Raw genomic sequence first — 144,179 nt, 5'->3', positions numbered from 1 at the left:
TTAACTGAGCTTGCTTTTAGATGAGAAAGATTGTTGACTTGTAGCTGCGAGTCTGTGTAAGCTTTTCAAGGTCGGAAGATAACAGCGAGAGAGAAAATGCAATAACAACCTTGGTTAATATCTTTGCTTGCTTACAATGAATTGAAATGAATTTAATTAGTTATACTGTCTTAGTAGGCAGGAAATATAGCAATCAATTTCTAAGTTATATTCTTACTTATACAGGGGTTGAAAATGAAGAACATGTTGTGCTGTATTTATGAGTTCAAATGCAGGGCTGTTCAGTCAGTGAATGCATATTCAGAGATTTATTTTGAAAAGGTGGGGGCTTTCAGACTTCACTTTTTGTTCAGGGTCAAATACAGAGAAAGAGAGACAAGGGGGGCAGAAAAATACCCAGAGATTCTAAAACACTTCAGCGTTTAATACAGCATATAATAGCTTCAGTAGATTAAGAAATATAGAATATCTCAGTCACTCAGCAAACTTTTTTTTCACATAATTTGTCAAAGATAGCGCTCATTCACAATCTCATCTCAATAGAATCATGTACTTTATAACATTATAGCACTCACCTCGGTGTTTTTCAGCTGATGTATGTATGTTTGTCAAACTTTTTTTGTCTGTGCATCTGTATGTACTGGTACACCTTCAATAGGGGGTGACGGAGCAGACTTGAGAGCATGGATGGATGAGAGTTAGTGACCCGTGTTCAAGCTGTGGTGGAATGTGTGATGCAGATAATTGACTGGGGATAAAAGTCCTCCCCATGCATGGGACTTTGCTTGGTTGAGATGTGGACATGTGGACTGTTACACTGAAATTAAGTTGGGAAGACGGACGCAATGTGCCAATATCGAAGGGGTGGAGCTAGATGATGTAATAGTACGTAGTAATGTTTCATCCCTCTTGCACAAGGGAGGGGTGAGGAGTTTGAGCAGCTAGTAAAAGTTTTTGTTTTGTTTTGTTTTGTCTCCCGTCTCAAATTTTGATAAGACATTGCATGCAGGAACAGACTAATAATGAATTCACTTAAAGGGATCTCACATTTCCAATATTAGTAGATGTCTTGTAGATTATTCTGCCCCGGTGTAACTCATGTTTCTGTTATTGGTGCTAACATCTTACAGGCCTTATCTGCATCCATCAAATCTTTTTACAATGTTGTACTACCTGAAACAGGGTACCCTTGTTCCAATTGAGTACCCTGGTTTAAAGGGGGGGAGGAGAAGGCATAGGTGATCTAGGTATTGCAAGTCAGCCATTTTTAAATTTTTTGCAAGCCATTTTTAAATTTTTTAATTTTTTGCAACAAGGTTCTGATCTTTTTGAAATAGAATACCAGCCTGATTGTCCAGCATTGATGCAACAAGAAAATTTAAGTTTTAAAAAGTTACTGAAAGCCCTTGTTAATAATACATATTTTGAGTTGTTTTTTATAGATGGTACCAGGGTGATTGACGACTCCACACTGGATATGCAGTGGTTACACAACAAGATGTCCTAAAAGCAGAATGCCTCCGCATGTCGCAGTACAAGAAGCGGAACTAAAAGCCCTCGCTGAGGCGTGTGGAGTGGAGGAAGGTAAGACGGTAAACATTTACACTGACTCCCAGTATGCATTTGGCATAGCTCATGATTACGGCCCAACATGGAAGGCCAGACAGTTTTTTACCACAGCAGGACAGCCAATTAAGAATGATGCATCGGTGCAGTCTCATGGAGACCCTACTTCTACCTGACAAGGTGGAAAGCTCACACCAATTCCTACACCAAAGAAGCGAGAGGCAACGCCATCACAGACCACACAGCAAAAGCAGCGGCCCTCAAGCCGTGAAAGAAAGAAGAAAAGAAGAATTTAACAATAATTTTGGACTTTGACTACACTTGGACTTTGATAACAACTTGGTCTTTGATAATAATTTTGGACTTTGATTTGAACTTGGACTTTGATAAAAACATTGGACTTTGATAAAAACATTGGACTTTGATATGCTAAAGACTTTACAGTTACAAGCCAGCAAGGAAGAAAAAGACAAATGGACTAAAAAGGGACGGCGTATGGTGAACAGTCAACAGCACTTGCCTACCATAGTCCCTGTGCCCCATGATGGCCCAGCTGATGCACGAAAAGACGCACCTCTCAAAGCAGCAATGATGTCGATGCTTGAACGACGACGGGTGGCTCCTTGGTTTTCTGTAGCTGCTGCATCATTTGTCCAATTTTGCATGATCTTTGCCGTAAGCAACAGGGCAGAAGTAAAATTTGCCACATAACACTTGCCTAGACCACTCTACCCATTTCAGGGATTGCAAATTGGCTACACTCAGCTCCTACTTGTTGGGAAGCATGAATATGTGCTTGTTGTTGTTGATGTTTTTCAGGTTGGAGGCCTACCCTGTTAGCAAAGTAAATAAGCAGGTAACCGCACAGAAGCTCATGAATGAGGTAATCCGCAGATACGAGGTACCGGAAGTGATTGAGTCAAACAAAGGTACACACTTCACAAGTGAAATAATGCAACACATCATGTCTGCTTTGGGTATATTCCAGGCTTTTCACACACCCTACCATCCGCGGAGTAGGGGGAAAGTAGATACAAAAGACAATGGAGGAAATGGGTAAATTTTGAATTGAGTGTCTTTCATTAGTTTTTCTTTTTCCCAGGAGGGTACATGCCACAGTAGCAGAGTTTGGGGAATGATTTTCTTGTTAATGTTGTCATGGGTCCCTCCAAGGAATTGTTAGTAATGCATTCTGTTGTCTCTGCTTTTCTCCCAGGTCCTACAGATGAGTGTCACAGTCTGAAACCAGGTGACAGGGTCTATGTGAAAAAGTTTGAGAGAGAAACCCGGTTTGAATGTCCTTACCAGATGTTGCTCACCACCCCAAATGCAGTCAAGCTCGAAGGAAAGCCCACTTGGATCCACACTTCCCACTGAAAGAACTAATGATCCTGCATATCCTTTACATGCTATAATGTGGTACAATTCCTCTAACACACACCTTTGACTACTGTACACTAGCCCCCTGTTTCACAACAAATTAATACAATCAAATGTGCAATATGAAGCCTACACTGAGGGTGAGAATCCAACACCGCATCGTGCTAAGAGAGACGTTAACGCTCCAGGTGGTAACTTTGATCCACATGTACACATAGATGCAATAGGAGTGCCAAGGGGGGTGCCAGATGAATTTAATCCTAGAGATCAGGTTAAAGCAGGTTTTGATTCCTCATTGGCTTTTGTCACTGTTAATAATAATGTAGATTGGATGAATTATATCTCTTACAATCAGCAGAGGTTTGTAAACTACACCAGAGATGCTTCGCAAGGGTTAGCTGACCAGTTAGGGCCCACTGCATCCATGGCCCTAGAGTAGCCGTGGATATGATTTTAGCAGAAAGAGGTGGGGTATGTAATTTCTTGTTTGTGTATTATCCCTTTAATATGACCAAAATTTCCCTTGTTTGAAAAAGATGAAGAGCCAGTTCCGATAATGCCAACCAGATACGTTACCAGAAGAATGGAGAAATGTACCAGTACTGCGCCTGCCTCAGTCTCCTAAGATGGACTGTCAGTGGAATTCCCATATGCCTAGGGAAAGTGCAGAAGACCTTAGGTTCCGGCGAGGGCACACCCTGTGGGGTGTTAACTCGTACAGATAGAGGGTATGGATGCCCGGAAATAAGCCCAGGGAATCCATGGCCTCCTTCTGAGGTGAGATAGGGATCCCTCCCCCTTTAGGAGTAGGGACTTACGGGCAGTGGAGAAACCCTGACGCAAGGGAGAGACGACCGAGGAAGAATGCAAAGTCTGATGCTTGATCTCCATATTAAGTTTTTTAGGGGGGTTTGTGAGGGTATATATATATTGCCATATGTTCTTTATACTTTTATACCTATATGCAAGTTTTATTCAATTCCAAATAAGAAAAAAAGCTTAATCTGTCGCTTTAACATCAGATATTCCAAGGCTTTAGAAGGCTGAGAGAGATGTTCTAGAAATTCAGAGAAGATACGGAACCAGACACAAGGCCGCGTGTACTTGGCCGATTTCCCAGAAGCGCTGGAACAAGATATCAAGATGTTCAACCATGTACATAATTTTCACTGTCTCAGGCCGAAAATCCGGACTTCCCATATATGGTTATAAGCCCATCACCCCTTGTTGGTGAGGGGACAAAGGGTATAAGATCTCATGTAATCTGTAATAAAGCACGTCGGCACAGCCGAGAGCCATGTCCCGTGTGAGGAATGATACCAGATCCCTGTGTGGTGTCTCTTCTTACCGCCGGCAACGGGGCAAGTGGGGTGGGCCCGATTGGTGCTGTACTTAGAATATTTTATTACCCTGAGAGTTGCAGCAGTGGACGGCGTAGAAGACTGGTTGCTGGAGACATTGCTGGATGCTCTTTTTGCCATCCACGACCGGACCTGCTCACACTGCTCACTTTGTAATAAAGGTCTACTACGTGGACCCATAAATTGTGATATGAAGCTGGGGATCCCAGAAACTTTCCTCTCCCCTAATCCCGCAGCAGCCGGCTGCGATTCACCTGGAACAGGAACTCAGCCTATGCCCACACACTCACTTAGAAATCCGCGTCCTCGCCCGCGTCCATGTCCACGTCCTCTAGCCCTACCCCTCAACATGGTGGATTACCAATAGAGCAGACACAGAGCGGTGTAAAAAATTGTTCAATTATTGGCCTGCAGTTGGAGGGAGACAGCGCTTATGTAACGCAAGCTGCAGCCAGGAAAAAAAATATTTCGGAAGCCTGCAAGCAGGCCTAGCTGTGCAATATGCAATACTGATACACCAGTCACGGGCTGGAACGGGAGGGGTCGTGGCCCCTTTAAGAGGATGCCTGGCATGACGCGTGGGGCCAGATAGCCGGTAGTCAGGAAGGGGTTAATGTTGGGAGGAGGTGGGGGTAGAAATTGCTAGAAGATAGGTGTGTCAGGATAGGTGGAAAAGTTTAGTGGGAGGGGGGTTATATAAAGCGGGGGGGGGGGCTTCGTGGGTGGTCACCTTTGAGAGAAGATAGCGGAGAGTAAAGATTGTGAGAGTAGTGAGAAAATCTAACCTCGTAAAATGGAGAATGTGGAGAAGATGCTGGAGGAGCTCAGGGCAGCGGTACGGTCCAGACTGGCTGCAGGCTCAGGTGGCAGGAGTGCTGGGGAGCGGAACAGCAGTGGCAGCAGCAGCAGCGGAGGCAGCGGGACCACGTGAGCCGGAGCGGAGGTCACGTCGGGCAAGACCGCCCGAGAGATTGATAGAGGAGGACAGCGCTCCCAGGGTTTGCCGGCGGCTCAGGAGTCCCTCAGGGGACCCTTGCAGTTCTGTTTCCCTCCCCAAGCCTCGGGGACGGGAGGCGCGGCTGCGGTGGAGTCCGTTGCAGCAGCCGGTGAGCACGCCGAGCAGGACCACTCGTTCCCGTCGGGGGGCGGGGCCTGCAGCGTCGGGCATCGTACAGGAGAGTTCCAGGACGGATGTCTCCCCAGGTGATGTACCGGCTGGGGGAGCATCTAGCAGCAGAGCGGAGACAGCAGGGACGGCTGTGAGAGCCGGAGGCAGCGGCATGGAGAAGAGGAGAGTCAGCACGGTGGCCCCTGTTGGTGAAGTGCCGGCCAAGGGGCGGACCGGGTCCAGCAACAGCCGGTGACAGATCCAGGAGGAATCCGCTGGGACGGGCGCGGGCAGGCTTCGGTCAGTTGTGTTCGTTCCGCAGCGGGAGGAAAGACAACAGGAGCAGGACGATTCGGATGGGACCAGCAGCGACGTGGATGTCCAGGACCTCGCAGGGCCGGCTGGTGGGGACACAGCCTCCATGCAGCCAGGTGAGCATGGCTCATTGTCTTGTTTGTCCAATGATGCATTTGTGGGTCGGTTAAGGGGAGCAGGTGTTAATGTGGGGGAGGATAGTGTTTTAAGGGGGGTATTTGGGGGTGAGTTAAGGGAACTTATGGGTAATGTTCGGGAATTGTTACAGCGGTGTGAAGGGGGCATGGGGGCAGGGGGCCCCGTCCCCGGTTGCGTCATGGGTACCACAGGTCGCTAGAAATGAAGTGGGGGTCGGGGGTAGCTCTGGGGTTATGGAGGGCTCAGGTAGCGTGCGGTATACTGGGGTTACTGTAGCGGTTCAGACTGAAAAGGATGGCGAGGCCATTCGTCTCGACGATAAGGCTCGGGGAGAGGTGTATGTTTGTTTTGAAGGTCCTTTGGGGGCACATCTGAAGAAAGAGGTTAGGGAAAAAATCTGGAGGGACGAGTATGTGGAGATTTTTTCCTTGTTGCCTCTTGAGAAGTTTAATTTGGAGAAGGGGAAGCGGACTGAGACTAAAAAAGATGAAGAGGAGAAGAAGCGCTGGCGGCTTATTCCTCAGAGATTTTCAAACTGGCTACAAGCCTTTGCAATATTAGCGGGGGTGATTGGGGAGAAGGCGCCGGAGAATTGTTCTGCGCTTTTTTGTTATTTGGACTCCATCGGGGAGGCGTATAGGACTTATGGCGGTCAGGCATGGTTGAGGTATGACGAGCAGTTTCGTCAGCGTAAAGCAGTGCGTCCCAGTATCCGTTGGGATCATAAAGATATTGGGTTATGGCTGAAAGTTATGGCACCAACGCCTTTCGGGCAGTCCTTTCCAGGGGCCGCCGGATCATCCGGCTCAGCTAGTGGAGGAAGTTCGGCAGAAAGTGCAGGGGCGCTGGGGCAGAGGAAAGCAGGGTTTTGCTGGCAATATAATGAAGGCCAGTGCAAGTTTGGGGCTAGTTGTCGCTTCAAACACAATTGCTCCATTTGCAGCGGGTCGTCCCATGGGGCGTCAAAGTGTTTTCGACGAGGAAAGGGAAAGATTGGGGGTACTGAAGGAAAAAGGGAGGACGCCGGTGAGAGTTCTCGAGATGGCCCCCTTTCTAAGTAGATATCCAGACACAGAAAAGGGGCGTTTGTTGTTGCAGGGGTTTTCGGAAGGTTTTCAGATACCGGAGCCGGAGCATCGGGTCCCCCCTTCCGTTAGGAATCTGCGCTCAGCTAGGGAATTCTCAGCAGTAGTAAGAGAGAAGTTGTTGAAAGAGGTTGCTTTGGGACGCATGGCAGGGCCGTTTGCTACTCCGCCGGTTCCTAATTTAGTTGTTTCCCCGTTGGGAGTGGTCCCAAAAAGGGAACCAGGTAAGTTTAGGTTGATTCACCATCTTTCGTATCCGAAAGGTGTGTCGGTTAATGATGGAATTGCGCCAGAGTTGTGTTCAGTGGTTTACACGTCGTTTGACGCGGCTGTTAGGTGGGTTCAGAGATGTGGACAGGGGGCATTGTTGGCCAAGACGGACGTGGAATCGGCATTCCGATTGTTACCGGTTCATCCGGAGAGCATCCACTTGTTGGGATGCATTTGGGAAGGTGAATATTTTGTTGACCAATGTTTGCCAATGGGCTGTTCGATTTCATGCGCTTATTTTGAAGCGTTCAGTTCTTTTTTGGAGTGGGTGGTTAGGGACGTGTCCGGAGTGCAATCTATTTTGCACTATTTGGACGATTTTTGTGCGTGGGTCCGGCGGGGTTCAGAGTTTGTACATTACTGTTGTCCACGGTGCAATGGGTCACCAACAAGTTTGGGGTACCATTGGCATCGGAGAAGACTGAAGGTTCGGTGACCTGTCTGAGTTTCTTATGAATTGTTATAGATACGGTCAGAATGGAATGCCGGTTGCCCGAGGACAAGTTGATTGCGTTGCGGCATGATTTGGGGAAGGCGAGTCAGGCAAAAAAGATTACCCTGCGCGACTTACAGTCGCTATTGGGAAAGTTGAATTTTGCCTGCCGAATTATGCCTATGGGTCGGATTTTTTGTCGGAAAATGGCGGGAACCACTGCGGGGGTAAAAGCAGGTCATCACTTTATGCGTATTACCGCGGAGGTTCGGGCAGACTTAGCAGTTTGGGTTTCCTTTTTGGATCAGTACAACGGTCGGTCTTTGTTTATAGACCAGGAGGTCGATAATTTTGATTGGAAACTGTTTACAGACGCAGCAGGGACGACAGGTTTTGGTGCTTATTTTAAGGGAGAATGGTGCGCTGCTCCTTGGCCCGAGGAATGGCGGCAGAGTGGAGCAGTAAAAAATCTAGTTTTGTTAGAGTTGTTCCCTATTGTGGTCGCAATCTCCATATGGGGCGAAAGTTTCAGAAACAGGAAGGTGCGCTTCCATTGTGACAACATGGGAGTAGTACAAGCGATTAATGGGGTAACAGCCCGATCACCACCGGTGGTGAATTTGCTGCAGTATCTGGTGTTGTCATGCTTGTCATTGAACGCGTGGATTGTGGCTGTTCACGTCCCCGGGACGGATAATGGTTTAGCTGATGCACTTTCTCGTTTCCAGTGGGAGCGGTTTCGGGCGTTGGCACTGGAGGCAGACGAGGAGGGCCGGATTTGTCCCCCGGAATTATGGAACGTGCCAGACGTGCTGCGCAACGTCTGATTGAGAGGTCGTTGGCACAGGGTACGTGGAAGGCGTATGAGTTGGCCTGGGGACAATGGCGGCAGTGGGTAACCGGCAGGGAGGAATGGATTCGGAGAGTGTCAACGTGGAAGCTTTGTTGACCTTTTTAGGGAACGCAATGGAAATGGGTTGGTCTGTGTCAAAGGTGAACCGTTTTATCGCGGGTTTGGTTTTTGGTTTGAAGCTTCGGGGGTTAAAAGACATTACCAAAAGTTTTTTGGTGCGGCAAGCCCTGCGGGGTTTTCGCAAGGGGCATTCGGAAAAAGATAGGAGGCGTCCAGTCACATTTTCAATTTTGGAGAGTATGGGGGCAGTTTTGAGGGAAATTTGTAGAGATGGCTTCGAAGAGGCTTTGTTCCGTTGCGTTTTTACACTAGCCTTTTATGGAGCTTTTAGGTTGGGGGAGATGGTGTCACCCAACAGGGCGGTAAGAGGAGGTTTGCAGTTTGCGGATGTGTCTTCGGGCGAGGGGTCTCTGGAAATTGTGCTCAGGAAGTCGAAGACGGATCAGTTTGGGAAAGGAAAAAGGGTCCTTTTGGGTCGAGTGCCGGGGGCCAGGTTATGTCCAGTACAGTGTTTTGAGGTGTATAGAAAGGTGAGGATGGATAAGCCTGGCCCGCTGTTTATTCATGCAGATGGGTCCTTTTTGTCAAAATTTCAGTTCAACGCCGTTTTTAAGAAAGTCATGTTGAAGTTGGGTTTAGAAGGCAGGTATTCTTCCCATTCGTTTAGGATTGGAGCTGCAACAGAGGCGGCAAGTAGGGGGTTGGGGTCTGACATGGTGAAGAAGATAGGTAGATGGAACTCGAGACGGTTCCAGCTTTACGTTCGACCAGAGTTAGTTGAGTGATTAAGGTAAATTTAAAAAAAAACAAAAAAACAGTTATGTTATTTAACTAAGTAAAGTGGGGGTGGGGGGTTTACAATGGGAAATGATACGTGATTTCTATCCTTTTACAGGTCAGGAGCTACCGGCTCTGGTTTGGCTGCTTGGACACTCATATGTGTACTGGGCAGCGGAGCGTGCCAAGGTCCGACCAAATGGCAGGCAGTTAGGATTTAGGAGGGAGGTAGCGGTGCTCCGGTGGTTGGGAATCAGGGGCATGAAGTGGTGCCAAGTACTGAAGGAGGTGGAGAGGTTTGGGCGCGTTGACAGGAGCTCGGACATACTGGTACTACATGTGGGGGCAATGACCTGGGAAGTCGCCCTGCTCGGGAATTGAGGCGGGATATCCAGTATGATTTCCTGCGACTTAGAAAATTGTACCCAAACATGATTATCGTTTGGTCTAAAATTATCCCACGAAAGCAGTGGCGATTTGCCAGATCATTGCTAGCCATTAACAGGGCTAGAGTAAAAATTAATAGGCACATCTCTGCATTTATAGCACGGAACGGGGGGGGGGGGGGGTCTGCGTGCGACACACGGAGTTAGAAAAGGGGGTTGGAGAGTATTGGGCAGAAGACGGAATACACCTGAATGATGTGGGCGTTGACATTTGGGCTGTGGGGGTGCAAGAGGGGATCGAAAGGGCGTTGAGTTTGTTGGGGGCGGCGCAGGCTAAGGTTTAAGCCGTGCTGGCTGTGGCGGGTGGGGTGGGGGGGTCCTTGGAGTCGGTGGAAATTGTGTAGGGGGGGAGTTGGGTGGGCATGGTCCCACCCGTTAAGACTCCCTCCTCTGTAATCGGTGTAGTATCTGGTGCAGGGACTTGGCTGGTGGTGGGGGGCAGTAGACCCTCCGCCGGCTGTAAGCCCCAAGTGTGGTAGCCACCTAAGGGCGGCTTGCGTTGTCCCTGAGCCTGTCTCCGGCTGTGGGGCAGCGTGTATTAGTTTGATTGTGGTAGCACCAGATTGTGTGACTCTAAGGACTCCCCCCCCCCCCCCCTCGTTATTTTTGGTAATTATTTGTAGAGTTTTTGTTAATAAAGGCTGCTGTGGCCAAAAATTATCCAAAGTAAAAGGTGTTTGTCCTTTTTGGGGAATTGGGGAAGGGTACAGAAAGAGGGCATTCTGGCCTCCAGGCGTCAAGTCACGGGCTGGAGCGGGAGGGGTCGTGGCCCCTTTAAGAGGAAGCCCGGCATGACGCGTGGGGCCAGATAGCCGGTAGTCAGGAAGGGGTTAATGTTGGGAGGAGGTGGGGGTAGAAATTGCTAGAAGATAGGTGTAAGTGTCAGGATAGGTGGAAAAGTTTAGTGGGAGGGGGGTTATATAAAGCGGGGGGGCTTCGTGGGTGGTCACCTTTGAGAGAAGATAGCTGAGAGTCCCGCCCGCCCGTATGTTATTGGTGGGTAGGGGTGGTTATAGGTTCGATTGTCATGGCAGTGTCGGGTGTTTGTCCTTTTTGGGGAGTTGGGGAAGGGTACAGAAAGAGGGCATTCTGGCCTCCAGGCATCATGACCTCACAGCAGCCACGCAGTGAAATGCAGAGAGTCACAGCTAGCCGTAAGAAGTATTTTTTATTTTTGGGCAATGCAATGCAGGCTATATTGCGTCTATCTGAGTTTCCCTATATTGGGGTCTGTCGCCGTGCGTGCAGTTGATGCCAGACACACAGCGGTGTAAAACATTTTTGAATTATTGGCCTGCAGTTGGAGTGACACAGCGCTTATGTAACGCAAGCTGCAGCCAGGAAAAAAATAATTCGGAAGCCTGCAAGCAGGCCTAGCTGTGCAATAGTGAGGTACTACAACTGCCAGCAGCCGCGAAGTTAAATGCACACGGTCACAGATAGCCCTAAACAGGTGCTTTTTTGGGGTACTTGTTGACAGGATTCTACACTAGCACTGTCCCTGCCTCACCAATACTGCCCCTATACTCTGTATAATGGACTGCAGACTGAGAGCACAATAATCTGCAGAGCCCAAGATGAAAGAAAAAAAATTGGTGCCAAGCTGCTCCTAGCAGCCACAACAGTAATGCACACGGTCAGATGTGGCCCTAAGAAGGACCGTTGGGGTTCTTGTACACTACCCACTGTCCCTGCCTGACCAATAGCAGCAGCACCCTCCCTAATCTCTGCCAGCGTGTGTCTGAGGTGAGCAGCGGGCGGGAAAGATTTAAATAATTTGGCGGTCACCTGATCTCACCAGCCACTCACTGCAGGGGGGTGGGATAGGGCTGGCACGTCACAGGAGGAAGTGGTAATGCCTTCCCTGCATGTCTATTGGCCAGAAAATGGCGCTAACATTTCAGGGAAGTAAATGTTATTGACTCGAGTAACGAGCATCTCGAACACCCTAATACTCCAACGAGCATCAAGGTACGACCAGGTGCTCGCTCATTTCTAGTTATTTTCTTTCTTATGTATATATTTTTATTTTATTCTGTAATTTTGTTTTACTATCTATATCCCCCATGACATCATATAAAACCTCTGGAGGACATTCACATTTTTTTACTCTTTTTTAAATTTTATTTAAACAGGGAGCTATGGACACGAATCTCAGAGCAACACTACAGCCCTGTCTAAAAGGCCCGGGGCAGCTATACAGGGAAGTGATTAGAAAAAGTGCATCAGTCTGATAGGGATTGGCACTAGTGGAAGGCTAGGTGACCGACGGCCCACAGGGAGATTAGTGGTACGGTCACACGGATAGGATAGACTAAGCTAGGGACTAGTATAGTGTAGTCAGGATTGTTCCTGGATTCAACTCCTGTGTGGGATCATTGAACCAGAAGAGCTGCTGCACTGCTTATCATCATTCCTAGCCTAAAGTGTTTGATGTACCTTATGAATGTCAGGGTCAGTTAGGAACGGAAGACTGGAAGTCCCTACAACCAATCCTCTCCCCTGTCCCTACCTATTTGCCCCCCTGGGCTAAACCAGGATGACAACTGGGCGGCGGTCTCTACTCTGCACTAATGGGGACGCAAGGACAAGGACAGGAGAGACCAACTAACCAGAGAGACAAAATGTACCAATAACAGAGGACTAGAGCGCCAAGTAACCAACAAAGAAACGAACAAAGAACAGACTAAATCCAAGTCAGAGCAAAACCGGGTCAGCAGACTGGGAGAGAAACCTGAGCGGGTGTTAGCTGGAGAACAAGCAGACACTGGCAGGGACTGACAGTGTCTGTGGAACTAAATACCAAAAGCCCCGCCTAGGTCAGGGCGGGACTCAATAACACGCTGGCCGATAATGCATATAGACTGGCCTTCCTCCGGCCGCGCCCCCTAACAGGGGAACTCCAAACCCGGCCGTAGAGGCCCCTCCCAGCAGCTGGGCGTACCACACGCCTGATCCCAGACCAGAGGCGAGGAGGGACGTACTTCTTCAACAAAGATTTATGAAAAACATTATGAATCCTCCATGACTCTGGTAACGTCAACTCAAAAGCCACCTCTATGACTTTGGTAACAGGGAAAGGTCCCACAAAACGTTGGGCTAATTTCATTGCAGGGACCTTTAATCTCAAATTCTTGGAGGAAAGATACACCAACTGATCAACTGAGAAGGAATCCAAGATTGTGCATCTGTTAGCACCACCCCTTAACATGCCTCTCCTGGCCTGTTCTAAATTCCGTCGGACCTCGCCCCAAACCTCCTCAAGCTTGGCTATTCTAGCATCAGCTGCGGGATTCTCGGAAACCGAAGAAACCCCCAAAGAACATCTGGGGTGATAACCCACATTACAGAAAAACGGTGCGGTACCGGAAGCGGAATTGCAATGATTATTAATGGCAAATTCTGCCAACGCCAAAAATTCTGCCCACTGCTGTTGCCGATCAATCACATAGAGCCTGAGATACTGAATAAGTACTTGCGTTCCGTCTGCCCATTAGATTCTGGGTGAAAGGCCGTAGAGAATGACAATCCCACTTCCAAGTTCTTACAGAACGCACGCCAAAAGCGGGCCACAAATTGTAACCCCCGATCTGACACAACATCATTGGGGATGCCATGCAACCGTACAACTTCCTTAATAAAAATGGATGCCAATTCAGGAGCTGACGGTAACTTCTTCATTGGCACAAAATGAGTCATCTTAGAAAAACGGTCAACTACCATCCATATTACCGAATACCCTTGGGAAACTGGCAAATCGGTAATAAAACCCATAAATAAGTGCGACCATTGTCTAGATGGAACAGGCAGTGGCATAATGGGCCCCTCGGGACATCTCCTGACACTCTTCCCACGAGCACTGGTGGTACAGGCTTCCACAAAACTCCTGACATCCCAAGCCCACTGCAGCCACCAGTACAAACGTTTGCATAATTCTAATGTACTACGGATTTCCGGGTGCCATGCTAAGACCGATGTATGGACCTCCTCCAGTACCTGCAACCGCCAGGTACTGGATACAAAAAGCTTCCCTTCGGGAAGAGAAACTGGGGCCTCAGCCTAGGCTGTCAAGATCTGATTGGATACGTCTGATGTCAAGGCTACCACCACTATCCAAGGGGACAGGATCCCCTCAGAATGCGAATCTTCCGGCTCAGGGGCTCCAAATCTACAGGATAAGGCATCCGCTCTAACATTCTTAGAACCTGGAATGTATGTAATGACAAAATTAAAGCATGAAAGGAACAAAGCCCACCGGGCCGGTCGTGCATTTAGATGTTTGGCGGACTTTAAATATATCACATTGTTATGATCAGTAAATACTGTAACTTGATGCTTACCCCCCTCCAGGAAATGTCTCCACTCCTCAAACGCCCATTTGATAGAAAATAATTCTCTATTGCCAATATCATAGTTTCTCTCCGCAGGACCGAACTTTCTGGAAAAGAAGGCACATGGTTGCAATTTGGCCAGGAAGGCGGAACCCTGTGATAAAACCGCTCCCCACACCATGTTTGGATGCATCTACCTCCACCACAACGGGCAAGTTAAGATCGGGTTGTACCAATACAGGTGCTGACGAGAATGCCTCCTTCAAACTTACAAAAGCCTCTATCGCCTCAGGTAACCAGTTGAACCAATTGACCAGGTGAACCAAATCAGCGTCCTTCTTGGTTAGGTCAGTCAACGGTTTGGCGACCACAGAAAAGTTCCTGATAAACTTACAATAAAAATTTGCGAAACCAAAAAAGGGCTGAAGTGCCTTAAGACTGGAGGGTTGGCACCATTCGGTTATGGCACGAACCTTATCGGAATCCATCTGTATGGCGGAAGGAGTTATCACATAGCCCAAAAACAACACCTTCTGCGCCCCAAACTGACATTTCTCCAATTTGGCAAACATTTTATAATCTCGTAGGCGCAAAAGCACAACATGTAAATGACTCACATGAGATTCCCAATCGGGAGAGACAATTAATATGTCATAAAGAAAAATTAACAATAAATCTTGTTATTTGTATAGCGCCAACTTATTCCGCAGCTCTTTCAGGTAATTATTATTTATTACCCCCCCACCAAGCTGGGTACTCATTTTACCGACCTCGGAGGGATGGAAGGCTGAGTTGACCTTGCGCCGGCTACCTGAACTTGCAACCTTCAGGTCATGAGCGAGAGCTTACACTCTGCACCACACGAGGCTGTCATCCAAATATACCACCATGAAGACCCCAGAGATATCATGAAAAATGGCGTTCATGAAGCCCTGAAAAACGGCCGGAGGATTGCATATGCCAAATGGCATTACAAAACATTCAAAATGTCTGAACAGGGTATTAAATGCGGTCTTCCATTCATCCCCTTCACAAATTCTTTTTTTTTTAAATCAAGTTTTATTAGGATTTTAATGTTCCAGGAAACAACGTCTAGACCTCAGTATTGAAGGGTCCAGACAGTGTTGGCTACAAGGTCATCAATCCGATAGACCACTATAAGATCTTGTTGTTCTGATGACCTTATCCATATTAGTGTCTCAAAGAAAAGGAGACCCTATTCTGATATAACAGGTCAACTAAAGAAAAGGACTTGCCTGGTAGTCAGAGCAGTCCTGGTGGTCTAGGAGAGACTAAAAACAGACTGGAAACAAGAGGGAGACAAGGGAGACAGGGGGAGGGAGGGCAGCTGCAAATACATAAGCCGCAAAGAAGGGGGGGCAGTAGAGGGCAGATTCCAGGAAACATTGACGGGGGTCCTGTGGAGAAACCTCGACAACAGAAAGGGTCATAGGGGCAATACACATCAAATTCATGCACATAGAAGACACTGACAATACGAAGACAGAAGACAAACATATTCGTACTTATGGAGGAGCCCCGTTAACTCTGGGCCACTACATTTTCCAAGTGGACTACTCACAGTTAGCGGGTTTCCCCTGTCACCTTCCATGCTGTCCATGACTTTTTCCACATGTCTGGCCTTTAGGAAGGTGATCTGGAGCTTGTAGCCCACAAGGTCAGCTCTAGGGGATCCAAAGCGTCATTTTAAATTTGAATTTGGTGCCACCTGACGCCAGCAGAGCGCCTCCAGACGCTGCTGAGCGTTTGATGTCTTGACGTTTGGGGTTCGGGGCTTCACATCATCCAGCCGCGCTATCCGCGATGCTCGGCCTAGATGCCGGCCCCTCTGTAGGGATGCAATGCATTTGCAAAGAGACAACGATCTCAAGATCGTCTCCGCTCCTCCTGAGCGGGAATCTGGACTGAGCAGGATGTCCCACCAGAGCGCTCAGTCCGGGCCCCTCTGCAGACTTGTAAAGCTGCTTCCTTGCCCTTGGGCTCTGCACCAGTAAGATTAAACCTGACTGTCAGCCAATGAGAGACCAGCTGACATCAGGATTGAGCCATATGCTTAGAGCAGAAGGGGAGACACAGAGTCTCTCACACAGATGGCACCTTCTGTATCCATGGACAGCATACAGACAGGTGAGACAGGACAAGTGTATCGCGAGTGTTCTGTAGGACCAGCTGGGCCACTACATGCTCTCACACATTCACTGGTCCAAACACCTCCTAATAGTCTGGTCAGACACTCCTCTCTACTCGTGGTCTGTAGGGGGCATCCTGAGCCCGGTCACCTTGTGTGCTCCCATCCACTGGTCCCAATACCCCCTAACAATCTGGTCAGATGATCCTTTCTACTGGTGGTCTGTCAGGGTTCCTGAGCCCGGTCATCTTGTGTGCCCCGCATCCACTGGTCCCAACACCCCCTAATAGTCTGGTCAGACGCTCCTTTCTACTGGTGGTCTGTAGGGGGCATCCTGAGCACGGTCACCTTGTTTGCCCCCATCCACTGGTGCTAACACCGCCTAACAATCTGGTCAGACGCTCCTCTCTACTGGTGGTCTGTAGGGCGTCCTGAGCCCGGTCACCTTGTGTGTCCCATCCACTGGTCCCAACACCTCCCAACAGTCTGGTCAGGCGCTCCTCTCTACTAGTGGTCTGTAGGGAGTGTCCTGAGCCCGGTCACCTTGTGTGCCCCCATCCACTGGTCTCAACACCCACTAATAGTCTGGTCAGACGCTCCTCTCTACTGGTGGTCTATGGGGGCCGCCTTAGCCCGGTCACCGTGTGTGCCCTCACACATCCACTGGTCCCAACACCTACTAATAGTTTGATCAGACGCTCCTCTCTACTGGTGGTCTGTAGGGAGCGTCCTGAGCCGGGTCACCTTGTGTGTCCCATCCACTGGTCCCAACACCCCCTAACAGTCTGGTCAGACGCTCCTCTCTACTGGTGGTCTGTAGGGGGCGTCCTGAGCCGGGTCACCTTGTGTGTCCCATCCACTGGTCCCAACACCCCCTAACAGTCTGGTCAGACGCTCCTCTCTACTGGTGGTCTATGGGGGCCGCCTTAGCCCGGTCACCTTGTGTGCCCTCACACATCCACTGGTCCCAACACCCCCTAACAGTCTGGTCAGACACTCCTCTCTACTGGTGGTCTGTAGGGGGCGTCCTGAGCCGGGTCACCTTGTGTGTCCCATCCACTGGTCCCAACACCCCCTAACAGTCTGGTCAGACGCTCCTCTCTACTGGTGGTCTGTAGGGGGCGTCCTGAGCCCGGTCACCTTGTGTGTCCCATCCACTGGTCCCAACACCTCCCAACAGTCTGGTCAGATGCTCCTCTCTACTGGTGGTCTGTAGGGAGCGTCCAGAGCCCAGTCACCATGTGTGCCCCCATCCACTGGTCCCAACACCTCGTTACAGTCTGGTCAGAATGGCCGGAGGGGGACAATTCGTAGATACGACCATCAAGCTTCTCACATCCCAATAATGTGCCCCTTCTCAGAGCTTCTTATAGGCCAAGGGGAGAACCACTTTTAGGGCCTCCGGTGACAAGACCGTTCATCTAATCACAACTCTCATCATTTACAGATCTTCCTGAGATGGAACTGCAGTTTTGCGGCAGAACGACAACTTCTTCTGGGGGAGGATTCTCTCTTTACAAAGAGTGTATTGGGATGAAACTACTCAGAATCTGCTTTCTAATTGTGCCCTTTTCTGGCATCTGAAAGAGTTGGAGGAGCCGAGTACAAAGAGCACTGGGCTGGGTTCACACGGGGCGGATCTGCTGCAGTTTGCCGTTACATATCCGCAGCTGCGACAGATACTGCAGCATTTACAGTACAAGGCGAAGTCAAAGTGTTTGGCAAAAAGCTGTTCTCACAGGACTGAAGTTTTCCGCAGTGCCTCAGCTCTTTTTGGTCCACAGACCTCCATGGACGCAGCAAAACACGCACTAAATTACGTTGCAAAAAATAAAAAGCGCTGCGGAAAAAAACGCTTGCAGATTTTCTGAGCTGAAAAAGCGCCAAAAATAATCAGTAAAGCGGTTTTGTCACAGAAGCAGAAAAACCGCACAAAACCTCTGCGAATCCGTGTGAGCCCAGCCTAAGGGCGATTCCACATGAGCGTAAACACGCAGCGGATTATGTGCGGATTTTTAATGCGAGTTTCCGTTGTGTGAAACAAATGCAGCATGTCCCATGTTGGTGCGTATTACACTCCCAAATAGAAATCAGCGGAGGAGCGGAAATATGCGGGAAACAGCGGAGACGCTACATAATGTCACCCCAAATCAATAGGGTGTGCATAAAAAGACTGCTGATGGGCAGAAAAACACACGGCAGCGGCGTATCTCAGCCTGTAAGTACGGAAGGTGGAGCCACACCTCTACAGCGCCACCTACTGGAAGGCAGCATTCTTGCAAGTGAATGTTTGACCTCTTAAGGGTCCATTTACACTGAACGACTGTGGAGCAAACGATTCCCGACACTCGTCCCTGTGTTTCCTTGCTATGGTGCTGTCACACGGGAGCTAGCAGAGCTGTCTCACTCACGGAGCGGCCAGCAGGGGGCAGGGCAGTGCAGGAGATTTCTCTACTTTCGCCCCCCCCACCCTTCCATTCACATAACACAGCGGCCGTTCACTACTGATAGTAATACAATAGTACTTACTGCGATTTCTTTCTCTTGCGTATGTAAACGCTGCGTCCACACGCGGGTGTGCATGGAACATCCATGGACTTTCATTGCCTCCATTCCCTGTGTACCACCTGTATGTGCTACGCATGCGTAATCCATGGAGAAAGATCGCCAGTGGCATTAGCCCCAACTCTGTGCTGTTTGCCCCCATCAGTGGACAGTAGCTAGCTGGCTGAGAAGCCGATGACGAGGGTCGGGACCAGTAGAGTCCTTGGCACCTCTCTGGATCTTGTAGCTTCTCTTTCAGTGGTTGCATTAAGGCCTCCTTCACACGGGCGATATGGTGGCAATGCTACAAATGGCATGTATGTGAAGCCCATGCTTACCTATGGGTTACTGCACACATGTGATGTTTTGTAGCTTGTAAGATCCAGACACAAAAGCCTTGAGGGTCCGGCCATATGCCTGCGCCTTGTGAGGGTTTCTATCCCATGTTTCCCTAAGTAGCCTCCCTCTCTGTTGCATCGCATCGCTCGATAATACGTTTTTCGTGCGGTGTGGTACAATTTTTACAGTAGGAAATCGTACTGTCAAAGCCCTAAAATAAGCCCTAGCTGCAGAAAAAAATGCATACATCACTAGAGAAGCAATGCAACTTTGAGAGTACTGTCAAAGCCCTACTCCAAACCCTACCTGCAGGTACAAAAACCAAAAAACAGTATACATCACCTTAGAAGTGCTGACAGCTCGGCAGCATCTTCTTCCAGGGGTCCTGGGAATATTCTCCTTCAACTCTTCTGGCCGAGGATTGAAAAATCCCTGCCTCCTGGAAGCGCTGACTGTGATTGGCGGACCCTTAGCCAATCACAGCCAATGCTTCCAGAAGGCGGGGATTTTCAATCCCCCACCAGAAGAAATGAAGAAGACCAGTGCCGGGGACCTAGAAGAAGCTGCTGCGGAGCCGGACATTGCTTCTATGTGAAGTGTACTTTTTATTTTTGTCCAGTTAAATCTTATTTTTGGGGTAGGGCTTATATTTGAAGCACCCCCGTCCCCCGTCCCAAATCCTCGCATGTGGTGCTACAATATCGCGTGACTATGTAGCTCTACAAAGTAGCTGTATTGATGCAAGAAGACGATTTCAGGCTTTTTGAACTAATGATTTAACTCCTTGATATACAGCATCCCATAGGGTGACCCTGGACACATGACATGCATTGAGGAGCTGGGAGGGTAAAGTGTTGGCTTGTCACAGCGGCATTTACCTGGCTCCCTCCCGGAGGAACACACATAGCCAAGGCTAGGGCAGTACTTGGTCTCTACCAGGTATAATGAAAACAAAGGTTTGCTCCGTGTCGCCAATAGAGCAAAATGTGATTGTTCTCAGCAAGAGAAACCCCGTAATCTTGTAGATATGAGACCTTTTAATGGCTAACAAAAATACATGATGTAATAACGAGCTTGTGAGCCTCTCGGGCTCTTCGTCAGGCTAAAACAGTTACGCCATTTTGACAAACTAGCGGAGTGAAATTTTTATGGTCCCTAAATTACTGTTGGGGGGGGGGGGGTCGTCAGGCTTGAATTGCTACAAGAGGTACACAAACATTTTTAACTAAACACTGATTAGGGAGTGAAAGTTTATGGTCCCTGAATTACTGTTGATGGGGGTCTTATCTGTGCAATAAATGTCTCACACTTCCCATTCACCCATAACTCCTGGGGAATAATTTAACCCAGTATTCAGCGGGTCAAAGGTTGTTATCAATTTATATTCCCAAATTCTTCTGTGGTTTTGTGACTTGAAACCACCCTTCAATATCAAAACTCTCATATCTCCTATGTCATGTCCATGGTTAGAGAAGTGTTCGGCCACAGGTAATTCTCTCTCTCTGTGTTTAATCGTGTGGCGATGAGATCTCATCCTGGCTTTCAGTTTCTGTCCTGTTTCTCCGACATAAAGACCCCCAACAGGACATTTACTGCACAGGATCAGGTACACAACATTGGACGAGGAACATGTGAATGTCCCTGGGATCTTATATTCCTGCTGTGTGTTGGGGTTATGTATCCTGTCTGCGGTCCGTACATGTCAGCAGGTCTTACAGCTTCTTACATTACAGGGATCTTATAGTCCTGCTGTGTGTTGGGGATCTGTATCCTGTCGGCGGTCCGTACATGTCAGCAGGTCTTACAGCTCCTTACATTACAGGGATCTTATAGTCCTGCTGTGTGTTGGGGATCTGTATCCTGTCGGCGGTCCGTACACGTCAGCAGGTCTTACAGCTCCTTACATTACAGGGATCTTATAGTCCTGCTGTGTGTATATATGTATCCTGTCTGCGGTCCGTACATGTCAGCAGGTCTTACAGCTCCTTACATTACAGGGATCTTATAGTCCTGCTGTGTGTTGGGGTTATGTATCCTGTCGGCGGTCCATACATATCAGCAGGTCTTACATCTCCTTACATTACAGGGATCTTATAGTCCTGCTGTGTGTTGGGGTTATGTATCCTGTCGGCGGTCCGTACATGTCAGCAGGTCTTACAGCTCCTTACATTACAGGGATCTTATAGTCCTGCTGTGTGTTGGGGATCTGTATCCTGTCGGCGGTCCGTACATGTCTGCAGGTCTTACAGCTCCTTACATTACAGGGATCTTATAGTCCTGCTGTGTGTTGGGGTTATGTATCCTGTCCGCGGTCCGTACATGTCAGTAGGTCTTAGAGCTCCTTACATTACAGGGGTCTTATAGTCCTGCTGTGTGTTGGGGTTATATATCCTGTCTGCGGTCCATGCATGTCAGCAGGTCTTACAGCTCCTTACATTACGGGGATCTTATAGTCCTGCTGTGTGTTGGGGTTATGTATCCTGTCCGCGGTCCGTACATGTCAGCAGGTCTTACAGCTCCTTACATTACAGGGATCTTATAGTCCTGCTGTGTGTTGGGGTTATGTATCCTGTCCGCGGTCCGTACATGTCAGCAGGTCTTACAGCTCCTTACATTACAGGGATCTTATAGTCCTGCTGTGTGTTACGGATCTGTATCCTGTCTGCAGTCCGTACATGTCAGCAGGTCTTACAGCTCCTTACATTACAGGGATCTTATAGTCCTGCTGTGTGTTGGGGTTATGTATCCTGTCCGCGGTCCGTACATGTCAGCAGGTCTTACAGCTCCTTACATTACAGGGATCTTTTAGTCCTGCTGTGAGTTGGGGTTACGTATCCTGTCTGCGGTCCGTACATGTCAGCAGGTCTTACAGCTTCTTACATTACAGGGATCTTATAGTCCTGCTGTGTGTTGGGGTTATGTATCCTGTCTGCGGTCCGTACATGTCAGCAGGTCTTACAGCCCCTTACATTACAGGGATCTTATAGCCCTGCTGTGTGTTGGGGTTATGTATCCTGTCTGCGGTCCGTACATGTCAGCAGGTCTTACAGCTCCTTACATTACAGGGATCTTATAGTCCTGCTGTGTGTTGGGGTTATGTATCCTGTCTGCGGTCCGTACATGTCAGCAGGTCTTACAGCTCCTTACATTACAGGGATCTTATAGTCCTGCTGTGTGTTGGGGTTACGTATCCTGTCTGCGGTCCGTACATGTCAGCAGGTCTTACAGCTCCTTACATTACAGGGATCTTATAGTCCTGCTGTGTGTTGGGTTACGTATCTTGTCGGCGGTCCTTACATGTCAGCAGGTCTTACAGCTCCTTACATTACAGGGATCTTATAGTCCTGCTGTGTGTTGGGGATCTGTATCTTGTCGGCGGTCCTTACATGTCAGCAGGTCTTACAGCTCCTTACACTACAGGGATAAGTTCCTTTTTGTGTGTCAGAGGGTAACGCACCCCTGATTATAAAGTTCCTCAGACTTGGAGGTTGCCTGTAACACAGAAGCGGAGGGTCTGGGAATATGGTGGTCAGACGGTCATCCTTGTGTAGGGTATGGCAGAGTTTCTTTGAGGTTTTCCTTAGTACCTCTAGTTGCAGATTGTAGGTCACTACTAGAGGCACACGATTGTTTCTTTCCTTCTCCTTGTATTGAAGTTGTTGATTCATGCATATGCTGATGGCTCTGGTGATTTCTGGGTATCCTGGTGGCTCTGTTGATTCCTTGGTATCCTGGTGGCTCTGGTGATTTCTGGGTCTCCTGGTGGCTCTGCTGATTTGGTCATCAATTGAGGTGGGATGGTAGCCCTGATTTATAAATGTTCTTTTAAGATGGTACAAATGTTCCTCTCTGTCTGTTGGGTTGGAGCAGATCCGGTTGTATCTGATGGCCTGGCTGTAGACAATGGACTTTTTGATGTGTTTAGGATGGAAACTGTCCCATCTGAGGTATGTGGGCCGATCAATCGGTTTCCGGTATAGGGATATCTGTATTGAATTGTTTAAAATCTTTATCGTGGTGTCCAAAAAGTTGATTTCTGTATGCGAGTAGTTTAATGTCAGGTTTATGGTGGGGTGGAAGGCATTGAATCTCTTATGGAATTTTATTAATTCTTGTTCGGTGTGGGTCCAGATGATCATGATGTCATCAATGTAGCGGAAGTAGGCCAATGGTTTGCTGGGGCAGGAGGACAGAAAGTCACTCTCCAGTTTTGCCATAAAAAGGTTGGCATATTGCGGTGCCATTTTACTGCCCATGGCAGTCCCCGTGAGTTGCAGGAATATCTCACACACAATTATTTCTCCTTTGCCACACACCCCCAGCATGGGTATGCCCAATAAACAGGGTAACAGGTGTAGAGGGATTTGTCACGTGTGACGCCACTGTTCCACTACCCCCTGGTATGACCATTGGTGGGTAAATAAATGAGCCACAGGCAGTTTAAGTAGCTCAGGTCCCTGGAAACGGTCAGGGCCTGGAAATAACTTTACTGAAAACCTCACTTTAGTACAAGGCATAAATTCACAAGATGCTCTAGTGCAGGTAAGACAAGAGATTTGAGTCAGGGAGGAAAGTCAGGATGACACTGGTCCTGCAGGCCAAGTAATCTGTCAGGGACCGCTCCTGGACGGGGAACACTCCAGAGGAGAATAGGGGTAGGGTCACTTCACAGACAAGTACCTCCTCTCAGCAGGACTCAGATTTCAAGACACTTGAGTGTAAAGCACAGACAAATGCTTACCTCTGCATCAGGCCTTACAGACTGAACGGGCGCTCGGCTCACTCTCTCTCTTCGGCGCTCACTTACAATTCAAACTGAAGAAACGCATTCCGGGAAAACCTCTCCTTTTCCTCCATCTTCAACACATGAGGGCTGAAGGTACCCCACGTGCCTCTGTACTTTCTCTAGCAGCTCTACAAGATGGAAGACCTTTTCCCGCTTTCCAGCACTCACATTTATACCTTCTCTCACACCACATGACAGGAAAGAATTGCTACATTCACAGGCAGACAGCTCATATTTTGCAGACATTAACCCATCATTCACTGCGGATCTTCAATACACACAGCAGAATGACAAGACATTTTGCACAGTGAATCAACACAAGACATTACATGTATGGCATTATGGAGGGGGCCAGGAAAACATGTAATGGGCCACGACAGATAGGCTATCAGTAGTTTATGAAGGGGGAGGGGGGGGGGGGTTCTGCCACTCGGGACCCCCATTCAACAACTGTTTGACTAGCCCACTGTAACTGCAGTAAGCCAAATGTCATCTTCAGTGATCAGAGGAGGAATTTGGAGCTTCACTCGCACTGAAATCAATAGGAGTGACGACTCAAGAAAGTGTCATCCAGACCATGCTACTGAGCAGGGAGAGTAACATCAGCGCAGTACTTCCATTGATTTCAATGCGAGTGAAGTCAGCGCTCTGACTTACCACTGATGACCATGCCCGGTCAACTACTCATCAACTACCGATGGCCTATACAGGGGTTAGGTCATCACTTAAAAAATAATAGAATATTCCTTTAAGTCCATTGGCTGATCTGCTTTCACTCCCAGTATATGGTCACCACCATGGAGCACAATACATTCAACTCTGCATTTGGTTGGAGGAGGAGAAATCCTGGGGGTGAAGCAATAGGACCCTCCGACCAGCAGGAGGCAGCATTCCATCAGAGGAAGGGAAATCCTGGGGGGGTGAAGGATCGGGACCCTCTGATCCGCAGGGGGCAATATGTAGACAGAGGAAGAGAAATCCAGGGGGGTGAAGCAATAGGACCCTCTGACCAGCAGGGGGCAGCAGTCTCACAGAGGAAGAGAAATCCTGGGGGTGAAGCATCGGGACCCTCTGACCAGCAGGGGGCAGCATTCCTACAGAAGAAGAGAAATCCTGGGGGGTGAGGCACCCTCTGACAAGCAGGAGGCAGCATTGCAAAAGAGGAAGAGAAATCATGTAGGGTGAAGCACTAGGACCCTCCAACCAGCAGGGGGCAGCATTACTACAGAGAAAGAGAAATCCTGTGGGTGAAGCATCTGGACCCTCTGACCAGCAGGGGGCAGCATTCCCACAGAGGAAGAGAAATCCTGGGGGTGAAGCATCGGGACCCTCTGACCAGCAGGGGGCAGCATTCCTACAGAAGAAGAGAAATCCTGGGGGGTGAGGCACCCTCTGACAAGCAGGAGGCAGCATTGCAAAAGAGGAAGAGAAATCATGTAGGGTGAAGCACTAGGACCCTCCAACCAGCAGGGGGCAGCATTACTACAGAGAAAGAGAAATCCTGTGGGTGAAGCATCTGGACCCTCTGACCAGCAGGGGGCAGCATTCCCACAGAGGAAGAGAAACCCTGGGGGGGTGAAGCATCGGGAACCTACGACCAGCAAGGGGCAGCATTCCTACAGAGGAAGAGAAATCCTGGGGGGGGTGAAGGAATGGAACCCTCTGACCATTAGGGGGCAGCATTCCCACAGAGGAAGAGAAATCCTGTATGTGAAGCACCGGGACCCCCCAACCAGCAGGGGGCATTATTCCCGCAGAGGAAAAGAAATCCTGTGGGGTGAAGCATCAGGACCCTCCGACCAGCAGGGGGCAGCATTCCTACAGAGGAAGAGAAATCCTGGGGGGTGAAGCATCGGGACCCTCTGACCAGCAGGGCGCAACATTCACACACAGAGGAAGAGAAATTCTGGGGGGTGAAGCATCGGGACCCTCCGACCAGCAGGGGGCAGCATTCACACACAGAGGAAGAGAAATTCTGGGGGATGAAGCATCGGGACCCTCCGACCAGCAGGGGGCAGCATTCCCACAGAGGAAGAGAAATTCTGGGGGGTGAAGCACTGGTACTCTCTGACCGATAGGGGGCAGCATTCCTACAGAAGAAGAGAAATCCTGGAGGGATGAAGCATCGGGACCCTCTGACCAGCAGGGGGCAGCATTCCCACAGAGGAAGAGAAATCCTGGGCAGGGGGGGGGGGGGGGGGGTGAAACATCAGGACCCTCCGACCAGCAGGGAGTAGCATTCCCACAGAGGAAGAGAAATTCTGGGGGGTGAAGCACTGGTACTCTCTGACCGATAGGGGGCAGCATTCCTACAGAAGAGAAATCCTGGAGGGATGAAGCAATAGGACCCTCTGACAAAAAAGGGGGCAGCATTCCCACAGAGGAAGAGAAATCCTGTAGGGTGAAGCACTAGCACCCTCCAACCAGCAGGAGGCAGCATTCCCTCAGAGGAAGAGAAATCCTGTGGGTGAAGCACCATGACCCTCTGACCAGCAGGGGCAGCATTTCCACAGTGGAAGAGAAATCATGGGGGGTGAAGCATCAGGACCCTCCGACCAGCAGGGGGCTGCATTCTTAAGCAGGAAGAGAAATCCTGGGGGGTGAAGCATCAGAACCCTCTGACCAGCAGGGGGCAGCATTCCCACAGAGGTAAAGGAACCCTGAGGGGTGAAGCATCGGAACCCTCCGACCAGCAGGGGGCTGCATTCTTATGCAGGAAGAGAAATCCTGGGGGGTGAAGCATCGGAACCCTCCGACCAGCAGGGGGCAGCATTCCTACAGAGGAAGAGATATCCTGGGGGGTGAAGCATCGGGACCCTCTGACCAGCAGGGGGCAGCATTCCTACAGAGGAAGAGATATCCTGGGGGGTGAAGCATCGGAACCCTCTGACCAGCAGGGGGCAGCATTCCTACAGAGGAGGAAAAATCCTGGGGGGGGGTGAAGCATCAGGACCCTCCGACCAGCAGGGGGCAGCATTCTTACGCAGGAAGAGAAATCCTGTGGGAGAAGCATCGGGACCCTCTGACCAGCAGGGGCAGCATTCCCACAGAGGAAGAGAGATCCTGTAGGGTGAAGCACTAGCACCCTCCAACCAGCAGGAGGCAGCATTCCCTCAGAGGAAGAGAAATCCTGTGGGTGAAGCACCATGACCCTCTGACCAGCAGGGGCAGCATTTCCACAGTGGAAGAGAAATCATGGGGGGTGAAGCACCGGGACCCTCTGACCAGCAGGGGGCAGCATTCCTACAGAGGAAGAGAAATCCTGGGGGGTGAAGCATCAGGACCCTCTGACCAGCAGCAGTCAGCATTCCCACAGAGGGAGAGAAATCCTAGGGGGGTGAAGCATCAGAACCCTCTGACCAGCAGGGGGCAGCATTCCCACAGAGGAAAAGGAATCCTGAGGGGTGAAGCATCGGAACCCTCCGACCAGCAGGGGGCAGCATTCCCATAGAGGAAAAGGAATCCTGAGGGGTGAAGCATCGGAACCCTCCGACCAGCAGGGGGCTGCATTCTTACGCAGGAAGAGAAATCCTGGGGGGTGAAGCATCAGAACCCTCTGACCAGCAGGGGGCAGCATTCCCACAGAGGAAAAGGAATCCTGAGGGGTGAAGCATCGGAACCCTCCGACCAGCAGGGGGCAGCATTCCTACAGAGGAAGAGATATCCTGGGGGGTGAAGCATCGGGACCCTCTGACCAGCAGGGGGCAGCATTCCTACAGTGAAGGAAAAATCCTGGGGGGGTGAAGCATCAGGACCCTCCGACCAGCAGGGGGCAGCATTCTTACGCAGGAAGAGAAATCCTGTGGGAGAAGCATCGGGACCCTCTGACCAGCAGGGGCAGCATTCCCACAGAGGAAGAAATATCCTGGGGGTTGAAGCATCGGGACCCTCTGACCAGCAGGGGGCAGCATTCCTACAGAGGAAGAGAAATCCTAGGGGTGAAGCGATGAGACCCGCTGACCAATAGGGGGCAGCATTCACTCAGAGGAAGAGAAATCCTGTGGGTGAAGCACTGTGGCCCTCTGACAAGCAGGGGGCAGCATTCCCACAGAGAAAGAGAAATCCCCTATGGTGAAGCACTGGGACCCTCCAACCAGCGGGGGCGGCATTCCCACTGAGGAAAAGAAATCTTGGGGGGTGAAGCATCGGGACCCTCTGACCAGCAGGGGGCAGCATTCACACAGAGGAAGAGAAATCCTGGGGGGTGAAGCATCAGGACCCTCCGACCAGCAGGGGGCAGCATTCTCACAGAGGAAGAGAAATCCTGGGGGTGAAGCACTGGGACCCTCCGACCAGCAGGGGGCAGCATTCCTACAGGGGAAGAGAAATCCTGGGGGTGAAGCATCGGGACCCTCTGACCAGCAGGGGGCAGCATTCCCACAGAGGAAGAGAAATCCTGTTGGGTGAAGCATCGGGACCCTCCGACCAGCAGGAGGCAGAATTACTACGGAGGAAGAGAAATCCTGGGGGGGTGAAGCATCGGGACCCTCCGACCAGCAGAGGGCAGCATTCCTACAGAGGAAGAGAAATCCTGGGGGGGTGAAGCATCGGGACCCTCCGACCAGCAGGGGGCAGCATTCTCACACAGGAAGAGAAATCCTGGGGGGTGAAGCATCGGGACCCTCCGACCAGCAGGGGGCAGCATTCCCTCAGAGGAAGAGAAATCCTGGGGGGTGAAGCATCGGGACCCTCCGACCAGCAGGGGGCAGCATTCCCTCAGAGGAAGAGAAATCCTGGGGGGTGAAGCATCGGGACCCTCCGACCAGCAGGGGGCAGCATTCCCTCAGAGGAAGAGAAATCCTGGGGGTGAAGCATCGGGACCCTCTGACCAGCAGGGGGCAGCATTCTCACACAGGAAGAGAAGTCCTGGGGGGTGAAGCATCGGGACCTCCGACCAGCAGGGGGCAGCATTCCCTTAGAGGAAGAGAAATCCTGGGGGGTGAAGCATCAGGACCCTCCAACCAGCAGGGGGCGACATTCACACACAGAGGAAGAGAAATCCTGGGGGGTGAAGCATCAGGACCCTCTGACCAGCAGGGGGCAGCATTCCCACAGAGGAAGAGATATCCTGGGGGTGAAGCATCGGGACCCTCCGACCAGCAGGGGGCAGCATTCTCACACAGGAAGAGAAATCCTGGGGGGTGAAGCATCGGGACCCTCTGACCAGCAGGGGGCAGCATTCTCACACAGGAAGAGAAATCCTGGGGGTGAAGCATCGGGACCCTCCGACCAACAGGGGGCAGAATTACTACGGAGGAAGAGAAATCCTGGGAGGGTGAAGCACCAGGACCCTCCGACCAGCAGGGGGCAGCATTCCCTCAGAGGAAGAGAAATCCTGGGGGTGAAGCATCGGGACCCTCTGACCAGCAGGGGGCAGCATTCCCACAGAGGAAGAGAAATCCTGGGGGTGAAGCATCGGGACCCTCCGACCAGCAGGGGGCAGCATTCTCACACAGGAAGAGAAATCCTGGGGGGTGAAGCATCAGGACCCTCCGACCAGCAGGGGGCAACATTCACACACAGAGGAAGAGAAATCCTGGGGGGTGAAGCATCAGGACCCTCCGACCAGCAGGGGGCAACATTCACACACAGAGGAAGAGAAATCCTGGGGGGTGAAGCAACGGGACCCTCCGACCAGCAGGGGGCAGCGTTCCCTCACAGAAAGAGAAATCCTGGGGGTGAAGCATCAGGACCCTCTGACCAGTAGAGGGCAGCATTACTACAGAGGAAGAGAAATCCTGGGGGTGAAGCATCGGGACCCTCCGACCAGCAGGGGGCAGCATTACTACAGAGGAAGAGAAATCCTGGGGGTGAAGCATCGGGACCCTCCGACCAGCAGGGGGCAGCATTACTACAGAGGAAGAGAAATCCTGGGGGTGAAGCATCGGGACCCTCCGACCAGCAGGGGGCAGCATTCCCACAGAGGAAAAGAAATCCTGGGGGTGAAGCACCGGGACCCTCTGACCAGTAGAGGGCAGCATTACTACAGAGGAAGAGAAATCCTGGGAGGTGAAGCATCGGGACCCTCCGACCAGCAGGGGGCAGCATTCCCACACAGAGGAAGAGAAATCCTGGGGGGGGGGGTGAAGCATCGGGACCCTCTGAACAGCAGGGGGCAGCATTCCTACAGAGGAAGAGAAATCCTGGGGGTGAAGCATCGGGACCCTCCGACCAGCAGGGGGCAGCATTCCCACAGAGGAAGAGAAATCCTGGGGGGGTGAAGCATCGGGACCCTCCGACCAGCAGGGGGCAGCATTCTCACAGAGGAAGAGAAATCCTGGGGGGTGAAGCATTGTGACTCTCCGACCAGCAGGGGGCAGCATTCGCACAGAGGAAGAGAAATCCTGGGGGTGAAGCATCAGGACCCTCCGACCAGCAGGGGGCAGCGTTCCCTCACAGAAAGAGAAATCCTGAGGGTGAAGCATCAGGACCCTCTGACCAGCAGGGGGCAGCATTACTACAGAGGAAGAGAAATCCTGGGGGTGAAGCATCGGGACCTTCCGACCAGCAGGGGGCAGCGTTCCCTCACAGAAAGAGAAATCCTGGGGGTGAAGCATCGGGACCCTCTGACCAGTAGAGGGCAGCATTCCCAGAGAGGAAGAGAAATCCTGGGGGGGGGGGGTGAAGCATCGGGACCCTCTGAACAGCAGGGGGCAGCATTCTCACAGAGGAAGAGAAATTCTGGGGGGTGAAGCATTGGGGCCCTCTGACCAATAGGGGGCAGCATTCCCCCAGAGGAAGAGAAATCCTGGGGGGTGAAGCATCAGAACCCTCTGACCAGCAGGGGGCAGCATTCCCACAGAGGAAAAGGAATCCTGAGGGGTGAAGCATCGGAACCCTCCGACCAGCAGGGGGCTGCATTCTTACGCAGGAAGAGAAATCCTGGGGGGTGAAGCATCAGAACCCTCTGACCAGCAGGGGGCAGCATTCCAACAGAGGAAAAGGAATCCTGAGGGGTGAAGCATCGGAACCCTCCGACCAGCAGGGGGCAGCATTCCTACAGAGGAAGAGATATCCTGGGGGGTGAAGCATCGGGACCCTCTGACCAGCAGGGGGCAGCATTCCTACAGTGGAGGAAAAATCCTGGGGGGGTGAAGCACCGGGACCCTCCGACCAGCAGGGGGCAGCATTCTTACGCAGGAAGAGAAATCCTGTGGGAGAAGCATCAGGACCCTCTGACCAGCAGGGGGCAGCATTCCTACAGAGGAAGAGAAATCCTAGGGGTGAAGCATCGGGACCCTCTGACCAGCAGGGGGCAGCATTCCTACAGAGGAAGAGAAATCCTAGGGGTGAAGCGATGAGACCCGCTGACCAATAGGGGGCAGCATTCCCTCAGAGGAAGAGAAATCCTGTGGGTGAAGCACTGTGGCCCTCTGACAAGCAGGGGGCAGCATTCCCACAGAGAAAGAGAAATCCCCTATGGTGAAGCACTGGGACCCTCCAACCAGCGGGGGCGGCATTCCCACTGAGGAAAAGAAATCTTGGGGGGTGAAGCATCGGGACCCTCTGACCAGCAGGGGGCAGCATTCCCACTGAGGAAAAGAAATCTTGGGGGGTGAAGCATCGGGACCCTCTGACCAGCAGGGGGCAGCATTCTCACAGAGGAAGAGAAATCCTGGGGGTGAAGCACTGGGACCCTCCGACCAGCAGGGGGCAGCATTCCTACAGGGGAAGAGAAATCCTGGGGGTGAAGCATCGGGACCCTCTGACCAGTAGGGGGCGGCATTCCCACAGAGGAAGAGAAATCCTGGGGGTGAAGCATCGGGACCCTCTGACCAGTAGAGGGCAGCATTACTACAGAGGAAGAGAAATCCTGGGAGGTGAAGCATCGGGACCCTCCGACCAGCAGGGGGCAGCATTACTACAGAGGAAGAGAAATCCTGGGGGTGAAGCATCGGGACCCTCCGACCAGCAGGGGGCAGCATTCCCACAGAGGAAAAGAAATCCTGGGGGTGAAGCACCGGGACCCTCCGACCAGCAGGGGGCAGCATTACTACAGAGGAAGAGAAATCCTGGGAGGTGAAGCATCGGGACCCTCCGACCAGCAGGGGGCAGCATTCCCAGAGAGGAAGAGAAATCCTGGGGGGGGTGAAGCATCGGGACCCTCTGACCAGCAGGGGGCAGCATTCCTACAGAGGAAGAGAAATCCTGGGGGTGAAGCATCGGGACCCTCCGACCAGCAGGGGGCAGCATTCCCACACAGAGGAAGAGAAATCCTGGGGGGTGAAGCATCGGGACCCTCCGACCAGCAGGGGGCAGCGTTCCCTCACAGAAAGAGAAATCCTGGGGGTGAAGCATCGGGACCCTCCGACCAGCAGGGGGCAGCATTCCCACAGAGGAAAAGAAATCCTGGGGGTGAAGCATCGGGACCCTCCGACCTGCAGGGGGCAGCATTCCCAGAGAGGAAGAGAAATCCTGGGGGGGTGAAGCATCGTGACTCTCCGACCAGCAGGGGGCAGCATTCCCACAGAGGAAGAGAAATCCTGGGGGGTGAAGCATCGGGACCCTCCGACCAGCAGGGGGCAGCATTCTTACAGAGGAAGAGAAATCCTGGGGGGTGAAGCATCGGGACCCTCCGACCAGCAGGGGGCAGCATTCCCACAGAGGAAGGGAAATCCTGGGGGTGAAGCATCGGGACCCTCCGACCAGCAGGGGGCAGCATTCCCACAGAGGAAGAGAGATCCTGGGGTGAAGCATCGGGACCCTCCGACCAGCAGGGGGCAGCGTTCCCTCACAGAAAGAGAAATCCTGGGGGTGAAGCATCAGGACCCTCTGACCAGCAGGGGGCAGCATTCCCACAGAGGAAGAGAAATCCTGGCGGGTGAAGCATCGGGACCCTCTGACCAGCAGGGGGCAGCATTACTACAGAGGAAGAGAAATCCTGGGGGGTGAAGCATCGGGACCCTCCGACCAGCAGGGAGCAGCATTCCCACAGAGGAAGAGAGATCCTGGGGGTGAAGCATCGGGACCCTCTGACCAGCAGGGGGCAGCATTCCTACACAGAGGAAGAGAAATCCTGGAGGTGAAGCATCGGGACCCTCCGACCAGCAGGGGGCAGCATTCCTACAGAGGAAGAGAAATCCTGGGGGTGAAGCATCGGAACCCTCCGACCAGCAGGGGGCAGCATTCCCACAGAGGAAGAGAAATCCTGGGGGTGAAGCATTGGGGCCCTCTGACCAATAGGGGGCAGCATTCCCCCAGAGGAAGAGAAATCCTGTGGGTGAAGCATTGGGGCCCTCTGACCAGCAGGGGGCAGCATTCCTACAGGGGAAGAGAAATTCTGGGGGGTGAAGCATCTGGACCCTATGACCAGCAGGGGGCAGCATTCTCACAGAGGAAGAGAAATCCTGGGGGGTGAATCATGGGGCCCCTCCAACCAGCAGGGGGCAGCATTGTCACAGAGGAAGAGAAATCCTGGGGGGTGAAGCATCGGGACCCTCCGACCAGCAGGGGGCAACATTACTACAGGGGAAGAGAAATCCTGGGGGGTGAAGCATCTGGACCCTATGACCAGCAGGGGGCAGCATTCTCACAGAGGAAGAGAAATCCTGGGGGGTGAAGCATCGGGACCCTCCGACCAGCAGGGGGCAACATTACTACAGGGGAAGAGAAATCCTGGGGGGTGAAGCATCTGGACCCTATGACCAGCAGGGGGCAGCATTCTCACAGAGGAAGAGAAATCCTGGGGGGTGAATCATGGGGCCCCTCCAACCAGCAGGGGGCAGCATTCTCACAGAGGAAGAGAAATTCTGGGGGGTGAAGCATCGGGACCCTCTCACCAGCAGGGGGCAGCATTCCCACAGAGGAAGAGAAATCCTGGGGGGTGAAGCATCGGGACGCTCCGACCAGCAGGGGGCAGCATTCCCACAGAGGAAGAGAAATCCTGGGGGGTGAAGCATTCTGACCCTCTGACCAGCAGGGGGCAGCATTCCCACAGAGGAAGAGAAATCCTGGGGGGTGAAGCATTGGGACCCTCTGACCAGCAGGGGGCAGCATTCCTACAGGGGAAGAGAAATCCTGGGGGGTGAAGCATCGGGACCCTCCGACCAGCAGAGGGCAGCATTCCTACAGAGGAAGAGAAATCCTGGGGGGTGAAGCATCGGGCCCCTCCAACCAGCAGGGGGCAGCATTGTCACAGAGGAAGAGAAATCCTGGGGTGTGAAGCGCCAGGACCCTCCGACCAGCAGGGGGCTATCTCTATCCCCGCAGCCTCTTCTTTCTGCACAGAACTGTATTATTAGTAAGCTCCTCCCTTTTCTGTCATGTGATCATTAGACCATGTGACACCCTGTCCTCAGACCTCCTAAGAGTCCCTCCATTCTAGCATCTCCTCGGCTACAGGTACAGGAGCGTTATGAGACCTTGTGACATCAGCAGGCGGTATGATGGGTGGTCATGAAGGAGCTGGAGCCCCCTGGTGGATGATAGGAGTTACCAGCTGTAACCCTTTCAATGCCTTAGAGGTGGAGCTCCTCCCCCAGCAGAGAGGACCAGTAGGAGTTATTGTAACCCTTTGGCCGCTGCGTCCTGTGGGGGCTGTGAAGAAGGGCCCTCTGAGGGGTCTGCGACAGTCAGAATATTTATTATCTCCTGTTAGTTCATTATGATGTTTTTCCATTGTTTCACATTCTTTCCCTTCAGGTCCCTACATGATCGATTCATCAGAGATGGAGGACAGAAACAAGATGGCAGAAAGTGTATTACATCTCACCCTAGAGATACTCTTCCAGCTTACTGGGGAGGTGAGTCTGATGATGTCACTGGGCAGGGGAGAGAGTCTGATGATGTCACTGGGCAGGGGAGAGAGTCTGATGATGTCACTGGGGAGGTGAGAGAGTCTGATGATGTCACTGGGCAGGTGAGAGAGTCTGAAGATGTCACTGGGGAGGTGAGAGAGTCTGATGATGTCACTGGAGAGGGGAGAGAGTCTGATGATGTCACTGGGGAGGTGAGAGAGTCTGATGATGTCACTGGGCAGGGGAGAGAGTCTGATGATGTCACTGGGCAGGGGAGAGAGTCTGATGATGTCACTGGGCAGGGGAAAGAGTCTGATGATGTCACTGGGCAGGGGAGAGAGTCTGATGATGTCACTGGAGAGGGGAGAGAGTCTGATGATGTCACTGGAGAGGGGAGAGAGTCTGATGTCACTGGAGAGGGGAGAGAGTCTGATGATGTCACTGGGCAGGGAGAGAGAGTCTGATGATGTCACTGGGGAGGGAGAGAGAGTCTGATGATGTCACTGGGGAGGGAGAGAGAGTCTGATGATGTCACTGGGGAGGGAGAGAGAGTCTGATGATGTCACTGGAGAGGGGAGAGAGTCTGAGGATGTCACTGGGGAGGGGAGACAGTCTGACGATGTCACTTGGGAGGGGAGGGAGTCTGACGATGTCACTTGGGAGGGGAGGGAGTCTGACGATGTCACTTGGGAGGGGAGGGAGTCTGACGATGTCACTTGGGAGGGGAGGGAGTCTGACGATGTCACTTGGGAGGGGAGGGAGTCTGACGATGTCACTTGGGAGGGGAGGGAGTCTGACGATGTCACTAGGGAGGGGAGGGAGTCTGACGATGTCACTAGGGAGGGGAGGGAGTCTGACGATGTCACTAGGGAGGGGAGGGAGTCTGACGATGTCACTAGGGAGGGGAGGGAGTCTGACGATGTCACTAGGGAGGGGAGGGAGTCTGACGATGTCACTAGGGAGGGGAGGGAGTCTGACGATGTCACTAGGGAGGGGAGGGAGTCTGACGATGTCACTGGGGGGAGGGGAGGGAGTCTGACGATGTCACTGGGGGGAGGGGAGGGAGTCTGACGATGTCACTGGGGGGAGGGGAGGGAGTCTGACGATGTCACTGGGGAGAGGGGAGGGAGTCTGACGATGTCACTGGGGAGAGGGGAGGGAGTCTGACGATGTCACTGGGGAGAGGGGAGGGAGTCTGACGATGTCACTGGGGAGAGGGGAGAGAGTCTGACGATGTCACTGGGGAGAGGGGAGAGAGTCTGACGATGTCACTGGGGAGAGGGGAGGGAGTCTGACGATGTCACTGGGGAGAGGGGAGGGAGTCTGACGATGTCACTGGGGAGAGGGGAGGGAGTCTGACGATGTCACTGGGGAGAGGGGAGGGAGTCTGACGATGTCACTGGGGAGAGGGGAGGGAGTCTGACGATGTCACTGGGGAGAGGGGAGAGAGTCTGACGATGTCACTGGGGAGAGGGGAGAGAGTCTGACGATGTCACTGGGGAGAGGGGAGAGAGTCTGACGATGTCACTGGGGAGAGGGGAGAGAGTCTGACGATGTCACTGGGGAGAGGGGAGAGAGTCTGACGATGTCACTGGGGAGAGGGGAGAGAGTCTGACGATGTCACTGGGGAGAGGGGAGAGAGTCTGACGATGTCACTGGGGAGAGGGGAGAGAGTCTGACGATGTCACTGGGGAGAGGGGAGAGAGTCTGACGATGTCACTGGGGAGAGGGGAGAGAGTCTGACGATGTCACTGGGGAGAGGGGAGAGAGTCTGACGATGTCACTGGGGAGAGGGGAGAGAGTCTGACGATGTCACTGGGGAGAGGGGAGAGAGTCTGACGATGTCACTGGGGAGAGGGGAGAGAGTCTGACGATGTCACTGGGGAGAGGGGAGAGAGTCTGACGATGTCACTGGGGAGAGGGGAGAGAGTCTGACGATGTCACTGGGGAGAGGGGAGAGAGTCTGACGATGTCACTGGGGAGAGGGGAGAGAGTCTGACGATGTCACTGGGGAGAGGGGAGAGAGTCTGACGATGTCACTGGGGAGAGGGGAGAGAGTCTGACGATGTCACTGGGGAGAGGGGAGAGAGTCTGACGATGTCACTGGGGAGAGGGGAGAGAGTCTGACGATGTCACTGGGAGAGGGGAGAGAGTCTGACGATGTCACTGGGGAGAGGGGAGAGAGTCTGACGATGTCACTGGGGAGAGGGGAGAGAGTCTGACGATGTCACTGGGGAGAGGGGAGAGAGTCTGACGATGTCACTGGGGAGAGGGGAGAGAGTCTGACGATGTCACTGGGGAGAGGGGAGAGAGTCTGACGATGTCACTGGGGAGAGGGGAGAGAGTCTGACGATGTCACTGGGGAGAGGGGAGAGAGTCTGACGATGTCACTGGGGAGAGGGGAGAGAGTCTGACGATGTCACTGGGGAGAGGGGAGAGAGTCTGACGATGTCACTGGGGAGAGGGGAGAGAGTCTGACGATGTCACTGGGGAGAGGGGAGAGAGTCTGACGATGTCACTGGGGAGAGGGGAGAGAGTCTGACGATGTCACTGGGGAGAGGGGAGAGAGTCTGACGATGTCACTGGGGAGAGGGGAGAGAGTCTGACGATGTCACTGGGGAGAGGGGAGAGAGTCTGACGATGTCACTGGGGAGAGGGGAGAGAGTCTGACGATGTCACTGGGGAGAGGGGAGAGAGTCTGACGATGTCACTGGGGAGAGGGGAGAGAGTCTGACGATGTCACTGGGGAGAGGGGGGAGAGTCTGACGATGTCACTGGGGAGAGGGGGGAGAGTCTGACGATGTCACTGGGGAGAGGGGGGAGAGTCTGACGATGTCACTGGGGAGAGGGGGGAGAGTCTGACGATGTCACTGGGGAGAGGGGGGAGAGTCTGACGATGTCACTGGGGAGAGGGGGGAGAGTCTGACGATGTCACTGGGGGGAGGGGGGAGAGTCTGACGATGTCACTGGGGAGAGGGGGGAGAGTCTGACGATGTCACTGGGGAGAGGGGGGAGAGTCTGACGATGTCACTGGGGAGAGGGGGGAGAGTCTGACGATGTCACTGGGGAGAGGGGGGAGAGTCTGACGATGTCACTGGGGAGAGGGGGGAGAGTCTGACGATGTCACTGGGGAGAGGGTCTGACGATGTCACTGGGGAGAGGGTCTGACGATGTCACTGGGGAGAGGGTCTGACGATGCCACTGGGGAGAGGGGAGAGAGTCTGACGATGCCACTGGGGAGAGGGGAGGGAGTCTGACGATGTCACTGGGGAGAGGGGAGAGAGTCTGACGATGCCACTGGGGAGAGGGGGAGAGAGTCTGACGATGTCACTGGGGAGAGGGGGAGAGAGTCTGACGATGTCACTGGGGAGAGGGGGGAGAGTCTGACGATGTCACTGGGGAGAGGGGGGAGAGTCTGACGATGTCACTGGGGAGAGGGGGGAGAGTCTGACGATGTCACTGGGGAGAGGGTCTGACGATGTCACTGGGGAGAGGGTCTGACGATGTCACTGGGGAGAGGGTCTGACGATGCCACTGGGGAGAGGGGAGAGAGTCTGACGATGTCACTGGGGAGAGGGGAGGGAGTCTGACGATGTCACTGGGGAGAGGGGAGAGAGTCTGACGATGCCACTGGGGAGAGGGGGAGAGAGTCTGACGATGTCACTGGGGAGAGGGGGAGAGAGTCTGACGATGTCACTGGGGAGAGGGGGAGAGAGTCTGACGATGTCACATTCCATCATTCTTATCTACGATAATAACAGATGATGTCACTGGGAAGGGGAGAAAGTCTGATGATATCACCGGGGAGGTGTGAGAATCTGATGATGTCACACTACATCATTCTTATCTACGGTAAAAACAGATGATATCACTGGAGAGGGGAGAGAGTCTGATGATGTCACTGGGGAGAGGGGAGAGAGTCTGATGATGTCGCACTACATCATTTTTATTTACGGTAATAACAGATGATTTCACTGGAGAGGGGAAAGAGTCTGATGATGTCACTGGGGAGAGGGGAGAGAGTCTGATGATGTCGCACTACATCATTTTTATTTACGGTAATAACAGATGATTTCACTGGAGAGGGGAAAGAGTTTAATGATGTCACACTACATCATTCTAGATGCAGTACTGACAAGTCCCTGTCTTGTCAGCACTGCATTTAGCTCCTGCTCACTTCCTGTACTCGGACCAACGACAGAGGAAGAAGTCTCCAAATTGCTCTTCTCTGCTCGCCCAACCACCTATGCTAGCGACCCTCTCGCCTCACACCTCCTCCTCCGATCCCTCTCCCCAGTGGTTATCTCCCATCTCACCACTATATTTAACCTCTCTCTGACCTCTGGCATCTTCCCCTCCTTCAAACACGCCATAATATCCCCACTGCTAAAGAAGCCGTCTCTTGGCACGACTGACGCTGCCAACTACCGACCCATCTCTAATCTCCCCTTCATCTCCAAACTATTGAAATGCCTGGTTTACTCCCACCTTGTAAGCTATCTATCAGGGAACTCTCTTCTTGACCCCCTACAGTCTGGCTTCCAACACCTACACTCGACAGAAACTGCCCCTACAAGGGTGTCAAATGATCTTCTGACAGCCAAATCAAGAGGATGACTACTCCCTACTGATCCTCCTCGACCTCTCCGCAGCATTTGACACTGTTGACCACAATCTCTTCCTCAGTATGCTTCGCTCTATCTGCCTAAAGGACACTGCCCTCTCCTGGTTCTCCTCCTACCTATCTGACCGCTCTTTCAGTGTCTGCTTTGCTGGCTCTACCTCCCCTCCTCTTCCCCTTGCTGTTGAGGTCCCCCAGGGTTCGGTTCTTGGCCCCCTCCCCACCTCTTCCCCTTGCTGTTGGCGTCCCCCAGGGCTCATTCCTCGGCCCCTTCCTCTCCTCTTCTCCTTGCTGTTGGTGTCCCTCAGGGCTCGGCCCCCTCCTCTCCTCCTTGCTGTTGGGATCTCCCAGGGCTCGGTCCTCGGCCCCCCTCTCTCCTCTTCCCCTTGCTGTTGGGGTCCTCCAGGGCTCGGTCCTCAGCCCCCTCCTCTTCTCTATCTACACAGCCCCTACTGGACAAACCATCAGGAGATTAGGCTTTCAGTACCATCTCTACGCTGATGACACCCAGTTATACAACTCTTCCCGTGAGATCACAGCACTGGTCCTCCAGAGTGCCACCGACTGTCTGTCTGCTGTCTCTAACACCATGTCCTCTCTACCTAAAGCTGAACCTCTCTAAAACTGACCTACTGGTGGTTCCACCCCCTACTAACCGTCCTCATCGTGACATCTCCATCTCAGTGTGTGGCACCACCATAACTCCCAGCACGCCCGCTGCCTTGGGGTCATATTCGACACCGATCTCTCCTTTACTCCCTACATCCAATCTCTTGCCCGAACCTGTCAGCTTCACCTTAAGAATATCGCAGGAATCCGCTCTTTTCTCACTGTTGACGAGCTAAAAACGCTTACTGTTGCCCTCATCCACTCACGGCTCGATTAGTGATCACTGTCACACTAAACTTCAGGCGTGCTCTAAAAATGCACCTCTTCAGGGAGGCATACCGAATTCCCTAAACAAACCCCTCTGTACTCCGCCTGATAACATGCTCCCTGACCTACTGACTGCAATCCCTGCTAGCCATAATCTACCGGCAATTGCAGTCATCCTGATTTCGCCACTATTAAGCCTGACCATTGCCTGTGTGTATAGCATCCCTCACTCTCCACCTCGCCATACCATGCACATCTCCAGCCCCGCCATACCCTGCACATCTCCGGCCCCTTTACCTTCTGTATCACCCCTTTATTTAAAGTGTGTATGGTCGTTGGAGCCGGACCCTCACCCCTACTGTTTCCATTAATTGGTTACTTCATGTAACCGTTGTCTTGTGTTATTTCGCCTGTATTGTAAGCGCTGCGGAATATGTTGGCGCTATATTATTATTATTATCATTATTATTACAACGCGTTGCTGATCGGCCCCCTGCACCAGACTCTACCCCCTCCAATCCATCCTGAATGTGGCAGCCAGGCTCATCTACCTGTCCAGCCGCTACTCGGACGCCTCTGCCCTGTGCCGGTCACTGCCAGGCTGCCCGTTAAATACAGTATTCAATTCACAGTCATTACCTTCATCCACAAAGCCCTCCACAGCGCAGCGCCGCCCTACATTGCTTCCATTATCCCAATTCACCACCTAGCCCGCACCCTCTGCTCCGCTAACAAAATCAGACTTAGCGCCCCTTTAATTCGAACCTCTCATTCCCGCCTCCAAGACTTCTCCAGAGCAGCACCGGTCCTCTGGAACGCACTACCAAAGTCTACCCGGGCAATCCAGGACTCGCAGAACTTCAGGCGTGCTCTAAAAACACACCTCTTCAGGGTGGCATACCATATCCTCTAAACCAAACCCCTCTGTACTCCGCCTGATAACATGCTCCCTGACCTACTGACTGCAATCCCTGCTAGCCACCATCAACTGCCACTGCTGTCATACCGTTTCTGCGCTCACACGGCTTAATGTCTGACCATTGTGTGTATAGCATCCCTCACTCTCTACCTCGCCATACCGTGCATATCTCTAGCCCCTTTACCTTCTGTACCCCCCATTACTTGTAGTTTGTAAACTCGTTGGAGCAGGACCCGCACCCCTATTGTCTCCATCAGCTGATTACTATGTAACCGTGGTTCTGTAATGTTTGTACTGTTGTCTTTCTGTATTCCCCCGTCTTTAAGTGCTGCAGAATATGTTGACGCTATACAAATAAAGATTATTATTATATTATCATCTATGAGGATAACAGATGATGTCACTGGAGAGGTGAGAGGGTCTGATGATGTCACTGGAGAGGGGAGAGGGTCTGATGATGTCACATTACATTATTCTTATCTATGGGGATAACAGATGATGTCACTGGAGAGGTGATGGACTCTGGTAATGTCTGTAGTGATATTTATTAATGTCTCCCCATATCCAGGATTACACAGTAGTGAAGACCTCTAGTGATGGCTGTCGGACCCCTGTGTGTGATGGGTGGGGAAGACCCCTGAGCCCCTTCATAGGGCCCCCACCTCACCCCCTGATACATGAGGACATCAATGTACAGAAGATCCTAGAGCTCACCCAGAAGATGACGGAGCTGCTGACCGGAGAGGTGACGCTGCGGGGAATGTGGGGGACATTATACAGTAACAGGAGGGTCTGGGTGATGACTGTATGTTGTGTTGTCAGGTTCCTATAAGGTGTCAGGATGTCACCATCTATTTCTCCAAGGAGGAGTGGGAGTATATAGGAGGACACTGGGATCTGTACAAGGACGTCATGATGGAGGACCACCGGCCGCTGACCTCACCAGGTAATAGAGGTATTTAGTAGGATTGTAGCAGGGGGGGAGTGGGGCATGTGCCACTGGAGATACAAGGGAGGAGGTGGGGAGGCAGCCGGGCAGAAAGCTGTGCTAGTTGGATTGGTGGAGCCAACTCTACTTGCAAAAACTGAAGCTGGTCTGAAACAGCTGATATGTAACATTAAAACTGAAAGTGATAAAATGGTCATCAACCTGAATGTAAAGACTAAAATTATAACAACTGCAAAAAATGGCCAAATTCAAATCAAAATCGACAATGAGGTCATAGAATGTGTGCGAGACTTCATCTTCCTTGGTGTGAACAGCGACCAGGCTGGAGAATCTATGCCGGAGATAAAACGTAGGATAGCATTGGTATGAAGCGCGAGGCTAAACATGGACACAATCTGGAAAAGTAGGGATATTGGTATAGCAACTGAACACAGGATAGTGCAAACCAAGATGGCCGGGCTCAGGCTCGCGGAGGACAAGATGGCCGGGCTCAGGCTCGCGGAGGACAAGATGGCCGGGCTCAGGCAGGTGGAGGACAAGATGACCGCCCCCCAAACTGTCACCACTAGCCCTTCTGCTACAGTACAGGGGGGTGCAGGGCTGGAGAGGTGCCTCGGCCAATGCTTCCCTGCCCCCCAACCCCGTAATTTATCACCCCAGCCCTTCCAATACAGTAGCAGGGGGTTGCAGGGCTAGAGAGGTGCCTCACCCCATGTTACCACCCCCCTCCCCCCACAGCCCAAACTATCACCACTAGCCCTTTTGCTACAGTACCGGAGGGTGCAGGGCTGTAGAGGTGCATCGGCCCATGCTACGCCCGACCCCCAAGCTATCACTACCAGCCCTTCTGCTACAGTAGCCCAACAACTCCTCCACTTTGCATTTAGTGCCTGCAGACCCAGAGGAGAAGGGATCTAGCATCCCCAGTAAGAGTCTGCTAGGTTGTATTTTCAGTCTGCTTGGTGGGGCTTGTAAGCGATGGTGGCCAATAGTATATCGTTGTCTGCCTTTATTGTTCTCTTAGTTTCATATTGGTAATTGGTGGAACCCCTGTAAATTGGTAAAGGGGCCACCAGTACGGCTGCAGCTACATGACTTTGGCTGCCATACTCTTCTCATTGGAACGTAATGGCCGTCAGTACGGTTAACTTGCAGTTTGCCGTGACCGTACAATTACATGAAGTCCAGTGAGTTTAGGTTTCTTCTAATAGTTGGGGCGTGGGGTTCGGCAAACTGCAAGCCACTAGAGATGAGCGAGCATACTCGTCCGAGCTTGATACTCGTTCGAGTATTAGGGTGCTGGAGATGCTCGTTACTCGAGATGAGCACCACACGGTACTCGTCTCGATTAAACGAGCACTGACCATTGAATTCAATGGAGCCGGCAATACACCCGGCTCCATTGAAAGCAATGGGCTGCCGGCGATCTCAGGATGAATTTTCGGGAAGGGCTTAAAAATATAAGCCCTTACCTGAAAATCATCCTAAAATGTGTAAAAATAAAAAAATGGGTGAGTGCTGCCTCTGATTGGCTCAGCGCAGGGACCAATCAGGGGCAGCTCTCAGCTGTCAATCAGAGGCAGCACTCGCTCACCCATTCATAAATTCATGAATGGGTGTGAGTGAGAGCTGCCTCTGATTGGTCACAGCCTCACCAATCAGAGGCAGCTCATTCAGCAAGCGGGGATTTTAAATCCCCACCTGCTGAATACTACAGAGAGCAGTTCAGGAGAACTGCCGACTGGACGCGGCTGAACTCCGGCTTCAGCGGAAAGGTGAGTGTACATTTTTTTTTTATTTTTACACATTTTAGGATGATTTTCAGGTAAGGGCTTATATATTTAAGCCCTTCCCGAAAATTCATCCCGCGCTCGCCGGCAGCCCATTGCTTTCAATGGAGACAGCTTGTATTGCTCCATTAAACTCAATGGGCTAACATCGTTCTTCTCTGCCACAGCTGTTACAGCTATGGCAGAGGAGAACGATCTTTATGCTGACAGTGCGGGGGGGGGGGGGGGTCTCACTCCTGCCGCTATTGTGGCTTAATAGTGGGACCTGGGAACCTGAGATGCAGCCCAACATGTAGCCCCTCGCCTGCCCTATCCGTTTCTGTGTCGTTCCCATCACTTTCTTGAATTTCCCAGATTTTCACAAATGAAAACCTCATTGGCGATATACAAAAATGCTCGAGTCGCCCATTGACTTTAATGGGGTTCGTTACTCGAAACGAACCCTCGAGCATCGCGGCAAGTTCGACTTGAGTAACGAGCACCCGAGCATTTTGGTGCTCGCTCATCTCCACAAGCCACAATGCATTTACCTTCATAAAAGTAGAGGATGAAAATGGCGTCGTGGATATCACCGGTCTGGGCTTCTGTAAAGCCTTGGCTACAGTTTCACATAAAGACCTCGGAAATAAGTTATAGAGAGTTGGGCTTAATCCTTCGATTGTTCAGTAGATTCACAGGGGATTAACAGATATCGGAGTGTTCTTGGTATAACTCTGGTGAAGCCGGGTATATCAGCTAGTGTATATATTGTAACAGTCCTTCAGGGGATGGGGGCAGCACAGACACACTAGACCCCAAAGTTCATCAAAACTCACTTGTAGTCTTTATTTTGGCGTATGCTAAAGGCCACACAAAACAGCAACACAAAGTCCATGCAGTATAACAGAAATGAAATGCTGCACCATGCAGGGTGCTCAGAGGCTTCCTCCTTAGGTGTGAGGCTGCTGCTGCTCTCTCCTCAGCTTGTCAGACACTGACTTCATGGACCTGCAGCCTTTTATGCCCCAGTAACAGGGTCAGTGCCTACAGCTGAGTCGAGAGCCAGGGTGAAGCTGTGGACTGGATCTCCACCATGTCCAGACTAAGAGCCTGGGAGGGAGATATACATCCACAACTTCACCCTTTAGCTGCCTACATATCCCCCCCCCCCCCCCTCCTCTCCTCCAGACCGGAGGGCTGGGTCTTCTTGGTGATCAGACAATGCACCCTAGACGGGGCATCAGCATTACCGTGTGATTTGCCTGGCCTATATTCAAGGGTGAACTTGAAGTTCTGAAGTGAGTGAAACCATCTGGTCACTCTCGCATTCTTTTCCTTATTTTGCTTCATCCAGGTCAGGGGGGCATGGTCTGACACCAATTTGAACTGTCTCCCCAAGAGATAATACCTTAACGTTTCTAGTGCCCATTTTACCGCTAAAGATTCCCGTTCAACAATAGCATAATTCTTCTCCGCAGGAGATAGTTTCCCGCTTAAATATAATACTGGATGTTCTTCCCCATTTATGGACTGGGACAACACTGCACCCAACCCTACATTAGAAGCATCCGTCTGCACAATGAACTGTTTCGAGAAGTCCACCGCTATCAACACCGGCTGTTGGCAAAGGGATGACTTTAAATTTTGAAAGGCCTGCTCGGCCTCGGCTGTCCATGCCACCATTACTGACTTGCCCCCTTTCCTCAAGTCCATAAGTGGTGCTGCCATGGAGGCAAAGTTAGGCACAAACCTGCGGTAGTACTCGGTCATTCCTAAAAAGGCCCTGACCTGTTTTTTTTGTTGAAGGTCTAGGCCATGCCTGTATGGCCTCTACCTTGTTGACCTGGGGTTTAATGACGCCATGGCCAATAACATAGCCAAGGTACTTGGCTTCCTCCAGGGCTACTGCACATTTTCCAGGGTTTAAGGTTAAACCTGCCCCTTTTATGGCATCCATGACCGCCTGTACCTTCCCAAGGCGACTCTCCCAATCGGTACTATAAGACTACGACATTGTCTAGGTATGCGCAGAATAGTTATGGTGAGACCTCAAAATCCGATCCATTAACCTTTTGGAAGGTAGCAGGCGCTCCATGTAGTCCAAATGGCATGTCTTTGTACTGAAACAAGCCCTCTGGGGTTGAGGAGGCTGTTTTCTCTTTGGCCTTGTCTGTCAGAGGTATTTGCCAGTACCCTTTGGTGAGGTCAAGTGTGGTGATATACCTGGCGTTACCCAGTCTCTCTATTAATTCATCAACCCTGGGCATGGGATATGCATCAAATTTGGAGATTTCGTTTAACTTCCTGAAATCATTACAAAACCCCCAGGTACCGTCCAGTTTGGGGACTAACACAATGGGGCTTGACCACTCGCTTTTTGATTCCTCTATCACCCCTAATTCCAGCATGTGCTTAACCTCGGCAGAGACTGCTTCCCTACGGGCTTCTGGGATCCTATATGGTTTTATGTTTACCTTCATCCCAGGTTCAGTTATGATGTTGTGTGTTATGACGTGTGTATGACCGGACCGGTCAGAGAATTTATCTCTGTTTCTTTGTAGGAACTCTTTTGCCTCCTGCCGTTGGCACACCGAGAGGGCCTCACCCACTCTAACATCGGGCAGGAAGGGCTGCAGCCCACCCCTCCTGATGCTTGCGGTAGCCAAGGGTTCTCTATCCTTCCAGGGTTTTATTAAATTAAACTGGTACACCTGATACGGCTTCCTTTTCCCCGGCTGGTGCACTCTATAGTTTACGTCGCCTACCTTCTCAGCGATTTCGTAGGGATTCTGCCATCTAGCCAGGAATTTACTCTCTAGAGTGGGTACCAAGATGAGGACTCGGTCACTGGGACTAAAAGTTCTCACCCTGGCAGAACGATTGTACACCTTGCTTTGGGCCTCCTGTGCCCTCTGCAAGTATTCCCTAACAATGGGCATTACAGTATTAATGGGGTCCTGCATCTAAGCCACGTGCTCTATGACGCTCCTATAGGAAGTAGACTCGGTCTCCCAGGTTTCTCTGGCTATATCCAACAACCCTCTGGGGTGCCGACCATATAGCAACTCAAATGGCAAGAAGCGTGTAGTACCTCCCGTATGGAGAACATGAGATAATGTAACAGACGGTCCCAGTCCCGACCATCTTTCTCTACTACCCACTTTAGCATTTGCTTCAGGGTCGTATTGAACCTCTCCACTAACCTATCCATCTGAGGGTGGTATACCGAGGTTCGTATGTGGTCACTTTTAAAGAGTTGGCAAAATTCTTTCATTACTTTGGACATGAACGGGGTCCCCTGGTCCGTGAGGATTTCCTTGGGAAGACCTATTCTGGAGAACATAAGGGACAACTCTCGTGCAATGTTTTTGGCAGTACGGCTTTTTAAAGGGATTGCCTAAAGGGGTGTCGAGTGGCATAATCTAACACGACCAAACTGTATTGATACCCTCTAGCCGACTTGACTATGGGACCCACTAAATCCACTCCAATTCTTTCAAAGGGAACCTCTATAATCGGGAGAGACACTAAGGGACTGCGGAAGTGCGACACAGGAGCGGTGCTCTGACAGGTGGGGCACGACTCACAGTATTCTTTTATGTCCTTGTACACTCCTGGCCAGAAGAACCTTTGGAGAATTCTATCCTGCGTTTTATCAGTTCCTAAGTGTCCCCTAATACATGGTTATGTGCCAAGTCTAGCACCTTACGCCTGGACGGCTTCGGCACGACCAACTGTCCCACCATTTTCCTGCTTATTTTCGTTACTCTATACAATAAGTTATCACTCTTGGCAAAATGGGGGCACCGTTGGTCAAAACCCGGTTCCTGTAACACACCATTTATCACTACCACATTTTCTCTGGCATTGATGAGCGTGGGGTCCCTTAACTGGGCTGCCCCAAAGTTCTCAGGCGCATCCTCCAGATCGGACACATCCTAAACCGAAGGGTAGACTTCCCCCTCAGCGTCATCCCCAGCCAAGACCTGTAAAGGAAAAGTTACATCCTCTGGTTCAATGTCCACATTGACCCCGCTATCCTCCGGAGGGGTAAGGTCAGCTGGGTTTTCATCAGTTTCTTTAGAAGGGATTATCATTTTTCCCCATAAGTCCCAGAATACAGGAAAATCGTGCCCCAATATCACGCTGTGCATCAATCCCTTGACAACACCCAAATCGTAGCCCAGTTGTGACATGAGTTACACTGTGCCATAAGATACACCCTTGTATCACCATGTATACATACCACACTTATGTGCTTACCCGGTATGAAGCCTTCTGCTATCAGGCTGGCATGCACTAAGGTGACCAGGCTACCCGAGTCCAGTAGAACCTCCACAGAATGGTGCTTTACATTTATGCGACACAGTTGTGGCTCAGTCTCTAGTCTCTGTGAGGCACTGCAAATAGGATGTGCGAACAATGACCGCCGCCAAGCGCCGTCACACTCCACAGGTTCATTAGTCACAGGGCACTGAGCCAACACATGCCCAAGCTCCCGACATCTCCAGAACCTCAAAGGCCCTGGTTTCTTTAGCTTAGAAAGCTGGTTAGGGCCATCAGCGCCTTTTAACTTCGATGGTGCCCCTTCTGGTGGCCAGACCTCCTTCCCGCCATACCACAGCTTTCCTCCAGCGTCTAGTGGTCTCTTACCCCATGTAGGTCTGGAACTTGTAGCGCGGGTCTGGACGGAATGGACGTACCAGAGCTAGTTTTCAGTCGCAGTGCAGTGGTCAACCAGATCTACCAGCTGGTTAGCTTCCTTGTGTCCTCCATAACCGACTCAGCGCTGCAGATCTGCCGGCAGGGCAAGGGTATAACGATCCACCATGACTTTTTCGACCATCTGGGCGGGTGTACAAACGTCCAGCTCCAGCCATTTTTTTACCAGATGGTACAGATCAAACATCTGCAACCTGGCTTATTGGTAGGACCTGTAGCTCCAATTACGCACTCGCAGAGCCCGGACCACCGCCGTAACACCCAGACGAGCCAGGATCTCTGCTTTTAATCTGGCGTAATCATTTACCTCGTGAGCACTGAGGTACAGGGTACGTCTTCTGTGGTTTGCAGTGAGGAACGGTGCTAGAACCTCGATCCACCCAGCCTTGGGGAGTCACGGGGTCAGTGCCTACAGCTGAGTCGAGAGCCAGGGTGAAGCTGTGGACTAAATCTCCACCCTGTCCAGACTAAGAGCCTGAGAGGGAGATATACTCCATCCACAACTTCACCCTCTCACTGCCTACAATATATATAACTCTGGTGAAGCTAGGTACATCAGCTAGTGTATATATAATGTATACAGTCTCTGGGTATTTTCTATAGGTGGATCCGGATGGGTAAACCCACCACAGAGATGTTCCAGTCATCCATATTCCCAGGACCGTCCAGAGGGAGATGTCCTGGAGAACCAGCAGGTAGAGGACACTGATGTCTCACCAGCATCTGACCAGGAAGTGATGGAAACAAGGAACATTTCCTTTTTTTTCCCTCTTGTTTAGGGTAATAATCTGTTGGACATTAAGGTTGAGGTTAAAGTGGAAGCAGAAGAGCCGGATATAAGGGCTGATCAGCAGTGTAAGGAGGGGATCAGTCATTGGTGGTCACCTAGAGCCCATCACTTGTAAGAAGGGGGATCAATCAGTGGGGGTCACCTAGAGCACATCACCTGTAAAGAGGGGATCAGTCATTGGGGGTCACCTAGAACCCATCATCTATAAGGAGGGGATCAGTTATTGGGGGTCACCTAAAGCCCATTATCTGTAAGAAGGGGGATCAGTCAGTGGGGGTCACCTAGAGCCCATTGTCTGTAAGAAGGGGGATCAGTCAGTGGGGGTCACCTAGAGCCCATCATCTGTATAGGGGGGATCAGTCAGTGGGGGTCACCTAGAGCCCATCATCTGTATAGAGGGGATCAGTCATTGGGGGTCACCTAGAGCCCATCACCTGTAAGGAGGGGATCAGTCATTGGGGGGTCACCTAGAGCCCATCATCTGTAAGGAGGGGATCAGTCATTGGGGGTCACCTAGAGCCCACCATCTGCTTATCACATGGAGATAATCTATTCTGTCACTGTGTGTTTGCTACAGATGGACTCATGAAAAGAAACCACCCAGAGAAATGTCCCAGCCATCTATATTCCCAGAACTGTCCAGAAGAAAAGCCCAGTGTCCCGGACCAGCAGGTAGATGAGGCTGAGAGGTCTTAAAATCCTCTCTAGATTGTAATGCAGCTTCCTACTAAATGTTTCTCTACTCTTTCCTCCTGATGGCGATGGTCGGTACGGGTTACAAATGGTGTCTGGTGTCATCAGTCATAGGATTGCACTTCTACCTCTTTGGGCATCCAGTTTGAGATTTAGTGTGGAACAAATGTTAGGTTCTGCAGTGTAAACCATAGACTACCTGCACAATGCCAATCAGCTGGTGCTAAAGCTAACAGAATATTGTCCTGTACTGAAGGAGGCATTTAATCAGTTGCTATATTCATAAAGCTGCAATCAGAACTATTCCTCCCCCATTGCAGATCAGGTTTATTTGCCAAATTTACAAACCTTTTTGTTTTATTGCCATCAAACCAGAGCAATGTAAATAGCTCAACACAACTGAAACAACAAGTGGTCCTCTGACTCCTCCACAAAATGCCGCATTGGTCGTTCTCAGAATTATTCACCCCTGAATAGAATCCCTCACAAAAGCACACGTTTGTAGATCAGTTGTCTCAAGCACACCGGGTGCAACTAATCAAGGGCTTCATTGGTTACATCAGGTGTGCTTGAGAGAAAATACATCAGACACCTGGACTGGCGAGAGCTTTGGTGACTGCGATGTTTGGTTACAGATAAGGCAAGAGACTGGTCCAAAAAGGTAAGAGAGACTATCCATGCCTTGTTCAAACAAGGAGAGGGATGCAAGTAATACAAAGGCACTGAATGTTCCTGGAGATCTAGCTGGATGCAGCTCACAAGCTCAAAGTTACAGGAACACTGGCTACACTATCTAGACATGGCAGAAAGAGGGCGCTATCACCGGCTGCCACCAGAGACTGGAGAGGGCAGTTGGTCAAAAACCCTTGAGTGGCTGCAAAAGCCCTGCAGTAAGATCTGCACTGAGGCTCCCGTTTATACCGGTTAGATACATACTTAACGCTGTATAAGAGATGATGGGGGAGATCTCTGTACTGACCCCTGATATATTACACATAGTTATTAGAGCGCCCCCCTTGTTACAGTCCTGGGTATAATAGAAGATGGGGGAGATCTCTGTACTGACCCTGATATATCTATACCTAGTTATTAGAGCGCCCTCTTGTTACAGTCCTGGGTATAATAGATGATGGGAGAGATCTCTGTACTGACCCCTGATATATTATACATAGTTATTAGAGCGCCCCCTTGTTACAGTCCTGGGTATAATAGATGATGGGAGAGATCTCTGTACTGACCCCTGATATATCTATACATAGTTATTAGAGCGCCCCCTTGTTACAGTCCTGGTATAATAGATGATAGGAGAGATCTCTGTACTGACCCCTGATATATCTGTGCATAGTTATTAGAGCGCCCCCTTGTTACAGTCCTGGGTATAATAGATGATGGGAGAGATCTCTGTACTGACCCCTGATATATCTATACCTAGTTATTAGAGCGCCCCCTTGTTACACTCCTGGGTATAATAGATGATGAGAGAGATCTCTGTACTAACCCCCGATATATCCATACATAGTTATTAGGTCGCCGCTCAGCCATATTTTTTCCGAAACTAAACCCCATTTTTGACCTCTCTGGGTATTGTAGTCCACCCACTGCGTTTATTACTTTAGTTGCCCCTATTGTACCCGCTCAAGCTCTGATATGTCCTCCTTGAGTACCGCTGCCCAAAACTGTCCACAATATTCCATGTGTGGTCTGACCAGTGACTTGTAGAGAGGAAGAACAGGGTGCTAATCATGTGCCCCTAGACCTCTTCTGATGCCCCCATGATCCTATCTGCCTTGACAGCAGCTGCCTGACACTGGTTGCTCCAGTGAAGCTTACAAAGCCTGCTGTCCTTTTCCATGTCGGGGTCCCCATTGGTTCCCTATTTAGTGTTTAGTTTGTATTTCCTGCCCATAACCATTACACCTATGAGTGATAATTAATAATAGGAACATTGGCAGTATAACAGCATAACTCAATTACCTGACCGAGACCAAGACATCGGCTGTAAATCCGAGATAATTGTCAGTCCAGGGGAGGAAGAAAGGATACATCACTTGTCCTATAATCACGGGGACAAACGCACCGAATTCTGCAGTCAAGCGTTTGTTACTCTGCTGTTACTTTGTTGTAAAGGGACGACCTTTAGAATATGGAGCAGGTGGAGGCGCATTATATCGTGTAGCATCAAATACAGCCAGAGAATACAAACATCTATAGCATTCATGGGGTTCTGTCAGCTGCATGGAGTTTGGAGTTGAGCTCTGAGTCACGGAGGGGGCCATGTCGGCCTCTACCAGCATACAGAGTGATGGCTGTCTACCTGTACATGAAAGGGGAGCAAGCTGTCAATCTGCATGATGCAGGAGGGAGAAGCCAGCACAGCCCCCTCCGCGGCACAGAGCTCCAAGCCAAACCGCATGAACCTGCTGACAGAATCCCTTTAATTGAACCCTAAAGGGCATCCACTCTGACATGACTGATGACTACTGCTGTCGGCTCAGTCCTGGTCCTCGTGGTAATTAATGATCTTGTTTAGTCCTGTAAGACGTCCCACACAACTTCTCCAACCGGCTGCTGACTTTTACAATATTTGTCTCACAGCTTTTGTATCCGGGTGAAGATCTGCCCAATATTAATGCTACAGAGAGGGATGTGAGGGGCGATCAGCGGTGTAAAGAGGAGATTCCTGCAGGTGAGTAGGAACCACTGAGTACAGCAGGGAAGTCACAGATTCTCCTCAGTCAGCGGCTGCAGATACTCCTGTAGATCTATAAGCTCTGGGATCGGTCAGTCTCCGCTGTATATCCCCCATTCAGCCGGAGGACAAACTAAATCTGGATGAAATGTCCGACCGTTGTAGGCGATGACACATGATGACATCTACAGCGCGGGCGTGGAGCACACCGATGTGAGCGGGAACTACTTACCATTATATCATAACTGTACTGATGGGGGGGGGGGGGGAGTAATTCTCCAATTCTGGGACTGAGGGTCCTTTTACACTGATCTGATGGAACGGGCGCTGATCACATTACCGAAGATAAAGACATAGACCCGGATAACAGAATATACAACATGGAGACATAGACCCGGATAACAGAATATACAACCTGGGGACATAGACCCGGATAACAGAATATACAACATGGGGACATAGACCCGGATAACAGAATATACAACATGGGGACATAGACCCGGATAACAGAATATACAACATGGGGACATAGAGCCAGATAACAGAATATACAACATGGGGACATAGACCCGGATAACAGAATATACAACATGGGGACATAGACCCGGATAACAGAATATACAACATGGGGACATAGAGCCAGATAACAGAATATACAACATGGAGACATAGACCCGGATAACAGAATATACAACATGGAGACATAGACCCGGATAACAGAATATACAACCTGGGGACATAGACCCGGATAACAGAATATACAACATGGGGACATAGACCCGGATAACAGAATATACAACATGGGGACATAGACCCGGATAACAGAATATACAACATGGGGACATAGAGCCAGATAACAGAATATACAACATGGGGACATAGACCCGGATAACAGAATATACAACATGGGGACATAGACCCGGATAACAGAATATACAACATGGGGACATAGACCCGGATAACAGAATATACAACATGGGGACATAGACCCGGATAACAGAATATACAACATGGGGACATAGACCCAGATAACAGAATATACAACATGGGGACATAGACCCGGATAACAGAATATACAACATGGAGACATAGACCCGGATAACAGAATATACAACATGGGGACATAGCCCCGTATAACAGAATATACAACATGGAGACATAGCCCCGGATGACAGAATATACAACATGGGGACATAGACCCCGAATAACAGAATATATAACATGCGGACATAGACCCGGATAACAGAATATACAACATGGAGACATAGACCCAGATAACAGAATATACAACATGGAGACATAGACCCGGATAACAGAATATACAACATGGGGACATAGACCCCGGATAACAGAATATTCAACATGGGGACATAGACCCCAGATAACAAAATATACAACATGGAGACATAGACCCGGATAACAGAATATACAACATGGAGACATTGACCCGGATAACAGAATATACAACATGGAGACATAGACCCTGATAACAGAATATACAACATGGAGACATAGACCCGGATAACAGAATATACAACATGGAGACATAGACCCGGATAACAGAATATACAACATGGGGACATAGACCCCGGATAACAGAATATACAACATGGGGACATAGACCCGGATAACAGAATATACAACATGGGGACATAGCCCCGGATAACAGAATATACAACATGGGGACATAGACCCGGATAACAGAATATACAACATGGGGACATAGAGGCAAATAACAGAATATACAACATGGGGACATAGACCCGGATAACAGAATATACAACATGGGGACATAGACCCGGATAACAGAATATACAACATGGAGACATAGACCCGGATAACAGAATATACAACATGGAGACATAGACCCTGATAACAGAATATACAACATGGAGACATAAACCCGGATAACAGAATATACAACATGGAGACATAGACCCGGATAACAGAATATACAACATGGGGACATAGACCCCGGATAACAGAATATACAACATGCAGACATAGCCCCGGATAACAGAATATACAACATGGAGACATAGACCCAGATAACAGAATATACAACATGGAGATATAGGCCCCAATAACAGAATATACAACATGGGGACATAGACCCGGATAACAGAATATACAACATGAAGACATAGACCCGGACAACAGAATATACAACATTGAGACATAGACCTGGATAACAGAATATAGAACATGGAGACATAGACCCGGATAACAGAATATACAACATGGAGACATAGACCCGGATAACAGAATATACAACATGGGAACATAGACCCGGATAACAGAATATACAATATGGAGACATAGACCCGGATAACAGAATATACAACATGGGGACATAGACCCGGATAACAGAATATATAACATGGGGACATAGACCCGGATAACAGAATATACAATATGGAGACATAGACACGGATAACAGAATATACAACATGGGGACATATAGACCCGGATAACAGATAATACAACATGGGGACATAGACCAGATAACAGAATATACAACATGGGGACATAGACCCAGATAACAGAATATACAACATGGGGACATAGACCCAGATAACAGAATATACAACATGGGGACAATGAACCGGATAACGGAATATACAACATAGAGACATAGTCCCCCGTGAAATTCTGGCAATGCTTCTGCACCTCTGGGGTATAGCTGGGGAAGATTCTCACATGTTGGCCTTGTACTTTTAGGGGATCCCTCTTCTGGTTCAGTTCCAGCACTTTATCTCTATCCCTGTAGTTCATGAGCTTGGCTATAAATGTGCACGGTGGCGCCCCCGGAGGTTTGGGTTTAGTCAGGATACGATGTGCGCGCTCCACACAGAAGAGGTCTGAGATGGAGTCAGAGCCGTAGAAGCCCCAGAATAGTGATTTGAGGTATTCACAATGTTGTCTCCCCTTCACTCCCTCCGGCAGGCCGACCAATCTGATATTACATCTACAGGAGTGATTCTCCAGGTCATGAATCTTCAGTTGCTGGGCTGAGGTGACAGATTTGAGCTCTGGTTATCGCGCCGTGTAGCGACTGTGTCCTCCATGTCGGAGACTCGGGCTCCACTGTAGTAGTGCGCTCTCGCAGACTATGGACAACATCCCGCAATAGTCCATACTCAGATTGTAAAACCTCAACTTTCTCAGTGAGCATGGATCTCTGTAATAGCTGTTAGTACATCTGCAATCGTCGGGCCCAGGAGGAGACCCCTGAGGTGTGCTTGGCGCACCAGATTCGGTGTCCCCCATCGCACCAGGTTGTGCAATCTGCTGCATCCCATTAGTGAGTTTTGTTTGCTTGTAAGGGGCCATGCAGGTGGGAGGCGTATATTAGGTATAGGAGTATAATGCAGGGTGTCCTTCCACTGAATGACTACTTGGTGAAGCCAGAGTTTAGAAGAAATGCAAGTTGCTTGCCAGTAATTAACCACATGGTGGCAGCAGCGGTCTTATTGATGCGGATTAATAGTTTCACTCCCGCTGCTCTATTGAACCGTGGGCCTGCATTTCTTTCACTCTCCAATCCATAGGCTTCAGCAGATCATGCAGGTAAGGGGAGGAGGTGAGGAGTGGCTCACTTCACCCCCTCCCAATGTGGGGGTACTGTGTTGTCACGGATAGAGCGTTTGTCTCTCCCCTCCGTAACTGCTGCATTTAATTTGTCACGGCAGAGTCCAATCACTCTAGTGAGGTTGCAAGTGTGGAGTCGCCAGACTACAGGTGGATTTGTAACCAGCTTTGATGGGGTCCTGCTACATGCAGGCCGAAAGCACAAATCACCCCATGATCCAGTCTAATGCATTCCAGCACTCTACCATGTCGTTCACACACTTGCTGCCACCACCAACTTATACAGGTGAGCTGGAACCCAGACTATGAATTATGCACAAAAACTTCAGTTATGGTTCATCTTAAAACGGACAAGGCTCAACTAATAAATTGCAGATTTTTTCTAAAAAAAGACTAGCCATGCAAAAAAAATAAATAAATGCACACATATACAGAAAAATGTTGTTACACATGAATCTAATGGTATACAGGTATATACACAACGAGACAGTGTTTAAAAAAAATAAAAATAAAAGAAAGACCCCAGATTTGGGATGTCCGGCCCAAGGTTCTGCTCTGTACAGAGCCACTGAAACCAACAGGAACAGCCTTACGCTGAGGTGTATCTCTGGAGTCTGACCCAGCAGACAGGGAACCGCTCTGCTTTAAGGTCTCCTCGGACAACCCCTCCTCCGGCCTCCTTTGTACATCACCATGGAGTGTGTTGAATGTGAAGCCCACTTCAATGGAAACCCAATTTAATTTTTTGGCCATATTTTTGCTGAATATCAAACATGACACACAAATTATAACCAGGTATGCGGATACCCCATTTAGACCTTCGCACAACTAATAGTTGTTATTAAAAGATTTTACCTAAATGTACATCCTGGCTCCACAAGGTCTGCGGGAAGCCGGCTGCTCGGTGAATGATTTTACTAAGCCTTCATTAACAAGTGCACGGTCACATAATGTGGGGTACTCATGCTAATTCTACGCCAACAGATACCGGTGATAGAAGAAAGGGAGGGAGTCATCACAGAGGGAGTCATCACAGGGGGAGGGAGTCATCACATCACAGGGGGAGGGAGTCATCACATCACAGGGGGAGGGAGTCATCACATCACAGAGGGAGGGAGTCATCACATCACAGAGGGAGGCAGCTATCACATCACAGGGGGAGGGAGCTATCACATCACAGGGGGAGGGAGCTATCACATCACAGGGGGAGGGAGCCATCACATCACAGAGGGAGGGAGTTATCACATCACAGAGGGAGGGAGTTATCACATCACAGAGGGAGGGAGCTATCACATCACAGGTGGAGGGAGTCATCACATCACAGAGGGAGGGAGCTATCACATCACAGGTGGAGGGAGTTATCACATCACGGGGGGGGAGTCATCACATCACAGGGGGAGGGAGTCATCACATCACAGGGGGAGGGAGCTATCACATCACAGGGGGAGGGAGCTATCACATCACAGGGGGAGGGAGCTATCACATCACAGAGGGAGGTAGCTATCACATCACAGGGGGAGGGAGTTATCACATCACAGAGGGAGGGAGCTATCACATCACAGAGGGAGGGAGTTATCACATCACAGAGGGAGGACATTATCACATCACAGCTCTTGTCCAGGGAAGGTGGGACAATGGCCCTTCTACATGTGAATATCGACAGTTAGGAGTAAGTAGGTGGGCAGCTGAAGAATTGCACAAGCAATATAACTACATACAAAATGTGTGACACTACAGCTTGGCCTGAATTGGCTAATATAAAATGGAAGCTGAGATAGGTCTAAGGCCTGACGCACACAAAATAGCTGACTGCCTACCAGTCTCTATATGACATGTGTGTTTAGGGGCACTCCACTGGGCTTGCACCTCTTCTACCTTTTTCTCTACCACTTACCTCCTCTGTGCCTCTCCTCCTCTCTGGAAAGCTCCACAACCATGGGGGACAGCAAAATGGATGTAAACCTCTATCCCCAGCCCCAAGATGGTGGACCCCGGGTAGAAGTCAGTAGCATTGTATCCCAGAGCTTAGTACTGTCCCTGGTGCCACTATACTGAGAGCTTGGAGCAGGAGCTCTTATGACACAGGCCGGGTGCCCACGGCACCGCCACTATCACTCACCCAGCTGCAATGGATGGAGCAGGCAGCAGCATTGTCTACACAGGGACCTCCGGGTTTGCTTCCGATCTGCTGGGCAGGAGGACTTCAGGTGTGCTCTTCCGAGTGCCAGTACCCGGCAGCTCAGCTCAGTTGCCAGTAAGATCTTATAAGATCTCTAAACGATGCCCGGCAGCAGGAGAGAATGATGGGGGGTGAGGATAGGCAGCCCCAGGTCCAGCAGAAGCCGGATTCCAGAGGATTCTTTAGGCCCGAGGATGGAGCTCTCCTGACCGCATATTAGCCTTTTACTCCTCACTTCTACACAAGCCAACCTAAACAACCAATGACCATGAATCCGGCAAACCAAAAAACTAATCACCGTGAATGAGTAAATCCAAATAACCAATCAGGTTGCGAATGGTGTGCATTTGGCGAATAATATAGATATATGCATCTTGACCATGTCTAGTCACCGTGCTCACTAGGCCACACCCCCAGGACCGCCATCAGGGCAGTATAAATAGTTACAGCTGCCCCTCTGACCACTGGCTGCTTCCTGCCTGTCAATAAAAGTATCACTGTGTCCTGAGCCAAGTCAGTGATCTCCAGCACTCTGCACACTAGCATAAGTAATTGTATCTCAGGAGGGTTGGATCCCTTTAAGGAGCTTCCCCAGTGGTCAGTGACAGGTTGCTCTGCTTTCCGCTGGCCATTCTGCTTCACCTCCCCCACCCGTCTCCTGGGGCTCTCATGAATCTCAATATATGGGAGCCTAATATATCTCATGGCCACTCTCTGTAATGGTCAGGGGCTGGGGGAAGAAATCTATCACAGGCCCATGAGTAGCGGCCCAATGTAACGGTGCGTTCACACGTTTCTGCTAAGGAGAATCCACAGCAAATTGCACGTTTCAGCCTCCAGCACTGGTGCGGATCTAGATGCTGATCAGCATCAAACGTCACTGCTTCAATCCAAAGGGTGAAATCAGCTGCAGATCTCGGCAAAATGCACATAGAGAGTAGATTTTGGTGTGGACTGTAAGGAGAATTTATGTGTTTACCAAGGGGAAGACAATCCCAGATCTCGTCCAGAAAGTCTGAGACCCAGGAGAAATACAAATCACACCAGCCTGTTGTGGTATGAAATGATTTCTAATGTATTCAAAGGTGCATGCGGTTTATATACCATAAATGACATCACAGGAAAAGTACATACTTCCAAGATGAATAAGAATACATGATAGGGTATTACTAAAATGATTAACATAAGTTACACCTTTTAAGGTGTAACTATAACATACAAAGAAACCACGCACTGGTATAGAAAAAGGTTCGTTTAACCCCTTCACTACTTATACTAGCAGGATGCTATATATTCCTAGTCTACAATCTAATAGAAAAACAATTAACTGATACATTGATCTACAATTTTCTTAACATTCCCCACTTCAGATAAATACCACAACACAGTATAATAGTAAGACTATGTCTCAAATAGATATATAAAATGGCTTTACCACAGACCCCTGGCATCCTCAGGCCTGAAGCTTTATTACCAGAAGGTCTGGGTTCACACTTTGAGACTAAGTACGTAATTATTTCATATAAAAGCATTACATTGATCCATATATTGTAGGGAAATAGCTCAGTAGCGTGCGGGTTTCACGATATTTAGAGACAGAACACCAGCCAGTGCACCCCAAAGCAGGCGTGACCTGCGTTTATTTTCTTAATACAGCAACAAATCCAAAAAGTCCAGCCTTAGCTTCAGGCAAAACAAATAATAGTCCAGAATTCCAGAGCCCGTAAACAGGTGCAGCGCACAGCAGGGCTTCTCTCTTCCAGCCTGTCACCTAGGCTACCAGCGACCAGCAGCCATCTTCATAACTAACAGTCCATATAAGCTCACCTCTGCTAGGTGTTGAGGCGAGGGGCGTCTCCCTGTCCACCTCTGGCCTATTCAGCCACACACTCGGGCTAACAGCCCTGCAGCTGCACTGAGCTGTCTACCTGGCCCTCAGCCAGACACTCGCTGTCTCTTCAGCAGGGACAAGCCTTTTGATCTCACTGGCCACACCTGTGGGTGTTTTCCCTCTTGCTTCAGGCACCAGACTGATTGTCTGTTGCCCCCTACAGGCCATCTTCTGCAACGCACTACTACATATCCCTCCCCCTTGATGAACCCATAGGCTGTATGACATTTTTCTTCTTCTGGCCCTCCAGGGTCAAAACTCCAGCCTCGGGGATCTCTTTCTGTTTTTACCTGTCTGACGAGTTCCTTCTTCTTGTCTTCACTCTGCTCCTCACATCCTTGTAGATCTCTGTCAGACTGTGCTCTCACAGCTTGCAAGCTGACTCCCAGGTGCAACTTTGTGGCTTGTAACTTATAGTCAAGTTTCTCTACCTGACCCTTCATTCCTTCTTTTTGCTGCTCCAAGGCTTTAGTAGACTTTTCTAGTTTAGGTACCTTTTCACCATCATCCTTGGAGCTAACACAGTCCTCCATTTCAGTTCAGGACAGCTTGTGGAGACTTTCTAACCGAGCCTCCCCTTGGCCTCTTGTACTTCAGAGGTCTGTTTAGTCTGTATCTTTTGCTCAGGTCTCACCTTAATAACTTTTCTTTTGTTTACAGAAGTGATGTCTTTCTTCCAGACCGTCGAAGTCTTTACAAACTGTTCACCTGGAGTGCCCAGGTCACTTTCATCTAATTTGGTATATGTCACCACTTGCGTCCTGCTTTTGTAGAATTGGCTTGGCCTCAGCACCTGGGCTGATTGGGCTCGTCCGCACACTGGAGTGGAGGAGGTGGAATGGACGGCCCCACTACCAACCTTCGATCCATTCCAAAAAAAAACAGGCCCCGATACTTTTAAAGAACGGATCTACAGCAACTGCTTGCGGGAGACCACATTACATTCCTGGTTTCTTATGTCTCTGAGCGTGGGACGTGACCCTCCTCCAGTCCCCTGATGCATAACACCGGAACCTAGGGGCGATGTACAATTCTTCTGACCTGCCACTGGTTGTTGGACCACGCCCTTGCGGTCTCTTTGTACCAGAGTTCGCTTTCCAGCATCATTATCGGGACTCTTCCACAAGCCCTTCTCTTTTACTTGCCGTCTGAACTGGGTCCTAGACCGTACTAGTCTCTGAACCCTCTTTTCAGCCATATGACTCTTGGACTTCCAGAGTTTCAGCTTTGCATTTAACTTCTTAGCGGACTTTTGCAATACCACTTTTTCTTCTGACACCACCTTCAGAGGGCGCTTCAAGGTTAGCGCCTCTTTCTCAATATTCTCCAACAGGATCTCCTTTTCTTCTACTGGCCGTTGGGCCACACCTTTTGGTTTTTTCCATATCAGGGTTCTTTTCTCAGCATCCATCTTGGCGCTAATCCGGTCTGGTACTTCAGTGCACACCCGCTGGTTACGCCTTTCTTTTGCAACTTTAGGGAACCCCAACTTCCCCTCAGTAAGCCACTGTTCACCCATCTTTTGTTTCTTCTCCCAGTTGGACACCATCTGACATTGGTAACCAAGCTCCACACTAATGTCTTTTACTTCCTGCTGAAGATTCACTGTAAACTTCTCAAGTTCATCATAGACATCAGTTTGAAGATGAAACAGAGGATTTATCGCTTCCACTTCTTTTAGGATTTCACCGTTGTGTTCCTCAACCGTGACCCCGCATGCCGGGTGCTCATACCGTTTCTCTTCTATCTCTGATATCATTTTCAGGGTGGGTGTTAAAGTTAACATTTCGGTCTCTTTCATACCGACCCTTTCTTCAGCGCGCTCACATTCAGGGACATATCTTGCAGACCTGATTTTCTCCTCTGTAAGCTGCTGTTCACATAGTTGCTGCATCTTTCTTAGTCTGGACACAAGCTCCTTTTGAAGACCCAGCTTTACAGAAGCATCTTCTAACTCTTGCTGAGGACGTACTTTAACCTTCTCAAGCTTATCACAGGCAGCTGTCTTCTCTTCATACTGCCGCCTTGTAGCTTTTAACTCCTCTACTTGCTTGAGGAGCACATTTTTCTCATCTTGCATAGTCTTCAAGTGTGTACTGAGACCAAGCCTCTGCTGCGTCTCTTCTTGCAGTAAGTTTTGGAACTCTTCATTCTGAGCTTCCAGCTCCACCTGCAGCCTGCTCACCTGCTCAGACAACGCTGTCTGAACACTGTCACCTTCAGTTATTTTTATTTGTAGCTCTTGAAGCTGCATCTCTACTGTATTTTTCTTGCATTCATATGCACACTCATCTTCCGACAACCCCTTCACCTTTGGGGTCAGCTCAGGACACTCACTTTTCAAAGTTTCTTTCACTTTTCCAAATTGATTCAACTGCTTGGACAGCTTCCCCACAACTACAGCATGACTCCGTTCCAGCTCCTGGATTTGGGCTCCATGTATTTCAGCTTTCCCATCCAAGCTCATCTGTAGCTGGGACACCAGTCTCTCAAGCAGCATTTCCTGGTTTTCCTTGTCACCCAGTTAGTCTTTCAAGAACACTGCTTGCTTCTCTGCCTGACTGCACGCAGCTTTCTGTATTTCCAGCTCTTGAGCTGACTTATCTGGCACTCCAAGTCACCATTCTTCTTTGCTAACAGCATTTTCAATTCTGCAAACCTGTAGTTTGATTCTGTGCATCTGTAGAAGCTCTTTCTAACTCGCAACACGTCATCTCCAACTCTTGGGTTTTCATTTGCAGTTTCTTACAGTCCGGTTCACTCCGCACAGCTTGTTCTAATCGTTGGGACAGTTCACCCTTAGCTAGCGCATGAGTTTGCTTAAGGTTTTGGATCTGAGCTTCATATAGCTCTATTTCTTCATCCCTGCTTATCTGTAGCTGGGTCAGCACCTGCTCCTGACGAGCTTCTTGAGCTTTCTTGAAGTCCAGTATACCTCTCAATACCTCTGCTTGCTTTTCTGCTATGCTGCAGGCGGCTTTCTCCACCTCCAGCTTTTCTTTTAGCTGTTTTACCTGAACTTCCCATTGAATATTCCTCTTTGCTGACTGTGTCTTCAACTTTTTAGTCTTGTTCACACTTATGGGTTTGTTCTCCCAACAAAGCCCTGTGATCAGTTCCAGTCTTTCTTATGAGGCGTCAGTCTCTGTAGCTTTGACTGACTCTGTCAGTGCAGCCAACTGTTTTTTTAGGAGGCGATTGGTTTCCTGTTGCTGTAGATTGGCCTGCCCCATCTGTCGCACCAGGTCCTCCATGGCAGCAGTTTTTTTTAGATAAGGCACTAGTGGCTGTTATCCAGGACATGCAGTGTTGGTTCGCCGGTGTCTACTCGGTGCCCGCATCCGAAACACCATATGTGGGGAAATAGCTCGGTAGCGTGCGGGTTTCACGATATTTAGAGACGGAACACCAGCCAGTGCAGTCCAAAGCAGGCGCGACCAGTGTTTATTTTCTTAATACAGCAACAAAGCTAAAAAGTCCAGCCTTAGCTTCAGGCAAAACAAATAATAGTCCAGAATTCCAGAGTCCGTAATCAGGTGCAGCGCACAGCAGAGCTTCTCTCTTCCAGCCTGTCACCTAGGCTGCCAGCGACCAGCAGCCATCTTCATAACTAACAGTCCATATAAGCACACCTCCGGTAGGTGTTGAGGTGAGGGGCATCTCCCTGTCCACCTCTAGTCTGTTTAGCCACACACTCGGGCTAACAGCCCTGCAGCTCCACTGAGCTGTCTACCTGGCCCTCAGCCAGACACTCGCCGTCTCTTCAGCAGGAGCAAGCCTTTTTATTTCACTGGCCACACCTGTGGGTGTTTTCCCTCTTGCTTCAGGCACCAGACTGATTGTCTGTTGCCCCCTACAGGCCATCTTCTGTAGCGCACCCCTACAATATATATAAAGTCATTCCACTAATTGTATTCAAAATTACGCCCGCCCCCAAGAGAATCTTCGCCTTGATTTATTATGTCTGATTGATGCTTCTTTCTTCATATTATAGAGATTATTGTCCATCATGATATAAAATCTTACTTATTGAAGTGTCAGTCAGTTATTTAGAGCAATCCTCCGGTACAATCAGAGCGCACTGGAATCAAAATGTCACACTTCAGAATCATCAAAGTAAAATGGCGCTTCCTTCATAGAACTTTTACCCATCACTTGTCAGACAGAGGTGGTCACCTGACCCAGTAAGGCATCTTGTTCTCCGTCATCTTGTATATTTTGGAACATAGTTTTGGTGATGGAAGTGTCAGTAAGGTTTTGTAGCCGTCCTCTGATACATGGAATACAGCAGCAACCAAAGAGTACTAGAATGGAGGCACATACTGACAGAGACTAGTGTGGAGTATATGACTTGTGACCGCTGTGTCACAGACTAGTGTGGAGTATATGACTTGTGACCGTTGTGTCACAGACTAGTGTGGAGTATATGACTTGTGACCGGTGTGACCCAGACACTAGTGAGGAGTATATGACTTGTGACCGGTGTGTCACAGACTAGTGTGGAGTATATGACTTGTGACCGTTGTGTCACAGACTAGTGTGGAGTATATGACTTGTGACCGGTGTGTCACAGACTAGTGTGGAGTATATGACTTGTGACCGTTGTGTCACAGACTAGTGTGGAGTATATGACTTGTGACCGTTGTGTCACAGACTAGTGTGGAGTATATGACTTGTGACCGGTGTGTCACAGACTAGTGTGGAGTATATGACTTGTGACCGCTGTGTCACAGACTAGTGTGGAGTATATGACTTGTGACCGTTGTGTCACAGACTAGTGTGGAGTATATGACTTGTGACCGGTGTGTCACAGACTAGTGTGGAGTATATGACTTGTGACCGTTGTGTCACAGACTAGTGTGGAGTATATGACTTGTGACCAGTGTCCGGACAAGCTTACAACCTGTCCCTGAATGGATCGTCTATGCCAGAGTTATCAGCTAGGTCATTTTATTATGCATTTAACCCTTCCAGTGCTCAGGTATCATCTGGTGCCGTGTTATTAGGAATGATAGTACAACAATATCCTCCAATCATTTTACAAACTCCTCCTCCTCTTTCTGCTAGTAACATATAACGAGAGCCATTCTATTTTGCCATGCAATGAGTGAGGTAGGTCCTAGTTGTTCCTCTAGGCCCCTGATTGCATCTCTTGTATAATTAACAAATCTCTGTTGGTTATAGTATGTTTAATTAATCCAGTCCACATTTTTATCTGCTGTTGCCCACCATACAAGAAGAGACTCAAACGCCGCAGCTATCTGTTTTCTCGCCCTATACTCGTCCGGTACCCCCCTTGGGACCCCGATTGCGTCAGTGTGAACATTGGCGTCAAAGGAGCCTATGGGAGAGATGTTCCTAGTTCTCCGGACACGGCCCTCACTGTTGCCCTCGGAGGTCATGAGGTGCACAGGCATTATCAGTTGTACCAAAGCACAATCCCGTTAGGGCCTGTACCTGCCACCTGTTCTAGGCGCCTGTCACCACACAACCACCACACATCTGCGCGTGCTCTCTGTGGCTCAGGCCATATCCCAGAAAACAGCGTGCCCTTTATGGTTCTCCTCTCCACACAGTAGCCCTCAGGCAGTCTCCCGTAGTCTGCCTTAGTCCCATTACCAGGTAGAGCGAAGCAAGTATAACCCCAGGATCAGAGACAACAGCAGGTATTTGGTCCCTGCCCACAGGTGGAAACAGCAAACTCAATGTATAACATGGATCACTTATCTGTGGGGGGTAGGTACAGTGAAGAAGCTTAATCACACATTTTACATTCATCACAGCTTGAACACTTGTCATTAACTTTCATCCATCCGTGCAGTCAAGTGTTTCTATATCCTAATTATTAATAACCATATAATTCTCTACACACAATGTTTACTGCATAGCATAAAAATTCACACAACTACTACTACTCCAATCATCTGCAGAGTCGCTTGATCCTCCAACTTTAACAACCCCCCCCCCCCCTCTGGAATTTCTTTTAACAAGGAGAGGTGATGGAGTAAGATAAGCAAAGCTTTAACTGTTTCTGGTCTACTACAGCTAACTGCAGCATCCTTGGGATATTTTTCCCTTAATAGGAATACTCAGGTCTCACATTATCAACAACAGTATTATTTTTATTTTTTTCCTTTAACTGCAAACCAATCACAGAACTGACATGTACACAAATAACAGCAAGACTGTACATTCCCTATTCACACAAGCATATACTAAACTTCATTCGTGATCATCAATATTACAAGTCTATTCATTTCAAGCAAGCAGAGCATCGCTCTCAGACTACTACGTTAGAGAGTGAGTCACACACTCTCCCCTCCCTTCTTTTCAGATTTCTAAAGCTGAAAGGTGGAGGTGAAAGTGAAGCAAGCATTCCAATGTAACAGATGATTTGACCATTTGTGAGCTGACCCCACCACACAGAGCAGCACTCAGGCCATTGTCTGTCAACTTCATTTAATACTACTGTAAACTTTCATTCCTTCACTGTCTTATCCCAGGACTATCTGCATCATGTAATCATCCCTTCTGTCCTGACGCCTACTATCCCTGATCCTTGTCAGCACTACCATCACCCATAGCAACCTGTCCCCTCACTACCGTCACCCATAGCAACCTGTCACCTCCCTACCATCACCCATAGCAACCTGTCCCCTCACTACCGTCACCCATAGCAACCTGTCCCCTCACTACCGTCACCCATAGCAACCTGTCCCCTCATTACCGTCACCCATCGCAACCTGTCCCCTCACTACCGTCACCCATAGCAACCTGTCCCCTCACTACCGTCACCCATAGCTACCTGTCACCTCACTACCGTCACCCATAGCAACCTGTCCCCTCACTACTGTCACCCATAGCAACCTGTCACCTCACTACTGTCACCCATAGCAACCTGTCACCTCACTACCGTCACCCATAGCAACCTGTCACTTCACTACTGTCACCCATAACAACCTGTCGCCTCACTACCTGACACTTATCTGTGGGGGGACCATACATATTCCTCTGCTACGACTAAATATCCTGCAGTATATACCGACCCTATCTTATAGCGCACACTTAAGATAGACAACATATCAACAACACATAGAGGGTTCTGACTATTCCTACACAATTCAGAGAAGGCACTAATCACTGGTGTTGTGTACTACAATCAATGCAAGCATTGGGATGCTAGGTAAAAGGTACATCTATGGGAGGTGAGAAGCCAAGATGGCGTCTGGGCGGTGGCTGAAGGTATTATAGCAGGTACTAAAATGGCCGCAGGCCATGACCAGCACTAAAATGACCACCAGGGACGTGGCCTGACTAAGAGTACTATCAAGCCAGGAAAGCATCTAGCCACTGCTTATTCCTTTGTGTGCAATGCCAACAAGTCTCTCATCTGACACATATCTACCAGTATGGTGCTCGTCACTCCTTCTATACAAGTTACATTCAGAGCTCTCCCAGCAGCCCCCATTGTGTAGCATCGGGATAAATATGATGATGACCTCTGACAATTTCTGGGCTGTCATCAATAGCGTTCCCCAGACTCACCAATACTCCAAAAAGAAATGCTATTCCTGTCATTTTGTCCTTACTGAGGAGGCCCATGGGGAAGGGGGGTGTATTTCTTCACCGAGTTGAGGAGACCACCTAATGTGGACCCCTCTTTGTAGCGGGCTGAACTAGCACCCCCTCAGCACACTGTCCCTGCTCTACCTGTTACCTTTTTACAGTGAGATTGGTGAATTCAGGTCTGCCTTTTAGCAGTCTTTTTACCAGCCCTGAGGACTGGGGTGATATGCACAGGGATTTTTTAAAGTCAGTATTAAAACATTTATTTATTTAATGAGGCAGTATTTCTTACCTTCACATTTGTGAAAACTCAGACCTCAAGATTGGATTTCAGAAAGGCAGATTTCAATGAACTCAGAAAGAGGAGAGGAAGAATCCAATGGCTGGATGTTCTTAAGGAATGAGAAATGTCCAAGAAGGTTGGGAAATATTGTGAAATGAGATTCTTAAAGCACAATCGTTACCAATCCCTCAAAGAAGGAAGAATGGGAAGCATTTAAAGAGACCCGGATGGATGAACACAGAACTTGTACACATGTTAAAGAGGAAGAAAAATATGTTTATCAAATGGAAAGGGGGGGATATCTAAAGAAGAAGATAATGGGGTCTGCAGAAACTGTAGGGCAAGGGTCAGAAAAGCTAAAGATAATGAACAGAGGCCAAAAGCAATAAAAAAGGATTTGTGGGGTCAAAAGCAAAAGAAAAGTCAGAGATGCTATTGGATGCTTACAGGATGAAAATGGTGAATTGGTTAAGAATGATGTTGAGAAGGAGGAACTTTTAAATTCCTATTTTGTATCTGTTTTCTCTCAGAAAGTAGATGGAACATCCACTGATCTTCCCTGTGCTATTGGGGGAATACAAGAATGCAGGCTATCTGTAATCAGAGAGATGGTGAGGGAACACTTAGCTAACTTACATGAATTCAAGTCTCAAGGTCTAGAGGAATTACATCCTAGGATACTAAAGGAAGCAGCAGAAGTAATTGCTGAACCACTTGCCATAATCTTTGAAAATCCCTGGAGAACAGAAGTCCCTGAAGATTGGAAAAGGGCAAATGTTGTCCCTATCTTCAAAAAAGGGAAGAAGGTGGATCCAGCAAACTACAGGCCTGTGAGCCTGACATCTATACCGGGAAAGATCTTTGAGCAGATTATAAAGCAGCATGTATGCAAGTACTTGGATGACAATGGAGTAATTAACCAGAGTCAGCATGGGCTTGTAACAAACAAGTCATGCTAGACTAATCTAATTTCCTTCTATGATAGTATTACTGACTGGGATGATCAGGGAAATGCGATGGATATAGTATATATTGACTTTAGTAAAGCAGTTGACAAAGTATCTCATACCATACTTATTGAAAAAATGACGAAATATGGGATTGACAAGGCAACTGTTAGGTGGATTCACAACTGGCTGAGTGATCGTCCTCAAAGAGTGGTCATAAATGGCTGCACATCCAAGTGGAAGAATGTATCAAGTGGGAACCACAAGGCTCTGTCCTGGGCCCAGTGTTGGCCAACATTTTTATAAATAATCTGGAGGAGGGAATTCATGGGAAACTGATCAAATTTGCTGATGACACAAAGCTAGGAGGGATAGCTAATAGAGATAAGCGAACATGCTCGTTTAGTGCAGTTACTCGAGCAAGTATCCGCTTTTTTCAAATAACTGCCTAATCAGGCGAAAAGATTCGGGGGGGTGGGGGGGGGGGGAGAGAGAGCTCCCTCCTGCTACCCCACGCTCCACCCCGCCACCCCCCGAATCTTTTCGCCCAAGTAGGCAGTTACTCGAAAATAGCGATACTAGTTTAAGTAATTGCACTAAACGAGCACGTTCGCTCATCTCTAATAGCTAACACTAGGGAAGAGAGAGAGAGTATTTAAAAAGATCTAGACAAGCTTGCACAGTGGGCAGAGACTAACAGAATGGTATTTAACAAGGAGAAATGTAAAGTCCTACATCTGGGCAAGAGAAATGAAAAAAAGCACATACAGAAAGGGGGGAATTGCGCTAAGCAGCAGCACATGTGAAAAAGAACTTGGTATACTAATAGATCATAGACTGAGCATGAGTCAACAATGTGATGCAGCAGCCAAAAAGGCAAACACAATTCTGGGATGTATTAAGAGAAGCATAGAGTCTAGATCACGTGAGGTCATCATCCCCCTCTACTCTTCCTTAGTCAGACCTCATCTGGAATACTGGGTCCAGTTCTGGGCACCCCACTTTAAAAAAGACATAGAGAAACTGGAGCAAGTTCAGAGAAGAGCTACCAAGATGGTGAGCGGTCTGCAAATCATGTCCTATGAGGAACCGTTAAAGGATCTGGGAATTTAGCTTGCAGAAGACAAGGCTGAGGGGAGACTTAATAGCTGTCTACAAATATCTGAAGGGCTGTCACAGTGCAGAGGGATCAGCCCTATTCTCATCTGCACACGGAAAGACTAGAAGCAATGGGATGAAACTGAGAGGGAGGAAACACAGATTAGATATTAGACACTGAGGGGGATCAATGAGTGGAACAGGTTGTCACAGGAGGTGGGGAGTTCTCCTTCAATGGAAGTGTTCAAACAAAGGCTGGACAGACATCTGTCTGGGATGATGTAGTAAATGCTGTACTGAGCAGGGGGTCGGACCCGATGACCCTGGAGGTCCCTTCCAACTCTACCATTCTATGATTCTATGTTTAATTCTATTTAGTCCATAAAAATGTGTTGGAAGGGATACTGAGGTGTAGGACAGAGTCCCCTCAGTATGGGGGAGCGCGTGGGAGCGCTCGGCCACTGGATCTAGTCTGCAAGAGTAGTATGCCAGTGGTCTGTTTCCCCACCGTGTTCCTAAGTTAACACAGGGGTCATATATCCTTCCCCTGAGTCAACAGTTAGCACAAAGGGCTTGCCCCCATGCTTGAGAAAGTCGCCATAGGGGCGACGAAACGCGTTGCATATTTGCATAATTTGCCATTGGCACTTTGTTTTTGCCACGGTTTTATTTATCTTTGAATAAATTTAGCAGGAATTTCCTGCATTTACATCTAAATATGAATGGTCCTTTAGAGCGCCTGAAATATTTTTGTACATCTTTCCCCTGAGTCAACAGTTAGCACAAAGGGCTTGTTGTAGTTCAGCAGCCCCCCCAAGACTGATGTGCCCACCAGAGTCTGCTTTAACCTGACAAAGGCTTCCTCAGAGGGCGCATCCCACCGGATCCTGTCAGCTGCAGCCAGAGGGTCATCATAGATGAGTCTGGTAAGAAGCGCTGTCAGAGATGCAGAATTTGGGATCCAAGCTCTGCAGAAGTTTGTCATTCCCAAAAAGTACATCATTTGCTCGGAGTTTTGGGACCTCCAGAATTGCTTGCCTACCTTCATCTGACAGGTTATACCCCAAATATTTAACCGTTTGCTGACTGTATTGGAGTTTCTACCTGTTTACTTTATGGCCTTGCTCATAAATAAACCTCAAGGATGTGACTGTGTCCCCCTCCCCCCCCACAATTCTCTCCACTGTCTGCTGCTGGCTACCAACATACAGTAGTAGCTGACTACCTCTAGGAGGCTGGAACTGGGCTAAGTGTGCTGACATAGCCTGGGAGACAATTGTTGGAGGTTCACAGCAGCCCTGAGGTACTCTGGTGAAGGTATACCTAATTTTATCATAATATCTCATCTCAACACATTTACTGGACATATTCGGGACTATATAATCTGACATTCACAGGCTTATTTGTCTCTAGGTCTGTTATAACTGGTTCAGAGAGGGATTCCCTGTGGGTCTGGCCATTAACCCCTCTGACCAGGATATGACTATTACTACATTTTACATTGGGTACATATTGGGATGTATTAATGTCCTGGTGGCTCCTGAGCCCACCAGGAAAGTAATCATCCGCCCATTCACCTGCAGATCTATCTCAGGCAGTAGAAATTGCCAAGAGATCCTCCAAGTGTTGTACATCCACCCCTCCAAGTGTTGTACATCCACCCCTCCAAGTGTTGTACATCCACCCCTCCAAGTGTTGTGCATCCACCCCTCCAAGTGTTGTGCATCTACCCCTCCTAGTGTTGTACATACACCCCTCCAAGTGTTGTACATCCACCCTCCTAGTCATTTTCTCCCGAGGTGCCTGAGAACATTGTTTCTCAGGGCACTCTTGGGCAAAATCACCAGACTTCCCATAATTCAAACACACATTTAAATCCCCAAGCTGCATCCCACCTCTTCTTCCTCTGCCTCTACTTCCACGTCCTCTAACTGTCCAATGACCTCTCTGACTTTTCTGAACCATCATATCACATTCCTCTCCCTGTATAAAAACTCTCACTTTCTCACCCTTTTCTTTGTAAAACTTTTCTGCATGTTTTGCATATTCCAAAACCTCCTGCAAAGATCCCATCCTCAGGGTAACCATGTATCTCATTATATAACCTCCTGCAATGATCCCATCCTAAGGGTAACCAACCATGTATCTCATTATAACATGTGCAGGGGGCCAGCTCGGGTGGCACATGCCTCCCTGCCCCCAGCCTCACCCCGGTCTGATGTGGCAGCGTATAGAATTATTGTATGTCCTAAGCTGTTTATGGATGAGCAGCTATATATTTGCTGTACACCCCGTGTTACTGACATCCGGCTTCAGGGAAGATTTTCTGAGAGTTCTTTATGGAAAACCAGAACCTAATCTTTGTGCAGAAATGGCCGAACTCCATCTGTATGGAATATACTATTTCTGTAGCTTGGGGACCGGAACCCGAGGCCTGTGGAGGACTCTGCTGCAAGTTCCTTTTTATGACCCTTTTTCAACCTCCCCCGGCCCCCCATGTTATTGATGGAAACCAGAACTAGTTACTTGTAAGTCCCGATTCACGTATGCAGTTTTTGGTGATGTTTTCTGCACTGACAATCACTCGGTCTATAAGTGAGCTAAAAACCAAGCGACTTCTACGGGTGGGCGATTCTCACTCGCTCTGTCAGCACTCATATTTACATGGGCCAACAGTTGTCCATAATGACTCTTTTGAGGGATTACTCTGGCGACCGTCATCATGTGTAAAGACACCCTTAGATGATGATTACATTTGTCTACATGACTTGTTATTTGTATGGAAATGTTATAAAATATCAGTATCATTTTTACGGTCTGTAGTATTAAATAATAAGTGTTCTCCTTGGCAGATGACGGTATCGGGAGCTCAGAGGGACGTCTGGTATCTGCAGATTGTAAAGCAGAGGATTGTGGTATCACTGAAGATACATATGAAGAACCTGCCATTATCCCAGATATCTCCTCAGCCCTTCACAGCAAACATCCATCATCTGATCCTCCTATACAAATCCCATCTACTGATTCATCACAGGCTCATAAGCAGAATCCACGTCACAGAAGGGGGGAACATCAAGGAGCCCACACAGGGGAGAGACCGTATTCATGTAAAGAACATGCAAAACGTGTTCAATCACATCTTGTTACACATCAGAGAAGTCACACAGGGGAGAAGCCGTATTCATGTCCAGAATGTGGGAAATGTTTTACAGTGAAATCAAACTTTGTTGATCATAAGAGATTTCACACAGGAGAAAAGCCATTTTCTTGTTCAGAATGTGGGAAATGTTTTGCAGGGAAATCAGCTCTTGTTACACATCAGAGAAATCACACAGGAGAGAAGCTGTTTGTATGTTCAGAATGTGGGAAATGTTTTGCAGGGAAATCAAAGCTATTTCAGCATCAGAGAAGTCACACAGGAGAGAAACCGTTTTCTTGTTCAGAATGTGGGAGATGTTTCACTCGCAAATTCTTTTTACTGCGGCATCAAAAAGTTCACACAGGAGAGAAGCCATTTTCATGTCCAGAATGTGAGAAATGTTTTACAGAGAAATTACCACTTGTTACACATCAGAGAAGTCACACAGGAGAGAAGCCGTTTTCATGTTCAGAATGTGGGAAATGTTTTGTAGCAAAATCGGTCCTTGTTACACATCAAAGAATTCACACAGGAGAGAAGCCGTTTTCATGTTCAGAATGTGGGAAATGTTTTGCAGTTAAATCAGCCCTTGTTAAACATCAGAGAATTCACACAGGAGAGAAGCCGTTTTCCTGTACAGAATGTGGGAAATGTTTTGCAGTGAAATCAGCCCTTGTTAAACATCAGAGAATTCACACAGGAGAGAAGCCGTTTTCCTGTACAGAATGTGGGAGATGCTTTACTTGCAAATCATATTTACTGCGACATCAAAAAGCTCACACAGGAGAGAAGCCATTTTTTTAAACCTATTTTATCAATGGTAAAAAAAAAGGTAAGGTGACACATCCTACACAAGAAAAAGGAAGCAATTTTGAGCAGTAAGTGATAAATAAGAAATGTAAGTAATTACCGATAAACATCTGTTATCCAAAGATTTGGGCAACGCCATCCAGAGGTGTAAGTTGAAGCTTCTGGGGCCCAGTGCAAAACCTGTAACGGGGACTCCAACTGTAATGCTTTATTCATAGTACTGGGCCTTATGGGCCCCCTGAGGCTCCTGGGCCAGGGTGCAACTGCATCCCCTGCATCCCCTATAGTTACGCCAGTGGCCATCCCCATTAAAAAGAGTGAGAGAGCTTCGTGATCCAGAACGGATTAATGGTTTTTCCATTTATTTCAATGGGGAAAATTGATTTGACTTACAAGTGTTTTGGGTTAAGAGCTCCGTCACGGAACGAATTAAACTCATAACCGAAGGCACCAATGTATTCAATTTTATGCACATATATATCTATATAATTTCTTTGAGTGTTTCTCAAATCAGCCTAGGCTAATTCACTTATATATGTAGTGGTGTTATAATAAGCAACGAGTACACAAAAGCAGCTAAATGGTTAACTTGTTCAATATTCTACAGCAGTATATATTAGATTCTTGTCCTCCATCTTCTTCGCATGGTTCTCAGGTTCAGGCCGTCCTCCTATGGGTGTTTCTCACAAGAGGGACCTACATTCTGATAAGAGAAGCTACTAATCCTCCCACCTTCACATTTTTAGCATAATGAACACAGTATAAGTTTAATTTCTTCTCTGTTTCTTGGAAATCACGTGTTTTAGTAGTAAGACACACCTTAAAGGGCTTTTCCAATTGCAGATACAATTGTTCAGGGAGATCTCCTTCCTATCCCATGGTTGCAGGAGAGCTGCTGAGGTTGTTGTGCTCCTTCAGCTGAACGATCTTAAAAGATGAATGTTCCAAATGAAAACTGCTAATAAAGTTATTTAGATCCAGGGTGAAGGGAGACGTGATGATGTCATCTTGCCTCCGAGTGGAACGCACGTTCTTGCGCTCCTCTGGGGCAGGTGGTGGTCACAGTGAAGAGACTGCCGGGTGACGTAATTTATCCACGCTATGGAGCTGGCCGGCACCGCCAGCGTAATGATTGAACAGAAACAAGATGGGTCTGTGTGTATGTATGAGTTGTATCATTGTATTGTTTATGCTTAAGAAAAGGCTGTTTGCGGCTGACATGCATTAAAGATTTGGTTATTTGCCACAGAGAGTGCCCGCACAACCTTGTTCCAAACGAGCGCAGAGCAATTTTTTGAATTTTCATTTGAAACATCCATCTTTGGGTTCGTTCAGCTGAAGGAGAACAACAACCTCCACCGCTCTCCTGCCACCACAGGACAGGAAGAACGTGGATCTCCCTGCACAATTGTATCAGTGCCCACCGGGATTTGGAGGGGCAAGTGGTGGTTTCCAGGAGGTAACCCCACTAGTAACCGGACATGTCCCCTTATTATTCTTTGCTTTATTGATCTAGCAGCCATTACAACAGGAGCGCTGTCCTAATTTCCATCATGCTATTGGATGTGATACAAGCTTAGCTACCCTACCGGCACGCACTTATCAATAACCAATTTGGAACAGTACAGTGAACTCAGAGGAACCCAATTTGGTTTCGATAACACCGTCATATGAGGGCCTGAGGGCGGCACACCACTAGAAAAATCATTATCATGGTTCTTGTACATGCAATTAACGCTCTTCCTGAAATCCAATTACACAAATTTTACGATTCCACTTTCTTTGAAAGACTATTTACAAAGGGATCGCCCCCATCTGTCAAAAATGTATCAAGAAATTAGGGGGCATACCCTTGACTGGGACCCCATCTGTATAAAGAAGTGGGAATGTAGCCTTGGATGTTTGATTGAACCTGAGGAGGGGACGAGGGCCTTCTTGCTGGCACACAGGCTGTCCATGGCCTGTAGAGCGCAAGAAGGGAGTTACACAATAATAACGAGATGGTACAGATGTCCGGCTATCTTGCATCGCACTTTCCCTGCGATCTCTCCGAATTGTTGGCGATGTGGTAGAGAAACAGGAACCTTACTGCATATTTGGTGGGATTGTCCTAGCATTGTGCCCTTTTGGAGTATGGTGTTCTCCACTTACAAGGTGAGAAGGTCTCAGGCCTGAATATGACTTTGTCTTGTCTACCACCTTTTGACACAGCTAAACAGGATTTTCTGGGCATACTGCTAGCAGTACAACTCAGCAAAATTTACTAATCGCATATCCTGTTTAGCTGGAACCAACAACGTAATGTAACATCGGAATGTGACAACACAAGTTTTTTCTCAATCTAAGATCTAAGAACATCTCTAACCAAGAATGTATGCTTTTGTAAAAACATGTTCATCGGGCATAAAGCCCTTCCTGCGTCATGTTACTATAGAAGTTGTGACATATGTAATAAAGGTAGATTGCTTTGCACATAGACCTGTCTGTGTCACTGCTTTCTCACGGCAGCCGCCATAACCACCTCTGATTTGGAGCCTCACAGCATATGGACGGAATCATTGAATTTCCCTAACACAAGGAAATTATGAAAAGTTTGATTACTCCCACCCCGCAGATAGTGCTCCTGTCTCTGCTACCTGATTCAGTGTTGGCTATCAAGAATGACCTGCTGCGGTTCTTTTTAACAGCCACACTCAGTTATACCTAGGTATTGGAAAACACAGGGGGTCCCAACAATGGTGGAATGGATACAGGAGGCTAACTAGTGGATGACTATGGAGGAGTTGGTGGTGGAGGAGAGGTACAGTCGGGAGAAGTTTATATGTATTTGGAGTCCCTGGATGTACTTCCAGAAGTCTCCGGAACGTTTGAGCGATCACCTTGCGCTTAAAGGCACACAACGATTATCGCTCAAAAGACATGTTTTGAGCAATAATCGTTGTGTCTAAACTAGGTTATAGTATTGTGAACACTTTCCTGCATATGTCTCAGCCTTGTTCTTTGATCCCAGGTATCTAGCCCCTACCTCCTGTTCCTGATCTGATTTTATTTGTACTGACAATATCTGCCTGATCTGAGACTTACATTTTCCCTTTCTGTGTTGATTGGATGTAAATGCTCGCCCCTGATATGGACTATTGTGCTGCATAGGCTCTTCCAGGTTACATTTTAAGGCCCATTTACACGAGCAGATAATCACTCAAAGATCCCTCAAACAACAGCTGGAGTGACAGCTTTTTTTTTTTTTTTATCAGTTTTTATTGAATTTTCATAGATAAATTCTATGCAGTATAAAATTGCATGAGCAAACAATAACAAAATTATTTTTCTTTTTAACTAAAGGTTCTAAATTCAGTTTGTCAATTACATAACTGTATGTTATAGGCTATCTGCTGTGACTCAGAAAAATCGGTCTCAGCTTTTAGCCTGTAAGAGTCAAACACATCAAAATTGGTCTAACAACAGAGAGGTTTGTCAAAACTGAGAATTGGTAGACATAAACAATTAGCAATCGGAAAAAAAAAACGAGGTGAAGTAGTAGAATAGAAAAGAGGGGTGGGGGGAGGATGGGGGAGGGGACATTACGCTGGAAGCGTGCCATAGAGTTCTCACCTGCCCCAGAGTCGGTATGCGTGCCATTTCCCAAGGTTATGATCCACGTTCAGTGTCCAACGCCCGAGGTCTCCTCAGGAATTGTATCCCATTGGGGTTAGGTTGGGTTGGGCTCATTGGTTGAGAGTCAGCTCCAACCCACTCCTGCGACTCTACCAAGTCTAGTTTATAGTCATATAGCCATTGTGGAGTCTTGTACCACCGAACTAGTAGCTTATAGCGGCTTTCTTGCATGAGGATGCATGGAGAGAGGCCATTTTCAGAATAAGCTTCACTTCTGTAGTTGATAAGGATATACCTAGGTCCTTTTCCCATGAGCTAATAAAGGTGGTTTTAGAGAATATCGGAGGGGCGATGTAGTGTCTTCGAAGGTTAGAGATTTTACATAACTTGGGGTTGTTTGCGCTGAGGAGCTTCTCGAAATGAGTCATAGGACAAGAGGATTTGTATTTCATCTGAAACTCACTGAATGTTTTCTGAAGGTGTTTTATTTGTAGGAAGGAGAATGTCTGGTTGGGCAGAAGGGTTTGTATTGTTTCTTCGTGGGGTTTGTGAGCTAGGGCTTGGAGGTCAACCACTCTGTCCCGAGCCCCCCTCCATAAACTGGCCACCCCTGTGTTGTGTGGGAGGCCTAGTAATTTGCGTAGCACCCTGAACGGTGTCATCGGTGATGGTTTATGGGCTAATGATTCGCTGAGTCTGACCTAGGTCTCGCAAGGGCCTCTGAGTAAAGGGTTAAAGTTTTTTGCTCTATAGGAGCTTTTGGATGGAAACCATAGATCCTCCAACAGGGATTCGCCGTGTGTGCCCTCAGCTAGAGATCGTAACAATGGGTCCCTAGAGGGGCATGTTAAGTCTACCCAGTAATTGAACTGGGCTGCTTTGTAGAAGTCCTGGATACAGGGCAAGTCGATCCCCCCTCAGACTTTTTCTTAATCATCAGACTGTAGGCCAACCTAGGTCTCCTCTGTCTTCACACGAACCCCGAGAAGGCTGAACGTAGGGTTTTGAAAAAAGATAAGGGAAGGTGTATTGGGAGCATGCACATTTTATATAGGGGAGTACGTAGGATTTTAAGACATTTTTCCTGCCAAACCAGGAAAGGGCCGGCAGATCATAAGAGTGAAGCAGAGCTTTAATTTGAGAGAGTAAACATAGGAAATTGCAGCTGTAGATATTCTCAACTTTTTTAGCTAGTTTGATACCCAAGTAATCCATCGATGCTTCCGACCAGGAAAAGGGGGAGCTGGCTCTCATCGAGCTACAACTTCTCTCCGGGACAGAGATGTTGAGGATAGTTGATTTGGCAAAGTTTATTTTAAAGTTAGAGAAGGCGCCAAAATCATTCAGAATGGAGGCAAGCCTTGGGATGCCTCTCTCCAGTTCAGAGATAACAAATATGCTGCAGCAGATTACGTGTGTTTGTCTACATTTAATCCTTTTATAATTGTATCCTGTCTCACCCACTGGAGAAGAGGTTCCATTGCGAGGATGAACACGGTGGGAGATAAAGGGCAACCCTGACGGGTGCCATTGCGGATATCAAAGGGAGGGGATAACGTGTCGTTGCTTTTTATTCTGGCATGCGGGTTAGAATAGAGGGAGAATATTGCTGAGATGAAGGCGATAGAGAAATTAAATCTAAGGAGGACTCTCTCCATGTATGTCCAATCCACCCTATCGAAGGCCTTCTCTGCATCGGTGCTTACGAGGCCCATTGGTATGTTTCGAGTTTGCACATATTTTATCGCGTGCAATAGGCATATACAGTTGTCCTTACCATCTCTACCTTTAACGAAGCCTGCTTGTTCAGGGCTTATTAGAGTGGGGATGAAGTACTCTATCCTCTTGGCTAGGAGTTTTGCCCAGATCTTCACATCTAAGTTAATCAGCGAAATGGGCCTGTAGTTACTGCACATTTTTGGGTCTTTGTTTTCTTTGTGGATCAATGTGATGTGAGCTTCTTGCGCTTGTTTTGGGAGATTCTCTTCTTTGAGAAGTGCGTTATACACCTCCGTCAGGTGAGGAACAAGGTGCGATTTGAAGGATTTGTAGTATGCTATTGAGAGACCGTCTGGTCCAGGGCTTTTCCCCTGGGGGCAGGAGTCTAGTACATCTTCTATTTCCTTGGGTGTGATCGGTTCTAGAAGAGTACTGGAAGTTTTACTGTCTAATTTAGGCAGACCCAGCGAGTCTAAGAAGGAATCGACTTGGCCTGCTATTTTCCGTCTGACGGGGGAATTCATCCTCTCCAAGGTTGCATAGATTTGAATAGTAGTTTTAGAATTCCTTGGCTATCTCTCTAGTTGAAGATACCACTTTGCCTGAGTGCGTTTTTATTGACGGAAAGAAATTCCTTGAACGGGCTTTCTTGAGCAATGATGTCGTGAGTTTACTGTCTTTATAGCCGTGCGCGTAGAAAGCCTGTTTAAGGAAGAGGTGTTTTTTGTTGAACTTCTCATTAAGGCATTGTCGGAGGTCTTGTCTCAGGGATGTTAATTCGTCTAGGTTGATTTTTGTATGCGTAAGTTTAATTGCTTGCTCCAACTTTGCTATTTGGGATAGGTAGTTATTAGAGATGAGCGAGCACACTTGTCCGAGCATTAGGGTGCTCGAGATGCTCGTTACTCGAGACGAACACCACGCGGTACTCGAGTCAATTGCATTTCCTTCTCTGCATGTTTAGCGCCATTTTGTGGCCAATAGACATGCAGGGAAGGCATTACCACTTCCTGCTGTGACGTTCCAGCCCTATCCCACCCCCCTCCAATGAGTGGCTGGCGAGATCAAGTGACCCCCGAGTATTTAAAGCGGTCCCGCCCGCGGCTCGCCTCAGACACACACTGGCAGAGATCAGGGACAGTGCTGCTGCTATAGGGAAATTGTTAGTGTAGGATCCTGTCCTCAAGAACCCCAACGGTCCTTCTTAGGGTCACATCTGACCGTGTGCATTACTGTTGTGGCTACTGGGAGCAGTAGTGCACCAATAATTTTTCTTTCATCTCGGGCTGTGCAGGCTATTACAGCTATAGTGTTCTCAGTCTGCAGTCAATTATACAGAGTATAGGGACAGTGCTGGTGAGACAGGGACAGTGGTAGTGTAGAATCCTGTCTACAAGAACTACTCAGCCTAGGTGACAAGAGACACACGGCGACCGAGCTATTGCAGGGTCTGACAGAGCAGACCGACCTCTGGCTGTCGCCGCTGAGCCTCCAACCGGGCAAGGTCGTGTGTGACAATGACCGTAACGTGGGGGCGGCTCTGCAGCCTCATAAACGTGCCATGCCTGGCCCACGTCTTCAATCTCGTGGTTCAGCGGTTTCTGAAAAACTACCCTCATTTGTTTGACCTGCTCGGCAAGGTGCACCGCGTCTGCGCACATTTCCGCAAGTCCACCACGGACGCTGCCACCCTGCGGACCCTGCAACATCGGTTTAATCTGCCAGAGCACCGGCTGCTGTGCGACGTGCCTACACTGTAGAAGTCTACGCTCCACATGTTGGCCAGGCTGTATGAGCAGTGTAGAGCAATAGTGGAATACCAACTCCAACATGGGCGGCGTAGTGGGAGTCAGCCTCCCCAATTCTTTACCAAGGAGTGGGCCTGGATGGCAGACATCTGCCAGGTCCTCGGAAACTTTGAGGAGTCAACCCAGATGGTGAGTGGCGATGCTGCAATCATTAGCGTCACCATTCATCTGTTATGCCTGCTGAGAAGTTTGCTGCAAAGCATAAAGGCTGACGCTTTGCGATCGGAACAGGAGACGGGGGAAGAGAGTATGTCGCTTGATAGTCAGAGCGCCCTGATGTCTATTTCTCAGCGCGTTTTAGAAGAGGAGGAGGAGGGGGAGGAGCAGGAGGGGGAAGAGACAGCTGGGCACACTGCAGAGGGTACGCATGCTGCTTGCATCTCATCTGTTCAGCGTGTATGGCCTGTGGACGAGGAGGATCCTGAAAGTGATCTTCCTAGTGAGGACAGCCATGTGTTGCGTACTGGTACCCTGGCACACATGGCTGACTTCATGTTAGGCTGCCTTTCTCGTGACCCTCGCGTTAGACGCATTCTGGTCACTACGGATTACTGGGTGTACACCCTGCTCGACCCACGGTATAAGGAGAACCTTTCCACTCTCATTCCCGAAGAGGAAAGGGATTCGAGAGTGATGCAATACCTCAGGGCCCTGGTGGACAAACTGATGGTAAACTTCCAATCTGACAGCGCTAGCAGCAGAAGGTGCAGTTCTGAGGGCCAAGTAGCAGGGGAGGCACGGAGATCAGGCAGCATGTTCAGCGCAGGCAGGGGAACACTCTCCAAGGCCTTTGCCAGCTTTATGGCTCCCCAGCAAGACTGCGTCACCACTCCCCAGTCAAGGCTGAGTCGGAGGGAACACTGTAAAAAGATGGTGAGGGAGTACGTAGCCGATCACACCACTGTCCTCCGTGATGCCTCTGCTCCATACAACTATTGGGTGTCAAAGCTGGACATGTGGCACAAACTTGCGCTGTATGCCCTGGAGGTGCTGGCTTGCCCTGCCGCTAGCGTCTTGTCAGAGAGGGTGTTTAGTGCAGCTGGGGGAATCATCACGGACAAGCGTACCCGCCTGTCAACTGCCAGTGCCGACATGCTTACACTCATAAAGATGAACAAAGCCTGGATTTCCCCAGACTTCTCCTCTCCACCAGCGGAGAGCAGCGGAACCTAAAGATTCTTTTCGCTGCAACCGCAGATAAAAGCATACTTCTCTATCACCGGAAAAAAAGGGGCATTTAGCTTTGTGAATCTGTCTCTGACATTAGTCCTCCTCCTGCTATTCCTCCTCCAGAAACAACATGTCATCACGCTGAACAGCCAATTTTTCTGCGGCCCAAAATGCTCATCTACATTTACCAATGATTTTACAATTTTTCAAAGTTTCAAAAGTATTGAGACTGTAACATGAACCGATTTTTTTAATAGGGTTGCCTACAGGCTCTGTTACAAATTAAGCAACAGTGAGCTGTATCTTTAAAAAAAATGTTTATGGGTTGATAAATTTTTCAGAAGTACACTTGTACTCTTGGTACACTTATTTTTCGGGCCCATGCCTACTCTTATCCAACTAATTTTTCCGGCCTTCGGCTACGCTCATGGTATCCCAATATTTCAGAGGTTAACAAGGGTCTGCCTATACTGCTGCCACTTACATGTTACAGGGGTCTGCCTATACTGCTGCCACTTGAATGTTACAGGGGTCTGCCTATACGTCTGTCATGTAAATGTTACATGGGTCTGCCTATACTGCTGCCACAAGTATGTTACTAGGGTCTGCTATAGTGCTGCCACGTAAATGTTACAGGGGTCTGCCTATACTTTTGCCACGTAAATGTTACAGCAGTTTGCGTATACTGCTGCCACAAGGATGTTACTGGGGTCTGCCTATACTTCTGCTACAGAAATGTTACAGGGGTCTGCCTATACTGCTGCTACAAAAATGGTACTGGGGTCTGCCCATGCTTCTGCAACATAAATGTTTCAGGGGTCTGCTTATACTGCTGCTACTGAAATGTTACAGGGGTCTGCCTATACTGCTGCTACATAAATGTTACTGGGGTCTGCCTATACTGTTACTACAGAAATGTTACTCAGCTCTGTCTATACTGTTTCTACAGAAATGTTGCTGGGGGCCGGCTATACTGTTACTACTGAAATGTTACAAATACTAGGCTCTGCCTGTACTGCTGCTACTGAAATCGTACAGGGGTCTGCATTACTGCTGCTACAGAAATGTTACAGGGGTCTGCCTATACTGCTGCTACAGAAATGTTACTGGGGTCTGCCTATACAGTTACTACAGAAATGATGCTGGGGTTTGTCTATACTGCTACTACAGAAATGTTACTGGGGTCTCCCTAGACTTCAGCAACATAACTGTTACTGGGGTCAGCTTATACCTTTGCTACAGGAATATTACAGGGGTCTGTGTATACTATGGGTGCACTAAGTCTTCCCATCGCGGTTTTCTACCTATCTGGCCCCCCAAAAAAACCCAGACTGACTAGGGCATGGAGTGTGGGCCGCAGCCAACATGTATTTCCTCTCACGTAACCTCAGCTATCCGCGGCACTGCAATGAGATTTCTTTCTGTACCGTCTGTGTTCCTGCCAGCCACCCATGCTGTGGGTGCACACAGACTTGCCCTAGCAGAGTTGTACCTGCCTGTCCCCAAAACACTGACAGACTTGGGTAGGGTGCAAAGTGCAGATGGTTTACCCCTTGCGTTGTCGATGAGGTATCCGACACCCAAACAGAATGAGTAGTGTGTGGACACATGGAGTCCCCATTGCTATGTCACTCGCACCACCTTGGGCCACACAAGGTGTTTGCTGGGACAGAGGCTGACCCAGGGCCCGCTCACATACTTCCCACACAGAGTATTGCTGCATTGTGGAGATGTGTAGAAGTGCTGGGCTGGCAGCGGAGTCCCCTTTATGCCCACGTTTGTGGCTCCTGACGGAGGTGGCACAGGATTGGAATGAAGATGGAATGTCAATCTATTATCAATTCTCAACAGCATTTGGGCTATCGCCCCCCCCCCCCCGCGCGCATTTAAAGAGGGTCACTGCCTGGCCCTGCCAACCCTCTGCAGTGTGTGCCTCCGGTTACTCCTCATGGCAGACGCACTTATAAATAGACATGAGGGTGATGTGGCTATGAGCCCAGCGTGTGGCATGAGAGCAGCTGAAGGCTGCGCAGGGGCACTTTTGTGTGCGCTGCGGACGCAGGATCGTGTGGGGGGGTTGGGCAGCATGTAACCCAGGAGAAGTGGCAGCGGTGTGTCCCGCAGGCAGTGATTTTGCTTTGTTTGAGGTAGTGTGGTGCTTAGCTAAGGTATGCCTTGCTAATGAGGGTTTGTCCGAAGTGAAAATTGTTAGGGGGGGGGGGCCCACTCTTTCCCCTATTGTGGCTTAATAGTGAGACCTGGGAGCCTGAGATGCAGCCCAACATGTAGCCCCTCGCCCTCGCCTGCCCTATCCGTTTCTGTGTCGTTCCCATCACTTTCTTGAATTGCCCAGATTTGCACAAATGAAAACCTTAGCGAGCATCGGCGAAATACAAAAATGCTCGGGTCGCCCATTGACTTAAATGGGGTTCGTTACTCGAAACGAACCCTCGAGCATCGCGGGAAGTTCGACTCGAGCAACGAGTACCCGCGCATTTTGGTGCTCGCTCATCTCTAGTTGTATGGCATTTTGTGGTCCTTGTGACAGTACTTATGCTGGTTGCTTCACATTGGCATCGCAGAGGGTCAGAAGCCCGAGGGGCCGTTAGTCTACTATGGCCTGTGTAGAGTTAATATTAAATAAAGAGCCTCTGCAATGCCTAGTGAAATCACTAATGACACATTTATCTGTCCCCGCCTTCACTACGATGAAAAAAAGGGGGAAAATTAGGTCCTGTCCAACGTACCAGGCACAGGGGGGTGGGGGGTGTCAATAGCAACAGGATGCACAGCCTGCATCCGCTTATAAATGGGGCACGCCGGGAGGAACAGGCGATGCCAACGGTCCTTCAGGTTGTGGTGAAAACTGAGAAGGACCATCAGCTGGTGCAAACAATTCTGGGCAGTATGGGGGGATGCCAGCGACAGCCCCTCTCAGACATAGCTAACATAAGTCTAATACATGCCATCATGCAGGAAGCAGACAGGGCTCCCTCTCCTCTGGCTGTGGCCTCTGGCACTGCCCCGTGTCGTCATTAGGCGGCTGCATTGGAAATATGACAATAACAATAAAGGATGGATGAACGGAGAGGGCGGAGCACCCTCGCCAGCCATTAGATCATAGTGACCCGCACGGCCTTATGTACTAACAGCAGCTGCCAAACACCCCTTTGTCTGTCTTTAAAAGACTGTGAGATGGTGCCCCCCCCCCCCCCCCCCGGAACCACCGACATGCAGCGTGGCCAGACTAACGCGGCTGCAGTTCTTGGTGCCCAGATATTCCTAAACCTTGGCTTTACAGTTCCCGCCCAAATTTCATGCGTTGCGCTGTCCGTTAATTCAGCTTATTGCGTTGCGTCTTACGTACTTTGTCAGCACCGCTGCAGTAACGCTACTGTCTCATCACTGCTTGCCTGTCCAATTAATGAGGAACATACTGCAGCATTGCTACCATTGGAGGACGAAGCCAACCTTCAGCTCTGTACACTGTCTGCCCAAATAGAGAAAGAAAGGCAAGTAGTGCCAACATGGCAAAAGTGGGAACAGAACAGAAGTTTTAAAAAAGGTGCACCCACTTCATTTACAAAATGGCATCCAGCGCCCTCCTCTCACCCTCGCAGCCCGGGACCCCCACTGTGACCTACCCCTCTCACACAGCCTGATCTCCCTCCGGATCTCCCGTAAGCGGCCCAGATCTTTACTCTCAACCGCTTCTGGAGCCGCTCTCCGGTTTGGACAGTTCCATAACGGTGGTGTAATGCCCGCACCACCTGTCGCACGATGTTCCACTAATGAGTATTCGGATGGCGGTAGGGCCCCTGCCCTCCATCATAGTCCATATTCAAGTCTCAAGTCCAGATGAATTTCATCCTAGGAAACTAAAGGAAGCAGTGGAGGTAATTGCTGAACCACTTGCCATAATTTTTGAAAATAACTGGAGAGCAAAAGAAGTCCCAGAAGATTGGAAAAGGGCAAATGTTGTCCCTATCTTCAAAAAAGGGAATAAGGTGGACCCAGGAAACTACAGGCCTGTGAGCCTGACTTCTATACTGGGAAATATCTTTGAACAAATTATTAAACAGCCTGTATGCAAGTACTTAGATGAGAATGGAGTAATTAACCAGATTCAGCATGGGTTTGTAACAAACAAGTCATGCCAGACTGATCTAATTTCCTTCTATGACAGTATCACTGACTGGGTTGATCAGGGAAATGCGGTGGATATAGTATATCTTGACCGTAGTAAAGCATTTGACAAAGTATCTCAGACCATACTTATTGAAAAAATGACCAAATCTGGGATTGACAAGGCAACTGTTAGGTGGATTCACAACTGGCTGAGTTATTGTACTCAAAAAGTGGTCATAAATGGCTGCACATCCAAGTGGAAGAATGTATCGTGGGGACCACAAGGCTCTGTCCTAGGCCCAGTGTTGGTCAAGATTGTTATACATGATCTGAAGGAGGGAATTGAGGGGAAACTGAGCAAATTTGCCAACGACACAAAGCTAGGAGGGATAGCTAACACTAGGGAAGAGAGAGAGAGGATTCAGAAAGATCTAGAAAAGCTTGCACAGTGGTCGGCGACTAACAGAATGGTATTTAACAAGGAGAAATGCAAAGTCCTACATCTGGGCAAGAGAAATGAAGAAAGCACATACAGAATGGGAGGAATTGGGCTAAGCAGCAGCACATGTGAAAAAGACTTGGCTATACTAATAGATCATAGACTGAACATGAGTCAATAATGTGATGCAGCAGCCAAAAAGGCAAACACAATTCTGCGATGTATTAAGAGAAGCATAGAGTCTAGATCACGTGAGGTCATTATCCCCTCTACTCTTCCTTAGTCAGACCTCATCTGGAATACTGGGTCCAGCTCTGGGCACCCCATTTTATAAAAGACATAGACAAACTGGAGCAAGTTCAGAGAAGAGTTACCAAGATGGTGAGCGGTCTGCAAATCATGTCCCATGAGGAACGGTTAAAGGATCTGGGAATGTTTAGCAGAAGAGAAGGCTGAGAGGAGACTTAATAGCTGCCTACAAATATCTGAAGGGCTGTCACAGTGCAGAGGGATCAGCCCTATTCTCATCTGCACAAGGAAAGACTAGAAGCAATGGGATGAAACTGAAAGGGAGGAGACACAGATTAGATATTAGACAGTGAGGGGGATCAATGAGTGGAACAGGTTACCACGGGAGGTGGGGAGTTCTCCTTCAATGGAAGTCTTCAGAGGCTGGACAAATATCTGTCTGGGATGATTTAGTGATGACTCTGGAGGTCCCTTCCAACTCTACCATTCTATGATAATCTGGACTAGCAGGTGAGTTTCCCGTTGCCCTAGTGGTGATGCCCTGTGTGCCATGTTCATACTTCAATGTACTCTATGAAATTTCTAAAATGGCACCTTATTTATGAACTGTTCTCACGGCGAATCTACATCACGCGATACTACAGGCCTAACGGCTGTGCGTGGATGCGGTCTACGCCGAGATGTCAGACGCAGCTTTCCCCGCCCCTCTTCTTTGCCGTGGCTACCACGCCTGGGACCTTAACACGCTAGGGATCTGTTCGCTAACATTTACATCGTTTGCACGCAACAACAGGCACAGCCGTGGCGAACAGATGTTCAGTTTGGCATTCCGCCTGTCGTTAGCGATGGAACGGTATGGTGCGCAGTATTTGGATTACAGATGAAGTTGTCGCAGGACTCCAGCAAGAAATGGTCCTTCATGTTACAAGTGCAGAATTAAAGGGGGTTTAAAAGGACGTATCGTAGCTGCAGCCCATAATGTATTCAGAGGTTTCAGGGCTTTTGTGATACTCTTTTTACTATAAAAGTCTTAAAGGGGTTGTCCCGCGTCGAAACATTTTTTTTTTTTGCATAGGCCCCCCGTTCAGCGCAGGACAAACCCAAGGGATGTGTTGAAATTAAAAAAGAATTTTACTTACCCGAATCCCCTCTCTGCAACTTCTTCCTTCTTTTCCTCCAAGATGGCTGCCGGGATCTTCACCCACGATGCACCGCGGTTCTTCTCCCATGGTGCACCGTGGGCTCTGTGCGGTCCATTGCCGATTCCAGCCTCCTGATTGGCTGGAATCGGCACACGTGAGGGGGCGGAGCCAGGACGCCACTCGTGCCCGCACCGACCAGAAGGGAGAAGACCCTTCTGCGCAAGCGCGTCTAATCGGGCGATTAGACGCTGAAATTAGACGGCACCACGGGGACGCCAGCGCAGGGAAGGTGAGTATATAACTTCTGTATGGCTCATAATTAATGCACAATGTACATTACAAAGTGCATTAATATGGCCATACAGAAGTGTATAGACCCACTTGCTGCCGCGGAACAACCCCTTTAAGGACCAGGCCATACAGAAGTGTATAGACCCACTTGCTGCCGCGGGACAACCGCTTTAATGAAATGCAGAGGAGAAAAAATATATATTATTGCAAATCTGTTCCAGCGTTGTGTTTTTCCTAAAGCGCTTGGGCACATCTTGATTTACAGCCATCCATGGAGACCCCCGCTAGTGCTGTGTCCATAAACGTACCCATTGTGGCCCTAATCTTATGTCTGCACAGCGGGGCCCAAACCGAAAGGAGCATTCAATCTGATCGCCATTGTCTGTTGGCTAACGTTGAGCGCTGCACCATGGACTCTGCTCCCCTCCATTACGGTCCCCAGCTCTCATCTACCTCTGGTAGCCAGCAGCTAAGAAAGTGGAAAAGTTTTGTTGACGGCCCCATGGACGACGGCTAGGGAGAGGTCAGTGGATAAAGATCCCGTTGGGGTACATCAGCAGAGGCCTTCGGTAAGTAATGTCAGCCCCCCTCACAGGCTGGGTGCATGATGGGAGGTGAGATGTACATTTCTTTTTACTGTACGCTATTTGCCGTTATGCATTTGATGCCAATGACCAGGAACGGTCTACCGTGGACCCCGAAGAAAGGTACAAGCCATCGGCAATGTTCTACTTGTCCATTGTGTAACAGTGAAACGGATCCAGTGACTCTGGTCTCTCCAGGCCAGACCCGCTAGGCAGGAGCAGATTACTAGAGAAGTCGCCGGGGCACGGACCCCTCTGTGCCCCCGACGTGTTTTGGTGGACACGCCTGCACAGAAGGAGGTTTCAGGTCTTGGAGGCCGTGGCATCGTGGTGGAGGGGAGTAAGTCTTTTCACATCCCCTCATCGCTCAGCTCCATGGGGGAGGCGGAAGTTTAAATGTATTCCATTATCCCCACGATCCATAGGGTAGCGACGTTCACGGTCCCTGCGACGTGGCACCGTGGGCATGGCGGCATCTCCTGGTTCCTGCCTACCTTCAGTAGCTGGGACCCAGGCGATTTGAAATGCCCCACGCGGATCTTGTATGCGGCAGACGCGTCTCCATTTTGGCGCGCATGCGCAGAAGGCGTAGTGTCTGTTCCGCCTCAGCCTGTGTCGGAGGACGTGGGCGAGTGCTCTACCAATCCGCAGGAGCCTAAACTATTACATCTTCAAACTTTATTTTACTTTAAAGCAATTGCCGCCACCCAGTGGATACTGACCGACACCTGAACGGCGGGCGGAGTGCCCGGCCCTATGACTGGTCAAGGCTTCGTCAGCCCACACGGCTTTAATGCGCAGCGATTACAACTGATTGGTCAATACGGGGTTAAACCGTCCTGCGGGCGTAAAAACAGAATCAAGCTGCCAAAGGAGATCCTCCACGGGTGTGCGCCGCGGGCAGGCCTGCACAACAGAACCCCCTCATGGCATACTGGTGCCCGGCGCCAGGCATAATGCAGAGACGCTGGATCCCACCGCAGGCACTGACATCTGACAGGATTAATACACAACGGAGGGGTTTGGGCTGATTTATGGGCGCTTGGATGCACAGCCTTTTATATGGACGACTTCAGTAGAAGACAGATGCTGTGAAGGAGGCGACAGAATGTTCGGGGGGCCGGATACTTCAGGGGGCCGTATACCTCAGGGGGCCGGATACTTCAGCGGCCGGATACCTCAGGGGCCACATGGTTCAATAGACAGCAGTCTGAGACTTGGACCCAGTTTGGCCACAAGCAGAAAAAAACAAATCTGTTCACGGCCAGAAACCGTGCTGAAATAGCTGACTCCTCCTCCTCCCCAACCTGATTGGTTGTTTGGATTACGTGACTCACGGTGATTGGTTATTTGGGTTGGCTGATTCACAGCGCTTGAGAGCGGGAGGCATATATTCCTCTTCCACACCACCTCTGCCCCAGCCAAACCAAATAACCAATCACCGTGCAGCAGCAAACTAAATAACCAATCACCGTGCATCAGTAAACCAAATAACCAATCACCGTGCGTCAGTAAACCAAATAACCAATCACCGTGCGTCAACAAACTAAGTAACCAATCACCGTGCGTCAGCAAACTAAATAACCAATCACCGTGCGTCAGCAAACCAAATACCCAATCACCGTGCGTCAGTAAACCAAATAACCAATCACCGTGAGTCAGCAACCTAAATCACCAATTACAGTTAATCAGTTATCCCAAACAACCAATCAGGTTGCGAATGGTGTGGAGGTGTTCTGGAATTTAGTTATACTCCTCCCGCCAGCAGGGGCCGCTCTCACCCCAGTCACGTGACTCCGCCCGGCCGGAAGCAGGTTTAAAAATCTCCGCGCGGACAATCTGCTGTCAGGTGAGAAGATGAGAGGATGATGGGGGTTATACCGAGGGGAGAGGAGGAGGAGGAGGAGGATGGGGGTTATACCGAGGGGGGGAGGATGGGGGATGGGGGTTATACCGAGGGGAGAGGAGGAGGAGGATGGGGGTTATACCGAGGGGAGAGGAGGAGGAGGAGGATGGGGGTTATACCGAGGGGAGAGGAGGAGGATGGGGGTTATACTGAGGGGAGAGGAGGAGGAGGAGGATGGGGGTTATATCGAGGGGAGAGGAGGAGGATGGAGGTTATACCAAACGGAGAGGAGGAGGATGGGGGTTATACCAAGGGGAGAGGAGGAGGATGGGGGTTATACTGAGGGGAGAGGAGGAGGAGGATGGGGGTTATACTGAGGGGAGAGGAGGAGGAGGATGGGGGTTATACCGAGGGGAGAGGAGGAGGAGGACGGGGGTTATACCGAGGGGAGAGGAGGAGGAGGACGGGGGTTATACCGAGGGGAGAGGAGGAGGAGGATGGGGGTTATACCGAGAGGAGGAGGAGGAGGAGGATGGGGGTTATACCGAGGGGAGAGGAGGAGGAGGAGGATGGGGGTTATACCGAGGGGAGAGGAGGAGGATGGGGGTTATACCGAGGGGAGAGGAGGATGGGGATTATACCGAGGGGAGAGGAGGAGGAGGAGGAGGATGGGGGTTAAACCGAGGGGAGAGGAGGATGGGGGTTATACCGAGGGGAGAGGAGGAGGAGGATGGGGGTTATACCGAGGGGAGAGGAGGAGGAGGATGGGGGTTATACCGAGGGGAGAGGAGGAGGAGGAGGATGGGGGTTATACCGAGGGGAGAGGAGGAGGAGGATGGGGGCTATACCGAGGGGAGAGGATGATGGGAGTTATACCGAGGGGAGAGGAGGAGGAGGATGGGGGTTATACCGAGGGGAGAGGAGGAGGAGGATGGGGGTTATACCGAGGGGAGAGGAGGAGGATGGGGGTTATACCGAGGGGGGAGGAGGAGGAGGATGGGGGTTATACCGTGGGGAGAGGAGGAGGATGGGGGTTATACCGAGGGGAGAGGAGGAGGAGGATGGGGGTTATATCGAGGGTAGAGAAGGAGGATGGGGGTTATACCGAGGGGAGAGGAGGAGGATGGGGGTTATACCGAGGGGAGAGGAGGAGGAGGATGGGGGTTATACCGAGGGGAGAGGAGGAGGAAGAGGACGGGGGTTATACCGAGGGGAGAGGAGGATGGGGGTTATACCGAGGGGAGAGGAGGAGGAGGATGGGGGTTATATCGAGGGTAGAGAAGGAGGATGGGGGTTATACCGAGGGGAGAGGAGGAGGAGGATGGGGGTTATACCGAGGGGAGAGGAGGAGGAGGATGGGGGTTATACCGAGGGGAGAGGAGGAGGAGGATGGGGGTTATACCGAGGGGAGAGGAGGAGGAGGATGGGGGTTATACCGAGGGGAGAGGAGGAGGAGGATGGGGGTTATACCGAGGGGAGAGGAGGAGGAGGATGGGGGTTATACCGAGGGGAGAGGAGGAGGAGGATGGGGGTTATACCGAGCGGAGAGGAGGATGGGTGTTATACCGAGGGGAGAGGAGGAGGAGGAGGAGGATGGGGGTTATACTGAGGGGAGAGGAGGAGGATGGGGGTTATACCGAGGGGAGAGGAGGAGGAGGATGGGGGTTATACCGAGGGGAGAGGAGGAGGAGGATGGGGGTTATACCGAGGGGAGAGGAGGAGGAGGATGGGGGTTATACCGAGGGGAGAGGAGGAGGAGGATGGGGGTTATACCGAGGGGAGAGGGGGAGAGAAGGAGGAGGATGGGGGTTATACCGAGGGGAGAGGAGGAGGAGGATGGGGGTTATACCGAGGGGAGAGGGGGAGAGGAGGAGGAGAATGGGGGTTATACCGAGGGGAGATGAGGAGGAGGATGGGGGTTATACCGAGGGGAGAGGAGGAGGAGGATGGGGGTTATACCGAGCGGAGAGGAGGATGGGGGTTATACCGAGGGGAGAGGAGGAGGAGGAGGAGGATGGGGGTTATACCGAGGGGAGAGGAGGAGGAGGATGGGGGTTATACCGAGGGGAGAGGAGGAGGAGGATGGGGGTTATACCGAGGGGAGAGGAGGAGGAGGATGGGGGTTATACCGAGGGGAGAGGAGGAGGAGGATGGGGGTTATACCGAGGGGAGAGGAGGAGGATGGGGGTTATACCGAGGGGAGAGGAGGAGGAGGATGGGGGTTATACCGAGGGGAGAGGAGGAGGAGGATGGGGGTTATACCGAGGGGAGAGGGGGAGGAGGATGGGGGTTATACCGAGGGGAGAGGGGGAGGAGGATGGGGGTTATACTGAGGGGAGAGGAGGAGGAGGAGGTTGGGGGTTATACTGAGGGGAGAGGAGGAGGAGGAGGTTGGGGGTTATACTGAGGGGAGAGGAGGAGGAGGATGGGGGTTATACCGAGGGGAGAAGAGGAGGAGGTTGGGGGTTATACCGAGGGGAGAGGAGGAGGAGGATGAGGGTTATACCGAGGGGAGAGGAGGAGGAGGAGGATGAGGGTTATACCGAGGGGAGAGGAGGAGGATGGGGGTTATACCGAGGGGAGAGGAGGAGGAGGAGGATGGGGGTTATACTGAGGAGAGGAGGAGGATGGGGGTTATACCGAGAAGAGAGGAGGAGGAGGATGGGGGTTATACCGAGAGGAGGAGGAGGAGGGTTATACCGAGAGGAGGAGGATGGGGGTTATACCGAGGGGAGAGGAGGAGGAGGATGGGGGTTATACCGAGGGGAGAGGAGGAGGAGGAGGATCGGGGTTATACCGAGGGGGGAGGAGGAGGAGGATGGGGGTTATACCGAGGGGAGAGGAGGAGGAGGATGGGGATTATACCGAGGGGAGAGGAGGAGGAGGATGGGGGTTATACCGAGAGGAGGAGGATGGGGGTTATACCGAGAGGAGGAGGATGGGGGTTATACCGAGAGGAGGAGGATGGGGGTTATACCGAGGGGGGAGGAGGAGGAGGATGGGGGTTATACCGAGGGGGGAGGAGGAGGAGGATGGGGGTTATACCGAGGGGGGAGGAGGTGGAGGAGGATGGGGGTTATACCGAGGGGGGAGGAGGTGGAGGAGGATGGGGGTTATACCGAGGGGAGAGGAGGAGGATGGGGGTTATACCGAGGGGAGAGGAGGAGGATGGGGGTTATACCGAGGGGGGAGGAGGAGGAGGATGGGGGTTATACCTAGGGGAGAGGAGGAGGAGGATGGGGGTTATACCGAGTGGAGAGGAGGATGGGGGTTATACCGAGGGGAGAGGAGGAGGATGGGGGTTATACCGAGGGGAGAGGGGGAGGAGGATGGGGGTTATACCGAGGGGAGAGGGGGAGGAGGATGGGGGTTATACCGAGGGGAGAGGAGGAGGATGGGGGTTATACCGAGGGGGGAGGAGGAGGAGGATGGGGGTTATACCGTGGGGAGAGGAGGAGGAGGAGGACGGGGGTTATACCGAGGGGAGAGGAGGAGGATGGGGGTTATACCGAGGGGAGAGGGGGAGGAGGATGGGGGTTATACCGAGGGGAGAGGGGGAGGAGGATGGGGGTTATACCGAGGGGAGAGGAGGAGGATGGGGGTTATACCGAGGGGGGAGGAGGAGGAGGATGGGGGTTATACCGAGGGGAGAGGAGGAGGAGGATGGGGGTTATACCGAGGGGAGAGGAGGAGGAAGAGGACGGGGGTTATACCGAGGGGAGAGGAGGATGGGGGTTATACCGAGGGGAGAGGAGGAGGAGGATGGGGGTTATATCGAGGGTAGAGAAGGAGGATGGGGGTTATACCGAGGGGAGAGGAGGAGGAGGATGGGGGTTATACCGAGGGGAGAGGAGGAGGAGGATGGGGGTTATACCGAGGGGAGAGGAGGAGGAGGATGGGGGTTATACCGAGGGGAGAGGAGGAGGAGGATGGGGGTTATACCGAGGGGAGAGGAGGAGGAGGATGGGGGTTATACCGAGGGGAGAGGAGGAGGAGGATGGGGGTTATACCGAGGGGAGAGGAGGAGGAGGAGGATGGGGGTTATACCGAGGGGAGAGGAGGAGGAGGAGGATGGGGGTTATACCGAGGGGAGAGGAGGAGGATGGGGGTTATACCGAGGGGAGAGGAGGAGGAGGATGGGGGTTATACCGAGGGGAGAGGAGGAGGATGGGGGTTATACCGAGGGGAGAGGGGGAGAGAAGGAGGAGGATGGGGGTTATACCGAGGGGAGAGGAGGAGGAGGATGGGGGTTATACCGAGGGGAGAGGGGGAGAGGAGGAGGAGAATGGGGGTTATACCGAGGGGAGATGAGGAGGAGGATGGGGGTTATACCGAGGGGAGAGGAGGAGGAGGATGGGGGTTATGCCGAGCGGAGAGGAGGATGGGTGTTATACCGAGGGGAGAGGAGGAGGAGGAGGAGGAGGATGGGGGTTATAACGAGGGGAGAGGAGGAGGAGGATGGGGGTTATACCGAGGGGAGAGGAGGAGGATGGGGGTTATACCGAGGGGAGAGGAGGAGGAGGATGGGGGTTATACCGAGGGGAGAGGAGGAGGATGGGGGTTATACCGAGGGGAGAGGAGGAGGAGGATGGGGGTTATACCGAGGGGAGAGGAGGAGGAGGATGGGGGTTATACCGAGGGGAGAGGAGGAGGAGGATGGGGGTTATACCGAGGGGAGAGGGGGAGGAGGATGGGGGTTATACCGAGGGGAGAGGGGGAGGAGGATGGGGGTTATACCGAGGGGAGAGGGGGAGGAGGATGGGGGTTATACTGAGGGGAGAGGAGGAGGAGGAGGTTGGGGGTTATACTGAGGGGAGAGGAGGAGGAGGAGGTTGGGGGTTATACTGAGGGGAGAGGAGGAGGAGGAGGTTGGGGGTTATACCGAGGGGAGAGGAGGAGGAGGATGGGGGTTATACCGAGGGGACAAGAGGAGGAGGTTGGGGGTTATACCGAGGGGAGAGGAGGAGGAGGATGAGGGTTATACCGAGGGGAGAGGAGGAGGAGGAGGAGGAGGATGAGGGTTATACCGAGGGGAGAGGAGGAGGAGGAGGAGGAGGATGGGGGTTATACCGAGGGGAGAGGAGGAGGAGGATGGGGGTTATACCGAGGGGAGAGGAGGAGGATGGGGGTTATACCGAGGGGAGAGGGGGAGAGAAGGAGGAGGATGGGGGTTATACCGAGGGGAGAGGAGGAGGAGGATGGGGGTTATACCGAGGGGAGAGGGGGAGAGGAGGAGGAGAATGGGGGTTATACCGAGGGGAGATGAGGAGGAGGATGGGGGTTATACCGAGGGGAGAGGAGGAGGAGGATGGGGGTTATGCCGAGCGGAGAGGAGGATGGGTGTTATACCGAGGGGAGAGGAGGAGGAGGAGGAGGAGGATGGGGGTTATAACGAGGGGAGAGGAGGAGGAGGATGGGGGTTATACCGAGGGGAGAGGAGGAGGATGGGGGTTATACCGAGGGGAGAGGAGGAGGAGGATGGGGGTTATACCGAGGGGAGAGGAGGAGGATGGGGGTTATACCGAGGGGAGAGGAGGAGGAGGATGGGGGTTATACCGAGGGGAGAGGAGGAGGAGGATGGGGGTTATACCGAGGGGAGAGGAGGAGGAGGATGGGGGTTATACCGAGGGGAGAGGGGGAGGAGGATGGGGGTTATACCGAGGGGAGAGGGGGAGGAGGATGGGGGTTATACCGAGGGGAGAGGGGGAGGAGGATGGGGGTTATACTGAGGGGAGAGGAGGAGGAGGAGGTTGGGGGTTATACTGAGGGGAGAGGAGGAGGAGGAGGTTGGGGGTTATACTGAGGGGAGAGGAGGAGGAGGAGGTTGGGGGTTATACCGAGGGGAGAGGAGGAGGAGGATGGGGGTTATACCGAGGGGACAAGAGGAGGAGGTTGGGGGTTATACCGAGGGGAGAGGAGGAGGAGGATGAGGGTTATACCGAGGGGAGAGGAGGAGGAGGAGGAGGAGGATGAGGGTTATACCGAGGGGAGAGGAGGAGGAGGAGGAGGAGGATGAGGGTTATACCGAGGGGAGAGGAGGAGGATGGGGGTTATACCGAGGGGAGAGGAGGAGGAGGAGGATGGGGGTTATACTGAGGAGAGGAGGAGGATGGGGGTTATACCGAGAAGAGAGGAGGAGGAGGATGGGGGTTATACCGAGAGGAGGAGGAGGAGGGTTATACCGAGAGGAGGAGGATGGGGGTTATACCGAGGGGAGAGGAGGAGGAGGATGGGGGTTATACCGAGGGGAGAGGAGGAGGAGGATGGGGGTTATACCGAGGGGAGAGGAGGAGGAGGAGGATCGGGGTTATACCGAGGGGGGAGGAGGAGGAGGATGGGGGTTATACCTAGGGGAGAGGAGGAGGAGGATGGGGATTATACCGAGGGGAGAGGAGGAGGAGGATGGGGGTTATACCGAGAGGAGGAGGATGGGGGTTATACCGAGAGGAGGAGGATGGGGGTTATACCGAGAGGAGGAGGATGGGGGTTATACCGAGGGGGGAGGAGGAGGAGGATGGGGGTTATACCGAGGGGGGAGGAGGAGGAGGATGGGGGTTATACCGAGGGGGGAGGAGGTGGAGGAGGATGGGGGTTATACCGAGGGGGGAGGAGGTGGAGGAGGATGGGGGTTATACCGAGGGGAGAGGAGGAGGATGGGGGTTATACCGAGGGGGGAGGAGGAGGAGGATGGGGGTTATACCTAGGGGAGAGGAGGAGGAGGATGGGGGTTATACCTAGGGGAGAGGAGGAGGAGGAGGATGGGGGTTATACCGAGGGGGGAGGAGGATGGGGGTTATACCGAGGGGAGAGGAGGAGGAGGATGGGGGTTATACCGAGGGGAGAGGAGGAGGATGGGGGTTATACCGAGGGGAGAGGAGGAGGAGGATGGGGGTTATACCGAGAGGAGGAGGATGGGGGTTATACCGAGAGGAGGAGGATGGGGGTTATACCGAGGGGAGACGAGGAGGAGGATGGGGGTTATACCGAGGGGAGACGAGGAGGAGGATGGGGGTTATACCGAGGGGAGAGGAGGAGGAGGATGGGGGTTATACCGAGGGGAGAGGAGGAGGAGGATGGGGGTTATACCAAGGGGAGAGGAGGAGGATGGGGGTTATACCGAGGGGAGAGGTTGATGGGGGTTATACCGAGGGGAGAGGAGGAGGAGGAGGATGGGGGTTATACCGAGGGGAGAGGAGGAGGAGGAGGATGGGGGTTATACCGAGGGGAGAGGAGGAGGAGGAGGATGGGGGTTATACCGAGGGGAGAGGAGGAGGAGGAGGATGGGGGTTATACCGAGGGGAGAGGAGGAGGAGGAGGATGGGGGTTATACCGAGGGGAGAGGAGGAGGAGGATGGGGGTTATACCGAGGGGAGAGGAGGAGGAGGATGGGGGTTATACCGAGGGGAGAGGAGGATGGGGGTTATACGGAGGGGAGAGGAGGAGGAGGATGGGGGTTATACCGAGGGGAGAGGAGGATGGGGGTTATACGGAGGGGAGAGGAGGAGGAGGATGGGGGTTATACCGAGGGGGGAGGAGGAGGAGGATGGGGGTTATACCGAGAGGAGAGGAGGAGGAGGATGGGGGTTATACCGAGGGGGGAGGAGGAGGAGGATGGGGGTTATACCGAGGAGGAGGAGGATGGGGGTTATACCGAGGGGAGAGGAGTAGGAGGATGGGGGTTATACCGAGGGGAGAGGAGGATGGGGGTTATACCGAGGGGAGAGGAGGATGGGGGTTATACCGAGGGGAGAGGAGGAGGAGGATGGGGGTTATACCGAGGGGAGAGGAGGAGGAGGATGGGGGTTATACCGAGAGGAGAGGAGGAGGAGGATGGGGGTTATACCGAGGGGAGAGGAGGAGGAGGATGGGGGTTATACCGAGGGGAGAGGAGGAGGAGGAGGATGGGGGTTATACCGAGGGGAGAGGAGGATGGGGGTTATACCGAGGGGAGAGGAGGAGGAGGATGGGGGTTATACCGAGAGGAGAGGAGGAGGAGGATGGGGGTTATACCGAGGGGAGAGGAGGAGGAGGATGGGGGTTATACCGAGGGGAGAGGAGGAGGAGGAGGATGGGGGTTATACCGAGGGGAGAGGAGGAGGATGGGGGTTATACTGAGGGGAGAGGAGGAGGAGGAGGATGGGGGTTATATCGAGGGGAGAGGAGGAGGATGGAGGTTATACCAAACGGAGAGGAGGAGGATGGGGGTTATACCGAGGGGAGAGGAGGAGGATGGGGGTTATACTGAGGGGAGAGGAGGAGGAGGATGGGGGTTATACTGAGGGGAGAGGAGGAGGAGGATGGGGGTTATATCGAGGGGAGAGGAGGAGGAGGATGGAGGTTATACTGAGGGGAGAGGAGGAGGAGGATGGGGGTTATACCGAGGGGAGAGGAGGAGGAGGACGGGGGTTATACCGAGGGGAGAGGAGGAGGAGGATGGGGGTTATACCGAGAGGAGGAGGAGGAGGATGGGGGTTATACCGAGGGGAGAGGAGGAGGAGGAGGATGGGGGTTATACTGAGGGGAGAGGAGGAGGAGGATGGGGGTTATACCGAGGGGAGAGGAGGAGGATGGGGGTTATACCGAGGGGAGAGGAGGAGGACGGGGGTTATACCGAGGGGAGAGGAGGAGGAGGAGGAGGATGGGGGTTATACTGAGGGGAGAGGAGGAGGATGGGGGTTATACCGAGAGGAGGAGGAGGAGGATGGGGGTTATACTGAGGGGAGAGGAGGAGGAGGATGGGGGTTATACCGAGGGGAGAGGAGGAGGATGGGGGTTATATCGAGGGGAGAGGAGGAGGATGGAGGTTATACCAAACGGAGAGGAGGAGGATGGGGGTTATACCGAGGGGAGAGGAGGAGGATGGGGGTTATACCGAGCGGAGAGGAGGAGGAGGAGGAGGATGGGGGTTATACTGAGGGGAGAGGAGGAGGAGGATGGGGGTTATACTGAGGGGAGAGGAGGAGGAGGATGGGGGTTATATCGAGGGGAGAGGAGGAGGATGGAGGTTATACCGAGGGGAGAGGAGGAGGATGGGGGTTATACCGAGGGGAGGAGGAGGATGGGGGTTATACCGAGGGGAGAGGAGGAGGAGGATGGGGGTTATACCAAGGGGAGAGGAGGAGGATGGGGGTTATACCGAGGGGGGAGGAGTAGGAGGATGGGGGTTATACCGAGGGGGGAGGAGTAGGAGGATGGGGGTTATACCGAGGGGAGAGGAGGAGGAGGATGGGGGTTATATCGAGGGGAGAGGAGGAGGAGGAGGATGGGGGTTATACCGAGGGGGGAGGAGGAGGAGGATGGGGGTTATATCGAGGGGAGAGGAGGAGGATGGGGGTTATATCGAGGGGAGAGGAGGAGGATGGAGGTTATACCGAGGGGAGAGGAGGAGGATGGGGGTTATACCGAGAGGAGGAGGACGGGGGTTATACCGAGGGGAGAGGAGGAGGATGGGGGTTATACCGAGGGGAGAGGAGGAGGAGGATGGGGGTTATACCAAGGGGAGAGGAGGAGGATGGGGGTTATACCGAGGGGGGAGGAGTAGGAGGATGGGGGTTATACCGAGGGGAGAGGAGGAGGAGGATGGGGGTTATATCGAGGGGAGAGGAGGAGGAGGAGGAGGATGGGGGTTATACCGAGGGGGAAGGAGGAGGAGGATGGGGGTTATATCGAGGGGAGAGGAGGAGGATGGGGGTTATATCGAGGGGAGAGGAGGAGGATGGAGGTTATACCGAGGGGAGAGGAGGAGGATGGGGGTTATACCAAACGGAGAGGAGGAGGATGGGGGTTATACCGAGGGGAGAGGAGGAGGATGGGGGTTATACCGAGAGGAGGAGGACGGGGGTTATACCGAGGGGAGAGGAGGAGGAGGATGGGGGTTATACCGAGGGGAGAGGAGGAGGAGGAGGATGGGGGTTATACCGAGGGGAGAGGAGGAGGAGGAGGACGGGGGTTATGCCGAGGGGAGAGGAGGAGGATAGCGGTTATACGGAGGGGAGAAGGAGGTTGGGGGTTCTACCAAGAGTTTAATCAGTACAGTTTAATATCACACTGAGTCCCCACCCCTACAATTACTGTGGCCCTGCCCTATATAATTAGTACAATATAACATCACATGAGGCCTCGCCCCTGCCGTCAGTGAGGTCCCGCCCCTGCCGTCAGTGAGGTCCCGCCCTATATAATTAGTACAATATAACATCACATGAGGCCTCGCCCCTGCCGTCAGTGAGGTCCCGCCCTGTGTAATCAGTACAGTATAACATCACATGAGGCCCCGCCCCATCCGTTAGTGAGGTCCCGCCCTGTGTAACTAGTACAGTATAACATTACATGAGGCCCCGCCCCATCCGTCAGTGAGGTCCCGCCCTGTGTAATCAGTACTGTATAACATCACATGAGGCCCCTCCCCATTCGTCAGTGAGGTCCTGCCCTGTGTAATCAGTACAGTATAACATCACATGAGGTCCCGCCCCATCCGTCAGTGAGGTCCCGCCCCGTGTAATCAGTACAGTATAACATCACATGAGGTCCCGCCCCATCCGTCAGTGAGGTCCCGCCCTGTGTAATCAGTACAGTATAACATCACATGAGGCCCCGCCCCATCCGTCAGTGAGGCCCCGCCCTGTGTAATCAGTACAGTATAACATCACATGAGGTCCCGCCCCATCCGTCAGTGAGACCCCGCCCTGTGTAATCAGTACAGTATAACATCACATGAGGCTCCACCCCATCCGTCAGTGAGGTCCCGCCCTGTGTAATCAGTACAGTATAACATCACATGAGGCCCCGCCCCATCCGTCAGTGAGGTCCCGCCCTGTGTAATCAGTACAGTATAACCTCACATGAGGCCCCGCCCCATCCGTCAGTGAGGTCCCGCCCCGTGTAATCAGTACAGTATAACATCACATGAGGTCCCGCCCCATCCATCAGTGAGGTCCCGCCCTGTGTAATCAGTACAGTATAACATCACATGAGGCCCCGCCCCATCCGTCAGTGAGGTCCCGCCCTGTGTAACTAGTACAGTATAACATCACATGAGGCCCCGCCCCATCCGTCAGTGAGGTCCCGCCCTGTGTAACTAGTACAGTATAACATCACATGAGGTCCCGCCCCATCCGTCAGTGAGACCCCTCCCTGTGTAATCAGTACAGTATAACATCACATGAGGCCCCGCCCCATCCGTCAGTGAGACCCCTCCCTGTGTAATCAGTACAGTATAACATCACATGAGGTCCCGCCCCATCCGTCAGTGAGGTCCCGCCCTGTGTAATCAGTACAGTATAACATCACATGAGGCCCCGCCCCATCTGTCAGTGAGGTCCCGCCCTGTGTAATCAGTACAGTATAGCATCACATGAGGCCCCGCCCCATCTGTCAGTGAGGTCCCGCCCTGTGTAATCAGTACAGTATAACATCACATGAGGCCCCGCCCCATCCGTCAGTGAGGTCCCGCCCTGTGTAATTAGTACAGTATAACATAGCATGAGGCTCCGCCCCATCCGTCAGTGAGGTCCCGCCCTGTGTAATCAGTACAGTATAACATCACCTGAGGTCCCGCCCCATCCGTCAGTGAGGTCCCGCCCTGTGTAATCAGTACAGTATAACATAGCATGAGGCTCCGCCCCATCCGTCAGTGAGGTCCCGCCCTGTGTAATCAGTACAGTATAACATCACATGAGGTCCCGCCCCATCCGTCAGTGAGGTCCCGCCCTGTGTAATCAGTACAGTATAACCTCACATGAGGCCCCGCCCCATCCGTCAGTGAGGTCCCGCCCTGTGTAATCAGTACAGTATAACATCACATGAGGCCCCGCCCCATCCGTCAGTGAGGTCCCGCCCTGTGTAATCAGTACAGTATAACATCACATGAGGCCTCGCCCCTGCCGTCAGTGAGGTCCCGCCCTGTGTAATCAGTACAGTATAACATCACATGAGGCCCCGCCCCATCCGTTAGTGAGGTCCCGCCCTGTGTAACTAGTACAGTATAACATTACATGAGGCCCCGCCCCATCCGTCAGTGAGGTCCCGCCCCGTGTAATCAGTACAGTATAACATCACATGAGGCCCCTCCCCATCCGTCAGTGAGGTCCCGCCCTGTGTAATCAGTACAGTGTAACATCACATGAGGCCCCGCCCCTTCCGTCAGTGAGGTCCCGCCCCGTGTAATCAGTACAGTATAACATCACATGAGGCCCCTCCCCATCCGTCAGTGAGGTCCCGCCCTGTGTAATCAGTACAGTATAACATCAGATGAAGCCCCTCCCCATCCGTCAGTGAGGTCCCGCCCTGTGTAATTAGTACAGCATAACGTCACATGAGGTCCCGCCCCATCCGTCAGTGAGGCCCCGCCCTGTGTAATCAGTACAGTATAACATCAAATGAGGTCCCGCCCCTGCCATCAGTGAGGCCCCGCCTCTGCTGTCAGTGAGGCCCCGCCCCTGCCATCAATGAGGCCCCACCCGTGCCGTCACTGAGTTGCTCCTACAGTCGTGGTGTTGATGTCTTTGCACCTCCCCTTTTCAGTACATAATTTGAATGCTCCACCCTCTTGACAATAACAGTGATGGCGTCCGCTGTCCGGGATCAGAGATGTCGCTGGGAGCGCAAGAAAGGCCGGACGGCGAGGGAACTGCTGGAGACGGAGCGAGCGTACGTGGAGGAGCTGGAGCTCATCACCAAGGTGCCCTGCAGACAGACAGCGCTCTCGTGTATATACAGCAGCCCCCCACATTTTCGGTTGTGCCCCCCTCACTCTGCGCTCAGCACCCCACAATGACAAAGTGACAACAGAACCCCAGAAATCTTTGTACATTCTTTAAAAATGTATGAGGGACACAACATGTATAAAGTGAGAGGGTGTGAGGACTTTCTGGACCCCCTGTAAGCTCCAGAGACATCATATATGTGATATCAGCTACAGCTCTTAAGAATCATAGAATGGTAGAGTTGGAAGACAACACCGGCGTCATCGGGTCCTCCAGGATCATCAGGTCCTCCGGGGTCATCGGGTCCAACCCCCTGCTCAGTGCACGATCACTGTACAGATGTCTGTCTGGCCTCTGAACACTTCCATTAAAGGAGAACTCCCCACCTCCCGTGGTAACCTGTTCCACCCATTGATCCCCCTCACTGCCTTTTTGTCTGCTGCATCACATTGTTGACTCATGTTCAGTCTATGATCTACCCTGTTTCCCCGAATATAAGACGCGTCTTATATTAATTTTTGCTCCCAAATATGTGCTACGTCTTATTTTCAGGGGGTGTCTTATTTTTCAATGAAGAAGAATTCACATTTATTGTTTAACAAAAAAAATGACCATTTATTACCGTATATACTGCACAGTACCGTAGTTGTCACCACAAACCGTTATAGCTAGACAAACTGTGAAAACAAAGCAAAAATTACTCCATGACGGTCATGTCATCATAAACATCTGAACCCGGAATCTCCTGCTGAATTTCTTGACACTCCATTTCTTGTAAAATCTTCGGGCCAAAGCAGGAAGGTTTTTGCCCCAAGAATCTTCCACGATTCCTTTCTTGTACTCAACGGAATAGCTCTTTCTTTTTGCGCTCATGTCTAGGGGTAAAAATATACGGTAGCAACATTGTTTATTTCTTGTACTTTAGACTCTTCAGCAAAAAAGCAGACACCCCCTATTGAATCAAAACGACACACAAAAAATAAGAGCTGTAAAGTACCTGGCTCCCACACACTGTCTGGAGACTGTAATGCTCACCCCCTAAGGCTGGAAATACACTCTGTGAGAACCCAGCCTTAAGAATCACACATATGGTTGCCTGACTCACACACAGAGCCATAAAAAAGGTAACGTACCTGCAGACAGAAGTTCCTGTACCACTTGTAAGCAGGGATGGTATTGCAGCTTCCGGCCACCAGGGGGAGCTCATCACAGCAGACGTGTGCAGCAGCAAGAGAATGACAGTATGGGGTTTTCCAGCCAGCAAGGGGAGCTTACAACAGCACACTCGTACAGCACAGCAGGAGGTATGAGACAACGGGGATGGCAGCAGGGGACAGGCCTCTTGACTTGCCTGCACACTTTAGTATGCCTTATTATCGGGGTGTGCCTTATATTAGCGATTTCTGCAAATTCCATAATGTGTCTTACTTTCGGGGGTGCCTTATTTTCAGGGAAACACGGTATTAGTATAGCCAAGTCTTTTTCACATGTGCTGCTTAGCCCAATTTCTCCCCTTCTGTATGTGCTTTCTTCATTTTTCTTGCCCAGATGTAGGACTTTGCATATCTCCTTGTTGAATCCCATTCTGTTAGTCGCCGCCCACTGTGCAAGCTTTTCTAGATCTTTTTGAATCCTCCCTCTCTCTTCCCTAGTGTTAGCTATCCCTCCTAGCTTTGTGTTGTCAGCACATTTGATCAGTTTCCCATCATTCTCTCCTCCAGATCATTTATAACAATGTTGACCACCACTGGGCCTAGGACAGAGCCTTGTGGTCCCCACTTGATACATTCTTCCCCTTGGATGTGCAGCCATTTATGATCACTCTGAGTACGATCACCCAGCCAGTTGTGAATCCACCTAACAGTTGTCTTGTCAATCCCAGATTTGGTCATTTTTTCAATAAGTCTGGGATGAGATACTTTGTCAAATGCTTTACTAAAGTCAGGATATACTATATCCACCGCATTTCCCTGATCAACCCAGTCAGTGATACTATCATAGAAAGAAATTAGATTAGACTTGTTTGTTACAACCCCACGCTGGCTCTGGTTAATTACTCCATTTTCATCCAAGTACTTGCATACAGGCTGTTTAATAATCTGTTCAGAGGTCTTTCCCGGTATAGAAGTCAGGCTCACAGGCCTGTAGTTTCCTGAATCCACCTTCTTCCCTTTTTTGAAGATAGGGCAAACATTTGCCCTTTTCCAATCTTCTGGGACTTCTCCTGTTCTCCAGAAATTTTCAAAGATTATGGTGAGTGGTTCAGCAATTACCCCTGCTGCTTCCTTTAGTATCCTAGGATATAATTCCTCTGGACCTTGAGACTTGAATTCATGTAAGTTAGCTAAGTGTTCCCTCACCATCTCTCTGCTTACAGATAGCCTGCATTCTTGTATTCCCCCAATAGCACAGAGAAGATCAGCTGATGTTACATCTACTTTCTGAGAGAAAACAGATACAAAATAGGAATATAAATGTTCGGCCTTCTCCACATCATTTTTCCCCAATTCCCCATTCTCATCTTGTAAGCATCCAATAGCATCTTTGACTTTTCTTTTGCTCTTGACCTCCAAAACCCTTTTCTATTGCTTTTGGCCTCTCTTACAAGCCTCAATTCATTATCAGCTTTAGCCTTTCTGACCCTTGCCCTACAGTTTCTGCAGACCCCATTATATTCTTCTTTAGATATTCCCCCTCTTTCCATTTGATAAACATATTTTTCTCCCTCTTTAACATGTGTACAAGTTCTGTGTTCGTCCATCCGGGTCTCTTTAAATGCTTCCCATTCTCCCTTCTTTTAGGGATTGGTAACGATTGTGCTTTGAGAATCTCATTTCACAATATTTCCCTTCTTGGACATTTCTGTCCTTAACAACATCCAGCCGTTGGATTCTTCCTCTTTCTGAGTTCATTAATATCTGCCTTTCTGAAATCCATCCTTGAGGTCTGAGTCTTCTCAGGTCTTCCTCCCCTTGTTATCCAACATCCAAGGATATCATGATCACTGCCTCCTAAGGTCCCAGCCACCCTTACTTCCTCCACCATTCCCTCCCTGTTGGTAAGAATTAGGTCCAAGATAGCAGATCCCCTTGTTTTCTCTTCTGCCTTCTGGAAGATAAAGTTGTCAGCAAGAGCGGATAAGAATCTGTTGGACCCATTACTTTTACCTGAGAGATTCCCAACAAATGTCTGGATGGGTAAAATCTCCCATGATCACTATGTTGGGGTTCTCTGAGAGCTTGGCCATCTGATGTAGACAGAGGTCCTCCATATCTTCTGCTTGTCCCGGTGGCCTATAGTAAATGCCTACAATGGTGTCCTTTCTGTTGTTCTCTCCTTGTATTCTTACCCAAACAGTTTCTACAGAACTCCCAGCTCTGAAGCTTGAATCTCTGTGGAGATGAATGTTCTCCTAACATACAACACAACATCTCCTCCCCTTATAACGCTCCAGTACTGATATAACCTCTGGATTATGAGCTTCTCCTTATAATCTCCCCTTCCAGCTGTATGATGAGGTCTTCAGAGCTCGCTGTGGAAATCTTAAATTGGCGCAGGAAGGAATCTGCGGGACCATCCCCAGTATAGTGAAGGTGAACAGGTGAGCTCAAGTGCAAGGTGAAGAGGTAATGATGGCGTGCAGGTGAGGTGTAGAGGTGGTGATGAAGATGATGATGATGGTAAGATGCATGGGTGATGATGATGGTGAGGTGCAGGGGTGATGATGATGGTGAGGTGCAGGGGTGATGGTGATGGTAAGGTGCATGGGTGATGGTGAGGTGCAGGGGTGGTGATGATGGTGAGGTGCAGGGGTGATGATGATGGTGAGGTGCAGGGGTGATGGTGATGGTAAGGTGCATGGGTGATGGTGAGGTGCAGGGGTGATGATGATGGTGAGGTGCAGGGGTGATGGTGATGGTAAGGTGCATGGGTGATGGTGAGGTGCAGGGGTGGTGATGATGATGGTGAGGTGCAGGGGTGATGATGATGGTGAGGTGCAGGGGTGATGATGATGGTGAGGTACAGGGGAGATGATGAAGATGGTGAGGTGCAGGGGAGATGATGAAGATTGTGAGGTGCAGGGGAGATGATGATGGTGAGGTGCAGGGGTGATGGTGATGGTAAGGTGCATGGGTGATGATGATGGTGAGGTGCAGGGGTGATGATGATGGTGAGGTGCAGGGGTGATGGTGATGGTAAGGTGCATGGGTGATGGTGAGGTGCAGGGGTGGTGATGATGATGGTGAGGTGCAGGGGTGATGGTGATGGTAAGGTGCATGGGTGATGGTGAGGTGCAGGGGTGATGATGATGGTGAGGTGCAGGGGTGATGGTGATGGTAAGGTGCATGGGTGATGGTGAGGTGCAGGGGTGATGATGATGGTGAGGTGCAGGGGTGATGGTGATGGTAAGGTGCATGGGTGATGGTGAGGTGCAGGGGTGGTGATGATGATGGTGAGGTGCAGGGGTGATGATGATGGTGAGGTGCAGGGGTGATGATGATGGTGAGGTACAGGGGAGATGATGAAGATGGTGAGGTGCAGGGGAGATGATGAAGATTGTGAGGTGCAGGGGAGATGATGATGGTGAGGTGCAGGGGTGATGGTGATGGTAAGGTGCAGGGGTGATGGTGAGGTGCAGGGGTGGTGATGATGATGGTGAGGTGCAGGGGTGATGATGATGGTGAGGTGCAGGGGTGATGGTGATGGTAAGGTGCATGGGTGATGGTGAGGTGCAGGGGTGGTGATGATGATGGTGAGGTGCAGGGGTGATGATGATGGTGAGGTGCAGGGGTGATGGTGATGGTAAGGTGCATGGGTGATGGTGAGGTGCAGGGGTGATAATGATGGTGAGGTGCAGGGGTGATGGTGATGGTAAGGTGCATGGGTGATGGTGAGGTGCAGGGGTGGTGATGATGATGGTGAGGTGCAGGGGTGATGATGATGGTGAGGTGCAGGGGAGATGATGAAGATGGTGAGGTGCAGGGGAGATGATGAAGATTGTGAGGTGCAGGGGAGATGATGATGGTGAGGTGCAGGGGTGATGGTAAGGTGCAGGGGTGATGGTGAGGTGCAGGGGTGGTGATGATGATGGTGAGGTGCAGGGGTGATGATGATGGTGAGGTGCAGGGGTGATGGTGATGGTAAGGTGCATGGGTGATGGTGAGGTGCAGGGGTGGTGATGATGATGGTGAGGTGCAGGGGTGATGATGATGGTGAGGTGCAGGGGTGATGGTGATGGTAAGGTGCATGGGTGATGGTGAGGTGCAGGGGTGATGATGATGGTGAGGTGCAGGGGTGATGCTGATGGTAAGGTGCATGGGTGATGGTGAGGTGCAGGGGTGGTGATGATGATGGTGAGGTGCAGGGGTGATGATGATGGTGAGGTGCAGGGGTGATGATGATGGTGAGGTACAGGGGAGATGATGAAGATGGTGAGGTGCAGGGGAGATGATGAAGATTGTGAGGTGCAGGGGAGATGATGATGGTGAGGTGCAGGGGTGATGGTGATGGTAAGGTGCAGGGGTGATGGTGAGGTGCAGGGGTGGTGATGATGATGGTGAGGTGCAGGGGTGATGATGATGGTGAGGTGCAGGGGTGATGGTGATGGTAAGGTGCATGGGTGATGGTGAGGTGCAGGGGTGGTGATGATGATGGTGAGGTGCAGGGGTGATGATGATGGTGAGGTGCAGGGGTGATGGTGATGGTAAGGTGCATGGGTGATGGTGAGGTGCAGGGGTGGTGATGATGATGGTGATGTGCAGGGGTGATGATGATGGTGAGGTGCAGGGGTGATGGTGATGGTAAGGTGCATGGGTGATGGTGAGGTGCAGGGGTGGTGATGATGATGGTGAGGTGCAGGGGTGATAATGATGGTGAGGTGCAGGGGTGATGATGAAGATTGTGAGGTGCAGGGGAGATGATGATGGTGAGGTGCAGGGGTGATGATGATGGTGAGGTGCAGGGGTGATGATGATGGTGAGGTGCAGGGGAGATGATGAAGATTGTGAGGTGCAGGGGTGATGAAGATGGTGAGGTGCAGGGGAGATGATGATGATGATGATGGTGAGGTGCAGGGGTGATGATGATGATGGTGAGGTGCATGGGTGATGATGATGATGGTGATGGTGATGAGGTGCAGTGGTGATGATGATGGTGATGGTGATGAGGTGCAGTGGTGATGATGATGGTGATGGTGATGATGAGGTGCAGGGATGATGATGATGATGATTGTGATGGTGATGAGGTGCAGGGGTGATGATGATGATGACGGTGATGATGAGGTGCAGGGATGATGATGATGATGATGAGGTGCAGGGGTGATGATGATGATGGTGGTGATGATGAGCTGCAGGGGTGATGATGATGGTGAGGTGCAGGGGTGATGATGATGATGGTGATGATGATGATGATGGTGATGGTGATGGTGAGGTGCAGGGGTGATGATGATGATGATGATGATGGTGCTTAAACATAAGCTGACATTCTGATGCGTTTCCCCCCTGTAAGTTGTCACACATGAGCTCCCCTCCCCCACACACATTGTGACCAATCACGGGGCTGACGGCAGCATGCGCAGTGCTTGAGCCCCCGAGTACCGTGTGTGCTGTCTGCGGGGCACGCGGATGATGACCGCAGGAGCATGTCCGGCACATGTGTCACGTATGTAATGGCTGCAGTCTATAGTGGGGGGCTGGAGGACGGCGGCATGGAGGGTCATCGGGAAGAAGCCGCAGGGGGTCCGATCGGACTGTGAACCAGTGGTCAGTCCAGTAGTCAGTATTCCTCTGAGCCCTGTGATTGGTCACATGCTGGTGAGGGAGGGGCTTGTCGCTGTCAGTAAGTGAGGCCCTCCGTACAGAGGAGTGTAGTGGCCCTCCGGCCGGCCCCCGTCACATGACTGCCCTGATGTATGTTCCAGGTCTTTGCTGATGTCCCTGGAGCGGGATATGGCGCCCTCCGGCTTCCAGAACTTCTGCGAGTACCTGCACCTCTACAAGAAGCACGCCGACTGCATGGAAGCCACACGGCACGCCATACAGGTGAGAACCTGCACTGCATTCTGGGAGAGAGCGGTACTGCAGTGTGACTGCAAGCAGAATAGTGAGCGCAGCTCTGGATGTGCCTGGATCAGATGGAATATAGATGCACTATTGCTGCGCGCACCATCGTCATGGCTATGAGGGATATATCTTGTGTCGCGCTCTACAGTATACGCCGGGTGATATGTTAGGAGGCGGAGCTCTGCTCTCCGACACGCTGACTGTAAGCTGTCGGCTGCAGATGCCAAGCAGGTCGTCCCAGCGATAGTCCGTCCTGTGCCTTTACATTGCTGGTGAATGAAGGTGGAGCAGCCGGGGATCGTTCCCGCCCCGTGCTGTCACAGCCAGCAGGCCGCCGTTCATGGGTGATGATGGCCTGTTTACACGGGACGATCCGCCGTTCATGGATGATGATGGCCTGTTTACACGGGACGATCCGCCGTTCATGGATCATGATGGCCTGTTTACACGGGACGATCCGCCGTTCATAGGTGATGATGGCCTGTTTACACGGGACGATCCGCCGTTCATGGATGATGCTGCTTGTTTACATGGGATGACCCGCTGTTAATGGGTGATTCTACCTGTTTACAAGGGACGATCCGCCGTTAATGGGTGATGATGGCTTGTTTACACTGGACGACCCGCCGTTCATGGGTGATGATGGCCTGTTTACACGGGACGATCCGCCGTTCATGGGTGATGATGGCTTGTTTACACTGGACGACCCGCCGTTCATGGGTGATGATGGCCTGTTTACATGGGATGACCCGCTGTTAATTCGTGATGCTACCTGTTTACACGGGACCATCCGCAGTTCATGGGTGATAATGATCTGTTTACATGGGATGACCCACTGTTCATGGGTGATGATGGCCTGTTTACACGGGATGATCCGCCGTTCATGGGTGATAATGGTCTGTTTACATGGGATGACCCGACGTTCTTGGATGATGCCACCTGTTTTGCACGGGACGATACGCCATTAATGGGTGATGATGGCCTGTTTACATGGGTCGATCTGCCGTTAATGGGTGGTGATGGCTTGTTTACACAGGATGACCCGACGTTCTTTGATGATGCCACCTGATTACATGAGATGACCCGCCGTTCTTGGATGATGCCCCTTATTTACATGGGATGACCCGCCGTTCTTCGATGATGCCCCTTATTTACATGGGATGACCCGCTGTTCTTGGATGATGCCGCCTGTTTACATGGAATGACCCGCCGTTCTTGGATGATGCCACCTGTTTACATGGGATGACCCGCCGTTCTTGAATGATGCCACCTGTTTACATGAGATGACCCGCCGTTCTTGGATGATGCCCCTTATTTACATGGGATGACCCGCCGTTCTTGGATGATGCCCCTTATTTACATGGGATGACCCGCCGTTCTTGGATGATGCCGCCTGTTTACATGGGATGAGCCGCCGTTCTTCGATGATGCCACCTGTTTACATGGAATGACCCGCCGTTCTTGGATGATGCCACCTGTTTACATGGGATGACCCGCTGTTCTTGGATGATGCCACCTGATTACATGGGATGAGCCGCCGTTGTTGGATGATGCCGCCTGTTTACATGGGATGACCCGCCGTTCTTGGATGATGCCCCTTATTTACATGAGATGACCCGCTGTTCTTGGATGATGCCCCTTATTTACATGGGATGACCCGCCGTTCTTCGATGATGCCCCTTATTTACATGGGATGACCCGCTGTTCTTGGATGATGCCGCCTGTTTACATGGAATGACCCGCCGTTCTTGGATGATGCCACCTGTTTACATGGGATGACCCGCCGTTCTTGGATGATGCCACCTGTTTACATGAGATGACCCGCCGTTCTTGGATGATGCCCCTTATTTACATGGGATGACCCGCCGTTCTTGGATGATGCCGCCTGTTTACATGGGATGACCCGCCGTTCTTGGATGATGCCCCTTATTTACATGGGATGACCCGCCGTTCTTGGATGATGCCCCTTATTTACATGGAATGACCCGCCGTTCTTGGATGATGCCACCTGTTTACATGGGATGACCCGCCGTTCTTGGATGATGCCACCTGTTTACATGAGATGACCCGCCGTTCTTGGATGATGCCACCTGTTTACATGAGATGACCCGCCGTTCTTGGATGATGCCACCTGTTTACATGAGATGACCCGCTGTTCTTGGATGATGCCACCTGTTTACATGAGATGACCCGCCGTTCTTGGATGATGCCCCTTATTTACATGGGATGAGCCGCCGTTCTTGGATGATGCCCCTTATTTACATGGGATGACCCGCCGTTCTTCGATGATGCCACCTGTTTACATGAGATGACCCGCCGTTCTTGGATGATGCCCCTTATTTACATGGGATGACCCGCCGTTCTAGGATGATGCCACCAGTTTACATGGAATGACCCGCCGTTCTTGGATGATGCCACCTGTTTACATGGGATGACCCGCTGTTCTTGGATGATGCCACCTGATTACATGGGATGAGCCGCCGTTCTTGGATGATGCCCCTTATTTACATGGGATGACCCGCCGTTCTTCGATGATGCCCCTTATTTACATGGGATGACCCGCTGTTCTTGGATGATGCCGCCTGTTTACATGGGATGACCCGCTGTTCTTGGATGATGCCGCCTGTTTACATGGATTGACCCGCTGTTCTTGGATGATGCCGCCTGTTTACATAGGATGACCCGACGTTCTTGGATGATGCCGCCTGTTTACATGGGATGACCCGCCTTTCTTGGATGATGCCCCTTATTTACATGGGATGACCCGCCGTTCTTGGATGATGCCGCCTGTTTACATGGGACGATCCGCCGTTCGTGGGTGATGCTGCCTGTTTACATGAGATGACCCGTTATTCTTGGATGATGCCGCCTGTTTACATGGGATGACCCGCCGTTCATGGATGATGCTGCCTATTTACACAGAATGACCTGATGTTCTTGGATGATGCCACCTGTTTACATCGGATGACCCGCCGTTCTTGGATGATGCCATGTGTTTACATGGAATGATGCCACCTGTTTACACGGGACGATCCGCCGTTCATGGGTGATGATGGCCTGTTTACACGGGACAATCCGCCATTCATGGGTGATGCTGCTTATTTACATGGGATGACCCGCTGTTAATGGGTGATGCTATCTGTTTACAAGGGACGATCCGCCGTTAATGGGTGATGATGGCTTGTTTACACTGGACGATCCGCCGTTCATGGGTGATGATGGCTTGTTTACACTGGACGACCCGCCGTTCATGGGTGATGATGGCCTGTTTACATGGGATGACCCGCTGTTAATGGGTGATGCTACCTGTTTACACGGGACGATCCGCCGTTCATGGGTGACAATGGTCTGTTTACATGGGATGACCCACTGTTCATGGGTGATGATGGCCTGTTTACATGAGATGACCCGACGTTCTTGGATGATGCCACCTGTTTTGCACGGGACGATCCGCCATTAATGGGTGATGATGGCCTGTTTACATGGGTCGATCTGCCGTTAATGGGTGGTGATGGCTTGTTTACACAGGATGACCCGACGTTCTTTGATGATGCCGCCTGTTTACATGGGATGACCCGCCGTTCTTGGATGATGCCCCTTATTTACATGGGATGACCCGCCGTTCTTGGATGATGCCGCCTGTTTACATGGGACGATCCGCCGTTCGTGGGTGATGCTGCCTTTTTACATGAGATGAACAATGTTTTTGCATGATGCTGCCTGTTTACACGGGACGATCTGACGTTCATGGGTGATGCTGCCTGTTTACACAGGATGACCGGATGTTATGTAACATGCTTGACAAAGGCTGTTTGTAACGGCCGAAACGTTGCGTGATTACTGAGGATGGAATAAAGATTATAACACCTGTTTTACTGCACCTGAACGTTCCTGCTGCCATTCATGGATGAAGCCGCCTGTTTACACGGGACGATCCCCCCCATTTTTGGATGATACCGCCTGTTTACACGGAAGGATCTGCCTTTCATGTGTGGTGATGGCCTGATTACATGGAATGACCCTCCGTTCTTGGTTGATGCTGCCTGTTCACATAGGATGACTCGCCGTTCTTATATGACGCCGCCTGTTTACATGGGATGACCTGCCGTTCTTGGATGATGCTGCCTGTTTATATGGGATGACGCCGCCTGTTTACATGGGATGACCCGCCGTTCTTGGATGATGCCACCTGTTTACATGGGATGACCCGCCATTCTTGGATGATGCCGCCTGTTTACATGGGATGACCCGCCATTCTTGGATGATGCCCCCTGTTTACATGGGATGACCCGCCGTTCTTGGATGATGCCACCTGTACACATGGGATGGCGCTGCCTGTTACATGGGATGACCCGCCGTTCTTGGATGATGCCACCTGTTTACATGGGATGATGCCACCTGTTTACATGGGATGATGCCATGTGTTTACATGGGATGATGCCATGTGTTTACATGGGATGATGCCACCTGTTTACATGGGATGATGCCACCTGTTTACATGGGATAATGCCACCTGTTTACATGGGATGACCCACCGTTCTTGGATGATGCCACCTGTTTACATGGGATGACCCGCCATTCTTGGATGATGCCCCCTGTTTACATGGGATGACCCGCCGTTCTTGGATGATGCCCCCTGTTTACATGGGATGACCCGCCGTTCTTGGATGATGCCACCTGTTTACATGGAATGACCCGCCGTTCTTGGATGATGCCACCTGTTTACATGGGATGACCCGCTGTTCTTGGATGATGCCACCTGATTACATGGGATGAGCCGCCGTTCTTGGATGATGCCCCTTATTTACATGGGATGACCCGCCGTTCTTCGATGATGCCCCTTATTTACATGGGATGACCCGCCGTTCTTGGATGATGCCACCTGTTTACATGGAATGACCCGCTGTTCTTGGATGATGCCACCTGTTTACATGGGATGACCCGCCGTTCTTGGATGATGCCACCTGTTTACATGAGATGACCCGCCGTTTTTGGATGATGCCCCTTATTTACATGGGATGACCCGCCGTTCTTGGATGATGCCCCTTATTTACATGGGATGACCCGCCGTTCTTGGATGATGCCGCCTGTTTACATGGGATGACCCGCCGTTCTTGGATGATGCCACCTGTTTACATGGGATGACCCGCTGTTCTTGGATGATGCCACCTGATTACATGGGATGAGCCGCCGTTCTTGGATGATGCCCCTTATTTACATGGGATGACCCGCCGTTCTTGGATGATGCCCCTTATTTACATGGGATGACCCGCTGTTCTTGGATGATGCCGCCTGTTTACATGGGATGACCCGCTGTTCTTGGATGATGCCGCCTATTTACATGGGATGACCGCTGCTCTTGGATGATGCCGCCTGTTTACATAGGATGACCCGACGTTCTTGGATGATGCCGCCTGTTTACATGGGATGACCCACTGCTCTTGGATGATGCCCCTTATTTACATGGGATGACCCGCCGTTCTTGGATGATGCCGCCTGTTTACATGGGACGATCCGCCGTTCGTGGGTGATGCTGCCTGTTTACATGAGATGACCCGTTATTCTTGGATGATGCTGCCTGTTAACACGGGATGACCTGCCGTTCATGGATGATGCTGCCTATTTACACAGAATGACCTGATGTTCTTGGATGATGCCACCTGTTTACATCGGATGACCCGCCGTTCTTGGATGATGCCATGTGTTTACATGGAATGATGCCACCTGTTTACACGGGACGATCCGCCGTTCATGGGTGATGATGGCCTGTTTACACGGGACAATCCGCCATTCATGGGTGATGCTGCTTATTTACATGGGATGACTCGCTGTTAATGGGTGATGCTATCTGTTTACAAGGGACGATCCGCCGTTAATGGGTGATGATGGCTTGTTTACACTGGACGATCCGCCGTTAATGGGTGGTGATGGCTTGTTTACACTGGACGACCCGCCGTTCATGGGTGATGATGGCCTGTTTACATGGGATGACCCGCTGTTAATGGGTGATGCTACCTGTTTACACGGGACGATCCGCCGTTCATGGGTGATCATGGCCTGTTTACACGGGATGATCCGCCGTTCATGGGTGATAATGGTCTGTTTACACCAGACGTTCTTGGATGATGCCACCTGTTTTGCACGGGACGATCCGCCATTAATGGGTGATGATGGCCTGTTTACATGGGTCGATCTGCCGTTAATGGGTGGTGATGGCTTGTTTACACAGGATGACCCGACGTTCTTTGATGATGCCGCCTGTTTACATGGGATGACCCGCCGTTCTTCGATGATGCCGCCTGTTTACATGGGATGACCCGCCGTTCTTGGATGATGCCGCCTGTTTACATGGGATGACCCGCCGTTCTTGGATGATGCCCCTTATTTACATGAGATGACCCGCCGTTCTTGGATGATGCCCCTTATTTACATGGGATGACCCGCTGTTCTTGGATGATGCCCCTTATTTACATGAGATGACCCACCGTTCTTGGATGATGCCCCTTATTTACATGGGATGACCCGCTGTTCTTGGATGATGCCGCCTGTTTACATGGAATGACCCGCCGTTCTTGGATGATGCCACCTGTTTACATGGAATGACCCGCTGTTCTTGGATGATGCCGCCTGTTTACATGGGATGACCCGCCGTTCTTGGATGATGCCCCTTATTTACATGAGATGACCCGCCGTTCTTGGATGATGCCCCTTATTTACATGGGATGACCCGCTGTTCTTGGATGATGCCACCTGTTTACATGGAATGACCCGCCGTTCTTGGATGATGCCGCCTGTTTACATGGGATGACCCGCCGTTCTTGGATGATGCCCCTTATTTACATGAGATGACCCGCCGTTCTTGGATGATGCCCCTTATTTACATGGGATGACCCGCTGTTCTTGGATGATGCCACCTGTTTACATGGAATGACCCGCCGTTCTTGGATGATGCCACCTGTTTACATGAGATGACCCGCCGTTCTTGGATGATGCCCCTTATTTACATGGGATGACCCGCCGTTCTTGGATGATGCCCCTTATTTACATGGAATGACCCGCCGTTCTTGGATGATGCCACCTGTTTTCATGGGATGACCCGCCGTTCTTGGATGATGCCACCTGTTTACATGAGATGACCCGCCGTTCTTGGATGATGCCACCTGTTTACATGAGATGACCCGCCGTTCTTGGATGATGCCACCTGTTTACATGAGATGACCCGCCGTTCTTGGATGATGCCCCTTATTTACATGGGATGAGCCGCCGTTCTTGGATGATGCCCCTTATTTACATGGGATGACCCGCCGTTCTTCGATGATGACCCTTATTTACATGGGATGACCCGCTGTTCTAGGATGATGCCACCAGTTTACATGGAATGACCCGCCGTTCTTGGATGATGCCACCTGTTTACATGGGATGACCCGCTGTTCTTGGATGATGCCACCTGATTACATGGGATGAGCCGCCGTTCTTGGATGATGCCCCTTATTTACATGGGATGACCCGCCGTTCTTCGATGATGCCCCTTATTTACATGGGATGACCCGCTGTTCTTGGATGATGCCGCCTGTTTACATGGGATGACCCGCTGTTCTTGGATGATGCCGCCTGTTTACATGGAATGACCCGCTGTTCTTGGATGATGCCGCCTGTTTACATAGGATGACCCGACGTTCTTGGATGATGCCGCCTGTTTACATGGGATGACCCGCCTTTCTTGGATGATGCCCCTTATTTACATGGGATGACCCGCCGTTCTTGGATGATGCCGCCTGTTTACATGGGACGATCCGCCGTTCGTGGGTGATGCTGCCTGTTTACATGAGATGACCCGTTATTCTTGGATGATGCCGCCTGTTTACATGGGATGACCCGCCGTTCATGGATGATGCTGCCTATTTACACAGAATGACCTGATGTTCTTGGATGATGCCACCTGTTTACATCGGATGACCCGCCGTTCTTGGATGATGCCATGTGTTTACATGGAATGATGCCACCTGTTTACACGGGACGATCCGCCGTTCATGGGTGATGATGGCCTGTTTACACGGGACAATCCGCCATTCATGGGTGATGCTGCTTATTTACATGGGATGACCCGCTGTTAATGGGTGATGCTATCTGTTTACAAGGGACGATCCGCCGTTAATGGGTGATGATGGCTTGTTTACACTGGACGATCCGCCGTTCATGGGTGATGATGGCTTGTTTACACTGGACGACCCGCCGTTCATGGGTGATGATGGCCTGTTTACATGGGATGACCCGCTGTTAATGGGTGATGCTACCTGTTTACACGGGACGATCCGCCGTTCATGGGTGACAATGGTCTGTTTACATGGGATGACCCACTGTTCATGGGTGATGATGGCCTGTTTACACGGGACGATCCGCCGTTCATGGGTGACAATGGTCTGTTTACATGGGATGACCCGCTGTTCTTGGATGATGCCCCTTATTTACATGGGATGACCCGCCGTTCTTGGATGATGCCCCTTATTTACATGGAATGACCCGCCGTTCTTGGATGATGCCACCTGTTTACATGGGATGACCCGCCGTTCTTGGATGATGCCACCTGTTTACATGAGATGACCCGCCGTTCTTGGATGATGCCACCTGTTTACATGAGATGACCCGCCGTTCTTGGATGATGCCACCTGTTTACATGAGATGACCCGCCGTTCTTGGATGATGCCCCTTATTTACATGGGATGAGCCGCCGTTCTTGGATGATGCCCCTTATTTACATGGGATGAGCCGCCGTTCTTGGATGATGCCCCTTATTTACATGGGATGACCCGCCGTTCTTCGATGATGCCACCTGTTTACATGAGATGACCCGCCGTTCTTGGATGATGCCCCTTATTTACATGGGATGACCCGCCGTTCTAGGATGATGCCACCAGTTTACATGGAATGACCCGCCGTTCTTGGATGATGCCACCTGTTTACATGGGATGACCCGCTGTTCTTGGATGATGCCACCTGATTACATCGGATGAGCCGCCGTTCTTGGATGATGCCCCTTATTTACATGGGATGAGCCGCCGTTCTTCGATGATGCCCCTTATTTACATGGGATGACCCGCTGTTCTTGGATGATGCCGCCTGTTTACATGGGATGACCCGCTGTTCTTGGATGATGCCGCCTGTTTACATGGAATGACCCGCTGTTCTTGGATGATGCCGCCTGTTTACATAGGATGACCCGACGTTCTTGGATGATGCCGCCTGTTTACATGGGATGACCCGCCTTTCTTGGATGATGCCCCTTATTTACATGGGATGACCCGCCGTGCTTGGATGATGCCGCCTGTTTACATGGGATGACCCGCCATTCTTGGATGATGCCGCCTGTTTACATGGAATGACCCGCTGTTCTTGGATGATGCCGCCTGTTTACATAGGATGACCCGACGTTCTTGGATGATGCCGCCTGTTTACATGGGATGACCCGCCTTTCTTGGATGATGCCCCTTATTTACATGGGATGACCCGCCGTTCTTGGATGATGCCGCCTGTTTACATGGGACGATCCGCCGTTCGTGGGTGATGCTGCCTGTTTACATGAGATGACCCGTTATTCTTGGATGATGCTGCCTGTTAACACGGGATGACCTGCCGTTCATGGATGATGCTGCCTATTTACACAGAATGACCTGATGTTCTTGGATGATGCCCCCTGTTTACATCGGATGACCCGCCGTTCTTGGATGATGCCATGTGTTTACATGGAATGATGCCACCTGTTTACACGGGACGATCCGCCGTTCATGGGTGATGATGGCCTGTTTACACGGGACAATCCGCCATTCATGGGTGATGCTGCTTATTTACATGGGATGACCCGCTGTTAATGGGTGATGCTATCTGTTTACAAGGGACGATCCGCCGTTAATGGGTGATGATGGCTTGTTTACACTGGACGATCCGCCGTTCATGGGTGATGATGGCTTGTTTACACTGGACGACCCGCCGTTCATGGGTGATGATGGCCTGTTTACATGGGATGACCCGCTGTTAATGGGTGATGCTACCTGTTTACACGGGACGATCCGCCGTTCATGGGTGACAATGGTCTGTTTACTTGGGATGACCCACTGTTCATGGGTGATGATGGCCTGTTTACATGGAATGACCCGCTGTTCTTGGATGATGCCGCCTGTTTACATAGGATGACCCGACGTTCTTGGATGATGCCGCCTGTTTACATGGGATGACCCGCCTTTCTTGGATGATGCCCCTTATTTACATGGGATGACCCGCCGTTCTTGGATGATGCCGCCTGTTTACATGGGACGATCCGCCGTTCGTGGGTGATGCTGCCTGTTTACATGAGATGACCCGTTATTCTTGGATGATGCTGCCTGTTAACACGGGATGACCTGCCGTTCATGGATGATGCTGCCTATTTACACAGAATGACCTGATGTTCTTGGATGATGCCACCTGTTTACATCGGATGACCCGCCGTTCTTGGATGATGCCATGTGTTTACATGGAATGATGCCACCTGTTTACACGGGACGATCCGCCGTTCATGGGTGATGATGGCCTGTTTACACGGGACAATCCGCCATTCATGGGTGATGCTGCTTATTTACATGGGATGACCCGCTGTTAATGGGTGATGCTATCTGTTTACAAGGGACGATCCGCCGTTAATGGGTGATGATGGCTTGTTTACACTGGACGATCCGCCGTTCATGGGTGATGATGGCTTGTTTACACTGGACGACCCGCCGTTCATGGGTGATGATGGCCTGTTTACATGGGATGACCCGCTGTTAATGGGTGATGCTACCTGTTTACACGGGACGATCCGCCGTTCATGGGTGACAATGGTCTGTTTACTTGGGATGACCCACTGTTCATGGGTGATGATGGCCTGTTTACATGGAATGACCCGCTGTTCTTGGATGATGCCGCCTGTTTACATAGGATGACCCGACGTTCTTGGATGATGCCGCCTGTTTACATGGGATGACCCGCCTTTCTTGGATGATGCCCCTTATTTACATGGGATGACCCGCCGTTCTTGGATGATGCCGCCTGTTTACATGGGACGATCCGCCGTTCGTGGGTGATGCTGCCTGTTTACATGAGATGACCCGTTATTCTTGGATGATGCTGCCTGTTAACACGGGATGACCTGCCGTTCATGGATGATGCTGCCTATTTACACAGAATGACCTGATGTTCTTGGATGATGCCACCTGTTTACATCGGATGACCCGCCGTTCTTGGATGATGCCATGTGTTTACATGGAATGATGCCACCTGTTTACACGGGACGATCCGCCGTTCATGGGTGATGATGGCCTGTTTACACGGGACAATCCGCCATTCATGGGTGATGCTGCTTATTTACATGGGATGACCCGCTGTTAATGGGTGATGCTATCTGTTTACACTGGACGATCCGCCGTTCATGGGTGATGATGGCTTGTTTACACTGGACGACCCGCCGTTCATGGGTGATGATGGCCTGTTTACATGGGATGACCCGCTGTTAATGGGTGATGCTACCTGTTTACACGGGACGATCCGCCGTTCATGGGTGACAATGGTCTGTTTACATGGGATGACCCGCCGTTCTTGGATGATGCCCCTTATTTACATGGGATGACCCGCCGTTCTTGGATGATGCCCCTTATTTACATGGAATGACCCGCCGTTCTTGGATGATGCCACCTGTTTACATGGGATGACCCGCCGTTCTTGGATGATGCCACCTGTTTACATGAGATGACCCGCCGTTCTTGGATGATGCCACCTGTTTACATGAGATGACCCGCCGTTCTTGGATGATGCCACCTGTTTACATGAGATGACCCGCCGTTCTTGGATGATGCCCCTTATTTACATGGGATGAGCCGCCGTTCTTGGATGATGCCCCTTATTTACATGGGATGACCCGCCGTTCTTCGATGATGCCACCTGTTTACATGGGATGACCCGCCATTCTTGGATGATGCCCCCTGTTTACATGGGATGACCCGCCGTTCTTGGATGATGCCCCCTGTTTACATGGGATGACCCGCCGTTCTTGGATGATGCCATGTGTTTACATGGAATGATGCCACCTGTTTACATGGGATGATGCCACCTGTTTACATGGGATGACCCACCGTTCTTGGATGATGCCACCTGTTTACATGGGATGACCCGCCGTTCTTGGATGATGCCACCTGTACACATGGGATGGCGCTGCCTGTTACATGGGATGACCCGCCGTTCTTGGATGATGCCACCTGTTTACATGGGATGATGCCATGTGTTTACATGGGATGATGCCACCTGTATACATGGGATGATGCCACCTGTTTACATGGGATGATGCCACCTGTTTACATGGGATGACCCACCGTTCTTGGATGATGCCACCTGTTTACATGGGATGACCCGCCGTTCTTGGATGATGCCATGTGTTTACATGGAATGATGCCACCTGTTTACATGGGATGATGCCACCTGTTTACTCGGGAAGATCCTCCGTTCGGTTTTTTGTAGCAAGTGAAGGACTTTGTCGCTCCATCCTGGTAGCGTTCACACTCTGTAAGGAAATCCCCACGGGGTCTCCTTATTACCAACACAGGGGCTCTTACAGCGGAGGAGTTACAGCATCCCACATGGCAGTCCACAAACAGGCAGACCTCTAGTTGTAATAGCCAGCCCTATTGCTGACATCACAGTTCCCTGTCCGACTATTCCCCTCCCCTGTCAATAACAGTGCTTTTTGTGTGGCTTGCACCTGTTGATGACATCACAGTTCCCTGCGTGGCTCCGCCCTTGTCAGTAACAGTGTTTCCTGTGTGGCTCCACCCCTGTTGGTGGCATCACAGTTTCCTGTGTGGCTCCGCCCCTGTCAGTAACAGCGTTTCCTGCATGGCTCCGCCCTTGTTGGTTACATCGCAGTTCCTGCATGGCCCCACCCCTGTCAGTTTCAGCATTTCCTGCGTGGGCCCGCCCTTGTTGGTGACATTGCAGTTCCCTGTGTGGCCCCGCCCCTGTCAGTAACAGCGTTTCTTGCGTGGTCCCGCCCTTGTTGGTGACATCGTGGTTACCTGCATGGCCCCGCCCCTGTCAGTAACAGCGTTTCCTGCGTGGCCCTGGCCTTCTTGGTGACATTGCAGTTCCCTGTGTGGCCCCGCCCCTGTCAGTAACAGCGTTTCTTGTGTGGCCCCGCCCTTGTTGGTGACATCGCGGTTACCTGCATGGCCCCGCCCCTGTCAGTAACAGCGTTTCCTACGTTGCCCCGCCCCTGTCAGTAACAGCGTTTCCTGCGTGGCCCTGGCCTTCTTGGTGACATTGCAGTTCCCTGTGTGGCCCCGCCCCTGTCAGTAACAGCGTTTCCTGCGTTGCCCCACCCCTATTGGTGACATCACACTTCCTTGCATGGCCCCGCCCCTGTCAGTAAAGCGTTTCCTGCGTTGCCCCGCCCCTGGCGGTGACCTCATGTTCTCGTTTGATGAAGTTCGTCCTGATGTCTCCTCTCTTCCAGGCTCAGCTAAAGAAGAAGAAATCTTTTGCGCGCTTCATGAAGCTGCAGGAATTGCGTCCCGAGCTGCAGGGCCGAACCCTGGAGCAGCAGCTGGAACTCCCCCTGCAGCGCGTCATGGGGTAAGTGATGGAGCGCACATGTGTGTGACCGTCTGATAATTCAGTGCCCGTCCGGCGGCCCACAGCTCTGTTGTCCTCCCTGCAGGTATAGACGGTACCTCCTGGACCTGGTGGAGAACACGTTTCCCAGCAGCTCTGACTGCGCTCAGCTTCATGGTAAGAGTAGGAGCAGTAGTAGTGACAAGTCCTCCCCTCAGTGGCCGGGGCTGATAACTCCTCCGTGGCTCCGTTCAGTGTGGCTCTCTCCGCAGGAGCGCTGCGTGCCGTGTCCGACGTGTGCGACCACATAGAGAACCTGCAGCAGCAGCAGGACAACGACCAACAGCTGCAGAGGGTGCAGAGACTGCTGAAGGGCCGCCGGATCCGGATTGCATCACCAGGTGATGAGTTAGCTCTGCTACAACCCTCCCATGTACCTTGCATCCACTACGCGTGGCCTCGGGGCGCACTTACTTCTGCCCTGATGCTTTCTGTGTGTCTTGCAGGGAGGCTCTTCCTCAGAGAAGGCTGGCTGTCTCTTGTCCCACCTAGCGGAGAAGATGTTAAACCTCGCATGCTCTTCCTGTTCTCTGATGTCCTCCTGGTCACGGCCCCGTGCCACCCCCTGCACCCCTTCAATGCCCACAAGTTCTGCTGCCGCGCCGTCTACCCCCTAGGGGAATGCCACGTGGAGAGAGTGCTGGGGCACACCACCAGTCGAGGCGGCCTCATCAGCGTACGTAATCCTCTCCTGTCCCGCGTGGTGCGGATCTGGGGCGTTACTTGCCCCGGTGCACATCCTCCTGTAAGTAAGGTGCCGGGGTCTGCAGGAGGGATCACTACAGCCCCACCCGCAGAACTGTCGCCCTTCAGTAGATGGCAGTGTGACTGCCTCACCTGTACGTCCAGGCCTGGACCCCATAACCAGCGCTCCTGTCCAGAGGACTACGGCTCATATGTTTAACCCCTTAGTGACACCGGACGGGCTCGGCGATTTGGCGGGGATTTTCATTTCCACTGATCCCCGCTGTCAGTCGGTCAGCGCCGGCTCCTGCTGTAGATGATGCGGGCTCATCCTTGTAGGATGGAAAGTAGAGATAAGCGAGCATGCTCGTTAAGGACAGATACTTGAGTGAGTAGCGTCCTTTTCGAGTATCTGCCTGCTCGTCCGCAAAGATTTGGGTGCTGGCGGGGGGAACGGAGGGGGGAGTTTCCCCCCCGTCCCTGCTCAGTCCCGCAACCCACCGCTCACCCCCGCCGGCACCCAGATCTTTGCGGACGAGCAGGCAGATACTCGAAAAGGACGATACTCGCTCAAGTATCTGTCCTTAACGAGTATGCTCGCTCATCTCTAATGGAAAGGTATGGCCATTCATCAGAATAGCTTCCATGCCAGGATGTACGTTTACGTGTTGGGGCAGGAAGGGTTAAACTCTCACAGACGTGGCCTGGGGTTTCATGTCTGGTTCCCGTGGCACTCTGGATATGAGGTCGTGGTTCACATTCCGCTCCCTGAAGTCCTTATTACTAACTTCCTGTTTGTGTCGTTTTCTGTCTCAGTTGTCCTTCAGTAGAGAGAAACTTCTGTTCATGTCGTCCGACCAGCAGGATATGAATGGCTGGTATGAGAGCCTGGTGGTGGCCGTGAGGTCAGTACTCCGAGACTGCAGCATCCGTAATTCTGAGTCCTTGTTATCAGCCGCCCTCCTCTTCATTGTCACATTGTCATTAGTCAGTTCTATACTTCTCCTCGCTCTCCTCTCCTCAGACCTCGCTCTTTCCCCCCGCTCGGACCTCTCTCTTTCCCCCCCGCTCGGACCTCGCTCTCCCCCCCCCCCGCTCGGACCTCGCTCTTTCTCCCCCGCTCGGACCTCTCTCTTTCCCCCCTGCTCGGACCTCTCTCTCTCTTTCCCCCCCGCTCGGACCTCTCTCTTTCCCCCCTCGCTCGGACCTCGCTCTTCCCCGCCCCCGCCCTCCGCTCGGACCTCGCTCTACCCCCCCTCCCCCCCCCGCTCGGACCTCGCTCTACCCCCCCTCCCCCCCCCCCCCCCCCGCTCGGACCTCGCTCTACCCCCCCCCCCCGCTCGGACCTCGCTCTCGAACCCCCCCCCCCCCCCCCCCCCGCTCGGACCTCGCTCTTTCCCCCCCCCCCCCCCGCTCGGACCTCGCTCTTCCCCCCCCCCCCCCCCCGCTCGGACCTCGCTCTTTCCCCCCCCCCCCCCTCCCCCCCGCTCGGACCTCGCTCTCTTCCCCTCTGGTGTCCTCGGTCCTTGTCCTCTTCTTGTTCTCTGCTCTCAGTAAGGAGGTAATAAACCCTCATCAATCAGAGTTGGTTCCTCAGGAAACATCACACAGAGAACACAAGACATACGAGGACAGGACCCCTGCAGCGACCGCCATTAATGACCAAGTCACAGAATGTTCCTGCTGCAAGAGCTCTAAAGAGACATCACGTAAGAGATGGGGGAGCAATTAGAGTGCACCGAATCAGCGAGGAATTAAAATATAGATATTCAGAAGTAATGCTAGGTTCACACAGGACGACTGTGTGACAAACGATGGCCGACACACGTCCCTGTATCTCCTCTCTGCGGTGCTCCTGCACTGGAGCTACTATCGCTGGCTCGCTCACAGAGCGGCCAGCAGGGAGGCTGCAGGAGAGTTCTCTCGACTCGCTCGCCCGCCCCTGCCCATTGGCATAACACAGCGGCCGTTCAGTACTGTTACACTGAACGACGAGCGATCAGCTGATTGCCAATTGTTTATGCTACATAAACTATAAACAATCAGCTGATCGCTCCGTGTAAATAGCTGCCAATCAGTACTGAATGGCTGCTGTGTTATGTCAATAGAGAGGGGCGGGGGAGCGAGTGGAGGAAGATCTCCTGCCGCCCCGCTGAGAGCTAACAATACTAGCTTCTGTGCAGGTGCACAGGAGTTAGCATGTGTGGGGACGAGTGTCCGGCATCGTTTGCCCAAAACTCAAGTGGAGCACAAGCTAAAGATGACAGAGGAGCTTCCGAATGGGGAGATGATAGAGCTGGTGGAAACAGTGTTAAGAGAGGATGGGTTGCGGAGTGAGTCAGGGCGAGGAGAGGATGGGGCGGAGTGGGGCAGGGCGAAGAGAGGATGGGGCGGAGTGGGGCAGGGCGAAGAGAGGATGGGGCGGAGTGGGGCAGGGCGAAGAGAGGATGGGGCGGAGTGGGTCAGGGCGAGGAGAGGATGGGGGCGGAGTGGGTCAGGGCGAGGAGAGGATGGGGCGGAGTGGGGCAGGGCGAGGAGAGGATGGGGCGGAGTGGGGCAGGGCGAAGAGAGGATGGGGCGGAGTGGGTCAGGGCGAGGAGAGGATGGGGGCGGAGTGGGTCAGGGCGAGGAGAGGATGGGGCGGAGTGGGGCAGGGCGAAGAGAGGATGCGGCGGAGTGGGTCAGGGCGAGGAGAGGATGGGGGTGGAGTGGGTCAGGGCGAGGAGAGGATGGGGGCGGAGTGGGTCAGGGCGATGAGAGGATGGGGCGGAGTGGGGCAGGGCGAGGAGAGGATGGGGCAGAGTGGGTCAGGGCGAGGAGAGGATGGGGCAGAGTGGGTCAGGGCGAGGAGAGGATGGGGCTGAGTGGGGCAGGGCGAGGGAGGAAGAAAGGGGGCTGGGCATGGAGAAAGCAGTTAATGTAATCAAACTGTGGGCCCACCTGCTGCGCCCATGTGGAGATGTTATATGGTGGAGTGTTATGACGTTTCCTTGTTCGCCCAGGTGGACCTATCTTTGGATGTTCTGAGCCCTTCAGCTTCACAAGAAGATCCAATGTGTAAGCGTCTGAAGACGTCAGAGCGGTACGTAGCTTCTACACTAGAGCAGCGCCTCATTTACCTCTGCCCCTTCCTGTGACCCACACAGTGTAGTCATGGCTAATGGGGCAGGTTCCTAAAGTCTTATCAGTTGAGTCTAATAGGGAGTTAAGTTTGTATTTTCCCCTTTTTTTTTTAGACCAGAAGAAAGAAGCTTGGAGTCTACATCATCTAACGAAGGGTCTGGGTGGAAGTGTGTAGTCCTGTGAGGACTCCACATGTGTCTGACTGCACCCAAGGACCCCATCTTATGTTGGGGGGGACTAGAAGTTCCAGGCAATCAGTCACCCTTGGAGGACAGGAGACACCTGGAGAACAGAATGGGCGTGTCCTAAAATGGTTCTCATCACGACAGTGGTGGCGGGTTCGGTCGACATTTGATATTTTTACTACTTTTTATGTAAAATAAACATTCTATTGGAGGAAGAAGAACTATAAAATTCAGCCAACAGGCATCCTCCCTCTGGAGGCAGGAACAAGGAGTCTGATGGGCTATATAAATTCTGCATGCTACAACGGCTGTTAAATATTGAATCAATAAACATGTAGAAAGATCTGAAAATCCACTCAGCGTCTTCTGTTCTAGATGTAAGATCCCATCAGTCAGCTCTCTGCTCTTCAGTCCTTGTAATTCTTAACTCTTCTCATGGGGCCTCATAATTATCTGCTCGCTTCATCAGGCCTCGTAATCCTCTGCTCTTCTCATCGGGCCTTGTAATGCTCTGCTCTTCTCATCGGGCCTCGTAATGCTCTGCTCTCCTTATCGGGCCTTGTAATGCTCTGCTCTCCGTATCGGGCCTCGTAATGCTCTGCTCTCGTCATCGGGCCTCGTAATGCTCTGCTCTCGTCATCGGGCCTCGTAATTCTCTGCTCTCGTCATCGGGCCTCTTAATGCTCTGCTCTCGTCATCGGGCCTCGTAATGCTCTGCTCTCGTCATCGGGCCTCGTAATGCTCTGCTCTCCTCATCGGGCCTCGTAATGCTCTGCCCTCCTCATAGGGCCTCGTAAGCCTCTGCTCTCCTCCCCATTGGGCCTCGTAAGCCTCTGCTCTCCTCCCTATTGGGCCTCGTAAGCCTCTGCTCTCCTCCCTATTGGGTGTCGTAAGCCTCTGCTCTCCTCCCCATTGGGTGTCGTAAGCCTCTGCTCTCCTCCCCTTTGGGCCCTCTAACCCTCTGGTCTCCTCCCCATTGGGCCTCGTAACCCTCTGGTCTCCTCCCCATTGGGTCTCGTAACCCTCTGCTCTCCTCCCCATTGGGCCTAGTAACCCTTTGCTCTCCTCATCATCAGGCCTTTTAACGCTCTACTATCTGGGCACCCAACTTTAAAAAAGACATAGACAGACTGGAACAAGTTCAGGAAAGAGTTACCAATAATAGCGGTCTACAAATATCTGAAGGGCTGTCACGCTGCAGAGGGATCTGCCCTATTCTCACCTGCACAAGGAAAGACTAGAAGCAATGGGATGAAACTGAAAGGGAGGAGACACAGATTATATATTAGACAGTAAGGGGAATCAATGAGTGGAACAGGGACCTCGTAACCCTTTGCTCTCCTCCTCCTCCTTGGGCCTCCTAACCCTCTGCTCTCCTCCTCATCAGGCCTCATAACCCCCTGCTCTCCTCCTCATCGGGCCTCGTAACCCTCTGTGCTCCTCCTCCTCATTGGGCCTCATAACCCTTTGCTCTCCTCCTCCTCATCAGGCCTCGTAACCCTCTGCTCTCCTCATCGGGCCTCGTAACCCTCTGCTCACCTCTTCCTCATGCGGACCTTGTAACCCTCTGCTCTCCTCCTCCTCATTGGGCTTCATAACCCTCTGCTCTCCTCTTCCTCATCGGGCCTCGTAACCCTCTGCTCTCCTCATGCTCATTGGGCCTTGTAACCCTCTGCTCTCCTCCTCCTCATCGGGCCTCGTAACCCTCTGCTCTCCTCCTCCTTATCGGGCCTCATAACCCTCTGCTCTTCTCCTCCTCATCGGGCCTCGTAACCCTCTGCTCTCCTCCTCCTTATCGGGCCTCGTAACCCTCTGCTCTTCTCATTTGAGCCTCTTAACCCTCTACTCTCCTCTTTCTCATTCGGACCTCTTAACCCTCTGTGCTCCTCATCGGGCCTCGTAACCCTCTGCTCTCATCATTTGAGCCTCGTAACCCTCTACTCTCCTCTTCCTCATTTGGACCTCGTAACCCTCTGCGCTCCTCATTGGGCCTTGTAACATGCTGCTCTCCTTATTTAAGCCTTGTAACCCGCTGCTCTCCTCATTTGAGCCTACTAACCCTCTACTCTCCTTTTCCTCATTCGGACCTCGTAACCCTCTGCGCTACTCATTGGGCCTCGTAAACCTCTGCTCTCCTCTTCCTCATTGAGCCCCGTAAGCCTCTGCTCTCCTCATTGAGCCCCGTAAGCCTCTGCTCTCCCCATTGGGCCTCGTAAGCCTCTGCTCTCCTTCCCATCGGGCTTCGTAAGCCTCTGCTCTCCTCCACATCAGATTTCATAATCCTCTGCTCTCCTCCCAATTGGGCCTCATAACCCTCTGCTCTCCTCCTCACTGGGCTTTGTAACTGTCTTCTCTCCTCCCCATCAGGCCTCATAACTCTCTGCTCTCCTCATTCGGGCCTCGTAACCCTCTGCTCTCCTCCTCCTTATCGGGCCTCGTAACCCTCTGCTCTCCTCCTCCTCCTGATCGTGCCTCGTAATTCTCTGCTCTCCTCATCGGGCCTCGTAACTCTCTGCTTTCCTCCTTATCTTCCTTAGTCAGACCTCATCTGGAATACCGGGTCCAGTTTTGAGCACCCCACTTTATACAAGACATAGACAAACTGGAGCAAGTTAAGAAATGAGTTACCAAGATGGTGAGCCGTCTGCAAATCATGTCCTATAAGGAACGGTTAAAGGATCTGGGAATGTTTAGCAGAAGAGAAGGCTGAGACGAGACGTAATAGCGGTCTACAAATATCTGAAGGGCTGTTACAGTGCAGAGGGATCAGCCCTATTCTCATCTGCACAAGGAAAGACTAGAAGCAATGGGATGAAACTGAAAGGGAGGAGACACAGATTAGATATTAGACAGTGAGGGGGATCAATGAGTGGAACAGGTTGCCACGGTAGGTGGTGAGTTCTCCTTCAATGGAAGTCTTCAGAGGCCGGACAGACCTCTGTCTGGGATGATTTAGTGATCCTGCACTAAGCAGGCGGTTGGACCCGATGACCCTGGAGGTCCTGATGGCCCCTGGAGGACCCTTCCAACTCTACCATTTTATGATTATCAGGCCTCGTAACCCTCTGCCCTCCTCCTCATCGGGCCTCATAACCCTTTGCTCTCCTCCTCCTCATCGGGCCTCCTAACCCTCTGCTCTCCTCCTCCTCCTCATCAGGCCTCATAACCCTCTGCTCTTCTCCTTCTCATCGGGCCTCGTAACCCTCTGCTCTCCTCCTCATCGGGCCTCGTAACCCTCTGCCCTCCTCATCGGGCCTCGTAACCCTCTGCCCTCCTCATCGGGCCTCGTAACCCTCTGCTCTCCTCATCAGGCCTCATAACCCTCTACTCTCCTCCTCATCGGGCCTCCTAACCCTCTGCTCTCCTCCTCATCGGGCCTCCTAACCCTCTGCTCTCCTCCTCCTCATCAGGCCTCATAACCCTCTGCTCTTCTCCTTCTCATCGGTCCTCGTAACCCTCTGCTCTCCTCCTCATCGGGCCTCGTAACCCTCTGCCCTCCTCATCGGGCCTCGTAACCCTCTGCTCTCCTCCTCCTCATTGGGCCTCCTAACCCTCTGCTCTCCTCCTCCTCATCGGCTCTCGTAACCCTCTGCTCTCCTCCTCACTGGGCCTCCTAACCCTCTGCTCTCCTCCTCCTCACTGGGCCTCCTAACCCTCTGCTCTCCTCCTCCTCATTGGGCCTCCTAACCCTCTGCTCTCCTCCTCCTCATCGGCCCTCGTAACCCTCTGCTCTCCTCCTTACTGGGCCTCCTAACCCTCTGCTCTCCTCCTCCTCATTGGGCCTCCTAACCCTCTGCTCTCCTCCTCCTCATCGGCCCTCGTAACCCTCTGCTCTCCTCCTTACTGGGCCTCCTAACCCTCTGCTCTCCTCCTCATCGGCCCTCGTAATCCTTTGCTCTCCTCGTTCTCATCGGGCCTCGTAACTCTCTGCTTTCCTTTTTATCTTCCTTAGTCAGACCTCATCTAGAATACTGTGTCCAGTTCTGGGCACCCAACTTTAAAAAAGACATAGACAAACTGGAGCAAGTTCAGAGAAGAGTTACCAAGATGGTGAGCGGTCTGCAAATCATGTCCTATGAGGAACGGTTAAAGGATCTGGGAATGTTTAGCTGAAGAGAAGGCTGAGAGGAGACTTAATAGCGGTCTACAAATATCTGAAGGGCTGTCGCAGTGCAGAGGGATCAGCCCTATTCTCATCTGCACAAGGAAAGACTAGAAGCAATGGGATGAAACTGAAAGGGAGGAGACACCGATTAGATATTAGACAGTGAGGGGGATCAAGGAGTGGAACAGGTTACCACGGTAGGTGGTGAGTTCTCCTTCAATGGAAGTGTTCAGAGGCTGGACAGACCTCTGTCTGGGATGATTTAGTGATCCTGCACTAAGCAGGCAGTTGGGCCCGATGACCCTGGAGGTCCTGATGGCCCCTGGAGGACCCTTCCAACTCTACCATTTTATGATTATCAGGCCTCGTAACCCTCTCCTCTTCCTCATCGGGCCTCGTAACCCTTTGCTCTCCTCATCTAGCCTGCTTTTGGCTAAAATATCAACGAATAACTGTTTCGCTGTAAGAAGCAGGACTTGGGTTTGAATACGGCTTTAACAAGACAATATGTAAGGTTTAAAGGGGTTGTCCCGCGAAACCAAGTGGGGTTATACACTTCTGTATGGCCATATTAATGCACTTTGTAATGTACATCGTGCATTAAATATGAGCCATACAGAAGTTATCCACTTACCTGCTCCGTTGCTAGCGTCCCCGTCTCCATGGTTCCGTCTAAATTCGCTGGCAGCTTGCTTTTTTAGACGCGCTTGCGCAGTCCGGTCTTCTGCTCTCAGCACGAGCCGCTTCAGTGTGCTCCCCGCTACAGCTCTTCTGCGCATGCGCAGATGAGCTGTCACTGCTCGGGAGCGCGCTGGAGCGGCCATTCTGTACCATCCTCTGTTAGAGGAAGGTGCAGAGCCGCCCAGCTGTCACGAGAAGCCGCCCTGCTGTCAAGCCGTCCTGCGGCCCAGGTAAGTGATGGGCTGGGGGGGGCTGTCGCTGTGCCGGGGGGGCTGCGGCTGTGCCGGGGGGGGGGGGGGGCTGTCGCTGGGCCGGGGGGGCTGTTGTTGTGCCGGGGGGCTGTCGCTGGGCCGGGGGGGCTGCCGCTGGGCCGGGGGGGGCCTTCGTCTTGTGTCAGGGGTCTAGCGCCGGTTACCTGCTGCCTGGCGGTGGGTGACTGTGTGCCGTGGTCGGCCGCGTTCAATCTAGGGGTCTGGTCGGCGGCTGCGGGGCGTCTGGTTGTCAGGGAGACAGCTGGTAGCGTCTCGGGAGCGCGCACGTCGGGCTACAGCAAGCGATGGGAAAAGAGCCGGCGGCCATCTTGGGAAAATTTTTATAAGTTGCTGAAACGCTGGAAGTGTAAGTACAAACCAGCTAGAAAAGTCATTTACAGGGGGGCTTAGTAATGTATGCTTAATGGGGGGGACTGGGCAATAAAAAAAATTCACTGCTTCCTCGAGACAACCCCTTTAACTAATAGTTTATTCAAATGAAGTGATGATCGAGGCTAGTGATGAATAATTGTCCCTTTTTTGTAAATTATAACTATATACATGGTTGGGAGTTGTAAGCACACGGCTACTGTTTTTGGACCTGTAATGACGTCATTGTCATTGCTTACATGTGCATGTCACACACACCACACACAGCTCTGCTACATGTGCAGCACACATAGTGCACACACACAGTTCTGCTGAATGCGCATGTCACATACACAGCTCTGCTACATGCGCATGTCACACACACCACACACAGCTCTGCTACATGTGCTGCACACATAGTGCATACACACAGTTCTGCTGAATGCGCATGTCATATACACAGCTTTGCTACATGCGTGTGTCACATACACCACACACAGCTCTGAGCATCACAGACACCACACACGCAGCCCTGCTACATGTGCATGTGACACACAAAACACACAGCTTTTACATGCGGTGCAACACACACTACACATGGCTCTGCTACATGCGCGGCACACATAACTGCTGCATGCGCATTCCACACAGCTATGCTACATGCGCACGTCACACACACACACACACACCACACACAGCTGTGCTACATGCATGTGCATTAAACACAGCTATGCTACTGGCACGTGTCACACACCACACACACACAGCTCTAATACATGCATGTGGCACACACACTACACAAAGCTCTCCTACATGCATGTCACACAGATCTGCTAACTGTGTGTGTCAAGCACAGCACACACAGCTCTGCTACATGTGCATGTCACACACCACACGCAGCTCTCCTACATGTGCATCACACACAGCTGTGCTGCATGCATTTGTCACACACCACACAGCTCTGCTACATGTGCGTGTCACACACACAAAGATCTGCTAATTGTGCATGCCATACACACTGCACACAGCTGTGCTACATATTCATCACGCATATAGCACATGTGCATCCACAAGCACCACACATAGCTGTGCTACATGCACGTCAAACACCGACAGCTCTGCTACATGCGCGTCACACACTGACAACTCTGCTACATGCGCGTGTCACACAGCACACACAGCTCTAATACCTACTTGTGTCACACACACCTGTGCTACATGTGCATCAAACACAGCTCTGCTACATGCATGTCTAACACACATAGCTCTACTACATGCGCATTACACACTGTTCAGACACAATCTTCTGTTTCTCTATCTGGCAGAAATAGGCATCATCCCATTTTCCCTGAGCTTATATTTATTCTCGTTCAGCACTCCTAGGGTTAATGGCTTCTGGGTCTTCTGTTCAGCTGACGCACCTTTTCTAATCCCCGCTCTATATAGCCGCTCTGGGCTTTTCAGTCCTTGCTGCAGTGTTGATGTGACTTTAGTTCCCTTCACTTCATGTTCAGCCGCTCCTTCGGCAGTTACCTTGTTTCCTTGCTCCCTGCTCGTGTTCTGTGTTCTCTGTGTATCCAGCTGTCTGTCACTCTCGTGAGTCTGCCCCTCTGATCATCCCTCTCAGTCTGTACTTCCTTTGTTCCTGTACGTCCCGGTATTGTTCTGCCGTTTATTTTATAGGTTCTCTGTCCTGCCAGGTTCAGTCAGTGGCTAGAAGAAGACCGTGGGGTCGTCCTTATCGGGACGAGGGCTCCGCCTATAGGCAGGGCTCTCCCCTCCTAGTTATTAGTTTAGGTCAAGATACCTTCCCTAGTTTCTACCTGTATACGGGGTTCGTACATCGGATGTCTTACCTTCCATGCTGGGGTCGGCTGTCAGCCGTGCTGGATCGGATCTTAACTTACCCGGTAGGTTGACACAGTGGTTTCACATCCACAGTCACAACAGCCATGGATCCCGCTGGCTCCAACCACAGAGGTCTCCCTGAATTATTCCAGGTGATGATGCATCAACGTGAGACGCAAGAGCAAATCTTGGCGTATTTTCACAATGCGAGTACCCATCTTGGTAATATTTTTTCCTGTCGTAGTGGTACCGCAGGCCTCTGCTGTTGCGGCAACTGCTGCACCATGCCCACTGGCAGCCCCTGTTTCTGGCTCTGGTTCTTGTCTGGCGGCACCGCTGTGTTATGATGGAGATCCCAGACAATGTTGCGGTTTTGTTAACCAATGTACTTTGCACTTTGAGCTTTTGCCACATTTTTCCCATCAGACGGCACCAAAATTTAATTTATGATTAGAGATGAGCGAGCACCAAAATGCTCGGGTGCTCGTTACTCGGGACGAACTTTTCGCGATGCTCGAGGGTTCGTTTCGAATAACGAACCCCATTGAAGTCAATGGGCGACCCGAGCATTTTTGTATATCGCCGATGCTCGCTAAGGTTTTCATGTGTGAAAATCTGGGCAATTCAAGAAAGTGATGGGAACAACACAGCAACGGATAGGGCAGGCGAGGGGCTACATGTTGGGCTGCATCTCAAGTTCACAGGTCCCACTATTAAGCCACAATACCGGCAAGAGTGGGCCCCCCCCCCCCTCCCAACAACTTTTACTTCTGAAAAGCCCTCATTAGCATGGCATACCTTAGCTAAGCACCACACTACCTCCAACAAAGCACAATCACTGCCTGCATGACACTCCACTGCCACTTCTCCTGGGTTACATGCTGTCCAACCGCCGCCCCCTCCCCCCCACAGCGCACACCAAAGTGTCCCTGGGCAGCCTTCAGCTGCCCTCATGCCACACCGCCCTCATGTCTATTTATAAGTGCGTCTGCCATGAGGAGGAACCGCAGGCACACACTGCAGAAGGTTGGCACGGCTAGGCAGCGACCCTCTTTAAAAGGGGCGGGGCGATAGCCCACAATGCTGTACAGAAGCAATGAGAAATAGAATCCTGTGCCACCGCCATCAGGAGCTGCACACGTAGGCATAGCAATGGGGAACCTATGTGCCACACACTATTCATTCTGTCAAGGTGTCTGCATGCCCCAGTCAGACCGGGCTTTTTAATTCATAGACACAGGCAGGTACAACTCCCTATTGTGACGTCCCTGTCGACCCACAGCATGGGTGGCTCCCTGGAACCCACCGGCGGTACATAGAAATATCCCATTGCATTGCCCAACACAGCTGAGGTAGTAATGTCGTGCTTAATGCAGGTGGGCTTCGGCCCACACTGCATGCCCCAGTCTGACTGGGGTTCTTTACAAGTGGAAACAGATGCATTTATAATTCCCTGTGGACCCACAGCATGGGTGGCTCCCTGGAACCCACCGGCGGTACACAAAAATATCCCATTGCAGTGCCCAACACAGCGGATGTAACGTCAGCTGTAATGCAGGTGGGCTAAAAATTCATTTGATTACACTGTAGGCAAGGGCCCCAAAAATTGCTGTATCAACAGTACTAATGTACATCCAAAAAATTGGCCATGGCCAACCAAGATGGCAGGTGAAACCCATTAATCGCTTTGGTTAATGTGGCTTAAGTGGTAACTAGGCCTGGAGGCAGCCCAGTGTAACGAAAAATTGGTGGAGGTGAAAGTTTCAACGCTTTTAAGAGCATTGAAACATCTAAAAATTGTTCAGAAAAGTTATATGACTGAGCCTTGTGGCCCTAAGAAAAATTGCCCGTTCAGCGTGATTATGTGAGGTTTCAGGAGGAGGAGCAGGAGGAGGAGGAGGAGGAGGAGGAAGATAATACACAGATTGATGAAGCTAAAAGGTCCCCGTTTTGGATGGTGAGAGAGAACGATGCTTCCATCCGCGGGTGCAGCCTACGTATTGCTTAGGTATCGCTGCTGTCCGCTGGTGGAGAAGAGAAGTCTGGGGAAATCCAGGCTTTGTTCATCTTGATGAGTGTAAGCCTGTCGGCACTGTCGGTTGACAGGCGGCTACGCTTATCCGTGATGATTCCCCCAGCCGCACTAAACACCCTCTCCGACAGGACGCTAGCCGCAGGACAAGCAAGCACCTCCAGGGCATATAGCGCTAGTTCAGGCCACGTGTCCAGCTTCGACACCCAGTAGTTGTAGGGGGCAGAGGCGTCACGGAGGACGGTCGTGCGATCGGCTACGTACTCCCTCACCATCCTTTTACAGTGCTCCCGCCGACTCAGCCGTGACTGGGGAGCGGTGACACAGTCTTGGTGGGGAGCCATAAAGCTGGCAAAGGCCTTGGAGAATGTTCCCCTGCCTGCGCTGTACATGCTGCCTGATCTCTGCGCCTCCCCTGCTACCTGGCCCTCGGAACTGCGCCTTCTGCCACTAGCGCTGTCGGATGGGAAGTTTACCATCAGTTTGTCCGCCAGGGTCCTGTGGTATAGCAACACTCTCGAACCCCTTTCCTCTTCGGGAATGAGAGTGCAAAGGCTCTCCTTATACCGTGGATCGAGCAGTGTGTACACCCAGTAATCCGTAGTGGCCAGAATGCGTGTAACGCGAGGGTCACGAGAAAGGCATCCTAACATGAAGTCAGCCATGTGTGCCAGGGTACCTGTACGCAACACATGGCTGTCCTCACTAGGAAGATCACTTTCAGGATCCTCCTCCTCCTCCTCCTCCTCAGGCCATACACGCTGAAAGGATGACAGGCAAGCAGCATCTGTACCCTCAGCAGTGGGCCAAGCTGTCTCTTCCCCCTCCTCCTCATCCTCCTCCTCCTCCTCCTCCTGAACGCGCTGAGATATAGACAGGAGGGTGCTCTGACTATCCAGCGACATACTGTCTTCCCACGCCTCCGTTTCCGAGCGCAAAGCGTCTGCCTTTATGCTTTGCAGGGAACTTCTCAAGAGGCATAGCAGAGGAATGGTGACGCTAATGATTGCAGCATCGCCGCTCACCATCTGGGTAGACTCCTCAAAGTTTCCAAGGACCTGGCAGATGTCTGCCAACCAGGCCCACTCTTCTGTAAATAATTGAGGAGGCTGACTCCCACTGCGCCGCCCATGTTGGAGTTGGTATTCCACTATAGCTCTACGCTGTTCATAGAGCCTGGCCAACATGTGGAGCGTAGAGTTCCACCGTCTGGGCACGTCGCACAGCAGTCAGTGCACTGGCAGCTTAAACCGATGTTGCAGTGTCCGCAGGGTGGCAGCGTCCGTGTGGGACTTGCGGAAATGTGCGCAGAGCCGGCGCGCCTTTACGAGCAGGTCTGACAAGCGTGGGTAGCTTTTCAGAAAGCGCTGAACCACCAAATTAAACACATGGGCCAGGCATGGCACGTGCGTGAGGCTGCCGAGCTGCAGAGCCGCCACCAGGTTATGCCCGTTGTCACACACGAGCATGCCTGGTTGGAGGCTCAGCGGCGCAAGCCAGCGGTCGGTCTGCTGTGTCAGACCCTGCAGCAGTTCGTGGGCCGTGTGCCTCTTCTCTCCTAAGCTGAGTAGTTTCAGCACGGCCTGCTGACGCTTGCCCACCGCTGTGCTGCCACGCCGCGTGACACCGACTGCTGGCGATGTGCTGCTGACACATCTTGATTGCGAGACAGAGGAGGAGGAGGAGGAGGAGGAAGGTGCTTTAGTGGAGGAAGCATATACCTCCGCAGATACCACCACCGAGCTGGGGCCCACAATTCTAGGGGTGGGTAGGACGTGAGCGGTCCCAGGCTCTGACTCTGTCCCAGCCTCCACTAAATTCACCCAATGTGCCGTCAGGGAGATATAGTGGCCCTGCCCGCCTGTGCTTGTCCACGTGTCCGTTGTTAAGTGGACCTTGGCAGTAACCGCGTTGGTGAGGGCGCGCACAATGTTGCGGGAGACGTGGTCGTGCAGGGCTGGGACGGCACATCGGGAAAAGTAGTGGCGACTGGGAACTGAGTAGCGCGGGGCCGCCGCCGCCATCATGCTTTTGAAAGCCTCCATTTCCACAAGCCTATACGGCAGCATCTCCAGGCTGATCAATTTGGCTATGTGCACGTTTAACGCTTGAGCATGCGGGTGCGTGGCGGCGTACTTGCGCTTGCGCTCAAACTGTGGCACTAGCGACGTCTGGACGCTGCGCTGAGAGACATTGCTGGATGGGGCCGAGGACAGCGGAGGGGAGGGTGTGGGTGCAGGCCAGGAGACGGTAGTGCCTGTGTCCTCAGAGGGGGGTTGGATCTCAGTGGCAGGTTGGGGCACAGGGGGAGAGGCAGTGGTGCAAACCGGAGGCGGTGAACGGGCATTGTCCCACCTTGTGGGGTGCTTGGCCATCATATGCCTGCGCATGCTGTTGGTGGTGCCTCCCCAGCTGATCTTGGCGTGACAAAGGTTGCACACCACTGTTCGTCGGTCGTCAGGCGTCTCTGTGAAAAACTGCCACACCGTAGAGCACCTTGACCTGTGCAGGGTGGCATGGCGCAAGGGGGCGCTTTGGGAAACAGTTGGTGGATTATTCGGTCTGGCCCTGCCTCTACCCCTGGCCACCGCACTGGCTCGGCCTGTGCCCACACCCTCACTTGGCCCTCCGCGTCCTCGGCCACGTCCACGTCCTCTAGGCCTACCCCTACCCCTCAGCATGCTGTATTACCAGTGATTTGATTTCCCAGGCAGGAAATAAATTGGCGCAAGCCTGCAGGCCAAATATAATTTTTTTGCTTTTTTGCAAAGGGAAGGCCCCACTGCGTATATTCAATGAACAAGAAGTTTAATACCTGTGGTGTGGCCCTCAAAAAGTGTCACACAACTATAGTGTAGCAGAGTTATTAACTCTAGCAGAGCAGGTATTTGCCAGTCAGGAAAGACAATGGCGCAAGCCTGCAGTAAACCGTAGCTGGTTGCGTCTGATTTTTGTACGTTCTCCACGCAGCACACACGTACACGGAGACCTTAGGACTGACACAGGCAGGCCAAATATAATTTTTTTCCTTTTTTGCAAAGGGAAGGCCGCACTGCGTATATTCAATGAACAATAACTGTGTTGTGGCCCTGCCTACACAATTCTTTCCCCGCAGTATCAATGGAGGGTGCAATGCTCTGCAGAGGCGATTTTTAGAGAAAAAAAAATATGCAACACTGCTAACAGCAGCCTGGACAGTACTGCACACGGATAAATATGGCCCTAGAAAGGACCGTTGAGGTTCTTGAAGGCTACACTCACTCCTAACACTCTCCCTGCCTATGCACCACTTCTGTCCCTAATGCAGGGTGCAACGCTCTGCAGAGCCGATTTTGAGGGAAAAAAAAAAAAAAACACTGCTAGCAGCAGCCTGCACACAGATAGATGTGGCCCTAAGAAGGACCTTTAGGGTTCTTGAAGCCTACACTGACTCCTAACGCTCTCCCTACAGCAGCACCAGCACGATAGTACTTTCCCTCAGCTAACTCACAAGGCATGTGTGGCGAGCCGCGGGAGGGGCCGACTTTTATACTCGGGTGACATCTGATCGCCCCAGCCACTCACAGCAGGGGGGTGGTATAGGGCTTGAACGTCACAGGGGGAAGTTGCAATGCCTTCCCTGTCTTTCAATTGGCCAGAAAAGCACGCTAACGTCTCAGAGAGGAAACTGAAAGTAACCTAAACACCGCGTGGTACTCGTTACGAGTAACGAGCATCCCGAACACCCTAATATTCGCACGAATATCAAGCTCGGACGAACGCGTTCGCTCATCTCTATTTATGATGTCTCCCCTTTCTGGCTAGGCTTTGGCATAGATCAGTCCTCTCTGGGAGTGCAGTGATCCACTGGTTTATAACCTCGGTCTGTTCATAAAATCTTTTCAGAAGGTGTTAGACGAGCCTGGTTGTTCATCTTCAGCTACGTCCGCCCTTTTATGTCTCCGTCAGAATAATCTCACTGTGGGCCGAAATGCTATTCAGTTCCAAACATTGGCCTCAGAACTTGGGTGGAACAATGAAGGGAGGGACTAGCGGGTCGTGAGGTCCCTACCTCTTTGGATGCACCGATTTCTCTGCCTACAAGGATTGATCTGAGGTTCCAAGAAAGGTCTAAGGAGGTTATGCAACAGAGAAGAACAATCTGTCTGGCGCCTCTGTTCCAGAGACCATTTGTTACCCCACCAACCATTACTCAGTCTAGCGATCCTGAGCCGGTGGATCGCCTTAGACGATCTGAGGAGGAGCGCGCACACAGACATACTAAGAACCTTTGCATGTATTGCGGATCTCCCGGTCACCTTGTTTGCGCATGTTCCCTCAAACCGGGAAACTTCTCCTCCTAGGGTCAGTTGGAGAGGCTACCCTAGGTGAGGATTGATCCTCTCCCAGGCTGAACTTACCTGTAACCATGGTTCTTTCCGGTGCCCAGGTGTCAAGGGCAGGCTTCCTGGTTTCGGCTCTGCCTGCAATTTTCTCCAACAAGCTTTGATGGACCATTACCGGATTCCTGCTCGGCGTCTTGAGAGACCACTCATGGTCACCACGGTTAATTGTAGTACCCTCTCTGAGATGATCCAGTTTATTACGGAGCCGCTGGAGTTGAGAGTTGGCGCTCTCCATTCTGAGAAGATGGGGCGACCAATTGCCTCCTTCTAGGTTTGATGTGGCTCCGATTTCACAATCCCACCTTGGACTGGAGTACGGGCGAAATATTAAGTTGGGGTACCACCTGCTATACCAAGTGGTTACGTCCTGTGCATCCTGTCCAACGGGTTACTTTACCATCTAACCTCCAGGGCCTACCAGAGCCTTATCATGGTTTTGCGGACATCTTTGACAAGAAAGAGGGTAAATGTCTGCCACCGCATCGTCCCTATGATTGCCCAGTTGACCTTGTGCCTGGTTGCATGCCTCCTCGATGTAGAGTATACCCTCTTTCTCTGCTCGAGACCCAGGCCACAGCCGAATATGTTATGGAGAACCTGGCCAGAGGGTTTATCCGTAAGTCCTCGTCTCCTGCTGGAGCGGGTTTTTCCGTCAATAAGGATGGATCGCTAAGGCCCTGTATCGACTATCGTGGTCTGAACGCGATCACAGTGAAGAATAATTAGAGTTAATTGATTGCCTGCGGGGCACTCAGATTTTCATGAAGCTTGATCTGCGGGGTGCTTATAACTTGATCCGCATCCGCGAGGGAGATGCAGGGAAGTCAGCTTTCAATACCCGAGACGGCCACTACGACTACTTGGTGATGCCCTTTGGTCTGGTTAGCGCTCCGGGCGTCTTTCAGGAATTTAACGACATTTTCAGGGATCTCCTTCAGCAATGTGTCGTCGTTGTGTATTTGGACGATATCCTGATCTTTTCCCCCAGATACACCCTCTCACCGGAGGCAGGTTCACACGGTGCTCCAGTGATTAAGGGAGAATCGTTTGTTTGCTAAATTGGAGAAGTGTGTTTTTGCACATGGGTCACTTCCTTTTTGGGGTATATCGTCTCCATACATGGTTTGGAGATGGATCGTGGGAAAGACTCTGCAGTCCGCGAGTTACTGGCTATCAAGATGGCCCTGGAATTCTGGCGGTATCTGCTGGAGGGAGCCTCGCATCTCATTGTGATTTACACCAACCATAACAATCTGACGTATCTGCAGACCGCTCAGCGCCCCCCCCCCCCCCCCCCCCCGCCAAGATCGGTGGGCCTTGTTTTTTCCGCACAATTAGATTTTTATATTGTATTTCCGGCCTACCGACAAATATTAACCCCTTCCCTCTATATGACGTAAGGGTATGTCCTGGAGGCGGGGTACTTCCCACAACTGGACGTACTCTTAAGTCATCGGAGATGCACAACCCCGCTGTTAACCCCTTCCCTGCCGCGATCTATGTAGATTGCTGTATGGGAAGGGTTCACAGAGGAAGTGCGCTCCCTCGGTGCGGTTATCAGTCTCTCGCGATATAATCACAGAAAGCCTGGCAGGTTGCCATGGTAAAAGGGCGCCACCTACAGGCGTCCTGTATCACCACTGCCAGTGATCGCTGTAATAAGCGATATGGCATTACAGGAGAGAAGTCCTGCAATGCCTTATCATAGTGATCATCAGTGGTATGATGTAAGTCCCCCACAGGGACACAAATGGTGTAAAGAAAAAAAAAAAGGTAATAAAATTGTACAAAAAATGAAAATGTAAAAAAACCCAAAGCCTTTTTGGGGCTATTTCTCATATTAGCATAAGAAAAAAAAAAGAAAAAACATATTTTTTTATCAT

The 144,179-nt window shown here is 51.1% G+C and overlaps 2 protein-coding genes across 4 annotated transcripts; both read left to right on the top strand.

Annotated features, from left to right (window-relative positions):
* Nucleotides 1-34,081: 34,081 nt before the first annotated feature.
* LOC136627268 (zinc finger protein 250-like) lies at nucleotides 34,082-76,664 on the top strand. Of its 2 annotated transcripts, XM_066602239.1 has the most exons (9): nucleotides 34,082-34,282; nucleotides 34,583-34,683; nucleotides 41,662-41,838; nucleotides 41,916-42,039; nucleotides 49,137-49,228; nucleotides 49,313-49,388; nucleotides 49,901-49,995; nucleotides 52,612-52,702; nucleotides 73,113-76,664. In XM_066602239.1, the coding sequence occupies exons 2-9, from the start codon at nucleotides 34,591-34,593 to the stop codon at nucleotides 74,201-74,203; spliced, it is 1,839 nt and encodes a 612-aa protein (XP_066458336.1). In that variant the 5' UTR covers nucleotides 34,082-34,282; nucleotides 34,583-34,590; the 3' UTR covers nucleotides 74,204-76,664. The 2 variants fall into 2 exon arrangements, with proteins under 2 accessions (XP_066458336.1, XP_066458337.1); XM_066602240.1 differs by having other exon boundaries at nucleotides 34,082-34,683.
* Nucleotides 76,665-91,132: 14,468 nt separating this feature from the next.
* Nucleotides 91,133-128,976, top strand: ARHGEF39 (Rho guanine nucleotide exchange factor 39). Of its 2 annotated transcripts, none has more exons than XM_066602218.1 (12): nucleotides 91,133-91,203; nucleotides 103,758-103,876; nucleotides 107,408-107,502; nucleotides 110,821-110,941; nucleotides 124,476-124,594; nucleotides 124,680-124,750; nucleotides 124,846-124,974; nucleotides 125,080-125,309; nucleotides 126,134-126,222; nucleotides 126,915-127,026; nucleotides 128,320-128,399; nucleotides 128,554-128,976. In XM_066602218.1, the coding sequence occupies exons 2-12, from the start codon at nucleotides 103,760-103,762 to the stop codon at nucleotides 128,621-128,623; spliced, it is 1,233 nt and encodes a 410-aa protein (XP_066458315.1). In that variant the 5' UTR covers nucleotides 91,133-91,203; nucleotides 103,758-103,759; the 3' UTR covers nucleotides 128,624-128,976. The 2 variants fall into 2 exon arrangements, with proteins under 2 accessions (XP_066458315.1, XP_066458316.1); XM_066602219.1 differs by having other exon boundaries at nucleotides 91,164-91,203; nucleotides 103,720-103,876.
* Nucleotides 128,977-144,179: the final 15,203 nt, after the last annotated feature.

This window comes from Eleutherodactylus coqui, chromosome 5, assembly GCF_035609145.1.
Source record: "Eleutherodactylus coqui strain aEleCoq1 chromosome 5, aEleCoq1.hap1, whole genome shotgun sequence".
Lineage (NCBI taxonomy): Eukaryota > Metazoa > Chordata > Amphibia > Anura > Eleutherodactylidae > Eleutherodactylus > Eleutherodactylus coqui.
Note: the sequence above shows the minus strand (reverse complement) of the source record. Positions and strands in the feature narration are given on the sequence as shown.

What these genes read in the sequence shown, in the direction of transcription:
- LOC136627268 (XM_066602239.1), top strand. Translation starts at nt 34,591, where the DNA reads ATGATCGATTCATCAGAGATGGAGGACAGAAACAAGATGGCAGAAAGT. An exon ending in CGGAGCTGCTGACCGGAGAG is followed by an intron (nt 41,839 to 41,915) that starts GTGACGCTGCGG and finishes TTGTGTTGTCAG; the next exon opens with GTTCCTATAAGGTGTCAGGA. An exon ending in CCGGCCGCTGACCTCACCAG is followed by an intron (nt 42,040 to 49,136) that starts GTAATAGAGGTA and finishes TATTTTCTATAG; the next exon opens with GTGGATCCGGATGGGTAAAC.
- ARHGEF39 (XM_066602218.1), top strand. Translation starts at nt 103,760, where the DNA reads ATGGCGTCCGCTGTCCGGGATCAGAGATGTCGCTGGGAGCGCAAGAAA. An exon ending in AGTATAGTGAAGGTGAACAG is followed by an intron (nt 107,503 to 110,820) that starts GTGAGCTCAAGT and finishes TGTATGTTCCAG; the next exon opens with GTCTTTGCTGATGTCCCTGG. An exon ending in GTCGAGGCGGCCTCATCAGC is followed by an intron (nt 125,310 to 126,133) that starts GTACGTAATCCT and finishes TTTCTGTCTCAG; the next exon opens with TTGTCCTTCAGTAGAGAGAA.